This window comes from Rhamphochromis sp. 'chilingali' (genome assembly GCF_963969265.1).
Source record: "Rhamphochromis sp. 'chilingali' genome assembly, chromosome: 14".
Classification (NCBI taxonomy): domain Eukaryota; kingdom Metazoa; phylum Chordata; class Actinopteri; order Cichliformes; family Cichlidae; genus Rhamphochromis; species Rhamphochromis sp. 'chilingali'.
In genome coordinates this window covers 26,879,393-27,010,969 of record NC_137941.1, presented here as the reverse complement: position 1 = coordinate 27,010,969, position 131,577 = coordinate 26,879,393, and the positions used below count along the sequence as shown (strand labels likewise).

The window sequence follows — 131,577 nt, the reverse complement described above, 5'->3', positions numbered from 1 at the left end:
ACATGCCAAATGAAAAGATCAACGCAAACATTATTTCTATGTATGGGTGTGGGGGTTAGGATGTGAAGCTGAAACCAGGTTCAACAGAACAAATAACTGTTTCTCTGTATTTCTCTTTACATCTCTCTCCTTAAAGTTGAGTGGGAATTGACACAGTGGTCCTGAAATGATTAGTGGTTTCAGTCATTTTCATCCCACTGCTTTTGTGTTAGCATGTGTTTGTTTGTGCCTGAGTATAAGCAAAAAAATAGAAACGGGGCCCCGGGCAAACCATTCTGTGGGTGGAGGAAGCTTAGAACCAGTCTGATAATAACATGGCCTCTGGTCATGCTGTTGACGGTTGTTAAGCTGGCAATATGTTATTTTGGCTTTTTTGCACGAGGGATAAATTGCTAGAACATGTGTTTCTCCAGTAGTGCATTTTAACCTCTCTGCATATATATTTGAACTGTTCTTGCATCATATTGGTGTGTGTGTGTGTGTGTGTGTGTGTGTATGCATGCACATCTGCGTGAGCTCTGAACCCAGATGCCTTTCACCTTAGCCTCACCCAAGTATCTGGATCTTTTAAGGAACTGAACTTGTAACCTGCCATAATACTCAAGATTAGAGTGGAGTCAGCCATTCTAAACACGGGTGAGTCATGTTCATTAGACGTGAATAGATGAACAAATCAGTCTGAGGTCAGGGTGCTTCCTCATCTTTGCCAGTGTTATTCTTGATCCATGCACATCCTCCATCTACAGTTTGTGGGAACTTTGCTAACTCTGACTGACATTTCTTTTGCTTTGATAGCATTAAAATTTGTGCAAAGGTTCTCGTTTTAGTTACATTTTTTTACCCTATGGATTTTTTTAGTGCAAGTAAAAAGCACTCAGGCAGTAAAACTGTGTCACTGACTTGGATGTATCCAAAAGCCAAAAGATTTAGTGAAACCCCACGAATGTATATTATCTTACTGCTTTGTGTTTTCTAGGATGTCAGAGAGCTTTGAATTAGCCTATAAATCATCATTAGCGAGTAATATCTGTGCTTATACCCTGGCTATGTCTGTGTAATAGGTGCCGGATTAAATGAGCCCTGTGTAACACTAGACACAAAATGCAGACCACACAGGGAACTACTGGGGATGAAGAGCTACTAACTCTGCATACTTTTGTGGCAGGATCCTTCGTATCCCTCCCAACATAACAACCTTGTCTCTTTTTGTGTGTTTACAGTAAATTAGTTTTTTCATGTCCTGTCAGGCTAGGTTGTGAATCCCGACTTTCTTCTGTCATACTTCTGTTGTTTTTTTACTTAAAATTAAAACCTGGGCCCTTAAATGCAAGACAATGTGAAGCTTGTATAAATGGTAGAATTTGGTGAGTGGGTACGATCAACATAATCACACTGAATTTAACATAATGTGAAAACAGCTGTGTTGAAGGTTAGACGTCACAAAAAATCTGAATCTGATTGGTATCATCAACTTTAAATTGATCTCAGCTACCCTTGATGTAACCCAACTTTTGGCGGCTGTAACTTTCTAGCAGACCCATTGTGTCACAAACTGCACAAAAACAGTTTACATGTTTGCTGCATAACCTGCACAAAAACAGTTTACATGTTTGCTGCATAACCCAAGTGAACTTCATACACAAATTGAAATTCTCCTTTAGGATTTTCTAGTAGAGAGCAAAAGTCGTGGTTCAGTCAATTACAATAAGTTGTCCAGGTCCTGAAGCAGCAAAGCAACCTCAGTATATCACACTGCAACTACCATGTCTGACTGTTGAATGACTGTTGGTTCAATGTTCTTTTTTTTATTTTTTATAAATAGCTGTGTTAGTTTTACGTCAGATGGAATGGGACTCAAATCTTCCAAAACTTTTTGTCTTGTTAGTCCACGATGTTATCCCAAAAGTCTTGGAGAACATGAAAATGTTTTGTTTTTGTTTTTTTGTGAAATGAGTCTTTGCGTCCTTTTTGGCCAGCAGTGGTTTTGGCTTTGAAACTCTGCCATGGATGCCAATTTTTCCAGTTTGTTTCTTATTGTTAAACCAATAATATTAAAATTAACTGAGGCAAATGAGGTTTGTGGTTTTTAAGATATTGTTTTTGTTTGGTAGCCCAGCCACTCCTTAGAAGGTTCACCACTGTCCCTAGTTTCCTCAGTTTGTGTAATGGATCTCACCGGGGGTTTGCTGGAGCCCCTAAGTTGTAGAAATGGCTTTTCTTTTAAGACTGATAGATGTCAATTACTTTTTTCTGGACTAAGATGTTACCAACCAGAGATTTTTTTGACCCTATGCGACCCATATCCAATCATGGTGTGACAGTGTGAACGGCACAAATCCGATATTTTCAAATTTGATCTGGGTCACTTTCGTATGTGGTACTGAATCCGATACATATCCGATGTTTTAGAAAGTGACTGCTGGTCATGTCACATTAAATCCGTCTTTTATGTCACTGACACAAGACAGACGCCAATTATCAGCTCCGGAGAAGCGCACGAGAAGACAATGTGAACGCTTCCTGGCCATCCAGCGTAGATGTCAGTGAAACTGTTGGGAAGACAACGTTGGAGAAACGTGAACATTTTATTTATACTGTATAATCTGCAGATTCTGACAGGAATCTGCAACTATCCTTTGAAGCACCGCTCCTCTAAAACAGCAATAAGGATAATTATTAGGTTATTTGTAAATAACAAAATAACTTAAAGCAAAAATTGGGTCTTTATATTAAGGGCCATCAGTCAAACAATATTGTTTGCTCTGGGTCTAAACAGAGCATGTTGTGTGTGATGTCTTCTTTTGCGCATGCGGGCCGCTTTGAAGGTTCACACTAGAGAGCGTTTGCTGTCGCATTTTATTTGTAGTGTGAACAAGCAGACAAAAAAATCGGATTTGATCAAAAAATCGAATTGAGCATTAAGACCTGCAGTGTGAACGTAGCCTAAGTGAGAGACTATTTCTCCACACAGTTACATATTCCATATGTACGGGGTACGACCCTCCTTGGTCGTGGCACGTGGATACTTCTTTAAGACATCCTGGCTCACCCGTCCCCGCCCCACAGCTCACGTATAAACCAGCTGTGCAGACGTGACATTGGTGATAGTTTGATCGGAACGCGTCTCCGAGCAGCCTGACGGTGGAGAGTCTCTCACTAAGAGAACCCAGGTTACACAGTAACCGTACATTCTCTTACATATCGAGACTATCTCTCCACACTGTTACATATTCCATATGTACGGGGTAACTCTGTAAGACACCCTGCGAGGAGACAGTGCAACCGAACCGCCGAGAGTGAAGGTGCCAATGAACCATTGACAAATGTACCGACATACACACGCCACAGAAAGACAGGCTGGAGAACTCTCACTCACCACAGCGCAGTCCGACTGGCGTGTAAGCCGGCAAAGCGGGCAACACGCCAGGGGAACACAGTCTGCAGTAGCAGGTCAAACGCAGTTAGCATGCCAGAAAGCACGGGCGGTCAGCTAGGATGAGCCCACTTGCATGCTTCCCAAGGATCTCCAGCTGTGGAACCCAGAGTCCCAGGAGCAGAGTGAGGAGAGGAAGCGTAGCTCACTGAGCCGCTGAGTGGGGACCCCACTGGCCGCGCAACCCTGCAAGAAGCGGGCAATGCCAGACAGGGAGACAGCGCTGCGGACTGGAGAACACTCACTCGCTGGCTGAGGTATCAGACAAAGCAAGGCCCAACTGGTGCGTAAGCCGGCGAATCCGGGCAACACACCAGGGGAACACAGCCTGCAGCTGCAGTGCACCTGCTGCAGTGGAGGGCCAAGCTAGGGATGCGACTCGAAGGTCGCCCCAAGGCCAAGCGGCCGCTAAGCACTGTCCACAGACAGGGGAGCTGCAAGAGTGAACTCGGGGACGATACACTTGTGCACAGCCGGTAACGCAGGCTGGAACACACACGCTCGCAGGTTGATGTATCAGACACAGTGAGGTCTGACTGGCGCATAAACCGGCGAAGCATGGGCAATACGCCAGGGGAACACAGCCTGCAGCTGCGGCAGCAGCAGTAGCAGCAGTCAGAGCCGGGAAGCCGCCCTGCTCGTGCAATGACAGGAGCCCCGCTGGTTGTGTGAACAGTGCACTGCGGGCAACATTCCAGACAGAAAACTGACTACACTAGGCTGGAGAATTCTCACTGTCCACAACGAGGTCCGACTGGCGTGTAAGCCGGCGAACGTGAGCAATACGCCATTGGAGCACAGCCTACCAAGCCACTCGAGCACGGTAGCTGGCTATCGCCATGACAGAAACCCGCAACAAATTTGATTCAATTTTATGTGATGGATAATGCATAAAAAATAGAATTGGGCTGAAATTCTTTTCAGTAATCAGTAATTAGTAACGAATTACTTTTTTCAAGTAACTTGACCAACACTGTTGGCAACAGTGTGAATAGGGAGTAGTAGTGAGCAAGTGGAAGAGAGCCTAAAGACGTAGAAGTATACACTGCAAAGAAGAGGGAGTGTGTCACGGCACTGGCGTGGAGGAGCCGCACGAGGGGCTGCTTCAGCCCCGAACAGTGGAGGAGTCGCACGAGGACATGGAGGTTCCCGTGCCAGCGGAGCCTGAATGTAAGCCCGAGGTCGGCATGAGGGCCAGACCAGCCTCACCTCCACCTGAGGCCGGAGCACCTCGTGGTCCCGTGCGCCGGATGCACACCTGGCTGCCCGTGAGCCACGCCGCCCCAATGCCACGCCGCTACTGCTTGCCACGCGGCCCACCGATGGACCAGCTTCGCTGTCACCATTGGAGAAGTGGCTGCTGCAGCCGTTTGTATGTACATTCAGCAACCGTGTGCAAGTAAAGTATGCTGCAAAGCACAAATATGGCTTCAGGTCTGCTATGGTGTTTCACAGAAGATTTTAAAGGTGGTAAAGACACTTGCTACAATGTATGGTTTGGAGACAGTGATACCAAAAAAGAGACAGGAGGTCAGATTCGAGGTGGCAGAGCTGAAGAGACAACTACAATAATAAAGAGAAAAACCCCTTAAAGATCTTAAGCCTAAAGTAGCAAGCCTGTTTTGACAATGTAAGTAGTAGAAAGTAGAGAAATTCTTGTAAAATAGAAGAATTAACAGTTAGAAATACTCAAGTACAAGTACAGATACCCAAAGATTCTACTTGAGACATTTTCGTCACACGGTTCTATCAGAAGGGAAACCCGTCTAAAACAGGACGAGCAGTGGGGGAGCCAAGGCAGTAGAGAAATAAAACTAAAATACAATTTATTTAACATAAAAGCAAGCAATAAAACAACCCTGGCCAGGGAAAACAAAAATGTAAATATATAAAAACAATAAAACATTCACCACCCAATGACTCCGCTCTAATCCTCCTGCCAGACCCTCTTATTGGCCTTCAGTGAAGGCCAATGATTTGTCAATGGCAGAGTCTTTCCAGGGCATGAACTCTCACAGTTGTGTAAAATTAGTGATAAGGGGGATGAGGAGTCTCCCGGAAACAAGTCAAACAAATGTCACAATAAAAGCATGCAAAAGCATAAAACTGTAAGAATAAAAGACTTAACATTATTAAGATTGCAGCCACCTACTGCACATGCTCTGCTCAGGTGATGATGTCATCCAAAAAAGCAGCAGCATAAGCAGCTTACCAGTGCAGCACCTGTTCCATGAGGCGTTGAAAGGTGGCTAGGGCTACAAACAAGCCGAACACAAATGTGACAAATTGCTTCAAACCATACGAAGAGGAGAAGGCCGTTTTTTCCTTGGACTCCACAGACAAGGGAATCTGCCAGTAGGCCTTGAAAAAGCTCCGGTACAGGAGCTCTTGGGAATATGCTAAACTGCCAGTAGTGCTGCTGATTTTGCCACTGTTAGCTACTGTTTGCAATCATATGACCCCCTACGAGCAAGCACTTTGCACAGTGGAAAGGAAAAGCTCAGTTTTAACTGGAAGAAACCTCCAGCAGAACCAGGCTCAGGGAGGGGTGGCCATCTATCACGACTGGTTGGAATGAGAGAAGGAAGAGAGGATAAAAGACATGATGTGGAAGAGAGCCAGAGATTAATAACAAGTATGATTCAGTGCAGAGAGGTCTATTAACACATGACTGAAGAAGAAATACTCAATGCATCATAGCCCAGCAGCCTATACCTATTGCAGCATAATTAAGGGAGGATTAAGAGTTAAGATAAGATGGAGCCTGATTATTTAAGACCTTGTATGTGAGGAGCAGGATTTTGAATTCAATTCTGGATTTAACAGGGAGCGAGTGAAGGGAAGCCAATAAAGAAGAAATATGCTCTCTCTTTCTAGTCCTTGTCAGTAGTCTTGCTGCAGCATTTTGTATTAACTGAAGGCTTTTCAAGGTTTTAGGACATCCTCATAATAATAAATTACAGTAGTCCAGCCTAGAAGTAATAAATGCATGAACTAGTTTTTCAGCATCACTCTGAGACAGGATATTTCTAATTTAAGAGAGATAGCACAAATGGAAGAAAATAGTCCTACATATTCGTAGGAGATGGGAGGGTTCGCATGTCTAATCTGCTGATAATAAGTAACTGCAACCTTGTCAGGAAAAAATTAGCATGTTTACATACGCTTTCAAATGTTAGAGCCCTGATTGATTTATAGACGACCTGTCCCAGGCTTTACCCCGCCTCCCGCAAGGGGAGAACACGCAAACGCCACACAGAAAGTCCCTGGCCAGATGGTGGACTTGAACCCAGAAACATTTTGCAGTGAGCCAGCACCACTGCCACCACACCATGGTGCTGCCCAACATGTCAAATATGATTTAATTATTAAAGACTCAAATGGTTCTTAACTACACATACAATGTGTACTTTAGAATAAATAGCATCAGATGTTGATTGTTTCATGTTTTTTATGACTTCTAGATTAGTCCCTAATCAGATTTTTTTTTTGCTCCCATTTTATCAACTAGTAAATTAATAGCCGGGAACATGTGTATAATATATGACCCATACATTTTCTTGTACGCTTATATAACCAGGCTTGGGAGAGCAGTGTATCCATGCCTAGGGTCATTGGTTGAGATGAACGCTACACCCTGGACAGGTTAATGTTGTGACTAATGCAATATGAACATTTAGACCAGTTTAAAACAAACAGTTAACCTTGCATGGATGTCTTTGGATGTCTGGGAAAAAAAACCCCCACATAGTCACAAGGAGACCATGCAACCTCCACAGGGAAAGGCCCAAAGCCAAACCCAGAATGTTCTCTTGCTGTAAGGCGACAATGCTAACCACTGTACATGCCGCCCAGTACATAGTACTGTGAAAATATTTTAAATACTGAAAATGTGATGTTCTGCTGCAGAAAGAATCTAATCCAAATCAGGATGTTGTTGCATGATGGAGAAAAAAATCTTACCATCTGCCTATTTCTTCTTTGTAAAGTACTTCACATTTTGAGGGCGCGAATGCCGTGTGAGCAGAGTGGAGCACAGGGTATGGGAACACACAAGACATGTGCTGCTGTCAGCGCTATCGGCCAACAGGCGAGGAGTGCCTTCACTGCCCTCCTTGTGGAGCCAATTTTTCCCTCAGGAAGCAAAGTGACTCAGTAGTGGTTTGACATTGTTTGTGAGTGCATATTATGTGCGTGTGTGCATGTGTGAGAAAGAGAGTGAGGGAGGAGGGATACAAAGTAAGAACAGGAGTGTCCGTTTGCACATTGCATGCACACATTCCTGTGTATGTCTATTTGAATACATGTGTTCAAACATTTTTAGCTGATCTTTACATGACTGAGTTCCACGACTAGCATGCTTTTCCCAGGTCAGTCTGAGGTTTAGCAGCACCCTGAAATACACCTCTCATTCCTCACCATAGGAAATGTTTTATGACAGTTAGTAAAGACTTCACACCACAACGCCCCAAAAGTAAAGTCTAACAGGAGCATGAAGGGTGTTATCAAAACCAGACTGCACAGTGTCAGACTTCTCTCCTGGATCCGTAAATCATTTTTTGTTGTATCTTTGGCCAAACGCAGCCAGTTACAACTTGACGCATTAGGTACAAATAATTTAAACGGTCAGTATTTCAGTAACACACGCACACATACACACACACACAAACTAACACTAAAAACATCTTACTTACAGCAAACGATGCAGATAGTTTTGGTTTTATGTACTGAAGTTTTGAAATATCCAGCGAGTTTTCCATCACCACCCCCGATACAATGGAGGTGACTGGAATTCTGCTTGCGGTGCTTAAAGTGTTGAAAAATTACAATTGAAAAACTTAAGTGGAACATCTATTTCTAGAAAGAATGTCTTGGTTGCTCAGGATAATCCACAGACCTCACTGTGAACAGTTTTCATTGGAACTACTTTCTACTGAAGAAATAGTCCCATTGCAAGTTGTCCAGTGAGGTCTGTGGATTAGCCAGTGTAACCAGGATTTTGTTTCTGGGAAGAACCATTGCTGCTGATGTTTTACAAAAGCAAGCCCCCCGCCAACTCTGTGTATTGTGGTGGTGGCAGAATTTTAGGAAGCTGATATCTTAAAAAACTTTACAAAGAAAACCTTTTTTTATCAAGACATCACTACACAACATTACACAACACAACACTGCTGCATGCATATGCTTAGATTATTAATTTTTTTAAATTATTTATTCAGTTTTCAGTTTTATTTGTCATATGCAAGTTAGCACAGGGTCAACATTGCAATGAAATGTAGTTGACGAGCAGAAGACAGTCACTCAGCAGAATGGTACAGTAGAAGAAAAAAGATAAAATAATAAAAAATAAATAGAAAAATCAAGAGCAAAATATTAACAAGATGTAGTAAAAGAAAAAAAAGAGAGATTTCCAGTTAACTGACTAAATATATATATGTATATATAAATCTATGTACACACTAGTGATTAAATAAAGAAAATCTTAAACAGGAATGTGACCGGGGGGGCAGATGGGATATTGCACAGGAATGAGCAGCAGTACAAACTGAACAGTACAATTTATTTATTTATATCACTAGAGACTAGAGTTCAAAATAGTAGTGTATGGACAGTGTGATTTTTAAAAATAAAAAATTTGATTTTATGTTAATGTGTCTGTGTGTGTGTTATTCTTTCTGTCTGCAAATCAAATTCTGATAAAACTTTGTAGGTGTGTACAGTGGGCTCACGTTAATGGACAATTAAAATTTTGAAGGTCAACTTCATGATTTATTGGTTGAAAACTGACAAAGCCTTATAACCTAGACAGTATGATTCTTACAAATGGGGTTTATGTTGTCAACATACAATAAAGATTTAAAATAGCAATTCTTATTTGACCTCTGATCTCTCCTTAAAGATCAAAAGATTGATCTGAAGGTAAAATTGATAACAATGCTAAACAGAGCTTATTGCCATTTTTTGCATTTAGGCATAGAGGGAACAATATATGAGGATTCTAAATATCACTTACTTTGGACCTCTGGCCTCTTCTTCAAGGTCAAATAAGGTCAAATTTTCATAAAATGTCTTTTATCCACGTCCTTTATTTGTAGTGGTAATATTTATAAAATGATATTGTTGTATGGGGATTCTAAACATCACATTATAGTTTGTGTCCAAATGTCATGTCAGATTTGACCTCTGACCTCACTTTTACGTTTCAGGTTGACCTCACAATGTCTTCTATATGCCTAGGTAGAAATATACTGCAGTATAATATTTCATAAGCAGTGGTCATTAATCTCCAGTTATTTACAAATTAATACCTGTTTCAGAAGGTTTCTGTAATTAAAGTAAATATGTGCACCGCTTCCCTTTCCTCATTTACTGCATTATAAACGTCTTAACGTATGTTTAAAAAGAACAAAGAAAACCAAATGAATATATACAAAATACTAAATTATTTCCTTGAAAGTAAATACTGCCTTGGCAGAGGTTTGTGGTCTCTGAGATTTTGTTTAAAGTTTTCTATTGATAGTGTAATAACAGTGTTGCGAAATGATATGTTAAACTACAAGCTATAATCAATAGCTTTTCTAATTTGAAATAATAAGCTGACTGAACTTTAATTGATTTTTTTTTATTATTTAAAGACACTATTCAGAATGGAAACTTGTGTCTTCAGTTAAATTCAGTGTCATTCATGTAGTGCAGTGTAATTCACAACAGCTGCATTAAATGGTAAATGGCCTGCATTTGTATAGCGCTTTTCTAGTCCCTAAGGACCCCAAAGCGCTTCACACTACATTCAGTCATTCACCCATTCACACACACATTCACACACTGGCGATGGCAAGCTACATTGTAGCCACAGCTGCCCTGGGGCGCACTGACAGAGGCGAGGCTGCCGGACACTGGCGCCACCGGGCCCTCTGACCACCACCAGTAGGCAAACATGGGGTTAGTATCTTGCCCAAGGATATTTGGCATGCAGCCAGGAGGCAGCCTGGGATCGAACCACCGACCTTCTGATTAGTGGCTGACCTGCTCTGCCACCTGAGCTACAGCCACCCTTCATTAAAGTATTAGAGAGAGAGAACCCCAACATTCACCTGATCTCCTACTAGTATACACTTGGAGACGGAGGGGAGGAAATATTCCTTAACAGTGACAAATCTTATGTTTAATCATTTTGACCACTGTCATTATTTATGTTTATGATTTTCTTGATCATATTTGGACAAATGCACAAACAAACAAAAAACAACAACAATAAAAAACAAACAAACAGATAAAAATACAAAACATCAATGCTGCAAAATCCTGAAAATGATAGATGACAGCATGGCAGCTATATCTATAATTTATTTACAATCTGAACCGTTTAAGGAGATCCCGGCATGGATACAAACTTTTAGTCTTGTTGCTATTAGCATAGCTTGCAGTTATGAATATGCTAGTACAGTTATCATTTTTTTTCTAACCTTTTTATGTGACCTTATATTGCGTGATTTGCAATTTACATAATTTCTCGAGTGTGAGTTATGCAATTTAGCTAACAAGCTTCTGATACAGTGCTTCTTTCTTTCTTTTCTGGCTGAGTGATTGGAAGTGCAGATTCACCTTCCTGTGCCTGCAGACAGCAGTTCTGCAGCAGAAAAGCAAAGTTGATGTGTGACCTTAACACGCATGAGCTCACACTGTAATTTGATGTGAAATAGTCTTTCATATAACCAATCTCCAGAGCCATAAAAACAAATGGAGGTGTTTTCCAACATATCAAAATGCTTTATGTTTTTCAAACCGATATTTAATATTCTTCAGAATTTTATGGCTGTGTATGACTGTCGGGGTGTATCTCAAGTGCACATATTTCAATGTATTTTTCACCCAGAGGTTTTGGGGGGTGTGAGTGTGTGTGTGGAGCACTACAGCATGAAGTGATCTCATTCTGACTGTGAACCACCCTCTGGGAATCCCCCAGCTCTGAGTCTCCCAAATGTTTGAAGGCCTCTGCATCCATGCTTGTGTGTGTTAGTCTGTGTAGCTTTGCCATTTGCTGAGGTAATGGTCTTGCTTCGGGGACAGCTCATCCTCCGAAACAATGGCTGGGTGGTCCTCTGACAACTGCTTGAAGGTAAAACAACTGGAAAGAAAGACATTCTAACAAAAACCTCAACTTAATTTCTAAAAGTGGGCCTGTTATGTTTTCCTTATTTTTTTAAATACATAGTTACAGTGCTGGATGTTCATATTAAACATGGCTAAAGTTTCAAATAATGTGGTCAGTATGTGTACAAATAATATCTGTGTGCCAAAAACTCAGGCTTCAGACTACTAATGTTGCTTGTTTGTCACCATTTTTTTTCTACTCTTGGCTTTGTAGACATGCTTAATTTGGGAATCTTAAGAACAGCTCCGGCCCACCTGCTGCTTAAACCTTCTCCTTGCAACTGCAAACTTTAAGATGGGGAGTGAACAAGAACAGCTTGTTTCTGCTGTACAGTAGAGTGTATATGAAAGTTGGATATAGTCTTCTTATCTGAAAGTGAAGTAGAAGTGCCTTGAACTTGAATCTTTTAATGGGCGACAGTGAGGTTAATTCTCCATCCATCCATCCATTATTCCCTCCATGAGGTAAGGAGACTTCATTTCTGAACACAACCCTGAACCAGTGCAATGTGTATCCGAATCAGCCGATTATTTGCCTTATTTTAAATCAGTCTGCAAAGAGGCTGGGCTAGTGACCCTAAAGTCAGTGTTTTCCTTCCCCAAGCTACTCACTTCCAAGGGCACTGAATTATCCTTTTTGAAGACTGATTACTTTGAACTTGTGCTAGAATATGAAAAGACTGGTTCTGTTTCCAAGCTTGTGATTACTATGACTGTCTGCCCTCTGGAACTCCCTCTGAAGACTTTGGGCCCCACCTTTGCATGTTTCTAAGACTGTTCTTCCACCTGAGCCATCTCCTGCACCTGTTCCTGCTCCCAGGGCGACCCAGCTCTCTCCAGCACCCATACCAGTTCCTCTGGTGGGGGTGGCTGGTGTTCAGCAAGTCCCTGCAGCTTTTCCAGTTCACAGGATGAGGCCAGCGGAGACCCAGTCCGTCCCAGCATCCAGGTCAGTTCTTTGGGTGGGATCAGCTGCTGTCCAGCATGTTCCTGCACCTGTTCCTGTCCATAGACAGAGAGTTTCCAGAGGTCTGCACTTAACCTCCTGGTCCTGCTCTGCCCGAGTCAGAGGTCTGTGCTGTGCCATCTGGTCCTGCTCCACTCGAGCCAGAGGTCTGTGCTCCTAGTGTTTCTCTTTCCTTCAGCCTCCTGAACTGTTCCGTCTCTACCGATGGTCATGCGGTCAGCCCCATTACCTGCACTGTCTCCGCCCCTGACCCCACGGGCAGCCTCTAAAACTGCCCCGCCTGCACTGCTGGCTATGGTGTCATCCTCCATGACTTTCTGTGTTTTCGGACTCGCTTGCTCCCTGTTTTTGGTTTGGACCAGTTCCCTCAGTCCTGACCAGTTCCAACCGCCTGGGTGAAGTTGGACTCTGCTTTTTGGTTTAGGACATTTGGGAGCCGTTCTTGAGAAGAGGGTACTGAAATGCTGATTCTCATTCCTACCACTTCACACTTGGCTTTGAAGCTGATGATGAACCCGACAGAATCATATCAACTGCAAAAAGCAGATATGAGATTCTGAGGCCACCAAAGTGGAAGCTTTCTGCCACTTTTCGCTCCATGAAATTCTATCCATGAAAATGACAAATGGATGATAATTACAAAGGGCAGGCGTATTGAAGTCCAACACCCACCAGAAACAAGTTCAACTTATTGGCAGCAATGCGGGTGAATTGTTTTTATAATGATTGTACAAGGACGAAAGGCTTATGGCAAGAGCTGCAAAAGACTCATAGTCATTGCAATAGATTTAAAGTCTATGTGAAATAATTGCGGGCTCTTCCGTATCTGTCTTCAGTAAACACTTTCTGGTGCCAATTGCTACTCTCATATTGTGCAGAATGCAACATTAGGTTCATTTTGTAAATTATGCTTATTACGAGTGTCAGAAAGGTAGATAAATTAGGAAATCAGGGTATGCCCATTGCCTAACAACTTGTCAATCACAAGCTGGCCGGTGAGAATGTAATTTCCCTGTAGGACTTCACACTTAGATCCCCCCTTGCTCATTACGTCTGGACTCCAAACAACAGCATGGTAATGGCAAAAAATAGCTTGAGGTTTCATAAATGAAATTCACTAACCAATGAATGATGTTATCCTATGTACAACCATCTTTTACTGTCTACGGGCTGCACCAAGGCTCAGTATAATAATGATTATTTTGAACTGTGAAAGATGCAAAACAGCTCTAGCAGAGTCCAAGAATAAGAATGGAGTTGAAAATTCGTGTAAATTCCCCCTATTTAAACAGACTAAAATTTTAACATCTGGGAAGCCTTACAGAAATGCATGTAGATAATAAATCTGAAGTTCAAGGCTTTGAAGTAATTCAAATAAATATCTGATATCATTGGAGTCACTCACTCACACACACAAATGCATGCAGGCTTGCAGTACACACCTAGTGGCCAACAAACAGAAACCCAAGACCTGCATGAAGAGTATTAGCATGAGAATGAAAAGGCAGTTCTTCCTGTGCACACAGTGTTCTCTGACTCATCTCTGTTCAACAATAACAGTATACCAACGCCAGCAACCAGACAGGAAAGGATCAGTATCCCTCACTCCAGTGGGAGTGATGTGGGAGTTTAGCGTATTTACCTCTACATGTATCATCTCAGCACATGTGTGTCAAAACATGTGTTTCTTTTGTGCAATTTGAATTATATGCTGGAAAAAACTCTCTGCTTTGAAGCTCTGGGACAGAATCCCTTTGCTCTTGCACCTGCCCCCTTCTTCCTCTCTCCTGCTGGACCAGACCTCCCCTGCTACAAGCCTTTGTCTGTTTCTGATCTCCTCCTGCTCTTGAAAAACAATTGTTCCACACACAAGGATCAGAAACATGCATTCATACCTATAGTCCAAAGTAGGTCATTTGTCACAGCCAAAATGACTCATAGGAGTCTTTTTATGAAGCTGTCAGGGCTGTGGTTGAGGTTATGTGTTGTGTTGGTTGACTGAAATTACAAGGTTAAAGTTATGCAAAGATTTACTGTGATCGGATTACTAAAACAGTGTCACTGTGTATCATGAGCTAAAGCCAATCAGGCATGAAAACTACATAACAGTGTATTTTTGGAGGCAGCAAAATAAGGCTGCCACTTCTGACTTATGATAAGGTAAATGTTTTACAAGGTTTTTAGCCACACCTTTTAAATGGGCCCTGCACTGCCATGTGAGGCATTTAAAAAATAAAATTAAAGTGTAGGATTGGGAGTCCCTTTCCCTGCTTTCGTACCCACATTATAGCATGCTATGTGGACAAACACAATATATGTTAAAAAAAAAAAAAAAAAAACTGTTTCATGTATTTCGTATATAGTTCTTATTTCTTATTCTTATTTCTGGTTTTTAGGGTTGAACTTTAATTCTTATTTTCATTTTTATTGGGAGTGGCCTTGGAAGTTATCAGTTTGTCAGCTGTCATGCTACAACTTTGTCTGCATCGTAATCATAATTTAATCTTTATCTTTAATGATACTCATGCTACTTCTGTTTTTCAATTCAACTGTACACTTTATACTGTATGGCACACTCTACCCTACAGTTTTAATCTGCCTTAAAAACTGAAGTAACCAAGTGAAGACCACTGAACGAGAATATGGCACTGTTACTGAATTCCTGCAAGGCATATGATCCATCATCCATCCATCCATCATCCATCCATCCAGTAGACACTGGTCAAACCATATGCTGCATATAAAAGGTGGACTTCCATGGTGTCACCATTGTGTAGGTATTTTGACTGACAAGTTAACAAGATAGAATACAATAAATGTCACCTTATAATGAGCACAAATTACAAAATAAGCATTACGTTCTATTTCATACAACATGATAATGTTGTATGAAATAATAATTGAAATCACTGAGGAAGGAATGTTTACTGAGATTACAGAGCAGAGGAGTCCACAACTGTTTACCTAAGAGGAGTTGCCCTCTGCTGGCCATTTGATAGAATACAGGTTTAAGGTACTTCTTCACTTGTTTCACTTTTCAGACCTATATGCTACTTACACTGAAACAATCCTTGACCTTAGTAAACAATTTCCTGGTGAGTTTGTGGTCTCAGTCACTAGTTTAGTCTTACTTAATACAACTTATTGTTCATGTTCATTTTGCAAATGATGGTCTACATTAAATCTTTATTTTTCACAAAGGACAATAAAGTGAGGTATGCTTCTAGGTGGTGACTGACAAGTTGCTACCATATGTGCATGCTGTGTTCCTTGATTTCTCCTTCACATCTAGAGCCAAAAACTACTTCACAACATGAATTCAGTAATGGAGCCTACATCTATTTTATACAGAGTCTATCATTTCAAAGCTGTGCTAACATAGAGAGTGAGAGCTAGAATGGCCAAATTGCAATTACCATTTAACCAAACTTGCATGTCTTTGGACTGTGGGAGGAAACCAGCCAAGCACGTAGGTGACCAGGAGGATCTCCAACTCCTGGGCAAAATATTTACCTCTTCAAGGGTAACTCAAACAATACCCTTAAAGACGTAATTGTTATATGACTGACTGGCTAATCTGTTTTAGTTACGGTGTATCAGCTAAACACAGAGTTCAGTTGTGACTAAATGTAAGAAATGTTTTGTACATATAAACTGGCCGACCAAACAGCTGGGTAAAATTTTCTCCCTAATTAACTTTCTGTTTTGCTTTGGTGTTTCCCGTGATATTTGTCAAAAGTGTGAACCAACCTGACATGTCTTTGGAGCTGAAGTCATGCACTCTGCGTGCCCATCCATTCATCCAAGCACCCTTCTCTAATATAAAAGTCACGCTACCTTCTGCTTTGGCACTGAATATAGACACAGTTGTTTTCAGCTGTCTGAACGAATGACTAATGCCGCTGCCTTTTTTTTTCTTTCTCAAGAGGCCAGTCTTACACAGACATTAATTCATTGCAGCAGACACAAAGATTGCCCAATACCCAATGTTTCCCTATATATGATATCATAAAGTGCACGACCCTGCAACTCAGAAAAAAACATCCAGTTTCTTTTCCAAGCAGCAGGTTGACTGATTTATTACTTTCCAAAGTAAAACAAATCATTCCACATCCATCTATTTTATGTTTTGGTCTAGAAAACATAACTGTAACTGTAAACGTACTGCTATGATCTGCTCTCTGCTGTTTACATTTGATGTGAGCGAACAGTCCCGTAAGAGATCCACACAGCCTGAGGAGACATCACCCGATACCTTCCCACACCAGTGTCTCATCAGCTCCCAGATGTTCACTGAACTGTATTGATTAAGCAACATATAAGTGGTGTTTCCCCACCTCTCACCCACACAGACACGTACATACCCAGTTCATTTCAAGATTTTTCCTGTTTTCTTGATAGTGATACACTCAAAAGGCCTCAAGGCTTTCCAAAAACATTTTCTCTTACTGTATTTGTGACTGCTGCACATTATGATCTAACCTCATCATTCCCCACCCGATTTTGGGATTAAATAAAAAATATGATCGAGTGGTTGCAATTTTTTGTGGTTCTACACGTGAATTATAACGTTTTGTTAATTAAATAATACATTTTAGGCAGAGCATATTTCTTTCTATTTATAAATATGCGTACTGCAATGCAGCATTCACACAACTGGAAATACCCTGTGTGGTTTAAATGCTGGAGCTGCCTGGAGAGAATGAAGCAAATATAATGATGCTTAGGCAGGATTTACGTGGATGCATTTCAGGCTTCAACACTCTCAATTCGTATTCACTTTGAATGGGGTCATCTGAACTCACCTGCTGCTGAACTGATCTGGGGATCTGTTGTTTGCTTGAGCTGCTTGCATAGACAGTGAAAAAACATGACCATAGCTACCTGGTTGGAAAAAATTAGGCCAGTGCAGAAGAGCCTGAAACTTGCATTCTTCCTGAAATCCACAGGGCCAGTGGCGTGCACAGACATTTTGGGGGGCAAGTGCTCCAGGGGGAAAAAAGGGCACTTTTTGCATATGTGGAAAACCTTTTCTTTGTATAATAAAAAAATCGCACAGGTTAAATGCAATTTGACTTTTATTTTCTCCTTTCTCAGCCTCTCTTTCCTAGGCATTATGCTTGCTGAAATTAGTAAATAAATAGACCAAAATGTATGAGAACGAATAAGACTGACTGTGGTCATTACAAGAACAGGGCAGAATGGTCGTTTTCACAGGCAATTGGCAACTGCCTATTTTTCCTTTAGCAAATTAATGTGTTAATGTTGCCAATATGTTACACCAAAAAAAATTAACATGTCTAACCAGTGCTTCTCAAAACTTTTAACATGCACCACCCCCAACACCGTACCCTTCAAACTACCAATAACAACGTCACTGTTCTGTCACAATCAGGTCACAACACAGTGCGTAAATGTCTGCGAGCATCGCTGAGTCAGTAACAACCAGTTAGGCTAAAGACTGCATCTTTAGACAGTTGGACGGTGTTCTAACTTTCTCACAGGAGACACCTACTAAAGACAGTCAAAGACATTAATTTCAATCTTACCAAAGTAGGACAGTAGTTGACGTTAGTTATGGAAAGGCTAATCCACAAAAACGGAGAAACGTCCATAATTCTATTATTCATAATCATGTCAAGGTTTTAGGTTTTTCTGCAGTTCCATCTCTAAAAAGTGTGATGTCTTCCCGTCACTGACTTCAGTTTGAAAACTTTGTATTTATTCACAGATTTCCGTGAGATCATCCTAAAATTTGTAACGAAAAATGGGCTCAAAAGAGCCCTCTGCCTAACGGCATGTAGCCTTAGCCTATAGCATAACGTGATATTTTCAATAGTGTATGCAAAAAGGTCGGAATTGATGGAGAGTGGGGTTGCCTAAATGGTTTAGGTTACATTTTAAATGTGTCGTTTTTTTGTTTATCCATATGGATGGATGGAGGGGTAAGCTGGCAAAGTTTGTCATGTGCAGTTTCTGACAGGCTACTTCACAACAAAACAATTGCAGGTTGGTCTTAGAGGGCAAACAGAATAATTTCACTCGATTCATGGGTTACCTGACTGGTTGGGAAGGGAAAGAGCTGCCGTGTTGTCCGCCGTGGCTCCCAGTCGCTATAGTCAGCCTACTATGCCTACTCCAAGTAGTCCTGTGTCATGCCGCTGCTACACGCCTCACAACAAATGAACTGCAAGCGTGTTCACGTGACACGGTGACAGTGAAAAAGCGACAGGGTTCGGGTGTCTTTGAAGAAGGGGCACAAATCAAGCCATTATTTTCACACCTTTTTAAATCGCGCAGCTTTAAAAAAAAAAAAATCACATCTTTCAAAAGGGCACTTTTTTGGACTGAGGGCAAAAGGGCAAGTGCTTCAGCACCACCTCGTCTCTATCTGTGCACGCCAGTGCACAGGGCAATAGCTATGGTTGCAAAAAAAAGGTCTTCTTTCCTTACCTCTGTAAACACTTTGCTGTTAAGTTTATATCTTGGTCACTTATTTTGAATCATATTGAATAAAAATAAAATCTGTCCTTTCAAAAAGGAGGATTATCAATGGTATATTACACTTGCTCATTGGCTAATGACTTGTCAGTAACAAGTCATTAGCCAATGAGCCTTGCCATGATTTGATATTCTTACTATGACAATTGTACCAGCAAAGGAATGTGTGACTGCTAGCTCACTTGCTAGCAGTAAATAAATTAGAATATGAGCAGCTTTCTGCTCTATGTCTCTGTGATCTTTTTTGATATACTACTGAAATGCACAATACAAAACTGTAATATCTGTCTACACAGAAATGAAAATGTACTGACTTTGATTTAAATAGATGAGTTTATTTAGGGGTATACCACACAGTAAATATTTTTCACTGAAATTTAAATGCATCACCTTTATGACTAAGTGTAAAACTGCTGCAATAATATGTGATTTCTTGGTGTTCTCCAAAGGGAAGACATTTCCCGGATGACTCTGTAGCACTCCTCATGACTTCATGCTTTAGTAAAAGGGGATTTTCAGCCCCTCGTGTTGAGAGCAACGCCCTTTGTTCTTTTGTTGCCACCACCAGGTGATAACCACCTGTGCTGTCCAGTTCATTGATGTTATGAGGTTAAATTTTACTGCACCAGCAGCAGCTCACTGCCCACTGTGTAACACAGTGATGAGAAGCAAAGGGATTAAATGGCTACAACACATGAATATAAACAGTGATGAACATTCAACCAAACAGTGTTTCCCTGCAGCCCCCTAAAAACAACTTTGACTTTGAACTGAAACTAATAACAAAAAGGCTTTCTACAAAAAACCTTGTTTTCAAGAAAGAATAACTGGACTTCTTTGGAAAAATGTCATTTTTGTATGTGCCTGTTAGAACGTTTCTGTCCCGACTGGCACAACGTGGCAGAACAATTTTCTAAAGTCAAAAATGACATACTTAAATTTTTTTTTTCTATAGATACATTACACACAACTTTAATTATAAAACAGAACAAAAAGCATCATGCATGTTGCTAGTGCTTTCTTCCATTTGCACACACTGATTTAATCAAGAGCTCCAAATATGAGCTGAAGATTTTGAGTCATTGCGATGACCTTTAACCAAACTGGTGAAAACGAGCATCAATTCTACTCGATGTCAAGACAAAACCACAACATGACTCACTACTGAATGCAGACAGATACACAACACCAAACACTCAGTGATTAATAGCATAACCAAAAACAGATCCCATAGAGCACATATCATGTAGGTATGTTTTCAAAGGAGTCTAATGCATTGTAGTCAGCTCTGCTTTGTATACTGATCTACCATCAAAGTAGATAAACTTTGTCTTTGCCAATTCTCTACCATCTGCACCCTGAGTAAACATGCTTATTTGGCCCATGGCCTACAGTGTTAAACAGAAAATTAAGGACAAACAGCTCCTTCATTAACTCTTTTCTCTCTAGATGCCTGTAGGAGCTGTTGTAAATTGTTGTGTTTATGGGGAAAAAAATTATAATACATGAAGTTCAACTCAGTGTGCTGATAAGTAGTGTGGACGCCTCCTCATAATCCCTGTTACACTGGGTAAAGATGTCCTCTAGGAAGTCTCTGTCACAGTTTGGAAAGCTCTTGATGAGCTTCATCAGGGCCTGGTCATACTCAGCCCGTGGGTCTGGAAAACACACAGGAAAGAATACACATAAAGTTTAATTTGTTGTTCTCTTGAGACCCCTGTGGAAAGAGGGCTCCTTGATTGTCCTGAAATATACTTTCTTTCCTTCTCATGTATAGCTGGAGGCCTTATCATACCATGTTTTCATATTTTCTTTTTCAGCTAGCACGATCTGTTTTGCAGAACATTTGTACACATGATTGGTTACCAAACGCTCTAGAGCCAATCCCCAAAATCTTGATTTTCTTAGATATTTTGTTAATAATATAGTCAAACAAAGGAAAGGGGGATTCCAATGTTTACAGTCATTTCTTTCAGGCAGCATAGAGACTCTCCTGTCTGATAACTTTAGCAACTATTCCTCTCGAGTCCCCCATCGTTCATTATGATGCTGCTGGGGTATGATGACGCCGATTATCACAGTAATAATAGGGCATTATCATTGTTAAACATAGCAGATTCATGACTAAAAAATTTATATAATGATCTTCTCTTTAATAAATCTCATTGATGGTGACATTGTAAGAGCTTACACGAGGCTGGTTTCCATTCCCATCTGTAGCAATGAATGGTTGCAGACATTCCCTAAATTAATCATTTGCATGTAAAAACACAGTCTGCACCACAAATTATTGGACTGGGCAATAAAAACAAGAGCGAAGAAGAAGCACACTTTCGCCAAACCATTCATCGGCGAAGTCGAGAAAAAGGCGGTGGGTTTTTTTTTAGTTGATGGTCTTTGATGAGTGGGGCTGGCAAATAGTGAGGGACAGGAGAGGCCTTCACCCAAACAGGTTCCGGCAGAGTGGAAAGACATGATCATCGGGCTAGCTGGCAGATAGGGCTGGTGGCTAGTGTTCAGACAGCAATTAGCGAAGAATGAAAAGCAACTGAGTGGTAGGACAAGATACTGTTTACTACCAATACCAGATTCCAATACATCCTTAGCCCTTCCTTTGTCAAGAGCAATTACACCAAATACAGATCTTAGCTTATTTGTCCTTTGTTCAAGTTTTGTCATCTGTGCACTGTGGTCTAACTCAAAACAGAATATGAGGTCAACAGGGCATGCATTAGGTCAATCTGAGAGTTTCAGGAGTGCCCTCCAGTGGACCGCTAGGCAAACTACTTTCAACGGGGTGAAAAGTGGCACAGAAGGTTTGAATAAAGATGACACTATTGAAATGGGCGTGTGCTCAGCGTTGTCCATAGACTGTATGTAAAACATGGACATAGCCTCCTGATCTGAAACCCTACGAAGTCCGATTGTAATATGAGAAAAACTGCCGTGTTGCCTGAGTTATGTCAACAAACATTTTCTTGATGTCTTTATGGTTTCAAAGCTCCACGTCTCAATTAATTATTTCATTTATTTACAGCATTATGGTTTTTTTTTTGTAAATTATGATCCCACATAGTTACTCTGTATGGGATAACATTCTCTAACAAATAATAAAGAAAGTTAGGGTGTGACCATCTGATGAGATTTTCTGCGTTCATAACTCCACTAGCTGAAAAGCAGTCCCAAACAACGAAAGCGCCTCGACCGTGTTTCACAGTGGGCTGCAGACACCCACTGTTGTAACTCACTTTTTAAAAGATTATATGTACACTTTCTATTTGCAGAGAGTATTATTTATTAATAAATACGTTAAAAATATTATACATTTCTCTCTATATATCATAGTTAAAAATATTAGGAATACAACAATATAAATGTTTTTAACCACAATAATTTGAAAAAGAACGCACATTTGGTGAACATGTTCAAATGCAATAGGTAGTCCGTTTTCTTTTGTTTGCTGTGAACACGAGTTATTCATATCTGCATCTGTATCCAGTCAGGTGTCAATCCAGAACAATTGTATAAGGGCGGCATTGCCCCTTGGCACATCTGTCTGGCTCCAGGCCAAGAGTCTGTCAGTCTTGCCTTGCTTCAGCGCAAGTAGAGAATTTACCTCGAAGACTGCCAGAATCGTAATAACAAACAGTAGAAGTTTGCGTGCATCAAGCTTTGATCCTCTCAGTGCCCTGTCTGCTAAGTCACACATTTAAATGTGTTTGATATTTGGCATCATCCGTGCTAACTGCCAGGCAGAAGTGGAAAATACTTTGTTACTCACACTTACAGTATAGAGACACACACACATTTACGGCTCCCCATTACTAAAAGCACTAGTTTCAGCAGGTTTTGAATGCCCGGAGCTACAGTATCACAACGTACCACACATAGTTTCCTACCTACATTTTTGAAGCATGTAAAGCACCTACACCTAACATAGACTAAACAGGCAGTCAGAGTCCACTGAAAAAGGATGAGGTGGGCAAGTCTTCTCAAATGTCCGATTTAGGTTTGGTTAACCAGTGCTGAGCCAGACTAAAAAAAAAGGCATGAGAAACAGAACAATGAGCGTTATTTACAGGTCCAGTCTAAGCTCACCAGCTTCTTCTGTCCAGCCGGAGCAGCTCTGTTCTGGATCTGGTTTCAGGTGTGACAACGGGGCTTGACTTTCTGCCTCCTGAGTACTTTCGAATTTTGGCTCTCTCTCGCTTCCTCTGGCTTGACCTTCAAGCTTGTCCAAAAAGACCGCGTTCACCCTGTCAAAGCATAGTGAACTTAACAAAATGCTTCACATAAAACTTGCAAATGTTCTATTTTACAACTCCACATGCCTGCAGGCTCCAAATGTCAGTGAGCGGGAAGTGTTTGACAGCTTTTTAAACTTCTGTACCCACTAATATATAGTGGAAGTTGCAGCCACTTAACATCCATCAACCCAGCCAGTCTACACTGGTTTTGTTCCAAAAGGAATGAACAAAAACACACTATTAATCTTACTGGGAGCATTCTTGCATGGGTAGTTTGTATTTAGTTTCAACATTTTTTTAATATTGAGTGAGTCTTTCATCAAGTGGCTCAGCACCGTTTCTTCCAAATTGTGTGCTTTTATGTTAACTTTACATAAGATATAAGATATAAAGGGTCTTCATACCTCTTGTGTTCCAGCTGCACTTCTCTCAGATTTCTTGATTCCTTTGTCTGTTTACCCTCCACATCTGTGCTCTGACAAAAAAAAAGGGAAAAAAAGAAAATGTCAAATTTCCGCCCGCTAAGACTGAAGAATTTGTATTATTGTAAAGGTCATAGGTCTGACAGTTGGAAAAAAAAACAAAACATTCCTCTCTCCCACTGACAACACCTCCTGCTGTCCTCATGGTGCCTCTTTGAGGTGAGGATAATTTCTCAACTCCCACTATGTTGTTCTGCTGTAATAAATCATTTTAAATGGATCTGTGCGGTTGGAATACATACAAAATGTGGTTTGTTGTTATCTTGCTGAAATAAGCAAGACCTTCTCTACACTGTAAAAAAAATTGTAATATAAAAGTAGTTTACTGCGTATTTTACAGTTTTGTACTGTTCTTCTAGAATATCATTAAATTTACATAAATAGACAGTGATTTTACATTTCAAATGTAAATTAACGTAAAATCACTGTAAATGTAATAAAACATAATTTTCTTGTTTTTTAAATGTATTTGTCTTTACATGTGCATATTTAGATTGTTAAAAACATTCACAAATGCATCATAATTTCACAAATATTTGTCTGTTATTTGAAAGATTTAACTGTTAAATTCAAATGTAATGCTATGGAAAAATATATAAAATGATTCGTATAAACTTTTTTTTTCATCAAATAATAATAATTATTATTGTTATTTAGGGCGATCGTGGCTCAAGAGTTGGCAGTTCGCCTTGTAATCGGAAGGTTGCCGGTTCGAGCCCCGGCTCAGACACGCTCGGTCGTTGTGTCCTTGGGCAAGACTCTTCACCTACCACCAACTGGTGATGGGCAGAGGGCTACTGCCTACACTTTGGTTCGCAATGCTGCTTTTGAAAAAAAAAAAGCCCCACAAGATTTGCAGAACAATGTGTTTCAGACAGACAAAACAAAAGTGGAGAGTTTGTCCACAATGCACAGCACCATGTTGTGAGAAAACTAAACATAGCATATCAGCACACACACCTGATAAAAACTGTCCAGCACAGTGGTGGAGGGTGATGATTTGAGCATTATTCATTTTGTAGCTGCGTGACCTGGGCAGCAGGTCAACCATGAACTCCTCTGAATACCCAAGTATTTTAGAGTCAAATGTGAGAATAATTTAAATTGGGTTATGCAACAGGACAATGACCCCAAAGCACAGCAGCACATCTACAAAAGAATGGCTAAAAAGGAGTCAAGGTGTTGTAAGTTTGATTTAGATTGAGTTTTACACTGGATGCCCTTCCTAAAAGAAGGCTAGAATCAAAGCAGCACCCTTTTCTTGCCAAGCAAATACATCAGCCACTATACCACTTGAGGAGTTTACACTGGAGTTTGCTTAATTACTGACAAGAAATGAATTCAACACATTCATCTCACTCGTTTTTACTCTGTTTTTCTTCCCAGGAGAGTTAATGGGTCAGTGAGGGGAAGACGGAGCACAGCCCACCTGTGTCAGCCCTCTGCTGCATCAAAGCTTAGTATCAAATCTCCCACTCAAACACACAAGCACCCGCCTACAAATAGAGGATATGAAGGGGAGAGCAATGTGACTTATGGAGCCAATGCTGAAAGAACAACAGCTCCCAGGGTCTTGGTCAGAACCACATGAAGAAGTTTGCCTTTTGCTGCTCTGTGGCCGCAAGCTTTCATCTCTTAATCTGTGACGTCGATCTGAAAGAGCTGAAGCCTGGGAGTATCAGCAGAAAGAGAGGAGAGGAAAGGCAGGGAAAAGAAAAGAATAGAAAAGAGAGGGGGGGGGAAGCATAGCAAGAGCACAGGAGCAGAGAAGATGGGAAAGGATGTGGAATGAGACATGAGACAGGGAAAGGAAAGAAACTAGTGGTAAAAACAGACAACTAAAGAAGAGAAATGTAGGAGACACAATGAAAAAATTGGAGAAAGCAGGAAAGACAAGAGGTGATGACATGATATGATGGGAGAAGGTTGTGTGAGATGAGAAAGTAGAACACCAGGATGAGGTGATGCTTTGGTGCTGTCTGTGACCCTACTGTCACAGACAGCACCAAATCATCTATTTATCATCTATGTATCCTGTCTGTTTGTTTCTGTGTGTATCCCACCCTAAAATAGAGACTCCTTTGTCACTAGAACTGCTTTCTGTGTCTTTCTGCACCAAGGTCTGACCTACAGTCTCCTTTCCCCAATCTCTCTCACCACTAATTTTCCTGGTGAAAGATTTGCATCAGCTCTACAAGATTCAAAAAGAGGCAGAGAGAAAGTAAAACAGTGAGAGAAGCCCACAAAGAAAACATTTCCAAAGTTATTCCTCATGAAAGAACTGCTGCTATTTTAGGAGGAAATGAGGGTCTCTTTCTCAATGTTTGGTCCCCTTTGCTTTCTTATTTGCCAAATGATTTGTCCCAACTGTTGAGGGGGGTGGTTGCGATTAAGATGTTCTCAGTTAAATAGGAAGTAAGCGTAAAGGACAACAATTCACTCTTGGAGTTTATCTTTTTCTCTTTCTAAATCTGTGGGTAATTGAGCGAAAATATGTTTGTTTGTTTTTTGTTTGTTTTTTCTCTCTCTCCTCTTTACCCCATATGTGTATTTGTACAGGTATATAATGACTTTAATATATTCCCTTTGGGTTTTTTTTCTTTTCTTTCTTTTTTGTCTGCTTTGTTCTGTTTTATGCTTTTCTTGATAATGAATAAAAACTGTTTATAAAAAAAACAAACAAACAAAAAAAAGAAAACATTTCCCCGCTTCTTCTCCTGTGTAACATCACTGATAGGTCGGGTGGAGAGCACGCATGTTATTAGCACTATGTTTTACTTTCTGACAGAAGCTTTCAACACTCTGCAATAAAAGCAGATTTTCTGAGCTAAAAATAGCCTTGAATTTTCAGAGGCTTACAGCATCTACTTGTTGTAAGACAATAAGCCATTGCCCCTGCAATGATTAAGAGAAATGGTATTTAGAGTTATTTATAGCCAGAGTAAATGATCGCCTGAGGACATTTTCAAAGTAGAATAATTATGGGATAATTTTATAATTACCATTTAGAATTATGTGGTCGAAAGGTAATTTTATTTTTCTATCTTGTATTGAATTAAGTAGCCTTGCGGCACACATGTGACCTGCTCAGAGTGTACTCGGGCGAAAGGCGGGGTACACTTGAACCACATAAATGGAGGAAAGATGGAATTCATTCAAAAATACATGGATGGAATTATTGATTTAAATTATATTTTTATGTAAGTTTGGGATTTTTTCACTATTTTTTTAACTTAATGATCTTTACTTACAAAGACAGTTTTGACATGTTGTTTTGTATTTGTTTCACGTTTTACTGTTTACTCACAATACTCAGATGCTACATTAAAAGTTTGATGTGCAATCTTATGACCTGACATTATTATTGTGCAATTTTTTTAGCCACTACATCAGTCTTATAAATTAATAAATTTTTGGACACTTGCAATTTTGGTATAATTATCCTCTCTTAGTGACTCGGAATTTATACATAAGTGAAAATGTATTACTTTTTATACCATTTATTTCAGAACTTAGCTTTTTTAAACCTCAGTTTTGAATTTTGTATCTTCTAATGCCGACTTGGGGAGTCAATGTTTCAAAGTAAATATGTTTTTTTTAATCTGCCATTTTTATACACCCCCATTTAAGTGATTGTCTTTTCCATTCACATTATTAGACTGACAAGACAAGTGATCCGTTAGGGAGGAACAGGTTTTTTTGGTTTTTATTTTTCCCTCTACATACACTCAACAAAAATATAAATGCAACACTTTTGTTTTTGCTCCCATTCCCCATGGGATGGACGTAGAGACCTAAAATTCATTCCAGATACACAATATAACCATCCCTCCCAAACAGTGGTCACAAATCAGTCCAAATGTGTGGTAGTGGGCACATCTGCTATATTGAGATAATCCATCCCACCTCACAGGTGTGCCACATCAGGATGCTGATCTGACATCATGAGTAGTGCACAGGTGTACCTCAGACTGCCCACAACAAAAGGCCACCCTGGAATGTGCAGTTTTGTCTCACAGCAAAATGCCACAGATGCCACAAGCAATGAGGGAGCGTGCAACTGGCATGCTGACAGCAGGAATGTCAACCAGATCTGTCGCCCGTGCATTGAATGTTCATTTCTCAACCATAAGCCGTCTCCACAGGCGTTTCAGAGAATATGGCAGCACATCCAACCGGCCTCACAACCGCAGACCTCGTGTAACCACACCAGCCCAGGACCTCCACATCCAGCAGGTTCACCTCCAAGATCGTCTGAGACCAGCCACCCAGACAGCTGCTGGAACAATTGGTTTGCACAACCAAACAATTTCTGCACAAACTGTCAGAAACCGTCTCAGGGACGCTCAACTGCATGCCCGTCGTCCTCATCGGGGTCTTGACCTGACTCCAGCTCGTCGCCGTAACAGACTTGTGTGGGCAAATGCTCACATTCGATGGCGTCTGGCACGTTGGAGAGGTGTGCGCTTCACGGATGAATCATGGTTCACATTGTTCAGGGCAGATGGCAGCTGAGAATGTCCCAGTTCTTGCATGGCCAGCATACTCACCGGACATGTCACCCATTGAGCATGTTCGGGATGTGCTTGACCAGCGTATACGACAGCGTGTACCAGTTCCCACGAATATCCAACAACCTCGCACAGCCATTGAAGTGGAGTGGACCAACATTCCACAGGCCACAATTGACAATCTGATAGACTCCATGCGACGATGTGTTGCACTGCATGAGGCAAATGGTGGTCACACCAGATACTGACCGGTTCTGGGTCCCCAGACCCCCAATAGCGCAAAAAACTGCACATTCCAGGGTGGCCTTTTGTTGTGGGCAGTCTGAGGTACACCTGTGCACTACTCATGATGTCAGATCAGCATCCTGATGTGGCACACCTGTGAGGTGGGATGGATTATCTCAATATAGCAGATGTGCCCACTACCACACATTTGGACTGATTTGTGACCACTGTTTGGGAGGGATGGTTATATTGTGTATCTGGAATGAATTTTAGGTCTCTACGTCCATCCCATGGGGAATGGGAGCAGTAACAAAGGTGTTGCGTTTATATTTTTGTTGAGTGTACTTCTTCCAGCACACGTTATACAACCCTGTTCTGTCTTCTGCAGAAAACCTTGCAGTCATGTCATGTTGTGTCTCTGTCTCTGCTCAGTGTGAACTCTGGGAAGTCCCTTGAACTTTCCTAGCCTTCCACCGCTTCCTTTCTAAGAAAACCAACATTCAGAGAGAAAGAGAGGCTGAGTAAAGACAAAAGGAAGCAGACATTAAAAACAACAGAGGCTGAAAGAGGTAGAAAGACAATACTGACAAGTAACAAGAATATAAAAAATACATACAAAACAAAAAAAATAATAGGAAACTCCCCCAAAAACATTGGCATATTTATCGGTGTATTTTCTTTCCTTTTACTCATCTGTGATCTTACTGTACCGGTGTGTGCTCCATGTATGACCAGTAGATAAACGTAAGCTCCCGACCCCTACCCGACCTACATGGGATATAGTTTAATATCCGTGTGGCCTCAGACGATGAAAATTCTGCACCTAAGGGTATTTACTCAGAAAACAGTCTACAAATGTAGATCTACTTGTGTAAAATACCACACAGATTCTCTGACGCCACACATATGAGAGTTAGCACTGACTCCTAGGATGCATAGAGCACATGCATGCATAGGCCCACTGCTGCACAGAGTAAGCAAAACATATATGATTTGGACACCACCTTACCCTGGATGACGTGCGTATGGCAGTGGTGGACGCTGATGAAGCTTTCCTCTCGAAATTCTGAAGAAACCTCTCCTGTGTTCTGCAATAGATAAACACTTTATTTCTTCTGTCGTGCAGCAGACATGGTCACACACACACACACACACACACACACACACACACACACACACACACACACACACACACACACACACACACACACACACACACACACACACAAATAATAAGGCCTTAAGTATTATTTTAATCAGCAGAAACTCCACAGACCTGAAAAGCTGACAGTCTGACAAAGGCTGACCACGTTTGTTTGTCCCCGTGTGACACTGTCCCGACTGTGCACAGAGCATCTGCTCTGCTACCCATTAGCCCCTTTTCTAAATATTATCATTGTTTCTTCAGTTCTGTACACTGGTCTGCTGTCTCCTGTTTTTGTTTACCTTGTAAGGAAACCAGGGATGCCACTTGACAAGCAATTACCTTGGGAGTCAGCCAGGGATCATATTCCAGTAACATCGTGGCTGTTGGGGTAATGGATTTAAAGTGGTCAGACAAAAAGGAATGAAGGGGCTGTAGTTACAGTAGACGCTCTGAATCATTAGTCTGTCTATATTTAATAAAATCTCATGACTTTTTTTGGAGAGCACGGAATAATGTTTCTGTTTTTTCTCGGCTTTAATTTGTAAGACATATTTTGAAAGGAAAATATATATTAAAGTCAGGCTAGGAAGTATGTGGAGCAAACCTTACAGCATGTTGTAATTCAAGATGTCTGAGAGAGAGAGTCCTTTCAGAAAAAGAAAAATTACACTACATTAAAACTATGGTGGCACAGAACTTTCACCTGCAATTTTGGGGTTTAAATCCGGTATGAAGCCAAAGGTTTCCACTGGCTTATATTTATTTAGTAGTTATGAGAAGCATGCTCTGTCTGTGCTTGTGTGCTGGGAGACGCTGAAAAACATTTTGATACTTTCTTCACTTTCTCTATTATACCCTCCACAAGTACTACTGTAATTTGTGGAATTTGACAGGGCTGTTGTTTTTCTCCAGCTCAACGCTTAAGCTGCATCAACTATGCAAATGTTTTCCAGTGCCGTGGCAACCAGAGACTATAGAAAGGGAATGACATTCAGAAACTTCAAGCAACTTTGGGCCAAATAACCAATGGCAGCAGGAAGTGGGCGGGACCCAAGATAAACCTTTGGGTCAACTTCCAGACAAGTGATTTTAGTTGCTACCATTGAGAGTGCAGAATACCATTGATTGATATAACCTAGTAGTGAATGGGTTAGAGCAGTGATTCCCAAAATGTTGGCTGGGGCCACCTGGTGGGCTGTACTGTACTGTAGTTGTACTTTTATTATTGAATTGACAGCATGCTGACATAATTTCAGGGAAGACCACAGCTGCATTGATGATGATTTAGTTATGGTCCTGCACTTTAATGTGAAGAAGGATTTAAGAATTCAACTTACAACCAAAAAATTGCTTTTAAAATCAAATCAAATCAATAATCATAATAATAACAATGATACTACGACTAATAATAAGATGAACGAAAGCATAGACTTAGTTTTACCTCACTAAAATTAGGTTCTGTTTATGGCTTCTGTATAGGATCTATGCAACTACCAGCTCATTCCACTGAGATCAGCTGCTGCTTTGGTGAATGCTCAATGACAAGTCATATTTTACTGGGACACATATAGGAAATTAGACACATATCAGCACTCCGCCTGCTCTTGTGACATCTGATGCTGAATATAACTAACAGAGATCCATGTTAGAGCATGACAGAACACAACACTGCACACAATACCAGAAGGCAACAGCAATGAAACCCAAGCAACCCCGATCCAGGGCTAACCTGAGGCGGTCCTGCTCAAACTCCTCCCTCCTCCTCTGATCTTCCTGCCGCTCCTTCTCCAGTAGACGCTCAGCCTGCAATACATCACACTCAGTTGCCGTGCCACGAACCTGCTTTCCCCCAAATGTGCAAGTGACATTAACCAAAGTGACTAACGGAGCCATTACATTAGAGCATGCTATATGGACTGTAACATTCATGCATACACATGCTAGTCATGCTTGTTGGGCACGAACACTGGAAATTTTTATATAACTTTAATGCAAAAAACAGCTGCTTGCTTAAGTGAAAATACATTGATGGGGTTTTTTTGCACTAATAAAGTTGTGGAGTTGTAAAGTATTTTGTCTAGTGTCATTTATATCGTTATCGCAAATTTTCAAATGTATATCGTGATAAATATTTTTGGTCACATCGGTGAAAATCCCTCCTAGTACTGTCTATTTTAATGATCTTTTTCTGGCATCACAGACTTTATTTTCTCGTACCATGGTCTTACTGTAAAATAGGACATGGTGTGCTGTTTAAGATAAAGAGGGTGGTGGTGAGAGTCCAGAGACAGGGGTGAAATGTAGTGTGACCCAGCATGTTGTTTTATATGTATGTATTTATTTGCTGGATTACCGATACTCTGTTCTATGTTGTCACAGAGGTCATGGCACAACAGACAAAGATCTGTGGAATACTGGCTTGGTCTTTGCCATTACTCTATCACCATTATTGGAAAGACAGCAGGGCCAAACGTTGAGTAGAATACGTCTGAGTGAAGAGCTTTTCTTTGGGGGCTGAAAACCCCAAAGTCCATTAATCTGTTAGTTCTCACATAGCTTTAGTGCCAAGTGTGTGTGAGAGAAACTCTCGCTAGAGCTCATGTTGATGCTTGTCTCTACTGACATCTGCAGGGTAAGCATGATATTACTCCTCACTAAGGGAAGAAAAATTAGTTCCATGGGGTAGATTTATAAGCTTCTGAGCACTAACATAACAGTAATAAAAAGTAACTTGTCATGCTCACTGGTGAGGAAATGTGATTGATTTAGCTATATGTCTGTGAGTAGGATATGCATGGGAATTTCACCAAAAATGGGGTTTGGACTTAATTAGAAGTGAATAACTATGGTGGTGATACGATTGGATCCAGGAAATCAGTTTTTACATGTGGATGGAATTAGCCTTGGTAGAAGAATACGAGTTCTTGCTGTTAGCTGCCTGCTCTAGTTTACAATGTGCAGTGTTGTGTTTTACCTGTTTGCATCTGTTGTTTTAGGCTAACCTGGAAATACAGTGCCACTGTAGACAATGGCCTCAGCCTTGTATTCACTCTAATCAAATCCATCAGATCTTTTGTTTTTAGCATTGAAGCATTACAAATGGTTTGCTACAAGACATTAGTACATACTAGAGATGGCACGATACCACTTTTTTATGTCCGATACCGATAGCATAAATTTGGATATCGGCCGATACCGATATGAATCCGATATAGTGTGTTTTTTAAACAACAAAACTGTTTTTTTAAACATCTTGCTACATTTTGTATAAGTTCAAACTCAAGTTTAAAAAACAAACAAACACTAAAGCTATTCTGTTATACCTGTATGCAAAAAAATACACTGCACCCAAAATATTTCATAGTTCAGCAATACTGATCAATCTAATAAACTTAGACCTACTCCATCCTCCCTATTCTGGTATTTTAAAGAGTAAGCACCCTAACTAATAGGGTTCTAAAACTCCCTGCAAAAAAAAAAAAAAAATAGGGAACCACCCCCCACCTCATGATGCTTAATCGACGTAATCAACTTTAATTTGGTGCAGTGTGAAAAAAAAAATGCCCAGAAATAAATTATTTTTCAAGAATAATTAAATAGATTCAACATCTTTCTTCAACAGAATTGCAGACTGCACAGATGGTACCTTCCCAAAGGAAAAAGTAGTATAGCTTACTAGGGTATATTAGACTTAACAGTTACTATATACAGTAACGGACTTCTATACATTTTACATCAGATTAAAACTTTGTGTGTAAGATTCAGATAATTATTTATTAAAAGCTCGACATTTTAAATGAGAATAAGAAAGAAAAGTATGTCTTTGTGCCCCCTTTTCCCTGTTAATGCCCTATCGGCCCCCCTGGCTAAACTTTGCTAGATCCGCCCCTGCACAGTTACCAGCCGTCAGCTACGTAGAAAAAGATCCTGGTGTAGAAAGTAATATTAAATAAATTGTAACAACAGCTTATCAAGCTTAAACGTGCTGCTGTTGTTCAGCCGCTGGTTTCCTCTTTCTGGTGCAAAGTGGGCAATAAACAAACAAGAGAGACAGACCTGCGACAGAATCAGGTGATCAGCTGATCATTAAGCAGTTTCATGATTGAAGTAGGAGCAGGAGAGAGAGGGAGAAGAGGCAGTCGCTCCATATATCTGTTGTTAAGCTTAACGCTGGAATGCTTTACAAACATTCAGAGATGAACTTACACACTTGCTTTACTTCTCTCTGGGATCACTTCCTCGGAGATGAAATGCCGGTTTGGTAGCGAGGCTCCGAATGCTCAACCAGACAACAGGTCTCGCACGCCACAGCCGCTCTATCACGTGATGCATACTGCTCCGACGTGCTACGGTTATGAGCCGAGTTACGCCATATCGCAAGTTTTGTGAGGTGCTTTTTTGATATTTAATGGATTTTTTTTTTTATTTCTCTCCGATATCCGATCCAGTAATTTAGGTCAGTATCGAACCGATACCGATATGTAATATCGGATCGGTCCATCTCTAGTACATACCCTTGATTTAATTCAATTATTCAGCAACAGTTACCTTTACATGGTAAACTAAAGACTACAACAATAATCTGATAATAATCTGCTTGATGTTTTGATTTTATGCTTACCTTCTCCCTCTGTATTGCTTTCATCTTCTGCAACTTTTCCTCCTCTTCCTGTCTCTTCCTCTTGTCATCCTCAGCCTTTTTTATCTAGAAAGAGCATTTGAAATGAAATATTTTATTTTTGGATGAACAGGAGAGGATGCGAGCTAAAGTAGAAATGTATTACTGCATCTCAAACATGGCATGTTTTCATGCACTGTCTGTTTTTTGTTTTTTTTATGGCAGCAGACAAAAATGGTATGTGTAAATAATTTGCTGTAATATTTAGATATATGTAAAGCTCCACAGAAAATAAATGGATGCTTTCCAGAGTGAATAACTTGGCATGTACTTTCTTCTGCAGTTTCATGGATTGATGATTTATTTGCTGTTTTTGCCTGACTTCAGCCAGTGTGACATCACCACCTGGATAAAAGATCAGAATGCCAAATGTCAGTAAGTGAGGATGTGAAGATAAATATAGAAATGGTGAAGGTAGAGGGTAAGGACAGATTACCAAGCCTCTCTGGATTCACACATACAGAGGGGACTCTCTGTGTTTCTTTCCATCTGTTAAGAGCCTCTTCTTCTTTTTGAGCAACTGCAGCAACAACAACAGACCTCTCATTTCATACATTTGGAGAGAAATGTCAAATAAATGAAGATCAAATTGGTGTCATAGTTACTTGTTTTCATCTCGTTTCGCTTAGATTCATTTGGTGGGATAATGGTGTATCCATCTGAGCTGAAACAAGGACAGAGACACAGTGTGACTGTTGGTATTAAGGCAGGAGAAGAACAATGCAAAAACTGAGTGCTTCTGGTGTCGAATATTTCCTTTGTTCACTTATAATGAGGTAATTTGAAAGTATTTAGAAAACGTTGCAGTTTCACCTCCGCTAACAAATTAATTTAACTTGATCAGTAGTTTAAGTTTATTCATACACTTCATTTAAGCTTTATTAAAATAATGTAAAAAAATTTAAAAAAATAGTATAGGTAAAATATTGTCAATAAGGTATATCCAAGTACAGTTTGAGTATCTTTTTCTCATCAGTGTGGTACAATTTGCAATGCTACACTGGTCTAGAAATTATTATTATTAATACTAATAATAATGTATACTGCAGAGTAATGAGCACTATGCAGAACACAGTGATGATGTCTTAATGTCAGTGGCTCCTTTGGCCAGCCTTATTATCCCAGCAGGGTACCTGATCACAGGCAGAATGTAGGTGTTGATAGCCTGGATCTTGTTTTTAACCATTCAGCTGATGCCTTCAGGACTTGCCTGACCCTCTGCAGGTGCTTGGTGGTTGCAGCTTCCTAGCTGCTTTTCGTGGTTCCCATTTGCATGTGGGAATCCCAGGTATTTGTAGCTGTCTGCATAGTTGCCTTCTGGTAGTTCGATCACCTCCAGTCTGACTACCTTCACTCTCTATGTTACTATCTGACCACACTTCTCAAATCTGAATGACATTCCGATGTCGTCCTGGTGGTTTGGATCAGTGAATCGATATCTCGTTAACTCTTGGCATACAGCTTGATGTCATCCATGTAGAGGAGGTGGCTGACAGTGGCTGTATCCCAATTCAGGGTCTGCAGCCTTAAAGTACGCAGCCTTAACGGTCCACAAGGGCCGCGTACTCAAAGGCCGCTAAGGCCGGAAGTGCGAGGTTTCTGAAATGGGACGGTCTAGCCTCCGTGGCGCTGCCCAGGTTGCCTAGCAACCATGACACTAACAGCTGGAACCATTTCATACAGCATTATTTGACAGAAATGAAGGAAAAAATATTTTGTTTATTTGTTTGTTTGTTTCTACATGAGCTTTGATTTGATAAGTATCTGAGGCTGAGACCACGGGACTGTGGAATCATGATTATTGGGCTTCATTTCTGTACTGAACAGTCATTTTAAGATTAGCTAGTAAATAACAATTAGCTCATGTTGTTCATGAGACTAAAGTCATCTTACTTTGTAATATTGGCCATATTGTATTAACTAATATAAATACAATATGGCCAATATTAAAGTTATCATTTCAATCATTATTAGTTATTACAGCAGTGAATGACTGTTTCAAATACTGAGCTGCAGTAAAAATTCAAGCTGCATTTATTCATATTTCCTGTCACCTTAAATCTTCACTGTATATATAACTGTGTTATATATAAGAGACAAATATTGTTCTTTTAATATGTTGGCATTAGTAAATTTGTCTCAGTGCTTACTTTAAATATCCATAAAATAATCAAATTTTCTGTAAGATTAAGGTCGACTATTGAACGGCGTATATTTTAAAGTAAAGGCTTTAAAACCAAGTTAGTACAAACGTCGCTAATGTCACATAACTTTGCTGACATGTGGCCAACAGGAATGTTTTAATGTTCTTCTTTATTAAACATTTGCACATAAATAAGTGACATAATATTCAGTACTTACTTTTAAAAGTTTACTCTTCGTGCGCCCCTCTTCCGCCGTTTTTTGCGCTATGCATTCTGGGATATGTTGGGCCACAAAGTCTACACATCCTTAAAATTCAGGGAAATGAAGGACGCATTTCAGGGCCGCATTTCGAGCAGCCTTTGAATTGGGACAGCCTTCGTCGCGTCGCTGTGACGTAATCAGCCTTAAAAGGCGGCCTTTAAGGCTGCAGACCCTGAATTGGGATACAGCCAGTATCTGTAGCCAGTCTCGTCAATGACCTCACTGAGGGATTCAGGCCTATGCAAAACAGTAGTGGGAAGAGCGCATCTACTTTTTAGATCCCGCGACTTGACAGTGATTTGTGCTTTGGGCTTGAAGTTGGCCTTAATGGGGATGTGGCGAACAACACTAGAGTTCTATAAGAAGGCTCTTAGGGTCCTGTTGATCTTGTGCAAGAGAGTACACCTTGGATGGTTCTGTGGAGAACAGCTGGTTTATTTTCCTGCCTTCTATTTCTGTGGTGTACCTCGTCAATTTCTAGCCACGAGAGCAGTTCCTTCTTCCCAATGTTGTAACACTGAGCTACTAGTTGTTTCGCTGTCAATCTGGATGCTGGGTATTGAGGATTCCATAGGTCCCCTCATTCTATTCATGTAACCTCTTCTGCTGGGATTAACTTACATAGTAGCATTCCAACAGCACACTATTTTCATCTCTTGCCCAGCTGTGGCTTCTTGTTCCAGTAGCCCACTTCTCATCAGTGTGTCCTGGTTCCTCAACACCTTGTTAATCCGGGCAACATCTGAGCTGTCATGACTTAATTTCTATGTCTCTCGTTCATGTCTGAGGTTTGGTTAGGCTAGGTTACACAGCAGTAGCTAAAAACTTACTGCATACATTTAGCTGAAAACGATTCAAGTGAAAATTTCCAGTAGTTATGTAAGGGATATCATTTTGCATTCCATCATTTTTTCCCTTGTTTTCTTTGTATTTCTGTATTTGAGGAAATTTTGTACTGAAGTCTTAAAAAACATAAAAAAAATAATAAAGGATAAATATTACGTATGGCCAAAAAGCCACTCAAAAGCAAAACCACCAGCAGTTTAAGAATATCCAAAAGTATGTGGTAATGAAACTAATATGATGCTGCTTTGAAGGGACAAAGTAAATTGCACTGCTATGGTTTTAAAATCATCTGTTTCCTTTCTAATGTTCATGTGATTTCTGTTTACTTGAGTAAAATCAAGACATCTTTACAGACTGCACTTTGATAACACGCCTGTTTACTTTGCTCAACATGCTTATAAAACTGCTTATAAAAGATACTTTCTTCGTATACATAGAAGCTGTGCTTTACCACGAACATTGAAGGCAACGTTTCACTCTCCGATTCCGTGAAACGAAAGTGAAAGTCAGCTCTGTAGGAAAACAGAAATCTACTCCAGTAAATAAAATGTAACACAAATAGAATAAATGTTAGGCAATGAAGAAATTTGCACATAAGAGGCGGTTTATTCAGCCTCCTCTGTGGATCTATAAATGACAACATGAGCTCTCGCTCTCGCTCTGTGTGTGTGTGTGTGTGTGTGTGTGTGTGTGTGTGTGTGTGTGTGTGTGTGTGTGTGTGTGTGTGTGTGTTTTGCTTTGTTTTTCAGTTTTCAGTTCTTTGTTTTATCAACACAAACTTTGTACTTACTACCGTGGCTGTCCAGTTGGCACTTGTGGATTTCCGTGAACATTTGGATTTGGAAGTGTTTGATCCTGTCCAGACACATCTGTCATCTGTCTCGGGTGTCTGGCGTTTTGGTTTTCCTCGGGGTTTACCTGGTTCCTTTTGTATCTTTGGTCGTAATCCATCGTGTAACCTGCACACCGACAACCTCGGAGAAGATGTCTGCCTGAAGCTAGTTAGTCTGCGGGCACCAGTTAATGTGTTTCTATTCTAAGCCCAGTTTTCTTTTCCAAGTGTAGTCAGGCGACGTGAGGGCACAGCGGAGTGGGAGGATTTTTTTTAACCAACAGCGCCATCTGCTGAGGACAAATGGCAGAGGAGAATTTTAAAAGACCTCTCAAGACCTCTTAAAAGGAACCCCGACTATTATGACAAGTTACTCTAAATATGTTACAAATTATCTCCACTACATAAAAAACATACTTGAGAATAACTGCAGTTTTTTTTGTCATTCATTAAATCTTCGTTGTTTAAAACTATTTTGAAGCCGTGACAGCGGCCATGTTTTTTTTGCACACAATGCATTCTGGGACGATAACATGGGCTTTGGAGTTGACGTCACGCCGCAATGCATTGTGGGAGCGCGGCGCGGGGTCTACGAATCAAAACAAACTCACTGTGTTGGAACGACGGCGACAAGAAACATGCTTAAAAGCAGCTCAAAAGAAAACGGATGGTATAGAGACCGATTGCGTCCAGAGGTGAAGCAGCGGTACTTGAAAAAAAGTGTGCATCGCAAATCTGGACCCATATGAAATACGGCAGTGGAGTAAAGACCCAGACGACTTACCGCCACTGTCCTACCCCGATATCTTCACGTATCTTGTTTGTGGAGTAAGCGCTTACACAGCGAACCAGTTTCGTAATTATAAGTCGCTGGAGGCGCACATCCAAGTTACAAACGGCTGGGTGCAAGATTTGGCTATTTTCAAGCCGCCAAACTCTGAGTACATCGTCATTCATACCAAGGTAAGTCAGCTGGAGTGCATCGAGTGAAATAGCCATTGTCCACCCCCCACCATAATTAATGTTATACATTTATCATTGAACTTGTAAAGTAGATGCAAATTAACACATTGATAATCGGGCAAATTATTAACGCCAATTTGTGTCCTCCCTGTCTCATTTCATTTATTGTCTTTACATCAACCTTGTCCTTGTATGTTACAGGTACTGCACTCCCAAAGATTGAATGAACCATGGGTAATTGTAAGCACCACGGGAAAGATCGAAGCCGCACACTGCACCTGTATGGCCGGAGTTGCTGAGACCTGCACCCATGTTGCTGCACTTCTGTTTAAAGTGGAGGCAACAGTGAGGATCCGTGGCACAAAGACAGTCACAGATGAACCAGCCTACTGGGTTTTGCCGGGGAACACAACCAAGATACAGCCAGAGGTTGGCCATAACATTGACTTTACATCTTCAGCAGTACAAAAAAAGACTCTTGTTGAAAATATAAACGGACCGTCTGTGGTGAAAGGCAGAAGAAGCAGTCCTTCAAAAAGAAAGATTCCTTCTGCTACGTTTGAGGAGTTGTCACCAGTGTTAGACACACTTCAAAAACACAATAAAGCAGTGTGTTTGTCTGGATTGGAGAAATACTACACATCACACACTGTAAAGTCATCCACATTACCACTGTCTCTGGCGTGTTTGCACAACACGGGTGCACAGTCCCTTGGCCTTACCGAGCTACAACTGCACTGTGAAAAGTACGTAAACGCAGCAAAAGTTACTGAAGAACATGCAGGAGCTATTGAGGTACGCACAAGACTGCAACACAAGAGCCCAGAATGGTATGTTTGGCGTGCTGGGAGGATCACAGCTTCAATGATGCACGCTGTGTTTGCCACCACTGTAGAAAAATCCGCCATTACTGTGGTTAATCGTGTTTGCTACCCTGTTAACTCTGTCTATAATGTGCAAACAACTTGGGGACTGGAGCATGAACAGGACGCTCGACACGCCTACACCCAGAAAATGTCAGCGTGTCACAATGTCACGTGTGAATGTTGTGGGAAGGGGTACCTGGAAATTAAATGTCCATTTAAATACAGCATTTAAATACAGCATTCAGCAAGGATTGGATGCACATGACAAAGACTTCTGCCTCGAGTTGACAGCAATTGGACTTAACTTGAAGAAAACACATCACTTTTACTCACAAGTGCAAACACAGTTCTTTGTGGCCAACGCAAAGCACTGTGACCTCATGGTATGGACACAAAAAGACATGGCAGTTGTACGCATCTTCCCTGATGTGCACTCCTGGGAATCACATTTAAAGAAAGCTCAGGAGTTCTTTCAGAAGGTGTGCCTTCCTGAACTAGTAGGAAAACATTTCTCTAAGCAAAATGCAGTCCCGAGTGGTCACAACGTTTTTCCTTCTGGTGTCTAGTTTTTTGTCATAAGTGCATTGAAATATGTATAAATTGATTTCAAACCTGCAGCACTTACCATGTAACAATTGTCAAAGTGTAAAATAAAGAGTCAAATGCAGTTATTTGTCGTTATCTGGCTTTTATTATAACGTCATGAAACAAAGAGTTCAAAGTGATGATAAACTGTCGATTATAGTATACAGGTACAGAAATGGTTACATAACGTAATGTCAGTGTGTTCATACAATTACACATAAAAAAAAGGTTTTCCTAGTACTATGTCTTCAGAGACATACTGAGAGTTTTCACAAATATTAATTAACAAGTACAAGTCTCGTGTGTCTGGTTTCACTACCACACTGGGGCACATGTTAACCAAACCCTAACCAAAACGCAACACACCCTCACAATTTTATCAAGGAAGGTAACGTCTTCACCCTCACATGGAAGAAGAGAACGGATTGTCATGGTAGTATATAGCATTTTGAACTTGTTGCGCAAACTGCCAATTACTCGATCGACATGGATTCTTAGGTGTGCAATGGCTCGTGTATTTTCTATGTCCTTGGCATCTAGTTGACAGAAGCCCCTTGTAAATGCTGGGATCTTAACCTCCGTACACATCATTCCCACCGCATCTCTGATGTCAAAGCCTCTGTCAGCCAAAACTACATCCCCTGGTAACAGCTTGTTAAGTATGCCACATTGCTCTGTGATGTGTTTATCTGATGCACGGCCCCCCGACCCCTTAGAAATGAATGAAATTGCACCTTGTGGAGTAATCCCGATCAGGTATTTCATGGTGTGTGTACCCTTGTAGTGCGAGTATGTTTGAGCATGAGCCTTTAAATTAGATGGTCGTTCTGTACGAGTTTCTGACTTGTGTCAAGCCAGCCTCCAATTCGAGACTTGCAGTCAAGCAGCCTCCAGTTTGTTTTACGTTCCCTGTGTATTCAAAGTATTACGGGAATGGATGTGGAAACCGGATTTCAAAATAAAAGCCAACTTCGAGTGAATTAACAGATATGTTAAGAACATAATAGGCTTTTTTTTTTTTTTTACAAACTCTAATGTTAGATGTATATGACACAGCCTTGTACCCTAATTGTGCCCTGTCACTATCAAGGCCATCTTATTTTGGATTTCAAAGTAAAAGCCCTGTGAATCTTCATTTTTGAACTACTCTTTCAATGACTTCATAATGCTCTTAACTCATTCACTGCCATTGACGTCTATAGCCGTCAATGGCAGTGAATGAGTTAAAAGCAAACGTCGTATTTCCAAATACTATTTGAACTTTATATCAACACTTTCCACAGGATAATTTCACTCTGTATTTACAGTATAAAGCCCCACAGTGATACCATGTCAATATCAAGTCAGTCTGATTTTACTTTCCAAAGTAATGGCCCATTGAAATTGCCCATATATGACTTACTTTTGTAACGATTTTGAAATGCTCTAAATAGAAAAAATCCTGTTTCCACAGGATAATTTCATTTTAGATCAACAGCATACAGCCCCACAGTGATACCATATCAATATCAAGTCATTCTGATTTTGCCTTCCAAAATAAAAGACTTTTAAAATTGCCCATATCTGACTTACTCTTGGAACGATTTCAAAATGCTCTTAAATAGAATTTTGCTGTTTCCACAGGCTAATTCCACTTTAGATCAACAGTATACAACCCCACAGTGATACCACATAAATATCAAGTCATTCTGATTATGCCTTCCAAAATAAAGGACTTTTCAAATTGCCCATATACGACCTACTCTTTTAAAGATTTCACAATGCTCTAAAAATGAAAATTGCTGTTTTCACAGGATAATTTCACTTTAGATCAACAGTATACAACCTCACAATGTTACCATATCAATTTCAAGTCAGTCTGATTTTGCCATCCAAAATAATGGCGTGTTGAAAATGCCCATAATTTACCTAACTTTCAGTGATTTCAGAATGATCTAAAAAGGAAGATTTCAGTTTCCACAGGGTAATTCCACTTTAGATCAACAGTATACAGCACCACAGTGATACCATATCAATATCAAGTCAGTCTGATTTTGCTTTTCAAAATAAAAAAAGCCTTTTCAAATTGCCCATATATGACTTACTCTTGGAGCGAATTCAAAATGCTCTAAAATGGAAAATTGCTGTTTCCACAGCATAAGTCCACTTTAGATCAATAGTATCAAACCCCACAGTGATACCATATCAATATCAAATCAGTCCGATTTTGCCTTCCAAAATAAAAGACTTTTCAAATTACCAAGATACGACCTACTCTTTTAAAGATTTCAGAATGCTCTAAAAATGAAAATTGCTGTTTCCACAGGATAATTTCACTTTAGATCAACAGTATACAACCTCACAATATTACCATGTCAATTTCAAGTCATTCTGATTTTGCTTTCCAAAATAAAAGCTTTTTCAAATTGCCCATATACAACGTACTCTTTTAACGATTTCAAAACGCTCTAAAAATGAAAATTGCTGTTTCCACAGGATGAATCCATGTTAGATCAAAAGTGTCCAACCACACCATGGTACTATGTCAATTTCAAGTCAGTCTGATTTTGCTTTTCAAAATAAAAGCCTTTTCAATTTGCCCATATATGACTTACTCTTGGAGCGAATTCAAAATGCTCTAAAATGGAAAATTGCTGTTTCCACAGCATAAGTCCACTTTAGATCAATAGTATCAAACCCCACAGTGATACCATATCAATATCAAATCAGTCCGATTTTGCCTTCCAAAATAAAAGACTTTTCAAATTACCAAGATACGACCTACTCTTTTAAAGATTTCAGAATGCTCTAAAAATGAAAATTGCTGTTTCCACAGGATAATTTCACTTTAGATCAACAGTATACAACCTCACAATATTAACATGTCAATTTCAAGTCATTCTGATTTTGCTTTCCAAAATAAAAGCTTTTTCAAATTGCCCATATACAACGTACTCTTTTAACGATTTCAAAACGCTCTAAAAATGAAAATTGCTGTTTCCACAGGATGAATCCATGTTAGATCAAAAGTGTCCAACCACACCATGGTACTATGTCAATTTCAAGTCAGTCTGATTTTGCTTTTCAAAATAAAAGCCTTTTCAATTTGCCCATATATGACTTACTCTTGGAGCGAATTCAAAATGCTCTAAAATGGAACGTTGCTGTTTCCACAGCATAATTCCATTTTAGATCAACAGTACACAACCTCACGATGTTACCATGTCAATTTCAAGTCAGTCTGATTTTGCTTTTCTAAATAAAAGCCTTTTCAATTTGCCCATATATGACTTACTCTTGGAGCAAATTCAAAATGCTCTAAAATGGAAAATTGCTGTTTCCACAGCATAAGTCCACTTTAGATCAATAGTATCAAACCCCACAGTGATACCATATCAATATCAAATCAGTCCGATTTTGCCTTCCAAAATAAAAGACTTTTCAAATTACCAAGATACGACCTACTCTTTTAAAGATTTCAGAATGCTCTAAAAATGAAAATTGCTGTTTCCACAGGATAATTTCACTTTAGATCAACAGTATACAACCTCACAATATTAACATGTCAATTTCAAGTCATTCTGATTTTGCTTTCCAAAATAAAAGCTTTTTCAAATTGCCCATATACAACCTACTCTTTTAACGATTTCAAAACGCTCTAAAAATGAAAATTGCTGTTTCCACAGGATGAATCCATGTTAGATCAAAAGTGTCCAACCACACCATGGTACTATGTCAATTTCAAGTCAGTCTGATTTTGCTTTTCAAAATAAAAGCCTTTTCAATTTGCCCATATATGACTTACTCTTGGAGCGAATTCAAAATGCTCTAAAATGGAAAATTGCTGTTTCCACAGCATAATTCCACTTTAGATCAATAGTATCCAACCCCACAGTGATACCATATCAATATCAAATCAGTCTGATTTTGCCTTCCAAAATAATGGCCTGTTGAAAATGCCCATAGCTTACCTAAGTTTCAGTGATTTCAGAATGCTCTAAAAAGGAAATTTTCTGTTTCCACAGAATAATTTCATTTTAGATCAACAGTATACAACCTCATGATTTTACCATGTCAATTTCAAGTCATTCTGATTTTGCCTTCCAAAATAAAAGCCTTTTCAAATTGCCCATATACGACCTACTCTTTTAACGGTTTCAAAATGCTCTTAAATTGAAAGATGCTGTTTCCACAGGATAATTCCACTTTAGATCAACAGTATCCAACCCGACAGTAAAACCATGTAAATTTCATGTTGGTCTGATTTTGCCTTTCAAATTAATGGCCCGTCGAATTTGTCCATAGGTGATATACTCTTTCAATTATTTCAGAATGTTTTAAAAATGAAAATTGCTGTTTCCACGGGATAATTTCACTCAAGATCGACAGTGCACACTATCACAGTGATAGCAAGTCAATTTGCCTTACAAAGTAATGGTCCATTGAAATTGTCCATGTATGACCCACTCTTTCACTGACTTCAGAATCCTATTAAAAGCAAAGTTGCTGTTTCCACAAGATCATTTCACTCTACATTGACAGTATACAACCCCACAGTTTTATCACGTCAGTATCGGAATTATAATTGTTCATTTGGTACTTTTAATAATTAAACGCGGATGCTGTTAACAGGACAATTACTGTTTCCACTAAGTAACTGGAGTTCATGCAAACCATACACAACCTCTACAGTGGTAACATCTCAATCTCAAATCAATCTCGTTTTGCATTTCAGAGTAAAAGCCTTTTGACTTTGTTTATAGGAGCTTCTCTTTCCACAACTTCAGAATGGCATTAAATGGAAAGTTCCAGCTTCTATGAATTAATACCAGTTTGTGCCAAAATTGTCAATAATTTCTCAATAGCCTCTGGTCTTAAACTCAACATTCCAAAATGTGAACTTCTCCCTGTTAAATTCTGCACAGATACTATTATATCAGGTGTTCCTGTTAAAAATAAGGTTAAATATCTTGGTATTATCATTCAAAAAGACCAAGATGCCAGATTATGTGAAAATTGCTGTTTCCACAGGATGAATCCATGTTAGATCAAAAGTGTCCAACCACACCATGGTACTATGTCAATTTCAAGTCAGTCTGATTTTGCTTTTCAAAATAAAAGCCTTTTCAATTTGCCCATATATGACTTACTCTTGGAGCGAATTCAAAATGCTCTAAAATGGAAAGTTGCTGTTTCCACAGCTGTTTCCTCTTTCAACTGCAATACAACATAGATTTAATCTTCGGCTTCAAAGAGATTTATCCATTACTGGAAGATCCTTGGTAGCCAAAGTTGAAGGCCTCTCCCGACTTATTTATGCAGCTATGGCACTTGATGTTTCGAAAGAATTATGCACAAAAATTGATAAAATATTATTTAACTTCATTTGGAAAAAGAGAATACATTATATTAAAAAAAAAAGTAATGATAAACAAGTTGTGTTCTGGTGGCCTAAATTCTTTAGATTTCACTTCCTTAAATGCATCTTTTAAAATCAAATGGATCAAACTCTTTTTAAAAAAATCCCACTTGGATTCTATCAAGGAAATTTATTATTACTAATAAGATAAGAGAAGTTACTCTTAAGTTGATCCATAGATGTTATCCGGTAAAGACATATCTGGTTAAATTTAAAAAAAATATTGAAACAATATGTTATTTATTTTGGGAATGCACTTATACACATGTATTTTGGATTGATCTAAATGATTTTATAAACACCAAAAGTGATCCCTCATGTAAACTGAAGTTTCAACATATTCTATTTGGCCTCTCACATACCGATAAAATAATTCCAGGGAAAAAATATATTATTAATCTTTTTTTCTTTCTTTCAGTTATTTTGTTTGTCTGTTTTCTCCTAAAGTATACCTTTTTGTTTACGTACTTGTATTTGTATACATAACTTGTTCAAGATACTGCAAGCTGTGGAATTTTTCATACCCTTTCTATATTCTACATTACCATGTATGTTTGTTGTTCAATTGTCTAAATTAAAAAACAAAACAAAAAAAAAAACTTTCATAGATCAACCGGGGCGATTTTAGCCCATCTTTCGGGGTGCTTCAGCACCCCTAAAATGAATCAAAGCACCCCCAAAGATTTCTTACTTTTTTTGACAATATTTGCTGTTTGTGTGACACACTACTAACACACTGCGGTGGGCGCCTCACCCGTACCAAAGCGCTTCCAGGCGGAGGATAGTCCTCCCCCAGCTGCTATCAGGGCAGGAGACATTCACACCTGTGCGTCCAAAAGGCAAATGAATCGCGCATGAGCGAAGCCGCTGCTCCCGTACTGACTGTAACGCAGTCAGTTCTTCTTTTACTGTTATGCTGTTTTGTGGATCACAAGGTTTAAAACTACCGTACTTATAAACACACACTCTCACACACAAAGTAACTCCACCAGAGTGCCAATTTCGGGTCACTTTTTCCGGTCCAGGCCCTGATAAAGGAGCAGGGTTGGAATTGTGACATTAAAAAACAATAATTGCTAAAAGAAATTTAATTTGTAGTTCTAAATAAATTCTAACTGCATTTAGGACGTTTTTTACTCACTTTATGTCCAGGAATAGAGCAGGAGGGAGAGAGAGAGAGAAACAGAGCCAGGGACAACAACGTCACATTAGAAAGGTATAGTAATCATCCACAACTATTTTCAGTTGCAGATGATAAAGGATTCAGAAAGTTTATTCATGCAGGGCCCATATGACAGAGAATGTGCATGTTCTTTTTGTTTTCATATTTTAATTTATATTTAATTGTGTTGTGGTTTGCAGTGTTTTGTGTTGTTTCACTTTAAATTTGTTTAAAATGAAAAAGCTGAAAATTTAAATAGTTAAAAGTTGAAATGTAAATAGTTGGTTTTTGTATTATATGATTTATTTATTACATTTTATGTAGAGTGAATAAATAAAAGTATATTTACGGTGGCCCCGAGAGACAAAGCACACACAAACTTCAAAACACGTAAAAATTCCAAAACACGTAAAAACTCCAAAACACATACAAAACACAACAGAAGTGCTCCAGGATGCTGGGCGCAGTGTTGAGCTTTTGTTACCTAGTGGCTAAGTGATCTAGGTAGCTCTGTTTTGGAAGTTCAGTTAACGCTAGAAAAGTGTTTTGGAATTTGTATGTGCTTTTTGGAGTTTGTACGTGCTTTGTCTCGAGGGGCCACCGTATATATTTATATATAAACATAAATAAAACCACTTTTTTTACATTAGTAATTCCTTTTGTGCATAATTTTATATTGTTGTTAATAATAAATTAATTAAATTATTGGGAGCCGAAAGATAGTGAGCTGAGCCGAAAGAGCCGGTTCTCTAAAAAGAGCCGGAAATCCCATCACCACAATCTCACATTTCTGAATAAAAACGCAAACAAAGCAGTTACCTTCATTATCTCATATCAGTGTAATATCACTGAAATGGTAACTCCATAAAAGAAGCATATTTGACTCGATAGCTTACAGTTCTTGCGCTTTTAGAGAAGTCCATCCACCCAGTCCAGTGTTTTCTGTATGAGAGAAGTTGCTGTGTGCTATTAAGTGTGGAAAAAAAACAAACCCAAAACGCGCTGTAGAAGTACAAATACTATTGTTAAAAATACTCCACAACCTAGACATTCAAACACTCATACACTCATAACACATACATATAGGGCCTTGGTGGTGGGCACGCTATACGGTCTGTGTATTCAACCTCACCTCTGGCACCAGTGCTCACCTCTCAATTTTAAATACATGTACACATTGAGGGTTCTCGGGAGGGGCCCTGCTGACAACTGCTGCTTTATGGCAGAAAGCACCATGCCCCCCCCCCCCCCCCCCCTTTTTTTTTTCTGTTTGTCTCCACTTTGGGGGAGTGCATGATGGTGGGAATGCATGCTTGTGTCTGTGTGTGCCTGTTTGTCTATGTCTATGTGTCAGGACAGGTCATAGACTCCACCTCTCTGGGAACATCTCAGGCCCCCCTAGGTGTGGCCCATCTCCCCTCACCACACTGCCTGCCAGTGGCTGTTGCCCTCAGCCGTCGGTGCATTGGTGGTTCTCAGTGTCCGGAGCTGGGGGGCCTCTACATGTCTGGGGCCTGGATTTCCTCCATGCTTTCTTCATGTCCTGGGGGGCAGGGCTATAGCTCCCCACATCTACTATTAGACACTTACATGGAGAAACCTTATGAATACTAGCGCTCTCACACACAGGTGTACAAACAGGTACACACAGACACACACTATCTTGGTTGGCTGCTGCCTCTAAACATATCATGTGTTGTTGGTCTTGTGTGCTGCTCAGTAAGATTCAGTATTTATTATTTACTGTTACCTGTGTAATGGTAAATGGACTAATTTTTATATAGCGCTTTTCTACTCTCCCGGAGTACTCAAAGCACTGTACAACATACCACATTCACCCAATCACACCCGTTCTCCCAAGCACTGACTCTAAACTGAATGCTTTTCTAACAACATTCACACACATTCATGCACACTGGATGCATTGGAGAGCAACTTGGGGTTAGTATCTTGCCAAAGGATACTTGGCATGCAGACTGGAGGAGCCAGGGATCAAACCACCAAGCTTCCGATCAGTAGGTGACCTGCTCTACCTCCTGAGCTACAGCCAGGAGGAGCTGTATTTTCTATAATATGCTCATTTCTTTTTGCTTGTTACTTTTCTCAGCAGGTGGGGAAGCAGATTTTCAGTGACTTTTCTGTCTATTCCTCTTATCCTCTATTTTTCTTTCCTTCTCCATGTATTTCTTCCCAACTTCTCTTTCCTTCTTATTTTCTCTTTCCTGTTCCCGAGTCCTGTCCTTTCTGATTGCAATAACTTACAATCAGAATCACAATCAACTTACAATTAGAATCAGTGAAAACTGTACAATGACAATAAATGAAGTTATAAGTTCTAAAATAAAATAAAAATAATAACAACAAAGAGCGAATAAACTATGAAAATTAAGTGTACCAGTACAGCAAAAGCTCCGCTAGGGAAAGTAAATCTTTTGGCCATTTTTCTTGGCCTTCAGACAATAATTCTGATTGCTACAGTGCTGGTCAGGGCAGGACAGGCAAAAAAAAACCTCCACGTACTGGAAGTACTGATTTAACTTCTTTACTCAAGTAAAAGTAATTAGTACAGGCTCTGAAAACTACTCAGAGGAAAAAAAATAAAAAAAGAGTTCTCTGCAAGATGTTTGTATTTTTGTGCTAAGCTAATTGAATCTTGTGCTATATTGACATAATCATAAAATAATATACATAGGAATACAAGCTTTAGTATAACTTTTTTAAATAAAAAATTTGAATTATACTCATCTTGAATCTGAAGAAAAGAAGGTAAAATAAAAAATATATCTCTTTTTTTTCTGTTGCCTATGTCGTAGAGGGTGACTTTGCCTCTAAACAGGAAAGTACAACTAGAGGGTAAAGTTGATTTAGCAAGTGTGGAACCCTAATGACAGTAAATGGTTCTTTGTTGTTTGGCTAGCTAATGGTTACAATATTCATGTTGCATCTGAGAATATGAAGTGTCTTGGTTGTGGGTTGGAGGGGCATCTTATGCAAGTGTGATGATTGTGGGGACAGCTCGCTGCCCCTTGCTTCCTCCTCTGTAAGGAGAATAAGAATAAGAATAACTTTATTTATCCCGAGGAAAATTCTTTTGTCATGTACATGCTCAAAGCAGCAGGAGAGACATAGGAACAGATGAACAAGATATAAGATATACAATATATACAATAAGAATAGTAGTGTACAGTAATATACAGTAGGATAGTGCAAGACATAGTATCGGATAACTCTAACAAATTAATAGATATAACTATATATAAATAACTTAACTATCAGTGCAGGCGATTCTAGAAAGTGACATAGTATTGTGCAATAGAATAAAGGGAGTAGCAGCGTATGATGGGGGGATGAAACAAATATTCAATAAGGTACTGTTGGGTAATATTGCATGGTCTGGAAGGGAACAGAATAACATTGGTAAACGTCTCAGGAAAATCAGCTACAGAGTGAGGAAGAGTTATACAGTCTTATTGCCACCGGCACAAAGGATTTACTGTGGCGGTCAGTTCTGCATTTTGGGGCAATGAGTCTTTTGCTGCGTTTGCTCCGATGGTCCATCATGGGGGGTGCGTGGGGTGGAAGGGGTTGTCCATGATAGAAACAAGCTTTTTTAGCGTCCTCCTTTCGGACACCTCCTCCAGGTTCTCAAGTCTGACACCCAGGACAGAACCAGCCTTTCTAATCAGTTTGTTCAGCCTGTTGGCATCAGCTGTCTTCACCCCACTTCCCCAGCACACAGCTGCAAAGAACACGACGCTCTCCAACACCGAGTGATAGAACATGGTCAGCATTTTCCTACCAACATTGAAGGACCTGAGTCGCCTCAGTAGGAAAAGCCGACTCTGCCCTTTTTTGAAGATAGCATTGGTGTTCTTGGTCCAGTCCAGTTTACAGTCCAAGTGTACCCCCAGGTACCGGTAGTCCTCAACTATCTCCACATCAGCCCCTCTGATGGTGACAGGGTTAGGAGGAGGAGCCTGCTTCCTAAAGTCCATAATCAGTTCCTTTGTCTTTGTGATGTTAAGTTGTAGGTGGTTTAGCTCACACCACTCGACAAAGCTGTCCACCACACTCCTGTACTCCTCCTCCTGTCCATCCCTGATACAGCCCACAATGGCAGAGTCATCCGAGAATTTCTGCAGATGACATGACTGAGACTTGTACCTGAAGTCAGATGTGTAGAGAGTGAAGAGGAAGGGTGATAGGACCGTCCCCTGCGGCGCCCCCATGCTGCTCAGGATGTTATCTGAGCGGCAGCTCTTCAGTCGGACATGCTGTGGTCGACTTGTTAAATAGTCCGTAATCCAACCAACCAGTGGGGCATCCACCTGCATTTCCGTGAGCTTATTCCCCAGCAGTGATGGTCTGATTGTGTTAAAAGCACTGGAGAAGTCAAAGAACATGACCCTCACAGTGCTCCCAACAATGTCCAGGTGAGAATAAGCCTGGTCCAGCAGGTAGATGATGGCATCCTCCACGCCGATACAAGGTTGATAAGCAAACTGCAGGGGGTCCAGTCAAGGCTCCACGAGCAGACGCAGATGTCTCAGGATGAGTCTCTCCAGCGTCTTCATGACATGTGAGGTCAGCGCCACTGGCCTGTAGTCACCGAGGGTCGACGGGTTGATCTTTTTAAGGACAGGAACCAGAGTGATGGGACTCTCTGCATTTCCAGACTCATGTTGAATATCCGTTTTAGAACTCCAGACAGCTGGGAAGCACAGCACCTGAGGGCCCTGGGACTGACACCATCAGGGCCAGCAACTTTGCTGGAGTGGAGTCTGCCCAATTCTTTTTTGATGTCATCTGCTGAGAGGGACAGGGTGAGACAGTCTGAGGGGGCAGGAGAGGGGGGAGGCAAAAGGAGAAGATGGGAATAGCTGGGTGTGGAGACAGGAGACGCAGGGCAGTCAAACCTATTGAAGTGCAGATTAAGGTTGTTAGCACTTTCGAGGTCCCCATCCATCCCAACACCTCTCTTTTGTCTCAGGCCAGTGATAGCCCGCATTCCATTCCACACCTCCCTGGTGTTGTTTTCCTGCAGTTTGTTTTCCAGCCCCCGTCTGTAGGACTCTTTACCCTCTGCAATCTTGGCTTTCAGCTCCTTCTGCACCAGTTTCAGCTGATCTCTGTCACCATTTCTGAAAGCTCTTTTTTTTCTTGTTTAAGGTTGCTTTGATGTCTTTGGTAACCCAGGGTTTATTGTTGGGGAAGCACAGAATGGTTTTTTTGGGGACCACAGTGTCCACACAGAAGTTGATATAATCTGTTACACAGCCTGTCAGATTGTCAATATTGTCCTGATTGGAATCACAAAGAACATCCCAGTCAGTTGACTCAAAGCATCCCTGCAGAGTCTCTTCCGACTCCCTTGTCCATGTTGTAACAGTTTTTGTGGCTGCAGGTTGCCTCTGAACGGCAGGTCTGTAAAGGGGCTGGAGGTCATACGTCATACGCCTGCGCCGCGTTGGCATCAGGGGCGATGTAAACAATGACGATAATGGCGAGGGAAAACTCATGCGGTAAATAATATGGTCGAAGACCGACTGCTAACAGTTCGATGTGTTTGTTACACACAGCCTCACCTTAACGTGACTCGGGGAACACCAGCGGTTGTTAACATAGAGAGCGAGTCCTCCTCCCCTCTTCTTCTCGCTGCTGCCTGGGTCCCTGTCCACTCTCACACACGTAAATCCGTTTATATCCACCACCTGGGGCCCGTTCTTCGTACGTCGCTTACTACATCCAAGATCAAATGACACATCCAAGATCAAATCATTGCGCTAACCGTGAGCTCGCTAATCCGGTTCCCCGAACACACCTGCTGTTGACGATTAGTACAGCTGGACGCAGTAATGTGACATCACTGGGTGTCGTAAAAGGGGCCACGCATCGATAGTAGAAACATTGATCGGCAACCCTCTGATTGGTCGGCGAAAATGTCGACGGAGCGCGCTCGGCTCGGTATTTTTCGGCAGCAGAGCAAGAACTCTTGAGTGAGGGATTTCAGGAGTTTCAGAGTTTAATCAGAACGCAAGGGAACACTGCAAAGGCTGCAAAAGCAAGGAGCGAGGGCTGGCAGGAAGTTGCTGACAAATTAAACTCGTAAGTAATTTAATAATAACAATAATAATGGAGTGGATTGATATAGCGCTTTTCAAGGCACCCAAAGCATTTTACAATGCCACTATTCAGTCACTCTCACATTCACACACTGGTGGAGGCAGCTACAGTTGTAGCCACAGCTGCCCTGGGGCAGACTGACAGAAGCCAGGCTGCCATATCGCGCCATCGGCCCCTCTGGCCAACACCAGTAGGCGGTAGGGTAGATTTATTATATTACACTATATTATCCAATATTATATTACATTATATTATAATATGTTATATTTTATCCTCTTTCACATTAGAGCCACGACAGGACCCACTAGAACATGGGAACAGGTAAAAGTGAAATATAAGAATATCCTACAGAATGGTAATATTTATCACTTATATTGCTTTTCGTCTCTTGGAAAGAGACCCTGGAATAATCTGTTTGTTTATAACAGCAACCAAGAAAAGGGCAGAGGAAAAAAAGACAGGTGGTGGTCCTGCACCCCCTCGTCAACAAGTTGGTTAAGTGAATAATACCCTCACGGGAATATCGATATCTCTCAATGAGCACACTGTCGCGCTGAGCTAAAGGATCCTGTCTATCCCGCAATATACGCTGAATTCTGAGGACTCTCCTTATCAATCTTGCACCTTCCGCAATGGGTGGCTCGCGTATACGGACAGGACATGGCTGCGACAGGCTTCCCAAATCCACCTTCGCTTTTATAGCCGTGGTCTCTCATCTTGATTACACGAAGTAATTTACAATTGCTACTCTGAAATATGAATTAAATCTGTAATAATCACATACATGTAATAGAATGTTAATAGTACATTTCCCTTTTTTAGGAAATGACCTGTATGTATCTGTGTGACATCAATAAATGGATCAGGTGCTGCATTGTCTTTAGTTACATTGATGTTATTTATTTATGGTGAAACAGTGGTGGAATATCGCTGTTGCTTTCGTATGATGACGCGGACATACCTGCGTGGCCGCGATCTAATCCTGTTTACATAAAGTAAACCTGCTCCCGAGCAGGTTTACGCTTACGGCTCTGTTGCTATGACAGCAAGTCCCGGATGAGCTTCGGGGAACCGACTGATCCAGGATCACGCGAAATCGTCAACAATCTAATCCGGCTAACCTACTTAGCGAGGTACGAAGAACGGGCCCCTGGTCCGGGATGTTTTTGTGCAGCCATGTCTCCATGAAACACATAACACTGCATTCTCGGAAAACTTCCTCTGTCCCTGTTAGCGTCGCAACCTCCTCCATCTTATTAACCAGCGATCTGACATTACCAGTCACTACAGACGGGAGAGCAGGATGGAATCTTTTCCTCCTCAGTCTTCGTGTTTTCCCGGCTCTGCAGCCGCGGTAGTTCATCTTGATCACCGCAGGGATCTCATGCTGAACACCGGTGTTCCAGATCAACTGGCGTTTAGATCAACTGGCGTTGGTCGAACAGATGTGTGGCAGTCTTGCGTTTCAGGAGCTGCTACCGACAAACCAGCAAAAAAACGCCAAATGTGTCATCTGTGACATTTGTGAGGTTGTCTCAAACACACTCCGTCAGTCTTGATGCTGTTGAACAACAAAATGCTTAAAAATGTGAGTTTACCTGGTGATATCCTCATGCGCGACGCGATCGCGAAAACAGCAAACAAGTAACACCACGCCGTTGTTGTTCACAGGACACAAAGAGTAAACGATCGGGAGACTCTTGTCGTCGTCATCGTTCCCCTCGCACGGTTTATTTCTCCGAATTCAGCGTTTTTGCTTCACAACTACAGCGTGCTGTTTACTTTGTGCACTAACATGGAGTCGAGTCAACCAGCGCCACCTCTGGCCAAGTGCCACAGCCTACAGCCAGATCAACCTGTGACACATCTGCACCACGTTTGAATTCGTGTCATGCACATTTGTACCTTTCAATTGTGTCTGTTTGTGCGTCATGCAAATAAACCTTTGAAAAGAATGAAATGATATCATATATTCCTTATTGGCCTACATTTGTACAAAATTCCAAATTATATACACAAAGTCATAGAAATCACCACTCCAATTGGTCATCATGATTTTGATATTCTCTTTTTCCATAACAATGAAATACGCCTTGGACAAATATGACACATCAATATTTCATTAGTGTTGTAACATCACATGTCGCTAGCATAGTCTGTCTGTGTCTTTTCCCTGAAAATGAATATTTCCAGCCAATATAGGCAATTCATCAACATGGCTGGAGTTATATACAGTCTGTATAAGTGTGGTTAATCTAATGAACATTTGTAAGGAGACGGCAGTTACTGTGAATTCACAGCAGTTACACAGTGATTAGTAATAAACAGCCAGTGAGAGTGAGTGGATATGACTGTTCCCACCACTAACACATGACCATAGCCCACTACTAGATTAACTTGTGACACATCTGCACCTGCTGCTATGATCACATTGAGTAGAGGCTGAGTGGCTGCACTTACCCCTGGTACATCCAAATCTGCCCACAAACATGTTGAAAGATGCAATGCCAGCAATGTGGATTGTCAACACTAAAAACAATCAGTAAGCAAAGACAACAGGGATCACTTTTTTCTGTTTATTTAGCACCCACAACATTTGTAGTCGCCTTCTGCACAAGGGAAGTCCACACACACCGTGTGGTACCACTTTCCACAGAAGGTGCAATCTGCAAGATTGAATGAGATTGTCAGAGTCATTGTCTGGCTGTTTATTACTAATCACCTGCTGTACATTCACAGTAACTGCCATCTCCTTACAAATGTTTATTAGATTGACCACACTTATGCAGACTGTATATCACAACCAACTCTAACATGTTTGTTTGCAGAGGGCAGACACAGACAGACTACGCTAACGACATGTGATGTTACAACACTGGTGAAATATTAGTGTGTTCACGACATTTTTCGTATGGGCAAAAGTATTGATATCAGGATGGTGATTCTTATGTGTATGTCATTTGGCATTTTGTACAAATGTAGGCTGATAATAAATATATGATATCAGAATCAGAAACTTTATTGTCATTGTCATGAGAACAACGAAATTAAGAATGGTCCCCGATCATTGCATCATCCCTAGCAATATCAAAATATAAATAAAACAATAAAATTCAATAAATAAAATAGATAGAATACTTAAAATACTAATAAGATATAACAGTAAAACATTCACATACATTCCCACACACATGCTTCAGACCGTGCATAGATTAACACAAGAGTGGCGTGATGGACATTTTTTTGTAGTATTCAGATGTGTTATTGCAGTTGGATAACAGCTGTGTTTGAGTCTATTAGTCCTTGCTCTGATTGCCCTGTACCGTCTGCCTGAGGGCAACAGTTCGAACAGGGAGTGGCCAGGATGTGAGGTGTCTTTTATGATGTTTTGGGCCTTTTTAAAACAGTGGGCGTTGTGTAGAACTTCCAGTGTGGGGAGAGGGCAGCCAGTGATCTTTTGGGCGGTGTTAATGATCCCTTGGAGTGCTTTCCTCTGAGCCCCTGTGCAGCTAGTGTACCAGATGCATATGCAGTAAGTTAGAACACTCTCAATGGTGGCTCTGTAGAAGGACACCAGCAGTCTCTGTGTGATGTTATTCCTCCTGAGAATTCTCAGGAAGTACAGTCTCTGTTGGGCCTTTTTCAGCAGCTCGGAGGTGTTCACACTCCAGGAAAGGTTCTCCTCTATATTGACTCCCAGGAAGCGGAAGCTTGCCACCCTTTCTACACAGTCCCCATTTATGAATAGTGGTTGGATCTCTGCCTTTTTCCTTCTGAAGTCTATTATGAGTTCTTTGGTTTTTGAAGTGTTGAGGAGGAGGTTATTGGCCTTACACCATGACGTCAGCTGCTCCACCTCGTCTCTGTACGTAGACTCGTCTCCCTTGGAAATGAGCCCCACCACTGTGGTGTCATCTGCAAATTTCACAAAGATGTTGCTGTGGTGGCGAGGAGTGCAGTCGTGTGTGGTTCAAAGGTTTATTTGCATGACGCACAAACAGACACAATTGAAAGGTACAAATGTGCATGACACGAATTCAAACGTGGTGCAGATGTGTGTCACAGGTTGATCTGGCTGTAGGCTGTGGCACTTGGCCAGAGGTGGCGCTGGTTGACTCGACTCCATGTTAGTGCACAAAGTAAACAGCACGCTGTAGTTGTGAAGCAAAAACGCTGAATTCGGAGGAATAAACCGTGCGAGGGGAACGATGACGACGACAAGAGTCTCCCGATCGTTTACTCTTTGTGTCCTGTGAACAACAACGGCGTGGTGTTACTTGTTTGCTGTTTTCGCGATCGCGTCGCGCATGAGGATATCACCAGGTGAACTCGCCACATTTTTAAACATTTTGTTGTTCAACAGCATCAAGACTGACGGAGTGTGTTTGAGACAACCTCACAAGTGTCACAGGTGACACATTTGGCGTTTTTTTTGCTGGTTTGTCGGTAGCAGCTCCTGAAACGCAAGACTGCCACACATCTGTTCGACCAACGCCAGTTGATCTAAACGCCAGTTGATCTGGAACACCGGCATGGCTGTGCTGTCTTAGCCCCAGCAGCAGGTCCCAGCTATAGACAAAGGGGCAGCGTGGCGTCGCGGTCATCTCAGTAGTTTTACATGGAGTTTCGTTTCCAAACACGGATAAAAACTTCTCGACTACACAAGAAGTGTAAACTAAAAAACTAAGTAGACAAAAAGAAATAAATAAGAGGAAAAGAAAGAAAGGGGAAAGTACTTTTCAACTGCAGAGTACTGCCAGCATCTCTGGCAGAGCCGTCATATTCTGGGGAGGGGCTGCCTTTAGAGTTGGTCTTAAGGTCAGCAAGAAATGTGCATTTGTAAAAAGTAAAAGATCGCACAAATGAGGAGGGGAGTGATTTTACATTCAGTTACATAAGTGAAAATCCTTTAACAGAGAGAATGCAGTGAAAAGATGAATGAAGATTTAAAAAAATAGGCAAGGCCCAAGGGAAGTGGTAGAATAAAGGAACTGATAGACCAAATTCTTTCCAGGGTACCTGATAGAATAACACTGGCTAAATTCCTCTGTGAATATGAAGAATGAGAAGACTTACATAGAAAAAGGTAAAGTGAAAAGAGTCTTAGAGGGAAGCTCCAAAGCCCTTCTGTTGCAATTACAGGGACATGATGAATCCGAGGTAGACAGCGAGGTGGTTGTGGGAATGAAGTCACAATGGTTATTACTTTTTTGAAAATTAGAATGTTTCATCATTTCTTTATTATTACAGGTTCCAATTACTCTGGATCACTAATTAACTAATTAGAATCTGTCTCTGTTTATATGAAAAACAAGGGAGAGCTTGGACATTAATGCTTTACTGATACAGAGAAACAGACAGACTGAAAAAACTGAAATCCAATCAGTGATGATAGATCCTTGTTTTCAGCTTCCTTTTCCCCCATCACTAAACAAGCCTCTCCATTTAGTCTGTTGAATCAAAACTAAACGTTTATCCTTGAAACAGTGCTGAGGATAATGCTGCTGAATGGAAGAGAGGGTTAGGGTTAGTGGCATCATTGGTGGAGTCATTCCTCTTTCTGTTGACATTGATAAAGTAATTGCATGTCACAGTTCAAAAATTAGGGCTGAGTTTGAAAACATTTTTTTATGCAGCAGCTCCATCTACTGTTCAAATCAAGTAGGGATGAAATTCTCTCCAGCATCAGACAATTTGCTGCTAAAGCTAACCGAGCCACAAGGTTGTGCTCTGTTATTTTTTATTTGATATATGAAAATGTAATCTATCAACAATCCTGTATACTGCTGCTGGCCTGCATCTGCAAGTTGTTCTGTAATCCTCGCTACCATTTTTTAAAATCCTTTTTGACAAAGCTCACAGTTAGGGTTGGATCAGGTGACCCTGAATCCAGTTATGCTGCAATAGGTCTAGGCTGCTGGAGGCTTCCCATGATCATTGTTCATCATTCACCTTTTCACTCACTATGTGTTTATACATGACTCTAGATTTAATAATTAGTCATTCTTTGGCTGTCTTGGCTGTATCTCAGGTAGTAGAGCAGGTCCCCTATGAATGACCTGTGAATGAATGAATAAAGCAAGTTGTGGAGAGTGCTTTCCAGAGTAGCAAAGCGCGATATAACACAGTCCTTATACCATCTCTTGCGCCATCTTTCTTTTCGTTTGTCTCCCAGCAGTTGGCCGCCCCTCTCTGAGCCTGGTTCTGCTGGAGGTTTTTTCCTTCCCACTGTTGCCAAGGAACTTGCTGATAGGGGATCATATCTTTGTATTAGGGTATTTACCTTACAATATAAAGCACCTTGAGACAACTGTTGCTGTGATTTGGCACTATCGATATAAAACTGAATTCAATTGAATTGCTATTTCTGACAATCAGATATGTATTGTCCGTGCTGACTTTTCTGGTGTGCAAAGAGGTCTTGCTGCACCTGCTGCTGTTCTGCCTGACTTGAGGCTTTCCATGTATGCACATGCCACCAAACAAATCACTGCAGAACTGGATATAATGGGCTGCCATTTAAATAGCAACTCTAAAGATGTAAAGAAATGCATTTCAATAAAATTGTGAACTTCAGAGCAGCTAAATACATGCTACAGAAATCATCTTGCAGTAGATTACTTATAAATAAGTGACAGCAACTGTGTGTGACACTGTGATTGTAGGTTGATATGTGTAGCTATTTACTGACTAGTCTGTGTTACTTGTAGAGGTTCAAACAAGGGAACATTTTGTTTGTGATAACAGTCAATGACCACCACCTTTTACTTGATACTACAGTATACTCTGTTTTGTTTATGCCACTTTTGGTGCACACTACATACAATCTGCAGTTTGTGTGTCAGTATAGACTTTAAATATAAAATCCATAACTCAATAATGAAAAACTCATTTATTATGAGTTATCAAATCAGGAATGAATAAGTGTAATGTTTATAGGTAGTTTTAATGTGGCTTTTTTTGGCAAGATCTAATAATCTAATATACTGGGTCTAAATTGAGGAGCACATAAACATGTACACACAAACAAAGGAGGAAAAATAAATATAGCTCTTTAAAAACTGACAATTAAAAATTCTGAAATTAAAAGCAAGTATTGTACTTTAATATCATTTGTTTTCAAATCATAAACTGTGTATTATAGTACAATTAGTGTAAAACCTTCACTGAATGCATTGTCACTCTCCTGCAGTGCAGAGAGATTTTCATTAGTTACATACAGGCTGACGTTGCTCTGTTTTTCTGGCACTATTTCCTAAACTCTTGCCTGAAGTATTGTTAAAAAATTACAAGGTGAAAGAGATGAAGAGAATTAACAGATGACAAAATGTATAAAGGCAGTGAAGGTCCAGAGGCTCTTTCAGACCAATACTGTCCCCCTGCATGGTACAGATCACTTCAGCGGAACTGAGTGCAATTAGGGTAAACAAGGGAACTGAGATATCAGGTCACGGCCCAGCGTCACTGTCACAAGCGTAATTTTATCTTGTAGCAACCCAAGGTTGTGATTAGAAGCCCCCATTCTGCTTTCTTCTGGACAAGGCATTGTTCTTGACTGACCCTCTCTGACTTTGAGTCAATCCTGGAATTCTGAGTGCACTCTTCCCTTTCCATGGGGTGGTGGGGCCCAAACTTCCAGTAACTGTGTAGGTGTTTCTGTGGGTGAGCATGTGTCTGAATGCATATGTGTCTGTGTTAAACTGCTTTGAAGGCTGGGAGATGAAATCACAGCTTGGGCTGGCTTGCCAACTTGATCTTCAGGTTCTCTGCTAATTTGTCCAGGAACTCAAAGGTGTTCAAGTAGTCAGCACGTTTCACACTGCAAACAGAGTCAGAAAACAGATGACTGTCAGCATTAAAGTATTGCAAAAGTTCAGAGATCACCGAATATGACTAATTTTGACAAATATTCAGGCTGCATTTATGAAGCTCTGTTAAGTCAAGTTCACTGTAGTCAAAATAAGTTTCGACTGCAACAACTTAGTGCTCCTTTATGCCATCAAATCTAAGGCCCATTTCTCATATGAATAAATGCGTGGTTGCTGTTTCCAAGACGAGGAATGGTGTTGAAATTTTTTTTTATTATTACAGACATACTGAGCTGCTGTAAAGGCTTATGTGAGCATACGCTCTGCCACAGTTGGGCTCTATAAACGTAAGCATATGTCTGCATCTTTTTGTACTATTAGTAAAAATTCACTGCAATTATTCAACAAGCTCATTTTTGAAATGCCAAACAATACTTAAGAGGTTGGGAGCGGTCACATCTCCCGTCACACAAAACTTGGTTGATTAATACCCAATAATTATGATTATGTTACATAGGAAAAAAGGACATGGAAAAGTAAATCATAGTAAGAGGTAAAATATATGAAACGAATATTTAATACATTAAGAGTTTTTTTCCTTTGTTTTGTTCTTTCTGCATGCTTAGTTTCTGGAGTGTGTCAAAGACAATTTTGAACATCCACCATTGTAATATTTTATATTTAGCAGAACACTATAGGAAAGAAAAAGCATAACTGCTCTATATTGAAAAGAGCTCAAACATATTTATAAACCTGAGTGAATTAAACTTTAATTTACGGATGCCCCAATCAGGTACATTTTGAAATGGAGCTGTCCTTTCCGGTCACTGTATGTGGTGGCTTCCACAAACTGGTGCCCACTCTTATGTATTTTTAATAGATTATTTCTAAGTTCTGAGACTGTATCAAGAATGTATTGTAAGATCTAATTACCCACTAATCTAACAGCACAATATCCTTATATGAATGTACATTGCATATGACTAACTTTGCAAGGCCTTTGATGCAGATAGCCAAATCTTTGGTCATGAAACCAGCCTCAATGGTCTCGATGCAAACAGCCTCCAGCGCCTCCGAGAACACTCGCAGCTCGGCATTGTTATCAAGCTTTGCCCGGTGAAGCAGGCCCCGTGTCCATGCAAAGATGGAGGCTGTAGGAAACAGACACACAGTGAAAGAGCATGCATTAGATAACTAACCTAGAGATAACCTTAGAGATAAAATCACATACGATCACTTTTCCACAATCTGAGCCTACCAATAGGATTGGTGGAGGTTTCCTTTCCCTGCTGGTGTAGTCTGTAATGTCGAGTCACTGTGCCATGGGCAGCCTCTGACTCTACTGTACGTCCATCAGGACAGACAAGCACACTGGTCATCATACCCAGGGAGCCGTAGCCTAAAACACAGGGACAACCAAAAACTACATTAACATCTGAATATCATTAGTCTACAGTACACTGCAATTTTTTTAGGCTTTTATTATTTAAGTTTCTGCATGGTTTTTCACATAACTTCTGATCTGAACCTCCTTTTTAAACCAACCTTGTGCCACAGAGTCAGACTGTACATCTCCATCATAGTTCTTGCAGGCCCAAATGAAGCCTCCCTCAGATTTCATGGCTTGGGCCACCATGTCATCAATGAGACGGTGCTCATACCAGATGCCCTTGGCCTCAAACTGAGCACGATACTCTCTGAAGCACACAAGAAGGTGGACAACACAGTTCTGGCCCATGTCTGCTACAAGGATGTTTGCATAAGCTGCTTGTGCATGTGCTGTCCTTACTTCTCATAGATCTCCTGAAAGATGTCTTTGAAGCGTCCATCGTACTTCTTCAGGATGGTGTTCTTGGTGCTGAGGTATAGAGGCCAGCCTTTGGACAGAGCAATCTGGAAAGAGCTATTAGCAAAATCCCTGATGGACTTATCTGTGTTGTACATTCCCAAGGCCACACCACCTGTGCCTGGATAGACACAAACAAATAGACATACAGACAGACTAAATTCACATGAATTATCGACTTTAAAGGCAGACAATCTTGGACAAACTTGGAAAAATCTAGAAAAGAAACCAGTGTTACCTCTTACTCCGTTTAAAATTTATTTCAGTTCATTCAGTGTTAAACCTGAACATATCAATATTTACAAGAGCATGAACAAAGATATCATCTTTCACAGTATTTCACAATATAACCCATACAATATAAGGTTAATTGTACTAACAGACTTTTTAAATTTTCTACCAAACTTGCTAGTTTTGAAACTGTACTATAAAACAAATATGGAGGAAACAAGCTGTCAGCTCTTCTAAATCCTTGTTTTATACACTCTGTGGGGTGGACATGCAAGATATGGGTTTATACTACAGAGAAGCTTGATGATAAGATGGAGACAGTAAAGAGTAGATTCAATAGAATATTTGTTTATTTTAAACAATCAGATGGTTTGGAATATATATATATATATATATATATATATATATATATATATATATATATATATATATATATATATATATATATATATATACATACATATACAGTGGGGCAAAAAAGTATTTAGTCAGCCACCGATTGTGCAAGTTCCCCCACCTAAAATGATGACAGAGGTCAGTAATTTGCACCAGAGGTACACTTCAACTGTGAGAGACAGAATGTGAAAAAAAAAATCCATGAATTCACATGGTAGGATTTGTAAAGAATTTATTCGTAAATCAGGGTGGAAAATAAGTATTTGGTCAATAACAAAAATACAACTCAATACTTTGTAACATAACCTTTGTTGGCAATAACAGAGGTCAAACGTCTACTATAGGTCTTTACCAGGTTTGCACACACAGTAGCTGGTATTTTGGCCCATTCCTCCATGCAGATCTTCTCGAGAGCAGTGATGTTTTGGGGCTGTCGCCGAGCAACACGGACTTTCAACTCCCGCCACAGATTTTCTATGGGGTTGAGGTCTGGAGACTGGCTAGGCCACTCCAGGACTTTCAAATGCTTCTTACGGAGCCACTCCTTTGTTGCCCGGGCGGTGTGTTTTGGATCATTGTCATGTTGGAAGACCCAGCCTCGTTTCATCTTCAAAGTTCTCACTGATGGAAGGAGGTTTTGGCTCAAAATCTCACGATACATGGCCCCATTCATTCTGTCCTTAACACGGATCAGTCGTCCTGTCCCCTTGGCAGAAAAACAGCCCCATAGCATGATGTTTCCACCCCCATGCTTCACAGTAGGTATGGTGTTCTTGGGATGCAACTCAGTATTCTTCTTCCTCCAAACACGACGAGTTGAGTTTATACCAAAAAGTTCTACTTTGGTTTCATCTGACCACATGACATTCTCCCAATCCTCTGCTGTATCATCCATGTGCTCTCTGGCAAACTTCAGACGGGCCTGGACATGCACTGGCTTCAGCAGCGGAACACGTCTGGCACTGCGGGATTTGATTCCCTGCCGTTGTAGTGTGTTACTGATGGGGACCTTTGTTACTTTGGTCCCAGCTCTCTGCAGGTCATTCACCAGGTCCCCCCGTGTGGTTCTGGGATCTTTGCTCGCCGTTCTCATGATCATTTTGACCCCACGGGATGAGATCTTGCGTGGAGCCCCAGATCGAGGGAGATTATCAGTGGTCTTGTATGTCTTCCATTTTCTGATGATTGCTCCCACAGTTGATTTTTTCACACCAAGCTGCTTGCCTATTGTAGATTCACTCTTCCCAGTCTGGTGCAGGTCTACAATACTTTTCCTGGTGTCCTTCGAAAGCTCTTTGGTCTTGGCCATGGCGGAGTTTGGAGTCTGACTGTTTGAGGCTGTGGACAGGTGTCTTTTATACAGATGATGAGTTCAAACAGGTGCCATTCATACAGGTAACGAGTGGGGGACAGAAAAGCTTCTTACAGAAGACGTTACAGGTCTGTGAGAGCCAGAGATTTTCCTTGTTTGAGGTGACCAAATACTTATTTTCCACCCTAATTTACGAATAAATTCTTTACAAATCCTACCATGTGAATTCATGGATTTTTTTTTCACATTCTGTCTCTCACAGTTGAAGTGTACCTCTGGTGCAAATTACTGACCTCTGTCATCATTTTAAGTGGGGGAACTTGCACAATCGGTGGCTGACTAAATACTTTTTTGCCCCACTGATAGATATAGATATATATATATATATATATATATATATATATATATATATATATATATATACTGGCTTCTTACCCTCAAACTCATGGACGACATATTTGACAGGCTCTCCCTTTGCGGGTGTGTAGGTCATCTCCACTTTCCCAGGCCCAGGCACCACAAAGTCTGTGGCTTTGTACTGTGGGGAGAACAGTGAGTAAGAAAAAAGATACAATCCCCAACATATACCATAACAGCAAGAAAGACTGTCATAAACACCTAAAGAGGACTAGTCAGAGTGTACAGCATTGTTCTTTCTGACAGATATTATGTAACCAGCAGCCATCTGATACATCACCCAACTGGAAGCAGAACTGTTGACTTTGGCTATGCACCATGAACCAACCTGTGATTTACTTCTGTGGCTGTTGAGGTGGTACACTGTGGTCCAAAGGACAGCTGATGAAACCTAATTATTGACCAAGTCACTCCTAACACAACGTCTGATATAACTGTCAATTCCCTGAGCTCATACATCAGCTGACGGAGGGAAAGAGCAGTTACAGAAGTGTGGTAGAAAATTACAGGCAGCCTCCGAAATGGAAACAATAATTAAGATGAAGTTTTAGTTTAAAAAACATTTTATTTTAACCTCATTTGGAAAACTTCAGAAAACTATGGGCATTATTTTTCTTTGCCAAAACATAAGCCATGAAAATACTATTTCACACTAAAACTAGATGAAGACAGACTCACTATTCTTTGCTCTTTGGTGTAGAATACACATCCTGCTTCTAATGCAAGGGTTTGAATAAATGTGTGGCTTTGCAAATGAATGTGATGTCTGGACACACTTTCCTACAGGCTTGACTCTTTGTTCTTATCACCTTTTTCTTTCATTGTCACCTCCCTACCTCCTTCTAAATGCTAATTTGCCTGAGCCAGCTTACCTTCACAGACGCTCTATACAGTGGGGCAAAAAAGTATTTAGTCAGCCACCGATTGTGCAAGTTCCCCCACCTAAAATGATGACAGAGGTCAGTAATTTGCACCAGAGGTACACTTCAACTGTGAGAGACAGAATGTGAAAAAAAAATCCATGAATTCACATGGTAGGATTTGTAAAGAATTTATTCGTGAATCAGGGTGGAAAATAAGTATTTGGTCAATAACAAAAATACAACTCAATACTTTGTAACATAACCTTTGTTGGCAATAACAGAGGTCAAACGTTTACTATAGGTCTTTACCAGGTTTGCACACACAGTAGCTGGTATTTTGGCCCATTCCTCCATGCAGATCTTCTCGAGAGCAGTGATGTTTTGGGGCTGTCGCCGAGCAACACGGACTTTCAACTCCCGCCACAGATTTTCTATGGGGTTGAGGTCTGGAGACTGGCTAGGCCACTCCAGGACTTTCAAATGCTTCTTACGGAGCCACTCCTTTGTTGCCCGGGCGGTGTGTTTTGGATCATTGTCATGTTGGAAGACCCAGCCTCGTTTCATCTTCAAAGTTCTCACTGATGGAAGGAGGTTTTGGCTCAAAATCTCACGATACATGGCCCCATTCATTCTGTCCTTAACACGGATCAGTCGTCCTGTCCCCTTGGCAGAAAAACAGCCCCATAGCATGATGTTTCCACCCCCATGCTTCACAGTAGGTATGGTGTTCTTGGGATGCAACTCAGTATTCTTCTTCCTCCAAACACGACGAGTTGAGTTTATACCAAAAAGTTCTACTTTGGTTTCATCTGACCACATGACATTCTCCCAATCCTCTGCTGTATCATCCATGTGCTCTCTGGCAAACTTCAGACGGGCCTGGACATGCACTGGCTTCAGCAGCGGAACACGTCTGGCACTGCGGGATTTGATTCCCTGCCGTTGTAGTGTGTTACTGATGGTGACCTTTGTTACTTTGGTCCCAGCTCTCTGCAGGTCATTCACCAGGTCCCCCCGTGTGGTTCTGGGATCTTTGCTCACCGTTCTCATGATCATTTTGACCCCACGGGATGAGATCTTGCGTGGAGCCCCAGATCGAGGGAGATTATCAGTGGTCTTGTATGTCTTCCATTTTCTGATGATTGCTCCCACAGTTGATTTTTTCACACCAAGCTGCTTGCCTATTGTAGATTCACTCTTCCCAGTCTGGTGCAGGTCTACAATACTTTTCCTGGTGTCCTTTGAAAGCTCTTTGGTCTTGGCCATGGCGGAGTTTGGAGTCTGACTGTTTGAGGCTGTGGACAGGTGTCTTTTATACAGATGATGAGTTCAAACAGGTGCCATTCATACAGGTAACGAGTGGGGGACAGAAAAGCTTCTTACAGAAGACGTTACAGGTCTGTGAGAGCCAGAGATTTTCCTTGTTTGAGGTGACCAAATACTTATTTTCCACCCTGATTTACCAATAAATTCTTTACAAATCCTACCATGTGGATTCATGGATTTTTTTTTCACATTCTGTCTCTCACAGTTGAAGTGTACCTCTGGTGCAAATTACTGACCTCTGTCATCATTTTAAGTGGGGGAACTTGCACAATCGGTGGCTGACTAAATACTTTTTTGCCCCACTGTAAATCTGTAGGGCATAAACAGACTTCTACAGTAAACTAACTCTAGAACAGGACATTGAGTCATTTCCTCAACATCCTATTGACACAATAATATACACGACATGAAACTACAAAAATCTGAGTAGTTTTACATCTTAAAAGATGGAAAAAGGTGTCTATGTGTCACATATTCATTTGTAGGTTGCCATTTTTAAATACTGTTGGAATGAAATTCTCTATAATTACAACCTTATTTTTTTGGAGACTTTGAAAAATTTACATGAGATGTGTGAAATCTTGACTAGAGATTCACAGATCATATATCCCCCCCCCCCCCCCCCCCCCCCTTAGCATGCATACTTCAAAGTTTTCAGTAAGTGGGACCGATAGGGTACCTGATCTCCATGGGCATGTCTGCCGATGATGATGGGCTTGGTCCAGCCGGACACCAGGCGGGGGATATTCTTACATATGATGGCCTCCCTGAACACCGTGCCCCCGAGGATGTTACGGATGGTCCCGTTGGGTGAGCGCCACATCTGCTTGAGCTTGAACTCCTCCACACGTTTCTCGTCTGGCGTGATGGTGGCGCACTTGATGCCCACATTGTAACGGTGGACTGCCTCTGCTGCCTCAACTGTCACCCGGTCATCAGTTGCATCTCGGTTCTCCATCCCAAGGTCATAGCTTTGCAAGGAGAGATTAAGAGAACATGATTAATGGTGCCGAGAGAAAGCTAATACATAATTTATAATGTCTTGTAAATGTACCTAGACTGTCAATAAAAACCTCAAAGTTTTAGTACAAAAAGCAAAGAATACTTTAAGCATTTTAGCTGCTCCTTCACAAGGTGTCACCAGGACGCAGCTCCACATGTGTGACTTAGTAAACTTTTATGCCCAATGCCCTTCATCACACATTGCCAAGGGTTTTTGCCTCTTTTTGCTTGTTAGGGTATGATGTAAACCACTATACTGGGGAGCTAGTGGTAGTAACTACTACAGGGCTCAAATGATTAGTAAATATAACTGATTAGTAATTATAATTGAGAATATTTGTGTGCTTCTAAGAATTAGAGTATGAGATTAAGAATGAAGACAGGGACCAAACACACACAGAGAACATTGATAATCTCAGCAGCAGAGGCACTGAATGCTATGAGCGTTACAAGTATTTACACATAACTTAGCAGCAGACCCCAGTGCACTAACTACCGAACACTATGCTATTGATTTAGCTGAGTGAAATGCAAGGCGGAGAATGTCAAAGTGCACCTACTGTGATGTGGAACACAATAACTGTGTCAAAGGACATGAATGACTTGAATGAGTGGTGAAAGTGAATCTGATTATGGAATAATTTGAACTGCTGCCAGAGCTTTTTGCACTTCATTATGAAGGCAATTTTCTTGCCTGCAGGCCCTGACACAGCATTCTTATGAAGGAGACTTTCTATTAACCCTCTGTTCCATTTTCTTTTAGGCGCTGCCACTGCAACGAAGCAACACGAAGAAAGCAAAAAAAAGGAATCAGTTGTGCAACGAAACCAGGCACTCTGCCAGCATAACTGGATCGGTTTGCTCCACTTGTTATACTTGAGAAACCTCACAGCTTTAACAAACAGTTAGAGGAGGGGGTGAAAACCAGCTCAGTGTCCTTAGACTTCTCTTTGGCAATTATCTTGTGTGCTGGCTTTGTATGAAAGTGGCCTTGACCTTTTACCCACTTCCCTCCTTCCTCAACTGAAAATCCAAGCCACATGAATGAACCGATGAGGTTCATTCTTTGGAATCTTTGCAGAAAACCTTGCACATGTTCCAAACTATGTGCTTCCAAGAATTCCGTGCCCAGTGAACCACCTGACTGTGTGGTGGGACTTTTAACCATTGTACTATCGTGGATGGTTAACAACAGTGCAAAGTCCATGAAACAGATAAGTAGAGGAAGGTCAAATTAAGAAACCGATGACGCAAATGGATGTTATACTACCAATTATCGTTATTACTTTGTTTGGACATTTCTGATCTACAATATCACCCATCATTGCATTTGATTTAATAATACTTGTTGAAACTTTTCATTGTCTTCTTGATTACAAGACTTTTGTAAATAGCTTTTAATGCAATGGTGATTTTTTTTTTTTCTGAGGTAGCAGCTGCAGTTAGTATATTCTGCTTTGCAGCTGAACCATTAGACACCTTTCGGGTGGGGGGGAATGTATTTTCAGGGCAAAGGTCAATGATGGGGGATGCATTAAAGCAAGAATTCAAGCCAAACAAGAAGTACCAGGCATGCAGAAAGTGTTGCTTGAATTCCGTTTTTGATTCTGTTTTACTAAGACTATCCCTGCTGGGAGTACTTACCACTGCACCACTGTCATGTAAACAAAAGTATATTTAAAAAGAAACCATTAAATGTAAGTGATCTGAGTGCACTGAGCTGCTAGAACAATGGGATCTTTACACAGTGTAGGAGTACAGGTGTATTCACCTGTGCACTTCAAGCTCCAGGTACGGAAAGATGAGTTTCTCCTTAATGAGCTCCCAGATGACCCGAGTCATTTCATCTCCCTGCATCTCCACCACAGAGCCAGCCTTGATCTTGGGAGACATCTGTCACAATAGAATGACCACGAAGAAGACAAAAACAAATAAGTTACTCTGACACTTATTCTGATAACTGAAGTGACTGGAGAGAGATTATTATTACACAACAATTTGTCAAATGACATGCTGATACCCAAGAGGGGGGAAAAGGTCTGTAGACTATGAATGAATTCATTCACAAGATGCTTAAAGTATCCAGAGCTATGGCTCGGCGTAAATCCATAATAACCCTCTTCAATTATCCCAGTGGCCAAAAAAAAAAAAGAGGGGGGGGGGGGGGATTACCTCCTTGGTTATTATTTTTGTTATTACCATTGTTATTTTAATAATCTCGGTTGAAAAGACCTTATTGGTGGTGTTTCACAACAGATGATTTCACAACTTTCAAAGATTTCATTTTATAATCTCGCCTAAAGTTCACTTAAAGAAGAAGCGACTTGAGTTAAGCAAAGAAGGAATGCAGAGCACTAACAGGACAAGGTAAAAAATCTGATAAATAACAATCTGAAACATGAAACCAGGAAGGAGGTGTTGGCTGAGGATATCAGGCCTGAATGGCCACTATGTCGGTTTGCTTAAGCTACCCGCAATTTAATTTGAATGAACAGCCGACACAAAAGTGTATTTCATAGCAAAGCAAACAGAAAAACGCGTTACTTCAACTTTGTCACCACCCCCCTTTTATTTTTCTTTGGACAGATGACGGCTAATGCCAGCAGCAGCAACAAAAACAAAAAAAGAAGGAGCCGCCGAGTATTTCTTTCTTTCCTGCACGACGCCATCATTGTGTTCTGCAGTAAGCGCTGTTTAATTCAGTGCTACAAACGCCTACCGTATTGAGTTTAAGATCCACGACACAACCAGAGATGAGGAAGCCGAACGATGACCTGCCGGAGAAGACGGCGTATCTAGCTGCTAGGTGCCAGTTTCTATTCCGCGAGCTCATTGGCAAGAGTCTTGGCCAATCAGAGAAGAGCGGAAAACATTTAACGCCAATCAGATAAATCCACACCGCAGAAGGGTAGGTCTGAAAGCGGTGATTGTCCATCTGATGAGGGTTTCCACGCCCACCGATACGCTTGTTCTATGCGTGGACTGTTGCACAATGGGTGCTATTTGACAGTTTGGTGGCAAAAGGCGGCACCACCAGTTATAATGGTCCATCTGAAAGGATATTAGTAAAACTGACAAACTACAGATTCAATATTTTGATTGGCTAGATCACAATTCTATTATTTTAATTTTAAAAAGAGAAACTGATCATAAATGAGTCTAGATTACACCAGAGCCCATATACAATTTCCAAGAAAGTAGGAAACTAAAGCTAAACGCTAATGGTAAAACACATATTATCACATGTGTCATTATTATTATTAACCACTTTTTAAAACAGCATACAGAATAATAATTTTGTTATAAACGACAAATTACAGACTCAGACCAAGTCTTTTGAACAACTTTCAAGTACTTTGTTCTCCAACGTGTGCCTTTCTGTTGTTTTATATATATTCCTCTAGTTTGTGCTTATTGCACAATCTTTGTGTTGGTGTTGTTCGCAAATCATCATAATTAATGCTGCATATCAGGATACTTTTCTTTCATAAACAATAACAATTATACACATTTTCTTTGGAAAACTGAAACTACTTGACGGTAGCATTAGCTAACCAATTAAGGATTTTGATTCTGATTTTCCTGCCCAGAACAGGCTAATTCTCTGTATAGAGAACCAGTGTTGACATACACCCTGCCATGACACCAGTCAGTCAGAAGTGCCAGCTTGATGCCGGATCCAGGGAAGACCTGTTTTCTATGGGCATGCACCAAACCACAATCGGGCCAGATGTGGCATGCCAGCGCAAAAACAGTGGCATCATTGCCAGACCTGGCTCATATCTGGATGACATATGGCTTACCATGCTAGAAGTCAACCAGCAGTGCCGGCTTGATGCCAGATCCGGGCCAGACCTGCTTGCTATGTAGGATTACATGCACTCGCAGTAGGTTATAAGTTATCTTTCTCGCCAAAAGAGAAAGGTTTCTTCATTTCTTGAATAACTTGAAAATCTTAGGTCAAACAGCTGCAAATCCTGGTTGCAAACAACGGTACTGAATTCTATAGTATTCATGGATAAATATGTTTGCCTGTGTCTTCTTTCAATAATTACAGCTATCTTTATGAAGTTGTACAAAAACACCTATAAGATTAAGCCATAAATAATATTGTCTGAGTCTGTTGGAGCTATGTGTTCTTTATTGTTAATATTTTGAAATTTGTTAAAATTTGTTGTTGGTTTACTTATATTTTTGGGTTATTCACAAGTTTTATTTGTAGGTTAATACTTGCTTCATTGTTTGGGTTTGTTTTGTTGTTTATCTCGTTAAGTCAGCCAGGAAGAACTGTAGTGCAATTTTTTTCTATAAATAAAGCGATTGGTATAGGACCAGCATGCACTGGGGTGGGACTATGGTTTTCTTTGACCAGAGCAGGAGAAGCAACAGGAAGCAACAAAAATGGTCTTGTTATTGCTTTCCAAACTGGATAAATAAACCATGGAATGCAACTTTCAAGTTTGGACAGTCGGCTCTTTTGCCTGCATACAAGATCTTATGTCAGTGCAGCAGTGGCTTGTGGATTAAAGGATGTTTGGTTGGCCAAACAAAAGGAATCGCCACTACAAAGTCTTCTTTCAAAAGTTATAGCTATCTTTATGAAGTTGTACAAAAACACCTTTTGTTGCCCAGACAAGGCAATTCTTACTGTTAGATGTATTTGAATGGCGTTCTAGAAAAGAACAGAGTATAGTTTTTCATTTTTGTGAATACTTGAAAATCTTAGCTCACACAGCTTTAAAACCTGTTTGCCCAACACGGGGATATTGAATTGTATAGGATAAAGCCATAAATATGTGTGTCTGAGTCTTCTATCAAAAGTTATAGCTATCTTTATGAAGTTGTACAAAAACGCTTTCTTTTGCCAAGACAGTGTGTTTCTCACTGCTACATGCATTTGAATGGAGTTCTCGCACGAAACAAAGTATAGGTTTTGTGGTGGATTTTTGTGTGATATGTATAACTATATAACTATATATGTGTAACTATATACACTCTACATCTATGTGCACTGAACATATATATTTTAACTTTCATGTAGAGTCTTAAGCACAAGACATTTTGCTTCACCGAGGTTTATTAAGGTGGTACAGTAACAGGGCAGTTAATGTAAGGGGAGAGTTCTCCTGAATAATTTACTCCCCAGTAACTAACCTTCCCGAATACACACTCAACGTCTTTCATGCAGCACAACCAAAACAGTAACATTTCCTGAACACATCACAATAAAATATCATCACACACACACACGCACGTAATTTGAACTACACTGAAGTGTTTTAAGAACCTATGTAGTTATAAGATTATATATTGATAATTAGGATTAATGTGTGACCTTTGACCATGCTGTGACCTATTGTCAGAAGGCAAAGCAAAGGGTTAACCTAAGGGTGTCCCTTTGGGCTGGGCCCCCAGCCAGAGCCCTGCCCGTACCCTGGCCTGAACCTGACCCCTTCAGCTGTGTTTGGGCGCGTGGGAAAGTTACCCAGCAGCAGGGGGCGGGGATACTGGTCCCTATATATTAGGGGACCAGAGGACACCCCCGGCTCTTTTTCCCCTCTGCTGTTTCACTCTGTCCGTCTCTGTGTTGCTCTGCTGTCTGTGCTTAAGGCTGTACACCCCGGGGTTTTGCTTTGCTTGCTTTCTGCTATGTAATTCTCTTGCTAAATGTCTGTATGTATTTTTCCTGCTGTTCATGTGATTCAGTGTATTAAACTCTGTTACAAGAATTCTACTCTTTTCCAGAGCATCTTTTTGAGTGTCTTGACTTTAATTGGATCTAAAGAGGTTGGATCTCCACATCGTTGGTGGGAGAAGGTTATCAGGATGGTTTCGAAACTTGCGACCACAATTGGCAACGTACGAAGGGACAAGGAATTAAGGTGATTGCTGGGAGCCTTGGGGAATGCCAAAGCCTTGCACATCAGAGAACACCAAGCGGCCGCTATAATAAGCTAAGCAGAGTTTTTTTCCTGCTCAATGTTGGTGTTGTCTGAGTGCAGAAGGGGGGTTCCCACCTTGTCTCCAAGTAGATTTCACCTAACCTTGAAAAGGATTTTAATCAAAGGGTCGCTGTTATTCTAAGTGATAAAGTGTTACACTGTAAGAAATAATGTTAGTTGCAGATGCTGAAGGAGTGGAGTTTAATGCTCCTGTGCTGGAGTATGACTCCAGGGCTGTGTTGGGGGAGTTTGTGTTTATTTTTCCGCTATTCTTTAGTGTTAAGGAAGTGTATCTGAAGAATAGGAGTAAGTTGCGCAGAAGTAAAAAAGTTGAAGTGATGAAAAGTGATGATGAAGTGATGAAAAGTGAAATATATGTCGGCACCCTCAAGGTGGTTACCGCTGGAAACCTAGTTATCCATTTAGGTTGATAAGTTGACACAGGCTAACTAGGTTGTTAGATTTGTATTGTTTATTGTCATTTATGCTTAGAAATATTTAACCATATATGCTTAGAGGTGTATAATCGATTGTGTAGTGATAGGATGTGTGATCCTTAATAGTCTGCAAAGGCTTTGTGTGCATTCCAGAGTGTTCTGGCATTCACACCTACATCCTGGGAGCATGGGAGATGTCGTACCTTGTCTTATTGTTTTATGGTAGGATAAACGTAGCTATGTCAGTTTTAGGCTAAGAGCCTTTTGTTTAGATGGACGGCTAGACTCCTGGCACCAGCTTTGGGGAGTCTTCACAGGGTCACATCTTGATCCCACACACACACTCGCACACGCACACACACATACTTACACAACGCACAGGCAAGATACTCTTTTGGTACTCTGTTTGTATGTAGACGTCATATGTTAATGAACCTATGCATATTCATGTAACCTCAATAAAAGAGCAGTGTTACGGGGGAGTGGACGAGAGCGACTGGGGTCAAGCGAAGGAATGGCGTTTGTCGTGGTTCTCTCCCTCATGCATGAGTACCTCGAAGAACTTTGCCTACTCGTTTCTTGCTTTGCTGTGTAATTAAATTACCTTGAACGTTCCAGCGAATAGGTTTAAGCTACAAACCTATCATAGGTTAACCATTTAATTGGTTAACCTAGTTAACCCAAGTGAATTGCTATGTAGTCAAGTCTGCTCGGGCTTTGGGGGATTTTTGGAGATAAGAACTCAGCACGTAACGCGTGGGCTTGGGGCTGGCAGTGGGATTCTGAGGACCTTCGAGTCCACCGGTCTGGACGCGCTGGTAAATTGCGCGCTTTGCTGTATGAAAGGCGACACCTTCGGCCAAAGTGTAAATATGTAAATAGCTGTTACTAACCCTTAAGTATAATCACTGCTGTAAATATTGCTAAGTAGTAGTCTAGTGTATAACCATGTATTGCTGTAAATATTGCTTAAAATAACTCTTGCTGTAAATAAGAGTCAGAGGAATATGCGTAAAGGATGGGTTTTGATAAATAAATAAGGAAAAGGGAAGTTAGTAGGTAGATGAATAAAAAAAATTGTAGAGGGACTGATTTGAGAGACTAAAAAAAACTGAGCTCTCTGTGCTGCAGAGCACCGTGTCTTCAGGCAGTTTGTAAATCATACCTAAGGTATGTGGACGAGTGAGAAGAGTATCAGAGCAGTGAAAAGAGATAAGTCGGCAAAAATTAAGAATTGTCGATATAAAGAGGAAAATAGACACACTGCTGCTGAAATATAATGTTGTTTAAGGAAGTTAAACAGAAAGATCTGCAGAAATAATATTTTTTAAGCAGCAATATGAAGTAAGGTGGAAAATTTGTAGGTAAAATTGAGTAAAAGAAAATATTAATTGCCAAAATAGGGATAATGAGTAAATAGGGATCGTAGGCACTTTATTGGATTATTAGCTTAATAAAAGTATGACCAAAAGTTAAATAAATTGGAAATAGAGCTGCTTGACTAAAGTAAAAAAAAAAAAAAAAGGATAACCTAACCTAGGGCTAGATTGTAACATATCCAAACTGATAAGAATGAGAAAAATGAAAAGAATTTTAATAATAAAACATAGCTGGGATAAAACCCAGGCCTAAAATAATTATAGGGAAAGTAAATAAATCACACAAACAAATAATAAATGTTTGTGTTGTGTTTGGTGAAATATAGAAGACAGTGGTGATGATCTGAGAACATCTGAACATCTTAGTACGGAACAAGAGATAGAGACCAAATAAATAAGAACATGTTTGGGCTACAATGAAGTAAAGAGAGTCTAAACAGCATCCATAAACCAATCTCAGTAAAATGCAGGAGTTGTAGAAGAATCTAATAAATGTTTCAGAGTTTGCATGTGAAATGTATATTGAGTGTTTGTTATCACTCACCAAAGAGGAGTGCGAGAGTAGTAAATAATGATAATAATGATAGAAAGTTCTGCAGAGGGCTCATGAACTCACCCAAAAGCATACAGAGAGTGCAAGAGGCACCTGCATAATATGATGTGAAATAAATGATTGTTGGAAATAAAGTGTGTGAAGCTTAGAGGAGTTCAGAATAATTAGGCCGACATGTGGGGTGAAGTGGTAATGAGGACAAATATGAACAAAATTAACAATAACAGACACCTGCTAGAGATCTGTTTAAAATGCTGCCGTCACAAATAAGTAGTTGGGAAGAGAAAAGAAGGTAGACAGGGTTTAAATGCAACTAACTGATGTATTAAACCCAGAGCATAATAGCTAAAATCACTGGATGGATGATAGTGAAGTGAAATAGAAGAGTTTTGTTGGAAATGGTGGTTTAATAAGTCAGAGAGAGAGTTTAGTGCCTGTTGAGTGTGGCAGAGGGAGACAGTAGCAGAAAAAAAAAGGAAAAGTGTTGTACTGAGAGAGCTTACATCAGCTGAGCTGCTGCTGCCGGAGGCGGCCTGTAAACAGCGTCACAGGGTGTAGCTGGCTCAAGTTGCTCTGACTGTGGAGTGTGTGGGGTGGGCCCCGACATCCTGCCAAGAGTGTCCCTGACCAGTGCACAGGCTTTCAAATGATCTAAGCCAAATGCAAGTGTGTGAGAAGAAGAGTAAAAGACTGACCTGAATGTCTCAAAGAGGTTATTGTTATGCGAGCTTGTGCGAGGCTCAGAGGAGTCACCTGAGACAGGAAGCAAAATTGTTTGCTTAAAAAAAAGAAAAAAGATGTAACTTGTTTGTAAAGTTTAGGGCCCACGTCAGTGAAGATGCTTAAACAAGTGATCAAATGCTGAGTACTATGAACAAAAAACAACAAAAAAATATGAAAAAGAATAGTGCCCATGAGAGTCAGGAATGGGAAGAAAGAAGCTCTAAATTTGAGAATAAAATATTAGAAGAAACACCTGGGAGGAAAGTGATAAGGCCAGTAAACTGGTTCTCGGGTAAATTAAAATAAATATAACAAACTATTAAAATAAGAACAGGGAAGTAAGACAGAACTGAATGAGAGAGGGCCATAAGACATAACAGTAGAGAAGCAGTGGAAAGAACTGAGAATAATATAATTCAGTGAGTGTCAATAGAAAATTGTATTAGTTTAGTCAGTATAAGCTTTTAATGATATAAGTTTATTTGTGATAGAATGCTGCATGATGATCTTTTCCTTGCCTAGAACTGATTGTTCTTTATGAAACGTGTTCTGATATTTGTATCTGAATCTTTCCACAGCGATAGTAAGAAGTTGAACAAGCAGTTCTGACCTTGCACACACACACACATACATACACACACAATCACATACGCACATGCTCATGTCACTGAACGAACGTATTAATTCCTGTTGTATAAATAAAGAAAGCAGACGGGGACAGAGCGCAAGTCCGTGATTGTCTCTTACGTGTAGGAGCGCTCTGTCACTTGTCCTCGCGAGTAAAGACAACTGCAGTGTTTGTGTTTTCTAACTCAAGTGTCTTAGCTGAAGAGCTGCGGGGTGATTTTAAGAAATCCCCTGTCAGTGAGTAAACAAAAAGCCTAAATACAACGACAACTGATTAAAGTGTAATGGTAACAATAACAAAACAGTAATTAGAAAGATGTAATAAATAATGCCATTAAGTAGTAAAGTAAGAGGAAGAGTAGGTATGAATGCAAAGTGACTACACCTGAGCACTTTAGAAAAAAAAAAGTTTAAATCTAAAGAAAAAGAATATTTGGCTGGGAAAAGAAACAATAGAAATAAAAATGTGGGATGCATGGCTGGTTAAGCTGCAGCTGTGGATCATTAGAACTGCTGATCAAAAAAAAAGAAGCATGATTAGATATTGTATGGAGGAAGGGATTATTAAAGGGATCTTTGGTATCTAAAACACTTGCCTTGATGCTGGTCAGACTGTGTGTAATCCTTCTTCTATAGCTATAAGAGAATTAACATTTAGAAGAGTGTCAGAGGTGCGTGACATTAGAGGGCCTTAACCCTTTAATGCCTCGAGTGTCAGGCTTGAATCAAGAAGTATTTAAGTTTTAAGAGTCCCAGAACATCAGAGTGATTTTTACCATCCAAGAAAGTAAATTAATAAATAAATTGCACTTTATGAGTTGAAGGAATAACTTGCAAAATGCTGTCCTTAGCAAATGCAATATGGTAACTCTTACACAGCTGCATCTTGTCACTTACAGGAAAGTTGAGCAGAAAAACATAAAACTGTAGTATATGATAATAAAGCCCCTCTGATCTTGTTTTAGTTTTACAAGGAAAATAAAAGCAAATATAGATAAATCTGTGCTGCCAGTAGGAAACAGAAAGCTCCCTGAATAAGCTGTGTGCATCATGCAGGTGGAAATACACAGGAGCAGGGTTTGGAGGGGATGACAGAGGCTGTGTTCAAGCAAAAGCTGGTAATTAGAAAGAAAACACATTGACCTAAAATGCAATAAGGAAAAATCAAAAGTTGAGCCTTTGTATTTAGAAAATGTTAGGAAAGTGATTATGGCTTAGAAGAGGGGAAGTAAACATGAGAAAGTCTGAGATATAGGAAGTCAGATAAAGGAGCTGAAGAGTGTGTGGGTGATTAGATGGGTGGGACAAAGAAAGCTGTGAGTCAGAGGAAAAGAAGGTAAATAGAAGTATTCAAAGAACAGGAGTAAGATAACGAAGACTAACATGAGGTCGAGCTCACAGGCGAAAGAAAATAGTGGAGCAAATGAAAACAGTTACTAACTAACTGATGTATGCACATACTTGAAACAATGACTCTCCTGCTATGAGAGAAAAAAAAAAGAACTCCTTACAGATGAAGGAGCTCACCAACTGAAGGGGAGAAACACAGATCACCAGTGGAAGACACCAGGCCAAGAGCCTGTGGAGAAGAGCAACACTGGCACTGCGAAGGCCTACGTCACTGATGAGGCCTGCACAAAGGTGGAGAGGAGGAGTCAGCTGGATGACGACATCCAATGGCTGGCACGTGTGAAAACCCATGAACATCAGAGAGGATCTTCCAAGTGAAGATCCACAATTCATGAAAGTCTCCTCGAGTCCAATGAAAGACTGTATCTGCAGAGGGCTGGAAAAGTGTATTAAAACACACTTTTAGTCAGCTGATATATTTATCAATCTGCTGGGTGGCCTCTAAGAACCAACATCGTCTGCATCTGGGATGTTCTCTGTGTGGATGTTCCTGGAGAACTCCAAGAGAAATGTAGGCAGCACCATAACAACAAGAAATTTACTGCCAAGAGAAATCTTCAGTACATGGACTGTGACTGATACCAGAGTACCTAACTATCCATGATATCTGCAGTGAACAACATGAAGCAGCTGCATCAGTAATGCTCCCAGCAAACTAATAAGTTTAAAGCCCTGGGCTCCACTCCTTGTGTTACTCTCCCAGTAGGAAAAGAACACACATAATAAGAACTAGGCCACATGAAAGCATTAGATAGGAGATTATTAAAATATATTCATTACTAACACTCTTACATTAGAATATTAATGAAGGTTAGAAAAGTTTAATACATAAAGGGTGCAGAAATGACTCTCATTGACACTAGAACAGATACACACAGAGCATTAGAACCCCAGTAGGGCATGGGACAGATAAGTAAACTTAGAGAAGTTATTAATCCAGGAATGACACCTTATGAGCATTGCATTATTGAAGGGATGAAACTTACACATGGGGATTTACTAAAAGTTGGGATCCCTGATAATACAAAATGAGAAATTTAAACATCTGCTGTTTCTGACCCTGGTACACTGCTCTTGGGTATCCTCCTGACATGTATGTAACTGTGTGGGTGCAAATGTGTACATATGTGTGACTCTGAATGCAGATATGATAAATAATCTGTCTTTTATCTTTTTCAGTGTGGCTACATATAGACCAGTGGCAGCTACCTCTGTTCATGTATTGAAGCTAATAGTAAGATGCTAGCTCTAAATGTGCAGCACTAAAATATCCACAGTGCTATAATTCAGTGTGTGAGCAATTTGTAGTTCCTTTCAAAAGGAAGGAAAAATAAGAATGAAGGAGAAAGCAGCGAAGGATTCTGTCATAATCTTAACTGCATTGGGAAAAGGGGGGAACATATAGCTTAGCAGAGGTAAATGGTTAACTCTCCCCAAGAATGAACCAAGTAAAAAAATAAATACATTTAGGAGAAAATCTAAATTATCAGATATTTTAGAGGGAAAGAGGCTAAAGCCTGATCCCCGATTAAAGTAAGGCAGAGTTGAGTCAGCATGATTAAACCTCTATAGGTGAGCAACTATTGACCTAGTACAATACAAATTTGTACTAGGTTTGTACAGTCAAACAACAGTTTGTATTGACTGTTGACTACTTCAACAGTCAATACAAGCTGTTGAAGTAGACCTTAAGGAAAATGGGGTGTGAAGTAATTGTCTGCCTCAGAGTCCACCACCAAAATGTGTAACAAGGTCCAATTTTTAGCTTTTCAGTGGCTATTTTTCTATAAGAACAAAGGCTGTCAAGCTGTACAGTATTCAACTCAAGGTTGAACAGGCATGAAATTACAATGCCAGTCATCTAAAGGCACTTTATTATCTAAGGATAAACTGCAAAAATAAAACATTACAAAACAATTATTTATCTGACCCACTTTTAGCAAGAACTTTGGAGAAGAGGAACTCCCTTTTTAACAGGAATAAATGCCCGAACTGGGCACAGGGGGGAGTGGTCATCTGCTGCAACCAGCTGAGTAAGGAGAAGGAGACAGGACTAAAACATGCTGTGGAGGAGAGGCAGAGGTTGATAATAACTAATAACTAATAATAACCCCAAAGAGAGACCTAAAAACTGGAGGCCCAGCTTCCCATTCTACTTTTAAATATTCTAGTAAGCTTAAAGTTTGAGAGTGAAGTGGGGAGATATAGTACTATAGGATGGTAATTAAAAAACAGATTTAACAAGGAGCCTATGAAGAGAAGTCAATAGGAGAAATATATTGTCATTCTAGTCCCTTTCAGTAGTCATGTTGCAACATTTTGATGTAGTTGAATGCGTTTTATGGAGTCTTTACAACATCCTGATAATAACAAATTACAGCGGGCCAGCCTAGAAGTGATAAATGTATGAACTTGTCTTCCAGCATCACTCTGGGACACGACTTTAGAGATATTGCAGAAATCGAAGAAAGCAGTCCTTAATATTTGCATATTACCGCATATTGGGATTTTAAAAAAAAAGGAAGACTAAGGTAATGCCATTCAGAGCATTCCTTTAGGTTGACTGACAGGTGTGTTGCCTGGCTTCATGGATGGATGAGAGAGAGGGTGTCATCAGCACGGCACCTAAAGGAGGCATGTGTTATGCAAACAGAAACAAATCCTGGTGTGAAGAAGATCATTTTTAACTTTCATCGAAGCTATCTCTATACAGTAATGTGCTCTGAAACTTGACTGAAACTCTTTAAATAAGGCATTCCTTTGTGGCTATTTTACAGCTGCTCTAGTGGGGATTTTAGAGATGAAAGGAAAGTTGGAGATTGGCCTATAATTGGCTAGGACAGCTGGGTCAAATGATGGTTTTTGAGTGATGGTTTAACTACTGCCAACATGGTCAAATGAGCTTGCAAAGAAAAGCGTTTGGACTTCTTTAAGTTGCTTGAAGATGTTTCACCTCTCATCCGAGAAGCTTCTTCAGTTCTATCCCAATCAGCCAGGGTTTCAGGTGAGCTCATTGTGAAACCTGGCCCCACCTTATTATGCAAATTCCTGAGGTCAGATGGCCCAGGATGTGAGTGGGCGTTAAGGCGTCTGGGGAGGGAACTCAAAACTGGATTATAGATGGCAGTTGGTGTCGTAAACCACCGCCTCTGTTAAATGATAAGGTGGGACCGGGTTTCACAATGAGCTCACCTGAAACCCTGGCTGATTGGGACCCACACCCATTTTCACACCTTGGCTCAGGCAATTAGAGGATCATCAGGGGGTCCTTTTGTCCCTCTGTGGGGGGATACTCCCACTAGGTTTAAATCTGGGACTCTCCACCATTTGACCTTAGAACTGAAGAAGCTTCTCGGATGAGAGGTGAAACGTCTTCAAGCAACTTAAAGAAGTCCAGACGCTTTTCTTTGCAAGCTCATTTGACTACGATGACCTGGATGACTGAGAACCTTCACAGACATACTGCCAACATGAAGAACAGTAAATGGCCTGCATTTGTATAGCGCTTTTCTAGTCCTTAAGGACCCCAAAGCGCTTTACACTATATTCAGTCATTCACACACTGGTGATGGCAAGCTACATTGTAGCCACAGCTGCCCTGGGGCGCACTGACAGAGGCGAGGCTGCCGGACACTGGCGCCACCGGGCCCTCTGACCACCACCAGTAGGCAAACATGGGGTTAGTATCTTGCCCAAGGATATTTGGCATGCAGCCAGGAGGCAGCCTGGGATCGAACCACTGACCTTCTGATTAGTGGTTGACCTGCTCTGCCACCTGAGCTACAGCCACAGTGTGGTCAATGTGGCATTGTCTAACTTAGCTTTGAAAATTCTGATTCTGTGGCTATAGAGGTGTGGAAAGTTTGATCAGCCATATAGCCAGCAACATTAAGTCGAGGGCTAAAAGCGCTAATGATGAATTGTGAATAGGCAGCCGGTAACAGAGTTCAGCATATAAATGTGACATGTGCTCAAATAGTGTTTAAGAACAAAGAGGATCTTAGAGAAGCCAACAGATCCCCAATAGTGTACTGTATGAAGAGGCAGTAACCCAGCTAGTAATCGCTCTAAAGCTCCCTGGTCCTGTGGCTGTCATTAGATGTCTTGATCACCAGAAAACAGACACATTAATAGCTAAATGAAACAACCTTGTAGAGCTTAACTATGCATTTCCTAAATTGATAGCTAGGTAAAGATAAATAAAGCTTTCTCTTTATAACAGCATTTGGGACAAACATTTCAAAGTGCTTCACAAAATAAAGCAATGAATTGGAATTTGTTAAGTAATAGGTTAACTGGGTACAAATATTAACTTTAGTACTAAGGTGCATGCAGTCGTGAACTAACAAAACTAAAACAACTAACATTGCATGGCATGTGTTGGTAACTGTGAACACAACTAATGCACTCTGCAAAGATATCTTTCTGCAGGTGGAGATGGCGTCTGGATAACAGACGGCGATGCAGAGGTCCTGGATCAGGTGCTGGTGATCTGATGATGAGTGCGAGGGGACAACGGAGTGAAACAGGCTGCTCCAGACAGCTGAACCATGACCCATCCAGTAGCTGCTGAATCTGCTGCAGAGCCTACAGCCCAACTACTACCCATCGCCAACCCTGACTCTAATCAAGAGTAGGACCAAGTCGTCTCAAGTATTCTTAGAAGCTATGCAAGATCCAGCCGTCAAGAAGCACCAAGAGAGACTTTTCTCGGACTCATAAATTGGTTGAAATATGGGACTGACAAAGGGACACAAGTTGAGTAAAGTTTGAAGCTGACTGCAGAGAAATATCACCCTTGAAGCTATCAAAGGACATTTCAAAGCCCACACTGAGAAGTCTGTTCAGAAAAAAAGCTGCACCTGACCAAGATGAAATCCAAAATTGGGAATTAATTGTTTAATTGTATTATTTTTAATGTCACATATGGTGTTGTGTATGTATTATGTGACTCTACTGATGTGTTTTATGCCTTAACTTTCATTTTCCTGTAATTAGGCTGGCTTTTAATAAGTTGCTTGAGTATTCTGTTAAGGATACTGTGTAGTCTGATTTGCAAATGAAGAGGAATCAAATGTCTTAAATTGGTTAACCAAGAGAAGTGGAGTCTTGGAAAATGTTATGTTGATAACTATGAGGTTTTTGATAGAAGGAAGGGCTTATTCATTTGACCTACAACTGTGTGGGATCTTTATACAAATTCTTATGTTCTATTTAGAGCTTGCTTTAAAGTATGTTAGCAAAAAACAGCGCACGCATGAGTTTTCACGATTTTTGTTCTTCTTTAGTTATGGGGTCTTTTTCGGTGGTACCTCCAGGTACCACTGGGGGGGATTGTGGTGGTTTTTTGTCTGATATGTTTAACTATGTAACTATATACACTATATATCTATGTGCACTGAACATATATATTTTAACTTTCATGTAGAGTTTTAAGCACAAGACATTTTGCTTTTACGTTTATTAAGGTGGTACAGTAACAGAGCAGTTAAGGGGAGAGTTCTCCTGAATAATTTAATCTCCACACATCACAATAAAATATCATCACACACGCACATATTTTTGGGTTTATCTTATAGAATTCAATATCCCCATGTTGAGCAAACAGGTTTTGCAGCTGGGTGAGCTAAGAAACAGTCTGTTCAACACTGAAAAGCACAAAGGCCGACTTTAACATTAAAAGGTGTTCAAACAAGTACAAGATATTTACAATAAGCAGACCTCAGTGCAAGAAAGAGTCTTTCCAACACTGAAAAGCACAAAGGAAGACTTTAACATTAAAAGGTCTAAAAAACAAGTACAAGATATTTACAATAAGCAGACCTCAGTGCAAGAAAGAGTCTTTCCAACACTGAAAAGCACAAAGGCCGACTTTAACATTAAAATGTGTTCAAACAAGTACAAGATATTTACAATAAGCAGACCTCAGTGCAAGAAAGAGTCTTTCCAACACTGAAAAGCACAAAGGCCGACTTTAACATTAAAAGGTTTAAAAACAAGTACAAGATATTTACAATAAGCAGACCTCAGTGCAAGAAAGAGTCTTTCCAACACTGAAAAGCACACAGGCCGACTTTAACATTAAAAGGTGTTCAAACAAGTACAAGATATTTACAATAAGCAGACCTCAGTGCAAGAAAGACTTTTTCCAACACTGAAAAGCACAAAGGCCGACTTTAACATTAAAAGGTGTAAAAACAAGTACAAGATATTTACAATAAGCAGACCTCAGTGCAAGAAAGACTCTTTCCAACACTGAAATGCACAAAGGCCGACTTTAACATTAAAAGGTGTTCAAACAAGTACAAGATATTTACAATAAGCAGACCTCAGTAGAAGAAAGAGTCTTTCCAACACTGAAAAGCACACAGGCCGACTTTAACATTAAAAGGTGTAAAAACAAGTACAAGATATTTACAATAAGCAGACCTCAGTGCAAGAAAGAGTCTTTCCAACACTGAAATGCACAAAGGCCGACTTTAACATTAAAAGGTGTTCAAACAAGTACAAGATATTTACAATAAGCAGACCTCAGTGCAAGAAAGAGTCTTTCCAACACTGAAAAGCACAAAGGCCGACTTTAACATTAAAAGGTGTTCAAACAAGTACAAGATATTTACAATAAGCAGACCTCAGTGCAAGAAAGAGTCTTTCCAACACTGAAAAGCACAAAGGCCGACTTTAACATTAAAAGGTGTAAAAACAACTACAAGATATTTACAATAAGCAGACCTCAGTGCAAGAAAGACTCTTTCCAACACTGAAAAGCACAGAGGCTGACTTTAACATTAAAAGGTGTTCAAACAAGTACAAGATATTTACAATAAGCAGACCTCAGTAAAAGAAAGACTCTTTCCAACACTGAAATGCACAAAGGCCGACTTTAACATTAAAAGGTGTTCAAACAAGTACAAGATATTTACAATAAGCAGACCTCAGTGCACGAAAGAGTCTTTCCAACACTGAAAAGCACACAGGCCGACTTTAACATTAAAAGGTGTTCAAACAAGTACAAGATATTTACAATAAGCAGACCTCAGTGCAAGAAAGAGTCTTTCCAACACTGAAAAGCACACAGGCCGACTTTAACATTAAAAGGTGTTCAAACAAGTACAAGATATTTACAATAAGCAGACCTCAGTGCAAGAAAGACTTTTTCCAACACTGAAATGCACAAAGGCCGACTTTAACATTAAAAGGTGTAAAAACAAGTACAAGATATTTACAATAAGCAGACCTCAGTGCAAGAAAGAGTCTTTCCAACACTGAAAAGCACAAAGGCCGACTTTAACATTAAAAGGTGTAAAAACAAGTACAAGATATTTAGAATAAGCAGACCTCAGTGCAAGAAAGAGTCTTTCCAACACTGAAATGAACAGAGGCCGACTTTAACATTAAAAGGTGTAAAAACAAGTACAAGATATTTACAATAATCAGACCTCAGTGCAAGAAAGAGTCTTTCCAACACTGAAAAGCACAAAGGCCGACTTTAACATTAAAAGGTTTAAAAACAAGTACAAGATATTTACAATAAGCAGACCTCAGTGCAAGAAAGAGTCTTTCCAACACTGAAAAGCACACAGGCCGACTTTAACATTAAAAGGTGTTCAAACAAGTACAAGATATTTACAATAAGCAGACCTCAGTGCAAGAAAGACTTTTTCCAACACTGAAAAGCACAAAGGCCGACTTTAACATTAAAAGGTGTTCAAACAAGTACAAGATATTTACAATAAGCAGACCTCAGTGCAAGAAAGAGTCTTTCCAACACTGAAATGCACAAAGGCCGACTTTAACATTAAAAGGTGTTCAAACAAGTACAAGATATTTACAATAAGCAGACCTCAGTGCAAGAAAGAGTCTTTCCAACACTGAAAAGCACAAAGGCTGACTTTAACATTAAAAGGTGTTCAAACAAGTACAAGATATTTACAATAAGCAGACCTCAGTGCAAGAAAGAGTTTTTCCAACACTGAAAAGCACACAGGCCGACTTTAACATTAAAAGGTGTTCAAACAAGTACAAGATATTTACAATAAGCAGACCTAAGTGCAAGAAAGAGTTTTTCCAACACTGAAAAGCACACAGGCCGACTTTAACATTAAAAGGTTTAAAAACAAGTACAAGATATTTACAATAAGCAGACCTCAGTGCAAGAAAGAGTCTTTCCAACACTGAAAAGCACACAGGCCGACTTTAACATTAAAAGGTGTTCAAACAAGTACAAGATATTTACAATAAGCAGACCTCAGTGCAAGAAAGACTTTTTCCAACACTGAAAAGCACAAAGGCCGACTTTAACATTAAAAGGTGTTCAAACAAGTACAAGATATTTACAATAAGCAGACCTCAGTGCAAGAAAGACTCTTTCCAACACTGAAATGCACACAGGCCGACTTTAACATTAAAAGGTGTAAAAACAAGTACAAGATATTTACAATAAGCAGACCTCAGTGCAAGAAAGACTTTTTCCAACACTGAAAAGCACAAAGGCCGACTTTAACATTAAAAGGTGTTCAAACAAGTACAAGATATTTACAATAAGCAGACCTCAGTAGAAGAAAGAGTCTTTCCAACACTGAAAAGCACACAGGCCGACTTTAACATTAAAAGGTGTAAAAACAAGTACAAGATATTTACAATAAGCAGACCTCAGTGCAAGAAAGAGTCTTTCCAACACTGAAAAGCACAAAGGCTGACTTTAACATTAAAAGGTGTTCAAACAAGTACAAGATATTTACAATAAGCAGACCTCAGTGCAAGAAAGAGTTTTTCCAACACTGAAAAGCACACAGGCCGACTTTAACATTAAAAGGTGTTCAAACAAGTACAAGATATTTACAATAAGCAGACCTCAGTGCAAGAAAGAGTTTTTCCAACACTGAAAAGCACACAGGCCGACTTTAACATTAAAAGCTGTAAAAACAAGTACAAGATATTTACAATAAGCAGACCTCAGTGCAAGAAAGAGTCTTTCCAACACTGAAAAGCACAAAGGCCGACTTTAACATTAAAAGGTGTTCAAACAAGTACAAGATATTTACAATAAGCAGACCTCAGTGCAAGAAAGAGTCTTTCCAACACTGAAAAGCACAAAGGCCGACTTTAACATTAAAAGGTTTAAAAACAAGTACAAGATATTTACAATAAGCAGACCTCAGTGCAAGAAAGAGTCTTTCCAACACTGAAAAGCACACAGGCCGACTTTAACATTAAAAGGTGTTCAAACAAGTACAAGATATTTACAATAAGCAGACCTCAGTGCAAGAAAGACTTTTTCCAACACTGAAAAGCACAAAGGCCGACTTTAACATTAAAAGGTGTAAAAACAAGTACAAGATATTTACAATAAGCAGACCTCAGTGCAAGAAAGACTCTTTCCAACACTGAAATGCACAAAGGCCGACTTTAACATTAAAAGGTGTTCAAACAAGTACAAGATATTTACAATAAGCAGACCTCAGTAGAAGAAAGAGTCTTTCCAACACTGAAAAGCACACAGGCCGACTTTAACATTAAAAGGTGTAAAAACAAGTACAAGATATTTACAATAAGCAGACCTCAGTGCAAGAAAGAGTCTTTCCAACACTGAAAAGCACAAAGGCCGACTTTAACATTAAAAGGTGTTCAAACAAGTACAAGATATTTACAATAAGCAGACCTCAGTGCACGAAAGAGTCTTTCCAACACTGAAAAGCACACAGGCCGACTTTAACATTAAAAGGTGTTCAAACAAGTACAAGATATTTACAATAAGCAGACCTCAGTGCAAGAAAGCCTTTTTCCAACACTGAAAAGCACAAAGGCCGACTTTAACATTAAAAGGTGTAAAAACAAGTACAAGATATTTACAATAAGCAGACCTCAGTGCAAGAAAGAGTCTTTCCAACACTGAAAAGCACAAAGGCCGACTTTAACATTAAAAGGTGTTCAAACAAGTACAAGATATTTACAATAAGCAGACCTCAGTGCAAGAAAGAGTCTTTCCAACACTGAAAAGCACAAAGGCTGACTTTAACATTAAAAGGTGTTCAAACAAGTACAAGATATTTACAATAAGCAGACCTCAGTGCAAGAAAGAGTCTTTCCAACACTGAAAAGCACAAAGGCCGACTTTAACATTAAAAGGTGTTCAAACAAGTACAAGATATTTACAATAAGCAGACCTAAGTGCAAGAAAGAGTTTTTCCAACACTGAAAAGCACAAAGGCCGACTTTAACATTAAAAGCTGTAAAAACAACTACAAGATATTTACAATAAGCAGACCTCAGTGCAAGAAAGAGTCTTTCCAACACTGAAAAGCACACAGGCCGACTTTAACATTAAAAGGTGTTCAAACAAGTACAAGATATTTACAATAAGCAGACCTCAGTGCAAGAAAGACTTTTTCCAACACTGAAAAGCACAAAGGCCGACTTTAACATTAAAAGGTGTAAAAACAAGTACAAGATATTTACAATAAGCAGACCTCAGTGCAAGAAAGAGTCTTTCCAACACTGAAAAGCACAAAGGCCGACTTTAACATTAAAAGGTGTTCAAACAAGTACAAGATATTTACAATAAGCAGACCTCAGTGCAAGAAAGAGTTTTTCCAACACTGAAAAGCACAAAGGCCGACTTTAACATTAAAAGGTGTAAAAACAACTACAAGATATTTACAATAAGCAGACCTCAGTGCAAGAAAGAGTCTTTCCAACACTGAAAAGCACAAAGGCCGACTTTAACATTAAAAGGTGTAAAAACAAGTACAAGATATTTACAATAAGCAGACCTCAGTGCAAGAAAGAGTCTTTCCAACACTGAAAAGCACACAGGCCGACTTTAACATTAAAAGGTGTTCAAACAAGTACAAGATATTTACAATAAGCAGACCTCAGTGCAAGAAAGACTTTTTCCAACACTGAAAAGCACAAAGGCCGACTTTAACATTAAAAGGTGTAAAAACAAGTACAAGATATTTACAATAAGCAGACCTCAGTGCAAGAAAGAGTCTTTCCAACACTGAAAAGCACAAAGGCCGACTTTAACATTAAAAGGTGTTCAAACAAGTACAAGATATTTACAATAAGCAGACCTCAGTAAAAGAAAGACTCTTTCCAACACTGAAATGCACAAAGTCCGACTTTAACATTAAAAGGTGTTCAAACAAGTACAAGATATTTACAATAAGCAGACCTCAGTGCAAGAAAGAGTCTTTCCAACACTGAAAAGCACAAAGGCCGACTTTAACATTAAAAGGTGTTCAAACAAGTACAAGATATTTACAATAAGCAGACCTCAGTGCACGAAAGAGTCTTTCCAACACTGAAAAGCACACAGGCCGACTTTAACATTAAAAGGTGTTCAAACAAGTACAAGATATTTACAATAAGCAGACCTCAGTGCAAGAAAGCCTTTTTCCAACACTGAAAAGCACAAAGGCCGACTTTAACATTAAAAGGTGTAAAAACAAGTACAAGATATTTACAATAAGCAGACCTCAGTGCAAGAAAGAGTCTTTCCAACACTGAAAAGCACAAAGGCCGACTTTAACATTAAAAGGTGTTCAAACAAGTACAAGATATTTACAATAAGCAGACCTCAGTGCAAGAAAGAGTCTTTCCAACACTGAAAAGCACAAAGGCTGACTTTAACATTAAAAGGTGTTCAAACAAGTACAAGATATTTACAATAAGCAGACCTCAGTGCAAGAAAGAGTCTTTCCAACACTGAAAAGCACAAAGGCCGACTTTAACATTAAAAGGTGTTCAAACAAGTACAAGATATTTACAATAAGCAGACCTAAGTGCAAGAAAGAGTTTTTCCAACACTGAAAAGCACAAAGGCCGACTTTAACATTAAAAGCTGTAAAAACAACTACAAGATATTTACAATAAGCAGACCTCAGTGCAAGAAAGAGTCTTTCCAACACTGAAAAGCACACAGGCCGACTTTAACATTAAAAGGTGTTCAAACAAGTACAAGATATTTACAATAAGCAGACCTCAGTGCAAGAAAGACTTTTTCCAACACTGAAAAGCACAAAGGCCGACTTTAACATTAAAAGGTGTAAAAACAAGTACAAGATATTTACAATAAGCAGACCTCAGTGCAAGAAAGAGTCTTTCCAACACTGAAAAGCACAAAGGCCGACTTTAACATTAAAAGGTGTAAAAACAAGTACAAGATATTTACAATAAGCAGACCTCAGTGCAAGAAAGAGTCTTTCCAACACTGAAAAGCACACAGGCCGACTTTAACATTAAAAGGTGTTCAAACAAGTACAAGATATTTACAATAAGCAGACCTCAGTGCAAGAAAGACTTTTTCCAACACTGAAAAGCACAAAGGCCGACTTTAACATTAAAAGGTGTAAAAACAAGTACAAGATATTTACAATAAGCAGACCTCAGTGCAAGAAAGAGTCTTTCCAACACTGAAAAGCACAAAGGCCGACTTTAACATTAAAAGGTGTTCAAACAAGTACAAGATATTTACAATAAGCAGACCTCAGTAAAAGAAAGACTCTTTCCAACACTGAAATGCACAAAGTCCGACTTTAACATTAAAAGGTGTTCAAACAAGTACAAGATATTTACAATAAGCAGACCTCAGTGCAAGAAAGAGTCTTTCCAACACTGAAAAGCACAAAGGCCGACTTTAACATTAAAATGTGTAAAAACAACTACAAGATATTTACAATAAGCAGACCTCAGTGCAAGAAAGAGTCTTTCCAACACTGAAAAGCACAAAGGCCGACTTTAACATTAAAAGGTGTTCAAACAAGTACAAGATATTTACAATAAGCAGACCTCAGTGCAAGAAAGAGTCTTTCCAACACTGAAATGCACAAAGGCCGACTTTAACATTAAAAGGTGTTCAAACAAGTACAAGATATTTACAATAAGCAGACCTCAGTGCAAGAAAGAGTCTTTCCAACACTGAAAAGCACAAAGGCCGACTTTAACATTAAAAGGTGTAAAAACAAGTACAAGATATTTACAATAAGCAGACCTCAGTGCAAGAAAGAGTCTTTCCAACACTGAAAAGCACAAAGGCCGACTTTAACATTAAAAGGTGTAAAAACAAGTACAAGATATTTACAATAAGCAGACCTCAGTGCAGGAAAGAGTCTTTCCAACACTGAAAAGCACAGAGGCCGACTTTAACATTAAAAGGTGTTCAAACAAGTACAAGATATTTACAATAAGCAGACCTCAGTGCAAGAAAGAGTTTTTCCAACACTGAAAAGCACACAGGCCGACTTTAACATTAAAAGGTGTTCAAACAAGTACAAGATATTTACAATAAGCAGACCTCAGTGCAAGAAAGAGTCTTTCCAACACTGAAAAGCACACAGGCCGACTTTAACATTAAAAGGTGTTCAAACAAGTACAAGATATTTACAATAAGCAGACCTCAGTGCAAGAAAGAGTCTTTCCAACACTGAAAAGCACAAAGGCTGACTTTAACATTAAAAGGTGTTCAAACAAGTACAAGATATTTACAATAAGCAGACCTCAGTGCAAGAAAGAGTCTTTCCAACACTGAAAAGCACACAGGCCGACTTTAACATTAAAAGGTGTTCAAACAAGTACAAGATATTTACAATAAGCAGACCTCAGTGCAAGAAAGACTCTTTCCAACACTGAAATGCACAGAGGCCGACTTTAACATTAAAAGGTGTTCAAACAAGTACAAGATATTTACAATAAGCAGACCTCAGTGCAAGAAAGAGTCTCTCCAACACTAAAAAAAAAAAAGTCCGACTTTAACATTAAAATGTGTTCAAACAACTACAAGATATTTACAACAAGCAGACCTCAGTGCAAGAAAGAGTCTTTCCAACACTGAAATGAACAGAGGCCGACTTTAACATTAAAAGGTGTTCAAACAAGTACAAGATATTTACAATAAGCAGACCTCAGTGCAAGAAAGAGTCTTTCCAACACTGAAATGAACAGAAGCCGACTTTAACATTAAAAGGTGTTCAAACAAGTACAAGATATTTACAACAAGCAGACCTCAGTGCAAGAAAGAGTCTTTCCAACACTGAAATGAACAGAGGCCGACTTTAACATTAAAAGGTGTTCAAACAAGTACAAGATATTTACAACAAGCAGACCTCAGTGCAAGAAAGAGTCTTTCCAACACTGAAATGAACAGAAGCCGACTTTAACATTAAAAGGTGTTCAAACAAGTACAAGATATTTACAATAAGCAGACCTCAGTGCAAGAAAGAGTCTTTCCAACACTGAAATGAACAGAGGCCGACTTTAACATTAAAAGGTGAAAAAACAAGTACAAGATATTTACAATAAGCAGACCTCAGTGCAAGAAAGAGTCTTTCCAACACTGAAAAGCACAAAGGCCGACTTTAACATTAAAATGTGTAAAAACAACTACAAGATATTTACAATAAGCAGACCTCAGTGCAAGAAAGAGTCTTTCCAACACTGAAAAGCACAAAGGCCGACTTTAACATTAAAAGGTGTTCAAACAAGTACAAGATATTTACAATAAGTAGACCTCAGTGCAAGAAAGACTCTTTCCAACACTGAAAAGCACAGAGGCTGACTTTAACATTAAAAGGTGTTCAAACAAGTACAAGATATTTACAATAAGCAGACCTCAGTGCAAGAAAGAGTCTTTCCAACACTGAAATGCACAAAGGCCGACTTTAACATTAAAAGGTGTTCAAACAAGTACAAGATATTTACAATAAGCAGACCTCAGTGCAAGAAAGAGTCTTTCCAACACTGAAAAGCACAAAGGCCGACTTTAACATTAAAAGGTGTTCAAACAAGTACAAGATATTTACAATAAGCAGACCTCAGTGCAAGAAAGAGTCTTTCCAACACTGAAAAGCACAAAGGCTGACTTTAACATTAAAAGGTGTTCAAACAAGTACAAGATATTTACAATAAGCAGACCTCAGTGCAAGAAAGAGTCTTTCCAACACTGAAAAGCACAAAGGCTGACTCTAACATTAAAAGGTGTTCAAACAAGTACAAGATATTTACAATAAGCAGACCTCAGTGGAAGAAAGACACTTTCCAACACTGAAATGCACAAAGGCCGACTTTAACATTAAAAGGTGTAAAAACAAGTACAAGATATTTACAATAAGCAGACCTCAGTGCAAGAAAGAGTCTTTCCAACACTGAAAAGCACAAAGGCCGACTTTAACATTAAAAGGTGTAAAAACAAGTACAAGATATTTACAATAAGCAGACGTCAGTGCAAGAAAGACTCTTTCCAACACTGAAAAGCACAAAGGCCGACTTTAACATTAAAAGGTGTTCAAACAAGTACAAGATATTTACAATAATCAGACCTCAGTGCAAGAAAGAGTCTTTCCAACACTGAAATGCACAAAGGCCGACTTTAACATTAAAAGGTGTAAAAACAAGTACAAGATATTTACAATAAGCAGACCTCAGTGCAAGAAAGAGTCTTTCCAACACTGAAAAGCACAGAGGCTGACTTTAACATTAAAAGGTGTTCAAACAACTACAAGATATTTACAATAAGCAGACCTCAGTGCAAGAAAGAGTCTTTCCAACACTGAAAAGCACAGAGGCTGACTTTAACATTAAAAGGTGTTCAAACAAGTACAAGATATTTACAATAAGCAGACCTCAGTGCAAGAAAGAGTCTTTCCAACACTGAAAAGCACAAAGGCTGACTTTAACATTAAAAGGTGTTCAAACAAGTACAAGATATTTACAATAAGCAGACCTCAGTGCAAGAAAGAGTCTTTCCAACACTGAAAAGCACACAGGCCGACTTTAACATTAAAAGGTGTTCAAACAAGTACAAGATATTTACAATAAGCAGACCTCAGTGCAAGAAAGAGTCTCTCCAACACTAAAAAAAAAAAAGTCCGACTTTAACATTAAAAGGTGTTCAAACAAGTACAAGATATTTACAACAAGCAGACGTCAGTGCAAGAAAGAGTCTTTCCAACACTGAAAAGCACACAGGCCGACTTTAACATTAAAAGGTGTAAAAACAACTACAAGATATTTACAATAAGCAGACCTCAGTGCAAGAAAGAGTCTTTCCAACACTGAAATGAACAGAAGCCGACTTTAACATTAAAAGGTGTTCAAACAAGTACAAGATATTTACAATAAGCAGACCTCAGTGCAAGAAAGAGTCTTTCCAACACTGAAATGAACAGAGGCCGACTTTAACATTAAAAGGTGTTCAAACAAGTACAAGATATTTACAATAAGCAGACCTCAGAGCAAGAAAGACTCTTTCCAACACTGAAATGCACAAAGGCCGACTTTAACATTAAAAGGTGTTCAAACAAGTACAAGATATTTACAATAAGCAGACCTCAGTAGAAGAAAGAGTCTTTCCAACACTGAAAAGCACAGAGGCCGACTTTAACATTAAAAGGTGAAAAAACAAGTACAAGATATTTACAATAAGCAGACCTCAGTGCAAGAAAGAGTCTTTCCAACACTGAAATGCACAAAGGCCGACTTTAACATTAAAAGGTGTAAAAACAAGTACAAGATATTTACAATAAGCAGACCTCAGTGCAAGAAAGAGTCTTTCCAACACTGAAATGAACAGAGGCCGACTTTAACATTAAAAGGTGAAAAAACAAGTACAAGATATTTACAATAAGCAGACCTCAGTGCAAGAAAGAGTCTTTCCAACACTGAAATGAACAGAGGCCGACTTTAAGATTAAAAGGTGTAAAAACAAGTACAAGATATTTACAATAAGCAGACCTCAGTGCAAGAAAGAGTCTTTCCAACACTGAAATGAACAGAGGCCGACTTTAACATTAAAAGGTGTAAAAACAAGTAAAAGATATTTACAATAAGTAGACCTCAGTGCAAGAAAGACTCTTTCCAACACTGAAAAGCACAAAGGCCGACGTTAACATTAAAAGGTGTTCAAACAAGTACAAGATATTTACAATAAGCAGACCTCAGTGCAAGAAAGAGTCTTTCCAACACTGAAATGCACAAAGGCCGACGTTAACATTAAAATGTGTAAAAACAACTACAAGATATTTACAATAAGCAGACCTCAGTGCAAGAAAGAGTCTTTCCAACACTGAAAAGCACAAAGGCCGACTTTAACATTAAAAGGTGTAAAAACAAGTACAAGATATTTACAATAAGCAGACCTCAGTGCAAGAAAGAGTCTTTCCAACACTGAAAAGCACAAAGGCCGACTTTAACATTAAAAGGTGTTCAAACAAGTACAAGATATTTACAATAAGCAGACCTCAGTGCAAGAAAGAGTCTTTCCAACACTGAAAAGCACAAAGGCTGACTTTAACATTAAAAGGTGTTCAAACAAGTACAAGATATTTACAATAAGCAGACCTCAGTGGAAGAAAGACACTTTCCAACACTGAAATGCACAAAGGCCGACTTTAACATTAAAAGGTGTAAAAACAAGTACAAGATATTTACAATAAGCAGACCTCAGTGCAAGAAAGAGTCTTTCCAACACTGAAATGAACAGAAGCCGACTTTAACATTAAAAGGTGTTCAAACAAGTACAAGATATTTACAATAAGCAGACCTCAGTGCAAGAAAGAGTCTTTCCAACACTGAAAAGCACAAAGGCTGACTTTAACATTAAAAGGTGTTCAAACAAGTACAAGATATTTACAATAAGCAGACCTCAGTGGAAGAAAGACACTTTCCAACACTGAAATGCACAAAGGCCGACTTTAACATTAAAAGGTGTAAAAACAAGTACAAGATATTTACAATAAGCAGACCTCAGTGCAAGAAAGAGTCTTTCCAACACTGAAATGCACAAAGGCCGACTTTAACATTAAAAGGTGTAAAAACAAGTACAAGATATTTACAATAAGCAGACCTCAGTGCAAGAAAGAGTCTTTCCAACACTGAAAAGCACAGAGGCCGACTTTAACATTAAAAGGTGTTCAAACAAGTACAAGATATTTACAATAAGCAGACCTCAGTGCAAGAAAGAGTCTTTCCAACACTGAAAAGCACAGAGGCCGACTTTAACATTAAAAGGTGTAAAAACAAGTACAAGATATTTACAATAAGCAGACCTCAGTGCAAGAAAGAGTCTTTCCAACACTGAAAAGCACAGAGGCCGACTTTAACATTAAAAGGTGTTCAAACAAGTACAAGATATTTACAATAAGCAGACCTCAGTGCAAGAAAGAGTCTTTCCAACACTGAAAAGCACAGAGGCTGACTTTAACATTAAAAGGTGTTCAAACAACTACAAGATATTTACAATAAGCAGACCTCAGTGCAAGAAAGAGTCTTTCCAACACTGAAAAGCACAAAGGCTGACTTTAACATTAAAAGGTGTTCAAACAAGTACAAGATATTTACAATAAGCAGACCTCAGTGCAAGAAAGAGTCTTTCCAACACTGAAATGAACAGAGGCCGACTTTAACATTAAAAGGTGTTCAAACAAGTACAAGATATTTACAATAAGCAGACCTCAGTGCAAGAAAGAGTCTTTCCAACACTGAAATGCACAAAGGCCGACTTTAACATTAAAAGGTGTAAAAACAAGTACAAGATATTTACAATAAGCAGACCTCAGTGCAAGAAAGACTCTTTCCAACACTGAAATGCACAAAGGCCGACTTTAACATTAAAAGGTGTTCAAACAAGTACAAGATATTTACAATAAGCAGACCTCAGTGCAAGAAAGACTCTTTCCAACACTGAAAAGCACACAGGCCGACTTTAAGATTAAAAGGTGTAAAAACAACTACAAGATATTTACAATAAGCAGACCTCAGTGCAAGAAAGAGTCTTTCCAACACTGAAAAGCACAAAGGCCGGCTTTAACATTAAAAGGTGTAAAAACAAGTACAAGATATTTACAATAAGCAGACCTCAGTGCAAGAAAGAGTCTTTCCAACACTGAAAAGCACAAAGGCCGACTTTAACATTAAAAGGTGTTCAAACAAGTACAAGATATTTACAATAAGCAGACCTCAGTGCAAGAAAGAGTCTTTCCAACACTGAAAAGCACAAAGGCCGGCTTTAACATTAAAAGGTGTAAAAACAAGTACAAGATATTTACAATAAGCAGACCTCAGTGCAAGAAAGAGTCTTTCCAACACTGAAAAGCACAAAGGCTGACTTTAACATTAAAAGGTGTTCAAACAAGTACAAGATATTTACAACAAGCAGACCTCAGTGCAAGAAAGAGTCTTTCCAACACTGAAAAGCACAAAGGCTGACTTTAACATTAAAAGGTGTTCAAACAAGTACAAGATATTTACAACAAGCAGACCTCAGTGCAAGAAAGAGTCTTTCCAACATTGAAAAGCACAAAGGCTGACTTTAACATTAAAAGGTGTAAAAACAAGTACAAGATATTTACAATAAGCAGACCTCAGTGCAAGAAAGCGTCTTTCCAACACTGAAATGCACAAAGGAAAAATTTAACATTAAAAGGTGTAAAAACAAGTACAAGATATTTACAATAAGCAGACCTCAGTGCAAGAAAGCGTCTCTCCAACACTAAAAAAAACAAAGTCCGGCTTTAACATTAAAAGGTGTTCAAACAAGTACAAGATATTTACAATAAGCAGACCTCAGTGCAAGAAAGACTCTTTCCAAGACTAAAAAAAAAACAAAGTCCGGCTTTAACATTAAAAGGTGTAAAAACAAGTACAAGATATTTACAATAAGCAGACCTCAGTGCAAGAAAGCGTCTTTCCAACACTGAAAAGCACAAAGGCCGACTTTAACATTAAAAGGTGTTCAAACAAGTACAAGATATTTACAATAAGCAGACCTCAGTGCAAGAAAGAGTCTTTCCAACACTGAAAAGCACAAAGGAAAAAATTAACATTAAAAGATGTAAAAACAAGTACAAGATATTTACAATAAGCAGACCTCAGTGCAAGAAAGAGTCTTTCCAACACTGAAAAGCACAAAGGCCGGCTTTAACATTAAAAGGTGTAAAAACAAGTACAAGATATTTACAATAAGCAGACCTCAGTGCAAGAAAGCGTCTTTCCAACACTGAAATGCACAAAGGAAAAATTTAACATTAAAAGGTGTAAAAACAAGTACAAGATATTTACAATAAGCAGACCTCAGTGCAAGAAAGAGTCTTTCCAACACTGAAATGAACAGAGGCCGACTTTAAGATTAAAAGGTGTAAAAACAACTACAAGATATTTACAATAAGCAGACCTCAGTGCAAGAAAGAGTCTTTCCAACACTGAAATGCACAAAGGAAAAATTTAACATTAAAAGGTGTTCAAACAAGTACAAGATATTTACAATAAGCAGACCTCAGTGCAAGAAAGAGTCTTTCCAACACTGAAAAGCACAGAGGCCGACTTTAAGATTAAAAGGTGTAAAAACAACTACAAGATATTTACAATAAGCAGACCTCAGTGCAAGAAAGAGTCTCTCCAACACTGAAAAGCACAGAGGCCGACTTTAAGATTAAAAGGTGTAAAAACAACTACAAGATATTTACAATAAGCAGACCTCAGTACAAGAAAGCGTCTTTCCAACACTGAAATGCACAAAGGAAAAATTTAACATTAAAAGGTGTTCAAACAAGTACAAGATATTTACAATAAGCAGACCTCAGTGCAAGAAAGAGTCTTTCCAACACTGAAAAGCACAGAGGCCGACTTTAAGATTAAAAGGTGTAAAAACAACTACAAGATATTTACAATAAGCAGACCTCAGTGCAAGAAAGAGTCTCTCCAACACTAAAAAAAAACAAAGTCCGACTTTAACATTAAAATGTGTTCAAACAAGTACAAGATATTTACAACAAGCAGACCTCAGTGCAAGAAAGAGTCTTTCCAACACTGAAAAGCACAAAGGCCGACTTTAACATTAAAAGGTGTAAAAACAAGTACAAGATATTTACAATAAGCAGACCTCAGTGCAAGAAAGACTCTTTCCAACACTGAAAAGCACAAAGGCCGACTTTAACATTAAAAGGTGTAAAAACAAGTACAAGATATTTACAATAAGCAGACCTCAGTGCAAGAAAGACTCTTTCCAACACTGAAAAGCACACAGGCCGACTTTAACATTAAAAGGTGTAAAAACAAGTACAAGATATTTACAACAAGCAGACCTCAGTGCAAGAAAGAGTCTTTCCAACACTGAAAACACAGAGGCCGACTTTAACATTAAAAGGTGTTCAAACAAGTACAAGATATTTACAATAAGCAGACCTCAGTGCAAGAAAGGGTCTCTCCAACACTAAAAAAAACAAAGTCCAGCTTTAACATTAAAATGTGTTCAAACAAGTAAAAGATATTTACAATAAGCAGACCTCAGTGCAAGAAAGAGTCTTTCCAACACTGAAATGCACAAAGGCCGACTTTAACATTAAAAGGTGTAAAAACAAGTACAAGATATTTACAACAAGCAGACCTCAGTGCAAGAAAGAGTCTTTCCAACACTGAAAACACAGAGGCCGACTTTAACATTAAAAGGTGTTCAAACAAGTACAAGATATTTACAATAAGCAGACCTCAGTGCAAGAAAGGGTCTCTCCAACACTAAAAAAAACAAAGTCCGGCTTTAACATTAAAATGTGTTCAAACAAGTAAAAGATATTTACAACAAGCAGACGTCAGTGCAAGAAAGAGTCTTTCCAACACTGAAAAGCACAAAGGAAAAATTTAACATTAAAAGGTGTTCAAACAAGTACAAGATATTTACAACAAGCAGACCTCAGTGCAAGAAAGACTCTTTCCAACACTGAAATGCACAAAGGCCGACTTTAACATTAAAAGGTGTTCAAACAAGTACAAGATATTTACAATAAGCAGACCTCAGTGCAAGAAAGAGTCTTTCCAACACTGAAAAGCACAAAGGCCGACTTTAAGATTAAAAGGTGTAAAAACAACTACAAGATATTTACAATAAGCAGACCTCAGTGCAAGACTCTTTCCAACACTGAAAAGCACAGAGGCTGACTTTAAGATTAAAAGGTGTAAAAACAAGTACAAGATATTTACAATAAGCAGACCTCAGTGCAAGAAAGAGTCTTTCCAACACTGAAATGCACAAAGGCCGACTTTAACATTAAAAGGTGTAAAAACAAGTACAAGATATTTACAATAAGCAGACCTCAGTGCAAGAAAGAGTCTTTCCAACACTGAAAAGCACAGAGGCCGACTTTAACATTAAAAGGTGTTCAAACAAGTACAAGATATTTACAATAAGCAGACCTCAGTGCAAGAAAGAGTCTTTCCAACACTGAAAAGCACAGAGGCCGACTTTAACATTAAAAGGTGTAAAAACAAGTACAAGATATTTACAATAAGCAGACCTCAGTGCAAGAAAGAGTCTTTCCAACACTGAAAAGCACAGAGGCCGACTTTAACATTAAAAGGTGTTCAAACAAGTACAAGATATTTACAATAAGCAGACCTCAGTGCAAGAAAGAGTCTTTCCAACACTGAAAAGCACAGAGGCTGACTTTAACATTAAAAGGTGTTCAAACAACTACAAGATATTTACAATAAGCAGACCTCAGTGCAAGAAAGAGTCTTTCCAACACTGAAAAGCACAAAGGCTGACTTTAACATTAAAAGGTGTTCAAACAAGTACAAGATATTTACAATAAGCAGACCTCAGTGCAAGAAAGAGTCTTTCCAACACTGAAATGAACAGAGGCCGACTTTAACATTAAAAGGTGTTCAAACAAGTACAAGATATTTACAATAAGCAGACCTCAGTGCAAGAAAGAGTCTTTCCAACACTGAAATGCACAAAGGCCGACTTTAACATTAAAAGGTGTAAAAACAAGTACAAGATATTTACAATAAGCAGACCTCAGTGCAAGAAAGACTCTTTCCAACACTGAAATGCACAAAGGCCGACTTTAACATTAAAAGGTGTTCAAACAAGTACAAGATATTTACAATAAGCAGACCTCAGTGCAAGAAAGACTCTTTCCAACACTGAAAAGCACACAGGCCGACTTTAAGATTAAAAGGTGTAAAAACAACTACAAGATATTTACAATAAGCAGACCTCAGTGCAAGAAAGAGTCTTTCCAACACTGAAAAGCACAAAGGCCGGCTTTAACATTAAAAGGTGTAAAAACAAGTACAAGATATTTACAATAAGCAGACCTCAGTGCAAGAAAGAGTCTTTCCAACACTGAAAAGCACAAAGGCCGACTTTAACATTAAAAGGTGTTCAAACAAGTACAAGATATTTACAATAAGCAGACCTCAGTGCAAGAAAGAGTCTTTCCAACACTGAAAAGCACAAAGGCCGGCTTTAACATTAAAAGGTGTAAAAACAAGTACAAGATATTTACAATAAGCAGACCTCAGTGCAAGAAAGAGTCTTTCCAACACTGAAAAGCACAAAGGCTGACTTTAACATTAAAAGGTGTTCAAACAAGTACAAGATATTTACAACAAGCAGACCTCAGTGCAAGAAAGAGTCTTTCCAACACTGAAAAGCACAAAGGCTGACTTTAACATTAAAAGGTGTTCAAACAAGTACAAGATATTTACAACAAGCAGACCTCAGTGCAAGAAAGAGTCTTTCCAACATTGAAAAGCACAAAGGCTGACTTTAACATTAAAAGGTGTAAAAACAAGTACAAGATATTTACAATAAGCAGACCTCAGTGCAAGAAAGCGTCTTTCCAACACTGAAATGCACAAAGGAAAAATTTAACATTAAAAGGTGTAAAAACAAGTACAAGATATTTACAATAAGCAGACCTCAGTGCAAGAAAGCGTCTCTCCAACACTAAAAAAAACAAAGTCCGGCTTTAACATTAAAAGGTGTTCAAACAAGTACAAGATATTTACAATAAGCAGACCTCAGTGCAAGAAAGACTCTTTCCAAGACTAAAAAAAAAACAAAGTCCGGCTTTAACATTAAAAGGTGTAAAAACAAGTACAAGATATTTACAATAAGCAGACCTCAGTGCAAGAAAGCGTCTTTCCAACACTGAAAAGCACAAAGGCCGACTTTAACATTAAAAGGTGTTCAAACAAGTACAAGATATTTACAATAAGCAGACCTCAGTGCAAGAAAGAGTCTTTCCAACACTGAAAAGCACAAAGGAAAAAATTAACATTAAAAGATGTAAAAACAAGTACAAGATATTTACAATAAGCAGACCTCAGTGCAAGAAAGAGTCTTTCCAACACTGAAAAGCACAAAGGCCGGCTTTAACATTAAAAGGTGTAAAAACAAGTACAAGATATTTACAATAAGCAGACCTCAGTGCAAGAAAGCGTCTTTCCAACACTGAAATGCACAAAGGAAAAATTTAACATTAAAAGGTGTAAAAACAAGTACAAGATATTTACAATAAGCAGACCTCAGTGCAAGAAAGAGTCTTTCCAACACTGAAATGAACAGAGGCCGACTTTAAGATTAAAAGGTGTAAAAACAACTACAAGATATTTACAATAAGCAGACCTCAGTGCAAGAAAGAGTCTTTCCAACACTGAAATGCACAAAGGAAAAATTTAACATTAAAAGGTGTTCAAACAAGTACAAGATATTTACAATAAGCAGACCTCAGTGCAAGAAAGAGTCTTTCCAACACTGAAAAGCACAGAGGCCGACTTTAAGATTAAAAGGTGTAAAAACAACTACAAGATATTTACAATAAGCAGACCTCAGTGCAAGAAAGAGTCTCTCCAACACTGAAAAGCACAGAGGCCGACTTTAAGATTAAAAGGTGTAAAAACAACTACAAGATATTTACAATAAGCAGACCTCAGTACAAGAAAGCGTCTTTCCAACACTGAAATGCACAAAGGAAAAATTTAACATTAAAAGGTGTTCAAACAAGTACAAGATATTTACAATAAGCAGACCTCAGTGCAAGAAAGAGTCTTTCCAACACTGAAAAGCACAGAGGCCGACTTTAAGATTAAAAGGTGTAAAAACAACTACAAGATATTTACAATAAGCAGACCTCAGTGCAAGAAAGAGTCTCTCCAACACTAAAAAAAAACAAAGTCCGACTTTAACATTAAAATGTGTTCAAACAAGTACAAGATATTTACAACAAGCAGACCTCAGTGCAAGAAAGAGTCTTTCCAACACTGAAAAGCACAAAGGCCGACTTTAACATTAAAAGGTGTAAAAACAAGTACAAGATATTTACAATAAGCAGACCTCAGTGCAAGAAAGACTCTTTCCAACACTGAAAAGCACAAAGGCCGACTTTAACATTAAAAGGTGTAAAAACAAGTACAAGATATTTACAATAAGCAGACCTCAGTGCAAGAAAGACTCTTTCCAACACTGAAAAGCACACAGGCCGACTTTAACATTAAAAGGTGTAAAAACAAGTACAAGATATTTACAACAAGCAGACCTCAGTGCAAGAAAGAGTCTTTCCAACACTGAAAACACAGAGGCCGACTTTAACATTAAAAGGTGTTCAAACAAGTACAAGATATTTACAATAAGCAGACCTCAGTGCAAGAAAGGGTCTCTCCAACACTAAAAAAAACAAAGTCCAGCTTTAACATTAAAATGTGTTCAAACAAGTAAAAGATATTTACAATAAGCAGACCTCAGTGCAAGAAAGAGTCTTTCCAACACTGAAATGCACAAAGGCCGACTTTAACATTAAAAGGTGTAAAAACAAGTACAAGATATTTACAACAAGCAGACCTCAGTGCAAGAAAGAGTCTTTCCAACACTGAAAACACAGAGGCCGACTTTAACATTAAAAGGTGTTCAAACAAGTACAAGATATTTACAATAAGCAGACCTCAGTGCAAGAAAGGGTCTCTCCAACACTAAAAAAAACAAAGTCCGGCTTTAACATTAAAATGTGTTCAAACAAGTAAAAGATATTTACAACAAGCAGACGTCAGTGCAAGAAAGAGTCTTTCCAACACTGAAAAGCACAAAGGAAAAATTTAACATTAAAAGGTGTTCAAACAAGTACAAGATATTTACAACAAGCAGACCTCAGTGCAAGAAAGACTCTTTCCAACACTGAAATGCACAAAGGCCGACTTTAACATTAAAAGGTGTTCAAACAAGTACAAGATATTTACAATAAGCAGACCTCAGTGCAAGAAAGAGTCTTTCCAACACTGAAAAGCACAAAGGCCGACTTTAAGATTAAAAGGTGTAAAAACAACTACAAGATATTTACAATAAGCAGACCTCAGTGCAAGACTCTTTCCAACACTGAAAAGCACAGAGGCTGACTTTAAGATTAAAAGGTGTAAAAACAACTACAAGATATTTACAATAAGCAGACCTCAGTGCAAGAAAGAGTCTTTCCAACACTGAAAAGCACACAGGCCGACTTTAAGATTAAAAGGTGTAAAAACAACTACAAGATATTTACAATAAGCAGACCTCAGTGCAAGAAAGACTCTTTCCAACACTGAAAAGCACAGAGGCTGACTTTAAGATTAAAAGATGTAAAAACAACTACAAGATATTTACAATAAGCAGACCTCAGTGCAAGAAAGAGTCTTTCCAACACTGAAAAGCACACAGGCCGACTTTAAGATTAAAAGGTGTAAAAACAACTACAAGATATTTACAATAAGCAGACCTCAGTGCAAGAAAGACTCTTTCCAACACTGAAAAGCACACAGGCCGACTTTAACATTAAAAGATGTAAAAACAACTACAAGATATTTACAATAAGCAGACCTCAGTGCAAGAAAGAGTCTTTCCAACACTGAAATGAACAGAGGCCGACTTTAACATTAAAAGGTGAAAAAACAAGTACAAGATATTTACAATAAGCAGACCTCAGTACAAGAAAGCGTCTTTCCAACACTGAAATGCACAAAGGAAAAATTTAACATTAAAAGGTGTTCAAACAAGTACAAGATATTTACAATAAGCAGACCTCAGTGCAAGAAAGAGTCTTTCCAACACTGAAAAGCACAAAGGCCGGCTTTAACATTAAAAGGTGTAAAAACAAGTACAAGATATTTACAATAAGCAGACCTCAGTGCAAGAAAGAGTCTTTCCAACACTGAAAAGCACAAAGGCCGACTTTAACATTAAAAGGTGTTCAAACAAGTACAAGATATTTACAATAAGCAGACCTCAGTGCAAGAAAGAGTCTTTCCAACACTGAAAAGCACAAAGGCCGGCTTTAACATTAAAAGGTGTAAAAACAAGTACAAGATATTTACAATAAGCAGACCTCAGTGCAAGAAAGAGTCTTTCCAACACTGAAAAGCACAAAGGCTGACTTTAACATTAAAAGGTGTTCAAACAAGTACAAGATATTTACAACAAGCAGACGTCAGTGCAAGAAAGAGTCTTTCCAACACTGAAAAGTACAAAGGCCGACTTTAACATTAAAGGGTGTAAAAACAAGTACAAGATATTTACAATAAGCAGACCTCAGTGCAAGAAAGAGTCTTTCCAACACTGAAAAGCACAAAGGCTGACTTTAACATTAAAAGGTGTTCAAACAAGTACAAGATATTTACAACAAGCAGACCTCAGTGCAAGAAAGAGTCTTTCCAACACTGAAAAGCACAAAGGCTGACTTTAACATTAAAGGGTGTAAAAACAAGTACAAGATATTTACAATAAGCAGACCTCAGTGCAAGAAAGAGTCTTTCCAACATTGAAAAGCACAAAGGCCGGCTTTAACATTAAAAGGTGTAAAAACAAGTACAAGATATTTACAATAAGCAGACCTCAGTGCAAGAAAGACTCTTTCCAAGACTAAAAAAAAAACAAAGTCCGGCTTTAACATTAAAAGGTGTAAAAACAAGTACAAGACATTTAGAATAAGGAGACCTCAGTGCAAGAAAGAGTCTTTCCAACACTGAAAAGCACAAAGGAAAAATTTAACATTAAAAGGTGTTCAAACAAGTACAAGATATTTACAACAAGCAGACCTCAGTGCAAGAAAGAGTCTTTCCAACACTGAAAAGCACAAAGGCCGACTTTAACATTAAAAGGTGTAAAAACAAGTACAAGATATTTACAATAAGCAGACCTCAGTGCAAGAAAGCGTCTTTCCAACACTGAAAAGCACAAAGGCCGACTTTAACATTAAAAGGTGTAAAAACAAGTACAAGATATTTACAATAAGCAGACCTCAGTGCAAGAAAGAGTCTTTCCAACACTGAAAAGCACAAAGGAAAAAATTAACATTAAAAGATGTAAAAACAAGTACAAGATATTTACAATAAGCAGACCTCAGTGCAAGAAAGCGTCTTTCCAACACTGAAAAGCACAAAGGCCGGCTTTAACATTAAAAGGTGTAAAAACAAGTACAAGATATTTACAATAAGCAGACCTCAGTGCAAGAAAGCGTCTTTCCAACACTGAAATGCACAAAGGAAAAATTTAACATTAAAAGGTGTAAAAACAAGTACAAGATATTTACAATAAGCAGACCTCAGTGCAAGAAAGAGTCTTTCCAACACTGAAATGCACAAAGGAAAAATTTAACATTAAAAGGTGTTCAAACAAGTACAAGATATTTACAATAAGCAGACCTCAGTGCAAGAAAGAGTCTTTCAGAACACTGAAAAGCACAAAGGCTGACTTTAAGATTAAAAGGTGTAAAAACAACTACAAGATATTTACAATAAGCAGACCTCAGTGCAAGAAAGAGTCTCTCCAACACTAAAAAAAAACAAAGTCCGACTTTAACATTAAAATGTGTTCAAACAAGTACAAGATATTTACAACAAGCAGACCTCAGTGCAAGAAAGAGTCTTTCCAACACTGAAAAGCACAAAGGCCGACTTTAACATTAAAAGGTGTAAAAACAAGTACAAGATATTTACAATAAGCAGACCTCAGTGCAAGAAAGACTCTTTCCAACACTGAAAAGCACAAAGGCCGACTTTAACATTAAAAGGTGTAAAAACAAGTACAAGATATTTACAATAAGCAGACCTCAGTGCAAGAAAGAGTCTTTCCAACACTGAAATGAACAAAGGAAAAAATTAACATTAAAAGATGTAAAAACAAGTACAAGATATTTACAATAAGCAGACCTCAGTGCAAGAAAGCGTCTTTCCAACACTGAAAAGCACAAAGGCCGACTTTAACATTAAAAGGTGTAAAAACAAGTACAAGATATTTACAATAAGCAGACCTCAGTGCAAGAAAGAGTCTTTCCAACACTGAAAAGTACAAAGGCCGACCTTAACATTAAAAGGTGTAAAAACAAGTACAAGATATTTACAATAAGCAGACCTCAGTGCAAGAAAGCGTCTCTCCAACACTAAAAAAAACAAAGTCCGGCTTTAACATTAAAATGTGTTCAAACAAGTAAAAGATATTTACAATAAGCAGACCTCAGTGCAAGAAAGAGTCTTTCCAACACTGAAATGCACAAAGGCCGACTTTAACATTAAAAGGTGTAAAAACAAGTACAAGATATTTACAACAAGCAGACCTCAGTGCAAGAAAGAGTCTTTCCAACACTGAAAACACAGAGGCCGACTTTAACATTAAAAGGTGTTCAAACAAGTACAAGATATTTACAACAAGCAGACCTCAGTGCAAGAAAGAGTCTTTCCAACACTGAAAAGCACAAAGGCCGACTTTAACATTAAAAGGTGTTCAAATAAGTACAAGATATTTACAATAAGCAGACCTCAGTGCAAGAAAGAGTCTTTCCAACACTGAAAAGCACAAAGGAAAAATTTAACATTAAAAGGTGTTCAAACAAGTACAAGATATTTACAACAAGCAGACCTCAGTGCAAGAAAGACTCTTTCCAACACTGAAATGCACAAAGGCCGACTTTAACATTAAAAGGTGTTCAAACAAGTACAAGATATTTACAATAAGCAGACCTCAGTGCAAGAAAGAGTCTTTCCAACACTGAAAAGCACAGAGGCTGACTTTAAGATTAAAAGATGTAAAAACAACTACAAGATATTTACAATAAGCAGACCTCAGTGCAAGAAAGACTCTTTCCAACACTGAAATGAACAGAAGCCGACTTTAACATTAAAAGGTGTTCAAACAACTACAAGATATTTACAATAAGCAGACCTCAGTGCAAGAAAGAGTCTTTCCAACACTGAAAAGCACAAAGGAAAAATTTAACATTAAAAGGTGTTCAAACAAGTACAAGATATTTACAACAAGCAGACCTCAGTGCAAGAAAGAGTCTTTCCAACACTGAAATGAACAGAAGCCGACTTTAACATTAAAAGATGTAAAAACAACTACAAGATATTTACAATAAGCAGACCTCAGTGCAAGACTCTTTCCAACACTGAAAAGCACAGAGGCTGACTTTAAGATTAAAAGGTGTAAAAACAACTACAAGATATTTACAATAAGCAGACCTCAGTGCAAGAAAGACTCTTTCCAACACTGAAAAGCACACAGGCCGACTTTAAGATTAAAAGGTGTAAAAACAACTACAAGATATTTACAATAAGCAGACCTCAGTGCAAGAAAGACTCTTTCCAACACTGAAAAGCACAGAAGCCGACTTTAACATTAAAAGATGTAAAAACAACTACAAGATATTTACAATAAGCAGACCTCAGTGCAAGAAAGAGTCTTTCCAACACTGAAATGAACAGAGGCCGACTTTAACATTAAAAGGTGAAAAAACAAGTACAAGATATTTACAATAAGCAGACCTCAGTACAAGAAAGCGTCTTTCCAACACTGAAATGCACAAAGGAAAAATTTAACATTAAAAGGTGTTCAAACAAGTACAAGATATTTACAATAAGCAGACCTCAGTGCAAGAAAGAGTCTTTCCAACACTGAAAAGCACAAAGGCCGGCTTTAACATTAAAAGGTGTAAAAACAAGTACAAGATATTTACAATAAGCAGACCTCAGTGCAAGAAAGAGTCTTTCCAACACTGAAAAGCACAAAGGCCGACTTTAACATTAAAAGGTGTTCAAACAAGTACAAGATATTTACAATAAGCAGACCTCAGTGCAAGAAAGAGTCTTTCCAACACTGAAAAGCACAAAGGCCGGCTTTAACATTAAAAGGTGTTCAAACAAGTACAAGATATTTACAATAAGCAGACGTCAGTGCAAGAAAGAGTCTTTCCAACACTGAAAAGTACAAAGGCCGACTTTAACATTAAAGGGTGTAAAAACAAGTACAAGATATTTACAATAAGCAGACCTCAGTGCAAGAAAGAGTCTTTCCAACACTGAAAAGCACAAAGGCTGACTTTAACATTAAAAGGTGTTCAAACAAGTACAAGATATTTACAACAAGCAGACCTCAGTGCAAGAAAGAGTCTTTCCAACACTGAAAAGCACAAAGGCTGACTTTAACATTAAAGGGTGTAAAAACAAGTACAAGATATTTACAATAAGCAGACCTCAGTGCAAGAAAGAGTCTTTCCAACATTGAAAAGCACAAAGGCCGGCTTTAACATTAAAAGGTGTAAAAACAAGTACAAGATATTTACAATAAGCAGACCTCAGTGCAAGAAAGACTCTTTCCAAGACTAAAAAAAAAACAAAGTCCGGCTTTAACATTAAAAGGTGTAAAAACAAGTACAAGACATTTAGAATAAGGAGACCTCAGTGCAAGAAAGAGTCTTTCCAACACTGAAAAGCACAAAGGAAAAATTTAACATTAAAAGGTGTTCAAACAAGTACAAGATATTTACAACAAGCAGACCTCAGTGCAAGAAAGAGTCTTTCCAACACTGAAAAGCACAAAGGCCGACTTTAACATTAAAAGGTGTAAAAACAAGTACAAGATATTTACAATAAGCAGACCTCAGTGCAAGAAAGCGTCTTTCCAACACTGAAAAGCACAAAGGCCGACTTTAACATTAAAAGGTGTTCAAACAAGTACAAGATATTTACAATAAGCAGACCTCAGTGCAAGAAAGAGTCTTTCCAACACTGAAAAGCACAAAGGAAAAAATTAACATTAAAAGATGTAAAAACAAGTACAAGATATTTACAATAAGCAGACCTCAGTGCAAGAAAGCGTCTTTCCAACACTGAAAAGCACAAAGGCCGGCTTTAACATTAAAAGGTGTAAAAACAAGTACAAGATATTTACAATAAGCAGACCTCAGTGCAAGAAAGCGTCTTTCCAACACTGAAATGCACAAAGGAAAAATTTAACATTAAAAGGTGTAAAAACAAGTACAAGATATTTACAATAAGCAGACCTCAGTGCAAGAAAGAGTCTTTCCAACACTGAAATGCACAAAGGAAAAATTTAACATTAAAAGGTGTTCAAACAAGTACAAGATATTTACAATAAGCAGACCTCAGTGCAAGAAAGAGTCTTTCAGAACACTGAAAAGCACAGAGGCCGACTTTAAGATTAAAAGGTGTAAAAACAACTACAAGATATTTACAATAAGCAGACCTCAGTGCAAGAAAGAGTCTCTCCAACACTAAAAAAAAACAAAGTCCGACTTTAACATTAAAATGTGTTCAAACAAGTACAAGATATTTACAACAAGCAGACCTCAGTGCAAGAAAGAGTCTTTCCAACACTGAAAAGCACAAAGGCCGACTTTAACATTAAAAGGTGTAAAAACAAGTACAAGATATTTACAATAAGCAGACCTCAGTGCAAGAAAGACTCTTTCCAACACTGAAAAGCACAAAGGCCGACTTTAACATTAAAAGGTGTAAAAACAAGTACAAGATATTTACAATAAGCAGACCTCAGTGCAAGAAAGAGTCTTTCCAACACTGAAATGAACAAAGGAAAAAATTAACATTAAAAGATGTAAAAACAAGTACAAGATATTTACAATAAGCAGACCTCAGTGCAAGAAAGCGTCTTTCCAACACTGAAAAGCACAAAGGCCGACTTTAACATTAAAAGGTGTAAAAACAAGTACAAGATATTTACAATAAGCAGACCTCAGTGCAAGAAAGAGTCTTTCCAACACTGAAAAGTACAAAGGCCGACCTTAACATTAAAAGGTGTAAAAACAAGTACAAGATATTTACAATAAGCAGACCTCAGTGCAAGAAAGCGTCTCTCCAACACTAAAAAAAACAAAGTCCGGCTTTAACATTAAAATGTGTTCAAACAAGTAAAAGATATTTACAATAAGCAGACCTCAGTGCAAGAAAGAGTCTTTCCAACACTGAAATGCACAAAGGCCGACTTTAACATTAAAAGGTGTAAAAACAAGTACAAGATATTTACAACAAGCAGACCTCAGTGCAAGAAAGAGTCTTTCCAACACTGAAAACACAGAGGCCGACTTTAACATTAAAAGGTGTTCAAACAAGTACAAGATATTTACAATAAGCAGACCTCAGTGCAAGAAAGAGTCTTTCCAACACTGAAAAGCACAAAGGAAAAATTTAACATTAAAAGGTGTTCAAACAAGTACAAGATATTTACAACAAGCAGACCTCAGTGCAAGAAAGACTCTTTCCAACACTGAAATGCACAAAGGCCGACTTTAACATTAAAAGGTGTTCAAACAAGTACAAGATATTTACAATAAGCAGACCTCAGTGCAAGAAAGAGTCTTTCCAACACTGAAAAGCACACAGGCCGACTTTAAGATTAAAAGGTGTAAAAACAACTACAAGATATTTACAATAAGCAGACCTCAGTGAAAGAAAGACTCTTTCCAACACTGAAAAGCACAGAGGCTGACTTTAAGATTAAAAGATGTAAAAACAACTACAAGATATTTACAATAAGCAGACCTCAGTGCAAGAAAGACTCTTTCCAACACTGAAATGAACAGAAGCCGACTTTAACATTAAAAGGTGTTCAAACAACTACAAGATATTTACAATAAGCAGACCTCAGTGCAAGAAAGAGTCTTTCCAACACTGAAAAGCACAAAGGAAAAATTTAACATTAAAAGGTGTTCAAACAAGTACAAGATATTTACAACAAGCAGACCTCAGTGCAAGAAAGAGTCTTTCCAACACTGAAATGAACAGAAGCCGACTTTAACATTAAAAGATGTAAAAACAACTACAAGATATTTACAATAAGCAGACCTCAGTGCAAGACTCTTTCCAACACTGAAAAGCACAGAGGCTGACTTTAAGATTAAAAGGTGTAAAAACAACTACAAGATATTTACAATAAGCAGACCTCAGTGCAAGAAAGACTCTTTCCAACACTGAAAAGCACAGAGGCTGACTTTAAGATTAAAAGATGTAAAAACAACTACAAGATATTTACAATAAGCAGACCTCAGTGCAAGAAAGAGTCTTTCCAACACTGAAAAGCACACAGGCCGACTTTAAGATTAAAAGGTGTAAAAACAACTACAAGATATTTACAATAAGCAGACCTCAGTGCAAGAAAGACTCTTTCCAACACTGAAAAGCACAGAAGCCGACTTTAACATTAAAAGATGTAAAAACAACTACAAGATATTTACAATAAGCAGACCTCAGTGCAAGAAAGAGTCTTTCCAACACTGAAATGAACAGAGGCCGACTTTAACATTAAAAGGTGAAAAAACAAGTACAAGATATTTACAATAAGCAGACCTCAGTACAAGAAAGCGTCTTTCCAACACTGAAATGCACAAAGGAAAAATTTAACATTAAAAGGTGTTCAAACAAGTACAAGATATTTACAATAAGCAGACAGTGCAAGAAAGAGTCTTTCCAACACTGAAAAGTACAAAGGCCGACTTTAACATTAAAAGGTGTAAAAACAACTACAAGATATTTACAATAAGCAGACCTCAGTGCAAGAAAGAGTCTTTCCAACACTGAAATGAACAGAAGCCGACTTTAACATTAAAAGGTGTTCAAACAAGTACAAGATATTTACAATAAGCAGACCTCAGTGCAAGAAAGAGTCTTTCCAACACTGAAAAGCACAAAGGCTGACTTTAACATTAAAAGGTGTTCAAACAAGTACAAGATATTTACAATAAGCAGACCTCAGTGCAAGAAAGAGTCTTTCCAACACTGAAAAGCACAAAGGCCGACTTTAACATTAAAAGGTGTAAAAACAACTACAAGATATTTACAATAAGCAGACCTCAGTGCAAGAAAGACTCTTTCCAACACTGAAATGCACAAAGGCCGACTTTAACATTAAAAGGTGTTCAAACAAGTACAAGATATTTACAATAAGCAGACCTCAGTGCAAGAAAGAGTCTTTCCAACACTGAAATGAACAGAAGCCGACTTTAACATTAAAAGGTGTTCAAACAAGTACAAGATATTTACAATAAGCAGACCTCAGTGCAAGAAAGAGTCTTTCCAACACTGAAAAGCACAAAGGCCGACTTTAACATTAAAAGGTGTTCAAACAAGTACAAGATATTTACAATAAGCAGACCTCAGTGCAAGAAAGAGTCTTTCCAACACTGAAAAGCACAAAGGCCGACTTTAACATTAAAAGGTGAAAAAACAAGTACAAGATATTTACAATAAGCAGACCTCAGTGCAAGAAAGAGTCTTTCCAACACTGAAATGAACAGAAGCCGACTTTAACATTAAAAGGTGTTCAAACAAGTACAAGATATTTACAATAAGCAGACCTCAGTGCAAGAAAGAGTCTTTCCAACACTGAAAAGCACACAGGCCGACTTTAAGATTAAAAGGTGTAAAAACAACTACAAGATATTTACAATAAGCAGATCTCAGTGCAAGAAAGACTCTTTCCAACACTGAAAAGCACAGAGGCTGACTTTAAGATTAAAAGGTGTAAAAACAACTACAAGATATTTACAATAAGCAGACCTCAGTGCAAGAAAGAGTCTTTCCAACACTGAAAAGCACACAGGCCGACTTTAAGATTAAAAGGTGTAAAAACAACTACAAGATATTTACAATAAGCAGATCTCAGTGCAAGAAAGACTCTTTCCAACACTGAAAAGCACAAAGGCCGACTTTAACATTAAAAGGTGAAAAAACAAGTACAAGATATTTACAATAAGCAGACCTCAGTGCAAGAAAGCGTCTCTCCAACACTAAAAAAAACAAAGTCCGGCTTTAACATTAAAAGGTGTTCAAACAAGTACAAGATATTTACAATAAGCAGACCTCAGTGCAAGAAAGAGTCTTTCCAACACTGAAAAGTACAAAGGCCGACTTTAACATTAAAAGGTGTAAAAACAACTACAAGATATTTACAATAAGCAGACCTCAGTGCAAGAAAGAGTCTTTCCAACACTGAAAAGCACAAAGGCTGACTTTAACATTAAAAGGTGTTCAAACAACTACAAGATATTTACAATAAGCAGACCTCAGTGCAAGAAAGAGTTTTTCCAACACTGAAAAGCACACAGGCCGACTTTAACATTAAAAGGTGTTCAAACAAGTACAAGATATTTACAATAAGCAGACCTCAGTGCAAGAAAGAGTCTTTCCAACACTGAAAAGCACAAAGGCTGACTTTAACATTAAAAGGTGTTCAAACAAGTACAAGATATTTACAATAAGCAGACCTCAGTGCAAGAAAGAGTCTTTCCAACACTGAAAAGCACAAAGGCCGACTTTAACATTAAAAGGTGTTCAAACAAGTACAAGATATTTACAATAAGCAGACCTCAGTGCAAGAAAGACTCTTTCCAACACTGAAATGCACAAAGGCCGACTTTAACATTAAAAGGTGTTCAAACAAGTACAAGATATTTACAATAAGCAGACCTCAGTGCAAGAAAGAGTCTCTCCAACACTAAAAAAAAAAAAAGTCCGACTTTAACATTAAAAGGTGTTCAAACAAGTACAAGATATTTACAATAAGCAGACCTCAGTGCAAGAAAGAGTCTTTCCAACACTGAAAAGCACAAAGGCCGACTTTAACATTAAAAGGTGTTCAAACAAGTACAAGATATTTACAATAAGCAGACCTCAGTGCAAGAAAGACTTTTTCCAACACTGAAAAGCACAAAGGCCGACTTTAACATTAAAAGGTGTAAAAGCAAGTACAAGATATTTACAATAAGCAGACCTCAGTGCAAGAAAGACTCTTTCCAACACTGAAAAGCACAGAGGCCGACTTTAACATTAAAAGGTGTTCAAACAAGTACAAGATATTTACAATAAGCAGACCTCAGTGCAAGAAAGAGTCTTTCCAACACTGAAAAGCACAAAGGCCGGCTTTAACATTAAAAGGTGTTCAAACAAGTACAAGATATTTACAATAAGCAGACGTCAGTGCAAGAAAGAGTCTTTCCAACACTGAAAAGTACAAAGGCCGACTTTAACATTAAAGGGTGTAAAAACAAGTACAAGATATTTACAATAAGCAGACCTCAGTGCAAGAAAGAGTCTTTCCAACACTGAAAAGCACAAAGGCTGACTTTAACATTAAAAGGTGTTCAAACAAGTACAAGATATTTACAACAAGCAGACCTCAGTGCAAGAAAGAGTCTTTCCAACACTGAAAAGCACAAAGGCTGACTTTAACATTAAAGGGTGTAAAAACAAGTACAAGATATTTACAATAAGCAGACCTCAGTGCAAGAAAGAGTCTTTCCAACATTGAAAAGCACAAAGGCCGGCTTTAACATTAAAAGGTGTAAAAACAAGTACAAGATATTTACAATAAGCAGACCTCAGTGCAAGAAAGACTCTTTCCAAGACTAAAAAAAAAACAAAGTCCGGCTTTAACATTAAAAGGTGTAAAAACAAGTACAAGACATTTAGAATAAGGAGACCTCAGTGCAAGAAAGAGTCTTTCCAACACTGAAAAGCACAAAGGAAAAATTTAACATTAAAAGGTGTTCAAACAAGTACAAGATATTTACAACAAGCAGACCTCAGTGCAAGAAAGAGTCTTTCCAACACTGAAAAGCACAAAGGCCGACTTTAACATTAAAAGGTGTAAAAACAAGTACAAGATATTTACAATAAGCAGACCTCAGTGCAAGAAAGCGTCTTTCCAACACTGAAAAGCACAAAGGCCGACTTTAACATTAAAAGGTGTTCAAACAAGTACAAGATATTTACAATAAGCAGACCTCAGTGCAAGAAAGAGTCTTTCCAACACTGAAAAGCACAAAGGAAAAAATTAACATTAAAAGATGTAAAAACAAGTACAAGATATTTACAATAAGCAGACCTCAGTGCAAGAAAGCGTCTTTCCAACACTGAAAAGCACAAAGGCCGGCTTTAACATTAAAAGGTGTAAAAACAAGTACAAGATATTTACAATAAGCAGACCTCAGTGCAAGAAAGAGTCTTTCCAACACTGAAAAGCACAAAGGCCGGCTTTAACATTAAAAGGTGTAAAAACAAGTACAAGATATTTACAATAAGCAGACCTCAGTGCAAGAAAGCGTCTTTCCAACACTGAAATGCACAAAGGAAAAATTTAACATTAAAAGGTGTAAAAACAAGTACAAGATATTTACAATAAGCAGACCTCAGTGCAAGAAAGAGTCTTTCCAACACTGAAATGCACAAAGGAAAAATTTAACATTAAAAGGTGTTCAAACAAGTACAAGATATTTACAATAAGCAGACCTCAGTGCAAGAAAGAGTCTTTCAGAACACTGAAAAGCACAGAGGCCGACTTTAAGATTAAAAGGTGTAAAAACAACTACAAGATATTTACAATAAGCAGACCTCAGTGCAAGAAAGAGTCTCTCCAACACTAAAAAAAAACAAAGTCCGACTTTAACATTAAAATGTGTTCAAACAAGTACAAGATATTTACAACAAGCAGACCTCAGTGCAAGAAAGAGTCTTTCCAACACTGAAAAGCACAAAGGCCGACTTTAACATTAAAAGGTGTAAAAACAAGTACAAGATATTTACAATAAGCAGACCTCAGTGCAAGAAAGACTCTTTCCAACACTGAAAAGCACAAAGGCCGACTTTAACATTAAAAGGTGTAAAAACAAGTACAAGATATTTACAATAAGCAGACCTCAGTGCAAGAAAGAGTCTTTCCAACACTGAAATGAACAAAGGAAAAAATTAACATTAAAAGATGTAAAAACAAGTACAAGATATTTACAATAAGCAGACCTCAGTGCAAGAAAGCGTCTTTCCAACACTGAAAAGCACAAAGGCCGACTTTAACATTAAAAGGTGTAAAAACAAGTACAAGATATTTACAATAAGCAGACCTCAGTGCAAGAAAGAGTCTTTCCAACACTGAAAAGTACAAAGGCCGACCTTAACATTAAAAGGTGTAAAAACAAGTACAAGATATTTACAATAAGCAGACCTCAGTGCAAGAAAGCGTCTCTCCAACACTAAAAAAAACAAAGTCCGGCTTTAACATTAAAATGTGTTCAAACAAGTAAAAGATATTTACAATAAGCAGACCTCAGTGCAAGAAAGAGTCTTTCCAACACTGAAATGCACAAAGGCCGACTTTAACATTAAAAGGTGTAAAAACAAGTACAAGATATTTACAACAAGCAGACCTCAGTGCAAGAAAGAGTCTTTCCAACACTGAAAACACAGAGGCCGACTTTAACATTAAAAGGTGTTCAAACAAGTACAAGATATTTACAATAAGCAGACCTCAGTGCAAGAAAGAGTCTTTCCAACACTGAAAAGCACAAAGGAAAAATTTAACATTAAAAGGTGTTCAAACAAGTACAAGATATTTACAACAAGCAGACCTCAGTGCAAGAAAGACTCTTTCCAACACTGAAATGCACAAAGGCCGACTTTAACATTAAAAGGTGTTCAAACAAGTACAAGATATTTACAATAAGCAGACCTCAGTGCAAGAAAGAGTCTTTCCAACACTGAAAAGCACACAGGCCGACTTTAAGATTAAAAGGTGTAAAAACAACTACAAGATATTTACAATAAGCAGACCTCAGTGCAAGAAAGACTCTTTCCAACACTGAAATGAACAGAAGCCGACTTTAACATTAAAAGGTGTTCAAACAACTACAAGATATTTACAATAAGCAGACCTCAGTGCAAGAAAGAGTCTTTCCAACACTGAAAAGCACAAAGGAAAAATTTAACATTAAAAGGTGTTCAAACAAGTACAAGATATTTACAACAAGCAGACCTCAGTGCAAGAAAGAGTCTTTCCAACACTGAAATGAACAGAAGCCGACTTTAACATTAAAAGATGTAAAAACAACTACAAGATATTTACAATAAGCAGACCTCAGTGCAAGACTCTTTCCAACACTGAAAAGCACAGAGGCTGACTTTAAGATTAAAAGGTGTAAAAACAACTACAAGATATTTACAATAAGCAGACCTCAGTGCAAGAAAGACTCTTTCCAACACTGAAAAGCACAGAGGCTGACTTTAAGATTAAAAGATGTAAAAACAACTACAAGATATTTACAATAAGCAGACCTCAGTGCAAGAAAGAGTCTTTCCAACACTGAAAAGCACACAGGCCGACTTTAAGATTAAAAGGTGTAAAAACAACTACAAGATATTTACAATAAGCAGACCTCAGTGCAAGAAAGACTCTTTCCAACACTGAAAAGCACAGAAGCCGACTTTAACATTAAAAGATGTAAAAACAACTACAAGATATTTACAATAAGCAGACCTCAGTGCAAGAAAGAGTCTTTCCAACACTGAAATGAACAGAGGCCGACTTTAACATTAAAAGGTGAAAAAACAAGTACAAGATATTTACAATAAGCAGACCTCAGTACAAGAAAGCGTCTTTCCAACACTGAAATGCACAAAGGAAAAATTTAACATTAAAAGGTGTTCAAACAAGTACAAGATATTTACAATAAGCAGACAGTGCAAGAAAGAGTCTTTCCAACACTGAAAAGTACAAAGGCCGACTTTAACATTAAAAGGTGTAAAAACAACTACAAGATATTTACAATAAGCAGACCTCAGTGCAAGAAAGAGTCTTTCCAACACTGAAATGAACAGAAGCCGACTTTAACATTAAAAGGTGTTCAAACAAGTACAAGATATTTACAATAAGCAGACCTCAGTGCAAGAAAGAGTCTTTCCAACACTGAAAAGCACAAAGGCTGACTTTAACATTAAAAGGTGTTCAAACAAGTACAAGATATTTACAATAAGCAGACCTCAGTGCAAGAAAGAGTCTTTCCAACACTGAAAAGCACAAAGGCCGACTTTAACATTAAAAGGTGTAAAAACAACTACAAGATATTTACAATAAGCAGACCTCAGTGCAAGAAAGACTCTTTCCAACACTGAAATGCACAAAGGCCGACTTTAACATTAAAAGGTGTTCAAACAAGTACAAGATATTTACAATAAGCAGACCTCAGTGCAAGAAAGAGTCTTTCCAACACTGAAATGAACAGAAGCCGACTTTAACATTAAAAGGTGTTCAAACAAGTACAAGATATTTACAATAAGCAGACCTCAGTGCAAGAAAGAGTCTTTCCAACACTGAAAAGCACAAAGGCCGACTTTAACATTAAAAGGTGTTCAAACAAGTACAAGATATTTACAATAAGCAGACCTCAGTGCAAGAAAGAGTCTTTCCAACACTGAAAAGCACAAAGGCCGACTTTAACATTAAAAGGTGAAAAAACAAGTACAAGATATTTACAATAAGCAGACCTCAGTGCAAGAAAGAGTCTTTCCAACACTGAAATGAACAGAAGCCGACTTTAACATTAAAAGGTGTTCAAACAAGTACAAGATATTTACAATAAGCAGACCTCAGTGCAAGAAAGAGTCTTTCCAACACTGAAATGAACAGAAGCCGACTTTAACATTAAAAGGTGTTCAAACAAGTACAAGATATTTACAATAAGCAGACCTCAGTGCAAGAAAGAGTCTTTCCAACACTGAAAAGCACACAGGCCGACTTTAAGATTAAAAGGTGTAAAAACAACTACAAGATATTTACAATAAGCAGATCTCAGTGCAAGAAAGACTCTTTCCAACACTGAAAAGCACAGAGGCTGACTTTAAGATTAAAAGGTGTAAAAACAACTACAAGATATTTACAATAAGCAGACCTCAGTGCAAGAAAGAGTCTTTCCAACACTGAAAAGCACACAGGCCGACTTTAAGATTAAAAGGTGTAAAAACAACTACAAGATATTTACAATAAGCAGATCTCAGTGCAAGAAAGACTCTTTCCAACACTGAAAAGCACAAAGGCCGACTTTAACATTAAAAGGTGAAAAAACAAGTACAAGATATTTACAATAAGCAGACCTCAGTGCAAGAAAGCGTCTCTCCAACACTAAAAAAAACAAAGTCCGGCTTTAACATTAAAAGGTGTTCAAACAAGTACAAGATATTTACAATAAGCAGACCTCAGTGCAAGAAAGCGTCTCTCCAACACTAAAAAAAACAAAGTCCGGCTTTAACATTAAAAGGTGTTCAAACAAGTACAAGATATTTACAATAAGCAGACCTCAGTGCAAGAAAGAGTCTTTCCAACACTGAAAAGTACAAAGGCCGACTTTAACATTAAAAGGTGTAAAAACAACTACAAGATATTTACAATAAGCAGACCTCAGTGCAAGAAAGAGTCTTTCCAACACTGAAAAGCACAAAGGCCGACTTTAACATTAAAAGGTGTTCAAACAAGTACAAGATATTTACAATAAGCAGACCTCAGTGCAAGAAAGAGTCTTTCCAACACTGAAAAGCACAAAGGCTGACTTTAACATTAAAAGGTGTTCAAACAAGTACAAGATATTTACAATAAGCAGACCTCAGTGCAAGAAAGAGTTTTTCCAACACTGAAAAGCACACAGGCCGACTTTAACATTAAAAGGTGTAAAAACAACTACAAGATATTTACAATAAGCAGACCTCAGTGCAAGAAAGAGTCTTTCCAACACTGAAAAGCACAAAGGCTGACTTTAACATTAAAAGGTGTTCAAACAACTACAAGATATTTACAATAAGCAGACCTCAGTGCAAGAAAGAGTTTTTCCAACACTGAAAAGCACACAGGCCGACTTTAACATTAAAAGGTGTTCAAACAAGTACAAGATATTTACAATAAGCAGACCTCAGTGCAAGAAAGAGTCTTTCCAACACTGAAAAGCACAAAGGCTGACTTTAACATTAAAAGGTGTTCAAACAAGTACAAGATATTTACAATAAGCAGACCTCAGTGCAAGAAAGAGTCTTTCCAACACTGAAAAGCACAAAGGCCGACTTTAACATTAAAAGGTGTTCAAACAAGTACAAGATATTTACAATAAGCAGACCTCAGTGCAAGAAAGACTCTTTCCAACACTGAAATGCACAAAGGCCGACTTTAACATTAAAAGGTGTTCAAACAAGTACAAGATATTTACAATAAGCAGACCTCAGTGCAAGAAAGAGTCTCTCCAACACTAAAAAAAAAAAAAGTCCGACTTTAACATTAAAATGTGTTCAAACAAGTACAAGATATTTACAATAAGCAGACCTCAGTGCAAGAAAGACTCTTTCCAACACTGAAATGCACAAAGGCCGACTTTAACATTAAAAGGTGTTCAAACAAGTACAAGATATTTACAATAAGCAGACCTCAGTGCAAGAAAGAGTCTTTCCAACACTGAAAAGTACAAAGGCCGACTTTAACATTAAAAGGTGTAAAAACAACTACAAGATATTTACAATAAGCAGACCTCAGTGCAAGAAAGAGTCTTTCCAACACTGAAAAGCACAAAGGCTGACTTTAACATTAAAAGGTGTTCAAACAACTACAAGATATTTACAATAAGCAGACCTCAGTGCAAGAAAGACTCTTTCCAACACTGAAATGAACAGAAGCCGACTTTAACATTAAAAGGTGTTCAAACAAGTACAAGATATTTACAATAAGCAGACCTCAGTGCAAGAAAGAGTCTTTCCAACACTGAAAAGTACAAAGGCCGACTTTAACATTAAAAGGTGTAAAAACAACTACAAGATATTTACAATAAGCACACCTCAGTGCAAGAAAGAGTTTTTCCAACACTGAAAAGCACACAGGCCGACTTTAACATTAAAAGGTGTTCAAACAAGTACAAGATATTTACAATAAGCAGACCTCAGTGCAAGAAAGAGTCTTTCCAACACTGAAAAGCACAAAGGCTGACTTTAACATTAAAAGGTGTTCAAACAAGTACAAGATATTTACAATAAGCAGACCTCAGTGCAAGAAAGAGTCTTTCCAACACTGAAAAGCACAAAGGCTGACTCTAACATTAAAAGGTGTAAAAACAAGTACAAGATATTTACAATAAGCAGACCTCAGTGCAAGAAAGAGTTTTTCCAACACTGAAATGAACAGAAGCCGACTTTAACATTAAAAGGTGTTCAAACAAGTACAAGATATTTACAATAAGCAGTCCTCAGTGCAAGAAAGAGTCTCTCCAACACTAAAAAAAAAAAAAGTCCGACTTTAACATTAAAATGTGTTCAAACAACTACAAGATATTTACAATAAGCAGACCTCAGTGCAAGAAAGACTCTTTCCAACACTGAAATGAACAGAAGCCGACTTTAACATTAAAAGGTGTTCAAACAAGTACAAGATATTTACAATAAGCAGACCTCAGTGCAAGAAAGAGTCTTTCCAACACTGAAATGAACAGAAGCCGACTTTAACATTAAAAGGTGTTCAAACAAGTACAAGATATTTACAATAAGCAGACCTCAGTGCAAGAAAGAGTCTTTCCAACACTGAAATGAACAGAAGCCGACTTTAACATTAAAAGGTGTTCAAACAAGTACAAGATATTTACAATAAGTAGACCTCAGTGCAAGAAAGACTCTTTCCAACACTGAAAAGCACAGAGGCCGACTTTAACATTAAAAGGTGTTCAAACAAGTACAAGATATTTACAATAAGCAGACCTCAGTGCAAGAAAGAGTCTTTCCAACACTGAAATGAACAGAAGCCGACTTTAACATTAAAAGGTGTTCAAACAAGTACAAGATATTTACAATAAGCAGACCTCAGTGCAAGAAAGAGTCTTTCCAACACTGAAAAGCACAAAGGCCGACTTTAACATTAAAAGGTGTAAAAACAACTACAAGATATTTACAATAAGCAGACCTCAGTGCAAGAAAGAGTCTTTCCAACACTGAAAAGCACAAAGGCTGACTTTAACATTAAAAGGTGTAAAAACAACTACAAGATATTTACAATAAGCAGACCTCAGTGCAAGAAAGAGTCTTTCCAACACTGAAATGAACAGAAGCCGACTTTAAGATTAAAAGGTGAAAAAACAAGTACAAGATATTTACAATAAGCACACCTCAGTACAAGAAAGCGTCTTTCCAACACTGAAATGCACAGAGGCCGACTTTAACATTAAAAGGTGTAAAAACAAGTACAAGATATTTACAATAAGCAGACCTCAGTGCAAGAAAGAGTCTTTCCAACACTGAAAAGCACAGAGGCCGACTTTAACATTAAAAGGTGTAAAAACAAGTACAAGATATTTACAATAAGCAGACCTCAGTGCAAGAAAGAGTCTTTCTAACACTGAAATGCACAAAGGCCGACTTTAACATTAAAAGGTGTAAAAACAAGTACAAGATATTAACAATAAGCAGACCTCAGTGCAAGAAAGAGTCTTTCCAACACTGAAATGAACAGAAGCCGACTTTAACATTAAAAGGTGTTCAAACAAGTACAAGATATTTACAATAAGCAGACCTCAGTGCAAGAAAGAGTCTTTCCAACACTGAAATGCACAAAGGCCGACTTTAAGATTAAAAGGTGTAAAAACAACTACAAGATATTTACAATAAGCAGACCTCAGTGCAAGAAAGACTCTTTCCAACACTGAAAAGCACAGAGGCTGACTTTAACATTAAAATGTGTTCAAACAAGTACAAGATATTTACAATAAGCAGACGTCAGTGCAAGAAAGAGTCTCTCCAACACTAAAAAAAACAAAGTCCGACTTTAACATTAAAGGGTGTAAAAACAACTACAAGATATTTACAATAAGCAGACCTCAGTGCAAGAAAGAGTTTTTCCAACACTGAAAAGCACAAAGGCTGACTTTAACATTAAAAGGTGTTCAAACAAGTACAAGATATTTACAATAAGCAGACCTCAGTGCAAGAAAGAGTCTTTCCAACACTGAAAAGCACAAAGGCTGACTTTAACATTAAAAGGTGTAAAAACAACTACAAGATATTTACAATAAGCAGACCTCAGTGCAAGAAAGAGTCTTTCCAACACTGAAAAGCACAAAGGCCGACTTTAACATTAAAAGGTGTTCAAACAAGTACAAGATATTTACAATAAGCAGACCTCAGTGCAAGAAAGAGTCTTTCCAACACTGAAAAGCACAAAGGCCGACTTTAACATTAAAAGGTGTTCAAACAAGTACAAGATATTTACAATAAGCAGACCTCAGTGCAAGAAAGAGTCTTTCCAACACTGAAAAGCACAAAGGCTGACTCTAACATTAAAAGGTGTAAAAACAAGTACAAGATATTTACAATAAGCAGACCTCAGTGCAAGAAAGAGTTTTTCCAACACTGAAATGAACAGAAGCCGACTTTAACATTAAAAGGTGTTCAAACAAGTACAAGATATTTACAATAAGCAGTCCTCAGTGCAAGAAAGAGTCTCTCCAACACTAAAAAAAAAAATAGTCCGACTTTAACATTAAAATGTGTTCAAACAACTACAAGATATTTACAATAAGCAGACCTCAGTGCAAGAAAGACTCTTTCCAACACTGAAATGAACAGAAGCCGACTTTAACATTAAAAGGTGTTCAAACAAGTACAAGATATTTACAATAAGCAGACCTCAGTGCAAGAAAGAGTCTTTCCAACACTGAAATGAACAGAAGCCGACTTTAACATTAAAAGGTGTTCAAACAAGTACAAGATATTTACAATAAGCAGACCTCAGTGCAAGAAAGAGTCTTTCCAACACTGAAATGCACAAAGGCCGACTTTAAGATTAAAAGGTGTAAAAACAACTACAAGATATTTACAATAAGCAGACCTCAGTGCAAGAAAGACTCTTTCCAACACTGAAAAGCACAGAGGCTGACTTTAACATTAAAATGTGTTCAAACAAGTACAAGATATTTACAATAAGCAGACGTCAGTGCAAGAAAGAGTCTCTCCAACACTAAAAAAAACAAAGTCCGACTTTAACATTAAAGGGTGTAAAAACAAGTACAAGATATTTACAATAAGCAGACCTCAGTGCAAGAAAGAGTCTTTCCAACACTGAAATGAACAGAAGCCGACTTTAACATTAAAAGGTGTTCAAACAAGTACAAGATATTTACAATAAGCAGACCTCAGTGCAAGAAAGAGTCTTTCCAACACTGAAATGAACAGAGGCCGACTTTAACATTAAAAGGTGAAAAAACAAGTACAAGATATTTACAATAAGCAGACCTCAGTACAAGAAAGCGTCTTTCCAACACTGAAAAGTACAAAGGCCGACTTTAACATTAAAAGGTGTAAAAACAACTACAAGATATTTACAATAAGCAGACCTCAGTGCAAGAAAGAGTCTTTCCAACACTGAAAAGCACAAAGGCTGACTTTAACATTAAAAGGTGTTCAAACAAGTACAAGATATTTACAATAAGCAGACCTCAGTGCAAGAAAGAGTTTTTCCAACACTGAAAAGCACACTGGCCGACTTTAACATTAAAAGGTGTTCAAACAAGTACAAGATATTTACAATAAGCAGACCTCAGTGCAAGAAAGAGTCTTTCCAACACTGAAAAGCACAAAGGCTGACTTTAACATTAAAAGGTGTTCAAACAAGTACAAGATATTTACAATAAGCAGACCTCAGTGCAAGAAAGAGTCTTTCCAACACTGAAAAGCACAAAGGCTGACTCTAACATTAAAAGGTGTAAAAACAAGTACAAGATATTTACAATAAGCAGACCTCAGTGCAAGAAAGAGTTTTTCCAACACTGAAATGAACAGAAGCCGACTTTAACATTAAAAGGTGTTCAAACAAGTACAAGATATTTACAATAAGCAGTCCTCAGTGCAAGAAAGAGTCTCTCCAACACTAAAAAAAAAAAAAGTCCGACTTTAACATTAAAATGTGTTCAAACAACTACAAGATATTTACAATAAGCAGACCTCAGTGCAAGAAAGAGTCTTTCCAACACTGAAATGCACAAAGGCCGACTTTAACATTAAAAGGTGTTCAAACAAGTACAAGATATTTACAATAAGCAGACCTCAGTGCAAGAAAGAGTCTTTCCAACACTGAAAAGTACAAAGGCCGACTTTAACATTAAAAGGTGTAAAAACAACTACAAGATATTTACAATAAGCAGACCTCAGTGCAAGAAAGAGTCTTTCCAACACTGAAAAGCACAAAGGCCGACTTTAACATTAAAAGGTGTAAAAACAACTACAAGATATTTACAATAAGCAGACCTCAGTGCAAGAAAGAGTCTTTCCAACACTGAAAAGCACAAAGGCTGACTTTAACATTAAAAGGTGTTCAAACAAGTACAAGATATTTACAATAAGCAGACCTCAGTGCAAGAAAGAGTCTTTCCAACACTGAAAAGCACAAAGGCTGACTCTAACATTAAAAGGTGTAAAAACAAGTACAAGATATTTACAATAAGCAGACCTCAGTGCAAGAAAGAGTTTTTCCAACACTGAAATGAACAGAAGCCGACTTTAACATTAAAAGGTGTTCAAACAAGTACAAGATATTTACAATAAGCAGTCCTCAGTGCAAGAAAGAGTCTCTCCAACACTAAAAAAAAAAAAAGTCCGACTTTAACATTAAAATGTGTTCAAACAACTACAAGATATTTACAATAAGCAGACCTCAGTGCAAGAAAGACTCTTTCCAACACTGAAATGAACAGAAGCCGACTTTAACATTAAAAGGTGTTCAAACAAGTACAAGATATTTACAATAAGCAGACCTCAGTGCAAGAAAGAGTCTTTCCAACACTGAAATGCACAAAGGCCGACTTTAACATTAAAAGGTGTTCAAACAAGTACAAGATATTTACAATAAGCAGACCTCAGTGCAAGAAAGAGTCTTTCCAACACTGAAATGAACAGAAGCCGACTTTAACATTAAAAGGTGTTCAAACAAGTACAAGATATTTACAATAAGTAGACCTCAGTGCAAGAAAGACTCTTTCCAACACTGAAAAGCACAGAGGCTGACTTTAACATTAAAAGGTGTTCAAACAAGTACAAGATATTTACAATAAGCAGACCTCAGTGCAAGAAAGAGTCTTTCCAACACTGAAATGAACAGAAGCCGACTTTAACATTAAAAGGTGTTCAAACAAGTACAAGATATTTACAATAAGCAGACCTCAGTGCAAGAAAGAGTCTTTCCAACACTGAAAAGCACAAAGGCCGACTTTAACATTAAAAGGTGTAAAAACAAGTACAAGATATTTACAATAAGCAGACCTCAGTGCAAGAAAGAGTCTTTCCAACACTGAAAAGCACAAAGGCCGACTTTAACATTAAAAGGTGTAAAAACAAGTACAAGATATTTACAATAAGCAGACCTCAGTGCAAGAAAGAGTCTTTCCAACACTGAAAAGCACAAAGGCCGACTTTAACATTAAAAGGTGTTCAAACAAGTACAAGATATTTACAATAAGCAGACCTCAGTGCAGGAAAGACTCTTTCCAACACTGAAATGAACAGAGGCCGACTTTAAGATTAAAAGGTGAAAAAACAAGTACAAGATATTTACAATAAGCACACCTCAGTGCAAGAAAGAGTCTTTCCAACACTGAAAAGCACAAAGGAAAAATTTAACATTAAAAGGTGTTCAAACAAGTACAAGATATTTACAATAAGCAGACCTCAGTGCAAGAAAGAGTCTTTCCAACACTGAAATGAACAGAAGCCGACTTTAACATTAAAAGGTGTTCAAACAAGTACAAGATATTTACAATAAGCAGACCTCAGTGCAAGAAAGAGTCTTTCCAACACTGAAAAGCACAAAGGCTGACTCTAACATTAAAAGGTGTAAAAACAAGTACAAGATATTTACAATAAGCAGACCTCAGTGCAAGAAAGAGTTTTTCCAACACTGAAATGAACAGAAGCCGACTTTAACATTAAAAGGTGTTCAAACAAGTACAAGATATTTACAATAAGCAGTCCTCAGTGCAAGAAAGAGTCTCTCCAACACTAAAAAAAAAAAAAGTCCGACTTTAACATTAAAATGTGTTCAAACAACTACAAGATATTTACAATAAGCAGACCTCAGTGCAAGAAAGACTCTTTCCAACACTGAAATGAACAGAAGCCGACTTTAACATTAAAAGGTGTTCAAACAAGTACAAGATATTTACAATAAGCAGACCTCAGTGCAAGAAAGAGTCTTTCCAACACTGAAATGCACAAAGGCCGACTTTAACATTAAAAGGTGTTCAAACAAGTACAAGATATTTACAATAAGCAGACCTCAGTGCAAGAAAGAGTCTTTCCAACACTGAAATGAACAGAAGCCGACTTTAACATTAAAAGGTGTTCAAACAAGTACAAGATATTTACAATAAGCAGACCTCAGTGCAAGAAAGACTCTTTCCAACACTGAAATGAACAGAAGCCGACTTTAACATTAAAAGGTGTTCAAACAAGTACAAGATATTTACAATAAGTAGACCTCAGTGCAAGAAAGACTCTTTCCAACACTGAAAAGCACAGAGGCTGACTTTAACATTAAAAGGTGTTCAAACAAGTACAAGATATTTACAATAAGCAGACCTCAGTGCAAGAAAGAGTCTTTCCAACACTGAAATGAACAGAAGCCGACTTTAACATTAAAAGGTGTTCAAACAAGTACAAGATATTTACAATAAGCAGACCTCAGTGCAAGAAAGAGTCTTTCCAACACTGAAAAGCACAAAGGCCGACTTTAACATTAAAAGGTGTAAAAACAAGTACAAGATATTTACAATAAGCAGACCTCAGTGCAAGAAAGAGTCTTTCCAACACTGAAAAGCACAAAGGCCGACTTTAACATTAAAAGGTGTTCAAACAAGTACAAGATATTTACAATAAGCAGACCTCAGTGGAAGAAAGAGTTTTTCCAACACTGAAAAGCACAAAGGCCGACTTTAACATTAAAAGCTGTAAAAACAACTACAAGATATTTACAATAAGCAGACCTCAGTGCAAGAAAGAGTCTTTCCAACACTGAAATGAACAGAGGCCGACTTTAACATTAAAAGGTGTTCAAACAAGTACAAGATATTTACAATAAGCAGACCTCAGTGCAAGAAAGAGTCTTTCCAACACTGAAAAGCACAAAGGCCGACTTTAACATTAAAAGGTGTAAAAACAAGTACAAGATATTTACAATAAGCAGACCTCAGTGCAAGAAAGAGTCTTTCCAACACTGAAATGAACAGAGGCCGACTTTAACATTAAAAGGTGTTCAAACAAGTACAAGATATTTACAATAAGCAGACCTCAGTGCAAGAAAGACTCTTTCCAACACTGAAAAGCACAGAGGCCGACTTTAACATTAAAAGGTGTAAAAACAAGTACAAGATATTTACAATAAGTAGACCTCAGTGCAAGAAAGACTCTTTCCAACACTGAAAAGCACAGAGGCCGACTTTAACATTAAAAGGTGTTCAAACAAGTACAAGATATTTACAATAAGCAGACCTCAGTGCAAGAAAGAGTCTTTCCAACACTGAAAAGCACAGAGGCCGACTTTAACATTAAAAGGTGTTCAAACAAGTACAAGATATTTACAATAAGCAGACCTCAGTGCAAGAAAGAGTCTTTCCAACACTGAAATGCACAAAGGCCGACTTTAACATTAAAAGGTGTTCAAACAAGTACAAGATATTTACAATAAGCAGACCTCAGTGCAAGAAAGAGTCTTTCCAACACTGAAATGCACAAAGGCCGACTTTAACATTAAAATGTGTAAAAACAACTACAAGATATTTACAATAAGCAGACCTCAGTGCAAGAAAGAGTCTTTCCAACACTGAAAAGCACAAAGGCCGACTTTAACATTAAAAGGTGTTCAAACAAGTACAAGATATTTACAATAAGCAGACCTCAGTGCA

At 38.7% G+C, this 131,577-nt stretch overlaps 2 protein-coding genes across 2 annotated transcripts; both read right to left on the bottom strand.

Moving 5' to 3' along the window:
* Positions 1–19,390: 19,390 nt before the first annotated feature.
* Positions 19,391–38,924, bottom strand: epsti1 (epithelial stromal interaction 1). Its single transcript, XM_080902805.1, has 11 exons — positions 38,847–38,924; positions 38,388–38,722; positions 34,951–35,009; positions 34,782–34,865; positions 34,617–34,690; positions 34,289–34,372; positions 31,397–31,470; positions 29,530–29,608; positions 23,707–23,777; positions 23,154–23,311; positions 19,391–20,713 (listed from the first exon to the last, which is right to left on the bottom strand). Exons 2-11 carry the CDS (start codon positions 38,546–38,548, stop codon positions 20,568–20,570), a joined length of 990 nt encoding a protein of 329 aa, XP_080758931.1. The 5' UTR covers positions 38,549–38,722; positions 38,847–38,924; the 3' UTR covers positions 19,391–20,567.
* Positions 38,925–60,609: 21,685 nt separating this feature from the next.
* idh1 (isocitrate dehydrogenase (NADP(+)) 1) lies at positions 60,610–71,597 on the bottom strand. Its single transcript, XM_080904116.1, has 9 exons — positions 71,447–71,597; positions 70,499–70,620; positions 68,405–68,696; positions 65,555–65,657; positions 63,124–63,301; positions 62,880–63,031; positions 62,593–62,733; positions 62,323–62,485; positions 60,610–61,345 (listed from the first exon to the last, which is right to left on the bottom strand). Exons 1-9 carry the CDS (start codon positions 71,558–71,560, stop codon positions 61,252–61,254), a joined length of 1,359 nt encoding a protein of 452 aa, XP_080760242.1. The 5' UTR covers positions 71,561–71,597; the 3' UTR covers positions 60,610–61,251.
* Positions 71,598–131,577: the final 59,980 nt, after the last annotated feature.

Coding starts and splice junctions, on each gene's coding strand:
- idh1 (XM_080904116.1), bottom strand. CDS start 71,560: ATGAGCTCGCGGAATAGAAACTGGCACCTAGCAGCTAGATACGCCGTC. Junction 68,697..70,498: donor CTGGAGCTTGAAGTGCACAG/GTGAATACACCT, acceptor CTCCTTGCAAAG/CTATGACCTTGGGATGGAGA. Junction 62,734..62,879: donor GTCTGACTCTGTGGCACAAG/GTTGGTTTAAAA, acceptor CCTGTGTTTTAG/GCTACGGCTCCCTGGGTATG.
- epsti1 (XM_080902805.1), bottom strand. CDS start 38,548: ATGGATTACGACCAAAGATACAAAAGGAACCAGGTAAACCCCGAGGAA. Junction 23,778..29,529: donor CCATACGCACGTCATCCAGG/GTAAGGTGGTGT, acceptor TTTTTTTGTCAG/AGCACAGATGTGGAGGGTAA. Junction 23,312..23,706: donor GTGCAGCTGGAACACAAGAG/GTATGAAGACCC, acceptor ATGCTTTGACAG/GGTGAACGCGGTCTTTTTGG.